This window comes from Equus caballus, chromosome 24 (assembly GCF_041296265.1).
Source record: "Equus caballus isolate H_3958 breed thoroughbred chromosome 24, TB-T2T, whole genome shotgun sequence".
NCBI classification, from domain to species: Eukaryota; Metazoa; Chordata; class Mammalia; order Perissodactyla; family Equidae; genus Equus; species Equus caballus.
Window position 1 is genome coordinate 48,902,892 of NC_091707.1, and position 102,526 is coordinate 49,005,417.

The 102,526-nt window shown below is 40.8% G+C and overlaps 1 protein-coding gene and 3 long non-coding RNA genes across 8 annotated transcripts; 2 read left to right on the plus strand and 2 right to left on the minus strand.

Annotated features, from left to right (window-relative positions):
- Positions 1-3,227: 3,227 nt before the first annotated feature.
- On the plus strand, positions 3,228-13,426 carry LOC138920630 (uncharacterized). Its single transcript, XR_011432121.1, has 2 exons — positions 3,228-3,365; positions 13,202-13,426. It is a non-coding gene; the product is annotated as an uncharacterized lncRNA (long non-coding RNA).
- Positions 5,329-7,515, minus strand: LOC138920631 (uncharacterized). The gene is made up of 3 exons (XR_011432122.1): positions 7,375-7,515; positions 6,800-6,878; positions 5,329-5,462 (listed from the first exon to the last, which is right to left on the minus strand). It is a non-coding gene; the product is annotated as an uncharacterized lncRNA (long non-coding RNA).
- BTBD7 (BTB domain containing 7) lies at positions 13,020-101,713 on the minus strand. Of its 4 annotated transcripts, none has more exons than XM_023628309.2 (11): positions 101,577-101,713; positions 62,784-62,971; positions 61,012-62,091; positions 30,762-30,970; positions 29,124-29,199; positions 25,698-25,858; positions 23,144-23,287; positions 21,482-21,671; positions 18,285-18,463; positions 16,363-16,803; positions 13,020-14,938 (listed from the first exon to the last, which is right to left on the minus strand). In XM_023628309.2, the coding sequence occupies exons 2-11, from the start codon at positions 62,863-62,865 to the stop codon at positions 14,123-14,125; spliced, it is 3,378 nt and encodes a 1,125-aa protein (XP_023484077.1). In that variant the 5' UTR covers positions 62,866-62,971; positions 101,577-101,713; the 3' UTR covers positions 13,020-14,122. The 4 variants fall into 4 exon arrangements, 2 of the variants coding, with proteins under 2 accessions (XP_023484077.1, XP_001497701.3); XM_001497651.7 differs by lacking the exon at positions 101,577-101,713 and adding an exon at positions 101,109-101,246; XR_011432119.1 differs by lacking the exons at positions 13,020-14,938; positions 30,762-30,970 and having other exon boundaries at positions 16,440-16,803.
- Positions 33,070-53,212, plus strand: LOC138920632 (uncharacterized). 2 transcript variants are annotated; one of them, XR_011432124.1, is made up of 2 exons: positions 33,070-33,252; positions 52,919-53,212. It is a non-coding gene; the product is annotated as an uncharacterized lncRNA (long non-coding RNA). The 2 variants fall into 2 exon arrangements; XR_011432123.1 differs by lacking the exon at positions 52,919-53,212 and adding an exon at positions 39,005-39,195.
- Positions 101,714-102,526: the final 813 nt, after the last annotated feature.

Sequence of the window (102,526 nt, forward strand, 5' to 3'; positions counted from 1 at the left end):
TGAAGCGAGTCTCAGGGTTAGTGCAGGACACAGTGTTCCAGCTCAAACGGGCAGGCGGAGGATCAATGCTTCCCTTTGCCTTTTTGTTCTGTTCAGGCCCTCGGCAGATCAGATGATGCCCACCGCACTAGGGAGGGCCAGCTGCTTTACTCAGCCTCAGATACCAGTGCTAATCTAATCCAGAAACACCCTCATAGACATTTCCAGAATAATGTTTAGCCAAATATCTGGGCACCCCATGGCCCAGTCAAGTTGACACATATAATTAACCATCACAACCACCAGTCTATTTCATCTCGTTCGACCCCAAGCAGTGTTTGTGGAGGAAGGTGGGCCCCTGGGGTCTGGAGTCCTGTGTGCCCTGCCCCCTGGGATGAACAGTGGGCTGCGCTCTGCCCATTGTTACGCTCTCTCCTGCCCCGGGTGCCCACTGTCAGAGGCCAGCCGAGGAGCACAGCGGTGGGGTGGCCACGTCAGGGTCACAGCACCCCCCTCTGGGGAAGGCATCTCTCAGCTCCCTCAGGAGTGCTCCCCCCTGGTTAGCAGGCCTGGCGCCAGAAATAAAACAGGGCAGCAACTCGGAAAAAGTTGCTGTTTTAGTACAATGAGTGCACCCTCTCCACACAGTTCATTCACAAAGCCGCACAACCAAAAGTCACTAATTTCATCCCTGGGGTTTCTTCTTGGTCCATTTGCAAGTCAAATGCTGCTGACGGAGGCTCTCCTGCTCTCCTTTTCCTGCCTGGCATCCCCGCCCCTCAGTGACCTCTTAATCACGGATGGAAAGACCTGAGACCTTCTGGTGTGGCTCCTTTCCCTTTGTCATAGCACTCACCCGAGTCAGTAATGATGTCTTGGTGAGTTTCTTTGCCTGAGATCTGTCGTCCTCACTACACCATCAATTCTGTGAGGTCAGGGACTGTCTCTGCAGCTCATTATTACAGTGCTGGAACCGGCCCACTGGCGGCCCCCGATGGGTGCTCCACTGTTTGTCGAATACACGAAGGGGAGCGCTCATGCGTGTATCCAGGGGTCTGCCGAACACAGCCACGAGCTGGAAGCTCTGTGCACATGCTCTCATTTCATCCTCACAATGACCCTAAGGATACCATTGTCTACCCCCATTTTACAGATGTGGAAACTGAGGCTCCGAGGAGCTGAGGCTCCACAGCCGGTCAGTGGTGACTCCTGGGGTCAAATGCACGCCTGCCCGACCCCAGGCCCTGCTCGTTTCCCCCCACCAGTCCCGCCTCACTGAAGGGGGCACCTGGGAGCAGTTAAGAATCTCGGGGCAGAAGTGAAGGAAGATGCTTACAGCTTTTGCCTAAATCACAGAGCCATTTTTTATTTTACCCCAGGGTAAGAGGGACGTTGACTCTGCTTTGGTTTGGTTTAGTTTCAGTAAATTAACTTAGACTTACATGACAGAACTGGACTCTCTTCCAGCATCGAAACCACTCCAGACGTTTTTCTAAACCTTCCAAGAAACCTGACTCCAGCTCAGCCTCCCCAAGCGAGAGGCTGGGAATGGAAGGTGACCCCAGAAGGGGAGCGCAGTGCATTCGTGTCCCAGAGTGTCACACGGAAGGGAGGATGAGGGAAATGGTGGCAGGAAGGCCCGGGAAGCTGGGTGAGATGGGGTTGATGCCTGGAGCAGACTCGGATCAGGACACCTGCAGCTGCTTCGTGGCTGGAAAATGGAACTGCTGAACCGTGGGAAGTGAAGGGAGGGTGTCACCCGCCCTGTCGCCCAGGCCCCAGGGCTGTCAGGTACGTGGACCGACCCCAGCGGGCAGCAGAGCCCTGGGCCCTCCCACTGCGGCGGGTAGGGGCAGGCCTGAGTTGGAGCCAGAAGCTGCTGCTCACCTGCAGCTCCGAGGGAAGGAGTTAATGAGTGAATGTCCTTTCCAGATGGTGAGGCTTAAAACAACTCTCAGTGGCCCCACGGCAACCCCACGACCAGGGCAGTGGTGCAGGGTCCAGCGATAACTCTACCTACGAGGTTGGACAGACCCGCTCTCGGATCTCCATGTTAGTCTCTGTGCCTCAGTTTCCTCATCTGCCAAATCGGGGTAATAAGATATATGTCCCTCACCGGGTTGTGAGAATGAGGGGCCTGGCGCAGAGCAAGCGCTCACTAAGTGTGAACCATCACCGTCACCGCTTGGCAGGTGAGGAAACCGGGGCTGAGGAGCAGAGATGAGCCAGTAACAGAGCAGGATGGCATGGAGCCCAAGGCTCTCAGTATGGATCCGATTCGGTAGGTTTTATAGAGGAGGCCGAATCAGGGAAATAATCAGGGTGGAAGTATTTTGAAATGAAAACATCCCACAGCAGGTGCCCTGCAAGCAGGGGTTTTTCCTGCCTTCACCATTTTATCCCCAGTGCAGGGCATGGCATACAGATGGTGCACAATAAGTGTTTATAAATGCACACTCTCCAGATCAGCGTGGTACCTCCGCAGTCCGGCCCTCTGCCTGGGGGGCAGCTGTGGTCATATTTAGCATTTGAACCTTTGTAACTCAGAGTCTGACAGGACCTAGGAGGTCATGTTTCCATTACCTTTGACCCTGCATCCTGTGTGTAGTTCTCACTGACAGCCCTGCGTGTTCTACAAACACAGGCGAGTCTCCCTGGGGGAGAAGGGGAAGGGACTCCTGGAAGAGAAGGGGGCAAGTGCTTGTCAACATGATGGAAGCCCTGGTCCCAGAAGGAAGCTTGCTGGGGGCTGGAGGCCGCTGCCCAAGGCCCCACTGTGAGCGATGGGGAGGCTGCTGACTTCCTGGAGCTCGTGGTGTGTAAGGCACAGGCACGTAAGGTCCTTCCAACTGCACGGCGTCCGAGGAAGCCCACAGTGTCTGCTAGTGACTTGGGTACGAGACTGCGGGCTCTGGGACCGCTGCCTCCCAGTTGCCAGCTGGGGCTTTGGGATCCAAGAGCTTGGGGAGGGACACAGGGTTCTGTGGTGGCACAGGGTAGGTTTGGGAGCAAGGGGAGGTGCTGGGTTGCGTGGAGGTACAATACTTGCTGGGCCTCGGGGAGGAGGTGTTGTTGGTGGGTCTGAGGTCCAGGGCTCAAGGCCGGGGATAGATTGGGGATTATCAGCACCCTTGGTCATTGTAGCCATGGGAATGGATGCACCCTTCTCCCACAGGGAGGGAGGTGAAGAGTGAGGAGAAAAGAGGCCAGGGACCTCCAACAGTGAAAGGACGAGCCGCAAAAGAGGCAGCCGAGAGGTGGGAGGAGACCAGGAGCCGGCACAGAAGTTGGGGCTGTCATGGTGTCCGTGCTGCCAAGTCACGTAAGACGAAAAGCGCCTGTTGTGATTTAGACAAATTCTAAACCAAGTGAGAAGCGAGACCGAGGTAAGAGGCCAGACTGCCCCCACCTCCCCCTTTATTCCCATAAAGCTGATTTGGGTGACGTGGCTCTCTCTGCGGTGTCACGGGCTCCTGACGCTGAGCTCGGGAGCCGGCAGACTCACCCACTGGCAGGCACCCAGCCTGCAGGACAAACAAGCAGGGCCCCCACGGCTCGGCTTCCCCGTCGGCCACTCCTGCTTCTGCCGTCTTTGGGCAGCTGGGCCCAAGGGGAAGGCGGGGGGGGGGGGAGGGCACAGAGCCTCGCGGGCCGACAGTCAGAGGAGCGAGAGGAGGGGAGGCGGCTGTGCTCCGGGACACGGTCCTCCGCGTGGAGGAAAGCGAGGGCGGGCGGTGCCCCTGCAGGCAGGGCCCACTCAGTTTAGTGGCTGAGTGGGAAGGTGGTCGGCGACCCTGGCGACAGCAGGTCCTGTGTGTGGTGGGTGGCGGCCAGAGGCAGCGGCAGGAGTGGTGGGGAGCAGGCGCAGACTGCCAGAAGGGACTGTTGGAAGCAATTCATGGAGGAAAGAGGGGAGAGTGGAGCCGCAGGAAGTGGGTCTAGTGGGTTGTGGGTTAAAGATCAGAGACACACTTGGGTGACTGTATGTGTGTGAGTGAAGTGACAGAGAGAGAGAAGGCAGCCATAGGTGAGAGCATCCTGGATCAAGTAAGAGCTGTTAGGAGACGGGATGGGGTAGACTCCAAGCAAAGGGGGACAGGGGACGGCCAAGCCTCCTTCTACTGGAAGCCGAAGGGGTGAGGGTGCTGGTCTGAGGGCCAAAATTGAGGGAGTGCCCATCTGAAGGTGTCTGTTTTGTCCGTGAGGTGGAGTGAGGAGGGAGCGGAGGGTGGCACCAGGCAGACGTGGGAAGGCTGGAAAGTGGCTGGGAGCACAAGGCCTCTGAGCTGACTGGGGACTATGGGGCCTGTGGCTGGGCAACTGTCTTCAGCTGTCCCCCAAAGCTGGTTCCAGGCCCAGGAGATGGACACGTCCATCGTTATGGGTTGAGTTTGGCCAGGAGGATGAGTTCAAAGGTGAGCAGGGTGAGGAGGCTGACACCTGTGGAGGCTGGGCTGTCTTGGAGAGAGGAGTAAGGAGGTCAGAGGCCAGAGTTTGAGAGGAAGACACAGGAGGGGCATCTGGGAGGACCTGGACAGGGAGAGATGGTGGCCTGAGAACAGGAAATGAGGTGCAAATTTCCAAGGTGGAGCCCTTCTGGGGACAAGGGAAACTGTGTGTCGTGGAGTGGGTGGCAGAAATGGAAGAGCAGATAGCTGGAGGTGGGCCTGGCTGCTGCCCAGGATGATGGTTGGCCTTGGAATGGAGTGGACAATAGCGAGGCTGAGCCAAGGCCTTCAGGGTATGAAAGGAGTGACCAGGAGTGACAGTCACGAGGGTGAGAGTGGGACAGCCAGATGGCAGGAGCTGGAGAGCTGCTAGGGGTGTTATAGACGGAGACCGCCGTGCGCCGCCCGTCCTGAACCTCAGTCCATGGAGAGAGCGAGAAGGAGCCCGTTCTTGGGAGAGGGCTGCGGGTGGGAGGAGAGCTGGGACTCAGCTAAAGCAAGAGGTGGAAGAGGAGGAGGAGGGAAGGTGGGGGCAGCAGGGGCGGGGGTGTATTTGGGAGGGTGGGGAACCGGGCTGGGGTCAGGGGACTTCCATGGGAATCCAGAGGGGCTGCACCATGGGAGGAACCCAGAGGGCTGTGCAGACAACTCAAGAGAGTGGGCACAGCAAGTACAGGGCCTCAGCTGACCACAAAGCTGCAAGGAGCACTGTCCCGGCAGCCCCCGGGGGATGATGGGGCGTGGGGACACTCGGCTCTCAGGGGTCATCTACGCCTGGACTAACCAGAGAACCCTCAGGCATTTGCGTGGATCTATGGAACGTGGAGCAATGGGAAGAACAAATGCTTTTAGTTCAGTCACAGAGGGTGGGAAGGTATTTGGTACATCTGATGGAAGATTCCAGAAATGGAGGATATTTATGTAGCTAGATAAGCTTGAGGCAGAGGGATTTCAGGAGGAGAGTGCACAGGCAGCAGGCACCCCCGACCCTCACAGCAGCCCTGCAGGGCAGGCCTTGAGGAGGGGATTCTTCACCTGAGAATGGAATACAAAGACTGTCTCAGGGTGACTCGGGGATTCAAGGCCACAATCAGAGCTCAGTAAGTGAACCACTGTCACCCTGTTTAAGGCCGAGGACCCTGAGGGTTGGGGGCTTTGCGCCAGGCCCACAGGGCCGGATCTGCCCTCGTTCGCGCCCTGGCGACGGCCTCACTCAGCAAGTCCTCCTCCGGAACATGAGTCCCGGAGCCTTGGGTGTCCGGCCTCGGCTTCCTCCCTCTCTCCCAGGCTCGCCCACATCCAGCAGTGGTCACAAGCATGCCTGGACACCAGACTTTGTAGGTGCAGATGCCTCAAAGTTTAGCGACAAACGACGCTGGCCCCCAAACCTGAGGCCCTGCAAAGCAGTGGGGCTCACAGCACTGGGGGACCTCAGAGGAGGACCTGGTAACCCCAATGCTGAGGCAGAGGCTCAGGGCTGGCATCTGGGGAGAGGCACCTGGCTACATGGAATGGCTAGCCCCAGGGGTTTCAGAGACCCGATCAAAGGGCAGGAGGCGTGCAGACGGAGGGACATGTCAGGGGCTCGTTGAGGGGAAGACTGAGGGGAGGCCCATGAAAAACCCAATGTCCTTATCAAGGTCGTGTAAAGCTGCACGTGGGCCAGGGACAGTTAGGGCAAGGTTAGCGGGGGATGGAGGGCAGAACCATGCAACTCACTTCCATCCTCTCTGTCAAAGGGAGCACCCCTCAAACCCGGGCGAGAAGGGCAAACGTGGCAGGCCAGGGGCGGGGGTACCTGTGGACCCTGAGGTCACTTCCAGGACCTGGCACACTCTTGTCCGTCTGCACTGGGTGAGCAAACACCTTTTAGGTCACGTCTCAGTTAATCTGCTTTGGTGCTAAGCAGGGGATGGCAGGTTCTGGAACTCTGGACTGGGGACCTTCACAGGTGTAGCCTAGACGATTCTACAGTGAACTACCAGCTACTGCTGAAGGATTCTGAGTCCTCGCAAGCAGCTGTGATTAGGCACTGAGTCTTTTAAGAACACGTTATGCTGAGCTGGCCTTTTACCATTTCTCCTCTGGTAGGGGAGAAGCCCCAGCCAGGGTGCACCTGAGCGCGTCCCTGACTCCCATGACAGGTTCGAGAAGATGAAGTGGGGGTTGGCTTGTAATGATGACATCACCAGCTTTAGTGGACGTCTTATGGTCACCCCTACACCCCACAACTCCTTCAGCTGCCATTCTCTCTGCGTTCCTCACCAGGCAGCTACTCAAAAATGTGTCTACACGTGGCTCCTTTCTCAGCCCACCTACCCCACCTGGCTTCTCTCCCCATCCCCCCAACTACCCTTGCCAACCTCACTCACCTTCTCCATGGTGCCTGCCCAAAGCATCTTTGGGGTCTCATCTTCCACAATCTCTGAGCAGCAGCCACTGAGTTAACTTCTGGGGAGAGAGGTAATTGATCCTTAATCTCTTCCCTTTAATTAACTTGGAAAAGTAATACATGCACGAAATTAAAAAATTCAACCAGTACAAACAATAAAGTTCCTCCCACCCAGTTACAACGCCCCTTCCCAGAGGCAGTCCTGTAAACATTCTCATAGGTCCTTGCAGACATTTTTATCTACGCACGTTTATATCTCCTTTTTCTTGTCTTTCCACAAATGGGGGCACACATAGGCACTGTGTTGTATTTTACTTCTCTCACTTCATATATTCTGAAGATCATGCTCCCTCCTTTTCACAGAGCGGCGGCCAGGCCTCCTGAGCACCACGCTGCTGGCTTTTTCCTAGGTGGTAGGCTCCCCCTGGCCAGCAACCCCCCCTAGCCACCTGTGGAGGTTGGAGCTCCTCGAAGTGCATTCCTGGGCCCTCTTCTCGTCTTTAAACTTTCCCCTAAGTCACCCCATTTACTCCCAAGGATTTCAGTACCACCCACATTTGTGGACAACTCCCATCTGGCGCCTCCGGCTTGGACCCTTTCGTCCGAGCTCCCAGCTGAAACTGAATTGCCAAGTGCACACGACCAACACTGAACTCATGGTCTTTCCCCCAGATCTGACTCCTTCCGGTCTCCTCCTCACACCCCATCACCAAGTCCTGCAGACAGCACACCCTCATTGCATTCAGAATCGTCATCTGTTCTCTGTTGGCTTCTCCCCTGCCTGCTTTCCCCACCCACTCCTGCTCCTCCTCCGTCTGGTGACGTGGAGCACGCAAAGCTGATTACATTGTGCCCCTGCTCACAAACCCTGGGCAGCTTCCTGTTGCTGTTTGGATCAACTTGAAAATTCTTAGCCCGTCCTGGGAGGGCTGGCAAGATGGGCCACCCGCCTCTCCCCCACGAAGCAGCTCACTTCCCCGTGGGCAGCCCTCCTTGCCTCAGGCTCTCCCTCTCCCTGGAATCCCCTCCTCCCTGCCCTGTGCTCCTGACTCTCCTTCACCTGCACTGAAGGTCACTTCCACACGGACGATCTTCCCAATCCCAGGACCCGTGAGACCCCTAAGCTTACCTCTGTCATTAGCCAATGTCTTTTCTCCCTTGAGACCCTAGAATTGTTATTGGCAGGACTGTGACCGTCTTGTTCATGACCGTCAGCTCAGGACGCAGCCGTGTCTGGCAGGTAGAAGTTGCTTACTTATTGGGTGTGTTTGCCGAACAAGCGAATGCCACACTTGTGCCTCCCTCCAGCCCCTGCACATGACGATCCCCTGCCTGGGCACCCTACTTCCTGGTGGCAGTACAACTCCGTGGTTGAGAACTTGAGCTCTGGAGCCACAGTGCCTAGGTTTGAGCTCAGGCTCTGCCAACTTACTGTGTGACCTTGGACAAGTGATTGGTATCTCTGCACTTTGGTTTCTTCATTTGTAAAATGGCACTAATAATAGCATGTAATTCAGAGGATTAAAGGAAACAGTACCTAATTCATTGATTAAAGAAAAAAAGAGCAAGTGCTTAGCACTGAATCCAGCATATGTCTTCTCCCATTCATTCTCGGCCACGTCAAGCCCGCCTTCCCCTCAGCCACGATAACCTCCTACAGCTAACAACCTCTTACTTTTTTTTTTTTTAAGATTGGCATCTGAGCTAACATCTGTTGCCAATCTTTTCTTTTTTTCCCCTCTTCTTCTCCCCAAAGCCCCCCCAGTACATAGTTGCATACTCTAGTTGTAAGCGTCTCTGGTTGTGCCGTGTGGGACACCGCCTCAGCACGGCCTGATGAGCGGTGCCATGTCTGCACCCAGGATCCAAACCAGCAAAACCCTGGGCCGCCAAAGCGGAGTGCGTAAACTTAACCACTTGGCCCCGGGGCGGGCCCAGAACCTCCTACTTCTGATTGTTTTTAGGACAAACGTCACTTCCAGCCCGAGTGCACAGTCTCTGAGCACAGGCTGTCTGCTTGGTCTGCCTTCATTCTCCGAGACTCTGGGAAGAGTGGACTGGAGAAATATTCCTTAATGCACTGAGGAGAGGAGAGGCCTGCGGGGCCGGAGCTCACTTTTCTGGCAGCAATCCACAGGACAGAAGTGAAAGTTGACCCACTCAATTTTCTCTCTTAAATTTTCAAGCAGCTCACCCACAAAACCCATAGATTTTATCTTGATACTCCACAGTCCAACCTAAAACAGTTACAAAATATAAAGAGAGAATTGCCTCAGTGAGGCACAAAGGGTGAAAAGCTAGGATGCAACTTAATAGTGAGATGGTCAAAATAAACATTTTAAGTAATAGCTATTTTATAACATTAAAAAAGTGGAAATTAGAAAACTTTCTATTTTGCATGTTTTTTCAGAGAACTACACTCCAGAGCATGATTCCATTTCCCCTTCAGATTGGTCTCCAACGCCTGGAGGCCTGGGGCCTCGCTGACTGCCCGGCACTCGGCACACTCCAGGTGCTGCGTCCATGTGGGTGGAACGCTGAACCTCCTCTGGAGACCCCTGGGCACACTTTTTGCTCACGTTTTTAAAATGAGATCTCTCAGAAATGCCCCAATGAAATAACAGAAAATAATAAACTTGATTCAGATGAAAACATAGTATTTCCAAGAAATCCATAATAATAAACAAAAGCCTCTGAATAACTGAAATCCTAGAAACAGAGGGCAGCTCTCCGAGGAAACCTCCCAGCCGTACCCTAAGGGGTGCCGGAACGGAGGGCTGCGTGCTGCCCTGCTAAAACAGACGGCATCCAACTCAGCAGGTTCTAGACAAGCCATTTATTCGAAATGCCAACTATATGTAGGATAGTCAGTGTTACATGCTCATCAGTAACAGTAGAAAAATAGAACCAGTGAAAACCTTTGTACAACTGTAATGATACTCAAAAGAGAAATGTATCGTTTTACAATGCTTCACACAGACGAATTCAAGTTTGGAGGTACCTAAATAAAAATACTATATATTTCTTTAAAAAACACTATGTACAATTGAAGCGTAAACAAGTTTTACAAAGTACTGGTTATGCAGGTTGTAGAAAACACTTGCATAGGACATGAAATCAGTTTAAGAAAAATTTCTGAGCCTTTAGCATTGAAGGCACTTGACTTTATACCAGTAACAGCACAACCACAAGAAATGCAGTGTGGAGGGCACCACCCGTCTGAAGCACAGACGTGGTGCACGAACAGCAATGGAGCTCAGGAATCTCTCCCTCTCAGCTGCCCCACCTACGAGCAGGGTTCCACACCACCTGCCCACGGAACCCAGCGACAGTCACGTGCAGGTACCCGACGAAGCTTCCAGAGCTTATCCCACCTCTCAGAATCCACATAAACACACAAACACAAGAGGTTATTTTCAAGACACACACTTGCAAGTAATCTTTCCAGAGAAACGGCCACAGCATTATAATATTCAGAATACGGAAGACTGACACATGGTCTGACGGTTTTCTAGAGGAAAAATAAAATCAAAAAGACTTGCCAATACAATTACACAACAGCTATTGCAATCTATAGGACAAAAAGACAACTTAACATTTTATAAACCATTGTTCGTACAACAGTGTTCATGGAAAATACTAAAGTATCTTCTAGCATGTGACAGTAATTCTTCTAGTAAGGTGATCTGCAACGAGGTTTGAAAGCAAATTACTTAGGAGACGAAGTAAAGCACTGCAGAACCGGGAATAGCACCCATCACTGCTGCTCTAGCAGCAACTGTCCGCACAGAGTTGAAAGTCAACCAAATAATTAACAAGTCAAACATTTCCCTTTGAGTTCAGTCCTAAGATAAAGACAGAAATGCCTTAGAACTGCAAAACAAGTATCTTACAAGTGTTTCATAAAACATACTCTCCCCTAAAAGGTGGATTAAACGTTATGAAAACACACATTTTGCCAAACAGTCATGGGAAATGTCAGCCCTTCCCCTCTGGAGACTGATGCGTGGGGTCAGCATGGAGCCGCACGGGTGCTGCCGCATGCGCTGTCCCCGTCACTCCGGGCATCATCGCCTTAATTCAGATGGACAAGTAGTGCTCACTGCTAGGACATGAAGAAGTCAACAGAAAACCCAATAAAAGACGGCAATCATAACAAAAAAAGTTTTTGAGGAAGCAAAATCAAGAATTAGGTAAGGTTTCATAGAGAGTTCCAGAAAAAGATTCAAATATAAAGAACTTATTCAAAATCCTTAAAACCTAACTGGTTACTGAAATGTCAGGAGAGCTGAGGTCCAGGGCACGTGCCTAGAGAAAGCTAACCGGGTGAGTGGAGAAAGGGTATGGAACATAGAAAATTCAAACAACTACTTTTCAGGAATAATTTTTGCTTTTCATGCTATTTTTTTTCCCTTAGAAGTCAGAACTTAAATTATTCATCAAAATCACAAACCTAAAACAAAAATATGAGAAAAAGATCAACAGCATCTTGGATACACGTGGATCGCTCCATGATCTAAATGGTAGTTCTCTAACCTCAACACGGCGGGCACCAAAGGTGGCGATTGTCTGACGGCCTGATTGTCCGTGGCCTCAAGAGGAGATCTGGTATTTTGAGATTTGGTTCTCGTAAAATTTCTACACTGAATAAAATGGCAGGTCCTGTGGCCTAAGTTTCTATTATACATGTTTTTTTCTGAGAGCAATCTTACTCAGACTTCACATTTACCTTAGTACAGCATTACAAGATTTTAATGCTTAGTAAGCATTAAAAAAGATTGAATAGATGGGTTCAAAAGCCAGAGGCACATAGCTATTCAATCTACCCTATCAACCATACTTCACAAGCTACATTGAAAGTCCACCGACACCTACCCTAACACACACAAACCCCATCCGTGTACCTTCTGCACGTCACATCAGCCCACGATCCCACAGACTAAAGCAAGTTTCTCTCTACACACACAGTTTAGCCAGGTAAGCTGCTAAATGGTTAAAAGCAAAGTTCACAAATTAAACAAAACTATGAACCGTGGCCACTTATTTTTAGAATTATATTTTGGGAATATGAAAGAATATTTAATAAATTTTCAGAAAAATCAATGTGTGGCAACAATAGCTCGTCTAATGTTTTAAAAAAAGAAAAACAGGTCAGAGATGAGAAAGTTTTTTTCTCCACCCAAATTAGCTCTACTCATTCTTATTTGCAGTACCAGCCCAGAATAGAAATTTAAAACAGTATCAAAATAATTCATGTCAATAACGTATATAAACACACATTAGACCATATGGTGGAATTAACAATTTTTTGTTTCTGAAGAGAGACAGACTGAGATTGGCTTCAAAAGACACCATCATCTATTATAAAGAGTCAAACCTCCTAAAAATGAGAAGAGAGTCCTATGTTTTTCTATCTTTAAAAAAAGGAGCCTCAAAGGCGCTGCGTAGCGGCCCTTACAGTAGACGAGCGTGAACTCTGGGGGCCCTGGAGCCAGGATGCGACGTCACCAACACGAGTGCACCAGCAGCAGCTAACTAGTCAGGCAGCGAACGAGTGGTAGCGGTCTGCCGGTGTGCACAGAGACACTGACATGGTTCCCATTTTGAGACTATCTACTGTTAGGGTTTTTTAAAATGTCAGATTATTCCTGAGTGTATATCCACAGGGTAAAGTGGGAAAAGACTGTAAGAGAAACTACAGTTTCAGGAGAAATCAGAGTTGTTAACACCCAATAGAAACCTATTTACTTAAAAGTGCATGTAATTCATTTAAATGGTAGCTTGTAAAGGCTCCCTAGCCCTGCATAGTTTCCGAGTGAGTGTGAGTGATTCATAGTTTTTTATATATATATATATATATATATATATATATATATATATATATACACATACATAGAAAAGAGGCTCCCAAACAGCCTTCACGGGAGGGAGCGGCCAGGACGTCTCTTTTCTTCTAAGTGCTACGGCTGCGTGTGTATGTGTTTGTAAAAATACAAAGTGAATACTCGAATAATGTTGAAGTGATTTAAAAACTCAAATACTAATATATTTACATTGGAGAGTAAGAAAAAAACAGTCCTTAGCTCACACACTGCCCTTCCAAGGGAGAGGGTCTTCAAAGACCCCGTGTGCTCAGTGGTTCAGTAAAATCCCAAACCAGCGTCCCCACTGGAGTTCAAGTAGGACATGTAGTGTTTCAATGAAAAAAAAAGTTTTGTTTTCTTTTTTGGTGACAAAGCATTATGCATTATACAACAACTTTTTATAGGACACCAAGGTTCAGACACACTTTGAAAAACATTTAAAAGAAAACTAATGCTTACAAACACCAAATGACATCCATAAGACTGAAGCCCTTTTGTTTTTTGTTTTTTTCCCACAGAGAGCAAGACAACTGAAGGCAGCAAGCAGTCATTGCCCCATCGCAGCTGGAGAGTCGAAGTGCAGAACCAGAAACCGCGTGGTGCCACCTTTAAGTCACTTCGCTATTTCCACTGCTTCCTGACCCCAAGAAATCCCATCTCTTTAGAACCTCGTTGGGTGGCACCCCAATCCACACTACCAGAATTCACACGATCCTGACAGTGTCCACTCTGTGAATAAAGCACTAGCTTTTGCCTGGGCACAAAAGGCTTTTCTCCTTCTTGTTCTTTACCGAACCAGAAAACTTCAGGATCCTGGCCAGACTCCTGCTGGAGGAATGAAGACTAGCTCCCAAGACTTATTAAAAAAGAATGACATTAGATGTATGGAGATTGAGCAGGAAGATCTCTGAACTAAAACAATTACTGAAAAGAGAGGAGCGTTTTGATGTTCTGTTCTTTGGAATTTCTATAATTAAAAAATAAACACAGAGCTATTTCATAAGAAAATACATCTTAGTGTGCATTCCAATGCACGTGGAAATTGGTAGATGAAAGGTAAAATGCAAAAAAGTATGAAAATACAGTCCTTTAAATGTGGCAATCAAGTTTAACATACTGATATAAAATCAATACAGATAAAATAAATGTACAAGTGCAAAAAAAATTCCATCATTTTAAAGAGGAAAAAAAAGTGCCAGCTTGCTTGCTCTTAAAAATGCTTCCCCACACAATTTTTCAAACACAAAATAGACAGATGCAGCATTCAAAATAACCCTCTCAGCATGCCATGTCTAATAAACATGTATATACAAAAACTAGGATAAAATAATGTGAAACTGAGTTCTCAGCTGGCATCAACGAGCTGGCCTCTAAGTTGTCGGGTTGCATCGTCAAGGGGGTGTTTCACAGCTCAGGCACAGACGACGTGGAGGCTGCGCTCAGAGGGCGGACTTTTTGTAGAGGAAGTCTGGCTTGCTGGGTGACCTCCTTCCTCTGCTCACTGAGTCTTCCCTTTCCAAATCAGTACCCCGCTGAGCTCCGTGGCCCAGGGGCTCGCCGTCTGCCAGTCTTCCACTGGGCCTCTCTTGCGGAGCGTCAGAGCCACACGCAGAATGGGAAGGCCTGCTAGGGGTCAGCCCAGAGGTCAGGTCGGTCTCTGCTGCTGTGCGTCCCCTCACAGGGGCCGGACCACCGCCGGTGTTTTCTGGGGCTGCCAAGGGAAAGTCTGACCGCTGGGGAGGTTGCTCAACCACATCGAGGTGTATCGGCTCGTTCTTTTGTCTGTGCAGACGCGCATCAGGGGAAAGTGGATGTTCTCTCCTGGCTTCTTCCTGCTTTTTAGGAGAGGTCTGGCTAGGCAGGTAGGCTGACTTTAAGCCACTTGGTGAAGCCTTACTGTGGCTATACAAATCGGGACCAAAATATCCACCTTGCGAAGGGGAAGGGGTGCGTCTGCCAGGAGCAGGAGTACAAGGTCTGCAAGCAGCGTTCGAGAAGTCATAGAAATCCGGATATTCCCGCTGATTTTCTCGAGCATCTGTTTTTTGCTCTAGTGTGTGTTTCTTTCGAGATGTGTGTGTATGCCTCTGTGGAATACACGATAGATGCTGGGGAGGCCCTGGTCCTACTTCAGAAACTGACTGGCTTAATTCTGTGTCCACAGCAAGTTCTGGAAGCCTCCTGTCCTTGAGTGATAGTGTGGACACACCCATGGCGATATCTGGCATCAGCTCATTTAGCACAGGTTGTGTACACTGCAAACAGAAACAAAGCACGGAGGGTTAAAAGAAAAAGGCCCACAACTCCCTGTTTGCAAAAATGATGTTCACTGATTTTGTTTACTCATTATAAAAGTAATACATGCTTATTTTTAAGAATGATAAAAATACAGAAAACTTTATATAAAGGCAAAAAACCCCCCACCTTAACCTTACCTACTGTGAGATAACCACTATTAGCATTTTGAGGTATTTCTCTTTGTTTTTCTTTGCACATATATTAATTTTCACAAAATTTAGTGCATACATAATTCTGTCATTAAATCTTCTTTGAGATTACTATTTAAATTACTGTGTACTATTCCACGGTATTGGTGAGCCATGCCTTATTTAACCATTCTCCCACAGCTGGACATTAAGCTTCTTTTCAGCGTTTCCCTATTATAATCAAGACTGTAACGAACATACACACTGACCACCTTTATAGAGAGTTTACTGAAGATGTAAAGTAGTAGGACTCTTTTAATTGGAGAACTGACAGCCAGGCCAACAAGACGGGGAAATGGTTTATCAAACACTGTCCACCTTTGCTGCTCCTTCTTTTTGGGGGTTTAGAGGGGCAGCAGGGAGAGCAGGGAGAAGGGTGTAGGTGAGTAAGGTTCCCAATCTGACCCAAGGTGTACACTAGTCCATAGATTCCAAAAAGTTGTATTCTAACGAAGATTCCCTGAACTAATATATGCATCTTTTGTTTTTCTCTATATTGAATGCTACTGATGCAGTGTGGTGTGACTGAGCAGGAAGAGTTAAAAATCACTTTTTTTCCCCCAAATGCATTATATAAAACAAATTCAACCTCTAATGCAGTGCAAAATCAAGTAAAGAAATCTTGCCTAATTTTACTAGCAACTAGTAAAGTACCTCCTGCGATCGGCAGTCAGTGAGCGCTCTGATGGGCAGAGACAAGCACGAGGACTGACTGACTGCTCATTTTCTGAATGGGGAGTCTCTTGCCACATTGTTCCTGACGGTATACTTGCTGTAAGGAACTTCCCCTTCCTGCCCCTTCGGAGCATTTCGTAGAACAGTAGAGTGTACAGAAGAGAATTCAGGGGCAGATTCTAGACACATGCTTGAATAGAACACTAAGAAGCTTGTAATATCCACTGTAGCGCCCAGTAACCGCAGCCCTTCCGAACACCCGCAAATGAACATGAGGATAAGGAGGGGACTCGACCACACCCACCACAGACACCTCCAGTCTCTCTCCCTGTCCTTTCTCATTCACCTACACTCTCCTTCTCTCCCCCTTTGCCATACCCCTCAAGTCTATGCTTTCAGCTTGTCAGTAACACTTCTGGGCACTGATGAGTCCCAGTAGGGCTCTTGGAGCCAGGGGAATTGCTTCTAATATTCCATAAATGTTCATTTTAGGTTAAGTTATGCTAGTACTGACTTACCACTTGTTTCTCAGATGCTACTGCTGCTGAGGCGGCGGCGGCAGCTACCGTCTGCCTCCCCAGTGCTGCAGGGTTGGTACAATCAGGTGCTGCTGCTTTAACACCTGGCAGATAGACTGGAGGGGGGCCAGCTTTAGGGGCTGTTCTAGAGTGAAACAGGGAATGATTACAGGGATAAGAAAACGAACGTGAAGGAGGATGCTGACTGGGAGGTCTCTGTTTCCAGCCTGCTTTGAGTTGGTTATGGATTGGGGTAGCTGGGGGGTGGTACGGAGGCGGTGGAGGGGGCAAGGGTGGATGGAAGGCCACAAAAGAGTCCAGATCTGTAAACATGGTTTCTGCAGCGGGGGTACTGTTAACTCGACATCTCCCAGACTGTCTCATTGTCAAGAGCGGACTTTCATCCCCAAAACGTTCATCAGGAAAGAACTTGTGAGGATTCTAAGAAAGATTAAAAAAAAAAAAGTTAGAACATTTATTAGCAGATTTCCTAGATGGAAATTTACTGGCTGAGAGAGTTAAGTGAGTACCTAAGAAAACCACGGTCAGCAAGAGTAAAAGGCAAGCATATTCTTCTAGGCCAGAAGCCCAAGGAAAAATTACCTTAATAATAGTACAAAAGGATCGAGGGTGGCCTCTGCAGCCTAAGACCCAGCTGTCAAGGAGAGCTGCTTAACTGGATATTCCAGCAAGCAGGTCAGTAATCTCTGGCAAGATTATGTGATAACACAAAACCAGGAAATAAAACCTAATCCAACTATGTCTTTGCTAAGAAAATAAAATAAACACAAGACACCAAAGGTAGAAAAGACATACAAGGGAGGATCCTCCTAGAACTTGCTGACAAAAGAGCTGTACACTCTCAGTCTGAGGTAAAAACTACAGAACAATTCCTTACCTATTACATATGACCAAGTCTGATTAATATTGTGATAAACATTACATGGGAATACTTAAATTATAAAACTTTTATATAACTTAAGATATCAAATTAAGATACAATTTAGAATGACAAAGAGAACAGAAAAGAATAGAAAATAAGACTACCTACTTTAGGGGGGAAACCACAGCAAAAAATGAAAGTCAAGAACCTACAAATGGCCTGCTGCCTCGCCTAAGAACACCACAGCACGCTCCCCTTTGAAGACTCAGGGTTTGGAGTCAGTGGTGAGAAAACAGTTCAGTCACTCAGCCAGAGGGACTTGAATTGTATTTTAGGCTCTGAATTAGTGGCTGGGAGCAGGCTACTTTACACATTCTATCTTCATTGCAAAACCAGTGTCACCGCTTTAGTACCTAACAATTATTAGAAATGAGGTTTTTTTTTCCTGCTAGTTTAAAAAAAAAAGCACCCATTCCTTCATTCTCATGCTTACAGAGTTTAACCCATCAGGCAGAAAATTTCTCATAATGTGAGGGAGAGAGAAGAAAAAGAGGGGGACCTGGAAGAGCTGTAAGTATGGCAGTGGGGTGACGACATCAGGGAGAGGGCAGGGGAGGGTCACAATCGTCTGCTTCCTCTTTCACCTGTTGGGCACACACACCAAGAGCTTTCAGCAGTCCCCATTTATATGCTTATTATGCAGAGAGACATAGCTGCTTACAGAGAGCACCTCTCCTCTTCACCACAATCCATTTTACAGGTAAGGAAACTAATGCTCAGAGTGGTTAAGTAACTGGTCCAAGTTAACTAACTGGTAAGCAGCAGAGCCAGGACATAAACCCAGTTCTCCCTGCAGAGCCTGTGCTCCATCTACTCTACCAGACTGCCTCTCACCAGGGGGGCTTTCAGCTCATCCAAGACACTAGAGGCAGTGTGGGAAGACAAAGAGGCAGACTATGAGGGCTCCTGGGGGGGTCTAAAGCACTGCTGAATAATGATCGAGGCGCCCCACTTTAAACAGTGGAATGCTGCTTCCCACCTGCAAGAGCTCTGCAGCAGCATCTGCCAGACCGAACTCTCTCAGCACGCGAATCTGAATTTCATAGCTGACCGTGGCGCCTTCCCCGCAGTTGAGCGCGTAGGCTCTCTGCACCTGCTCGGTGTGCCGCAGCTCCTGCAGACGTCTGACCATGGCCTTCATGATGAGGAGACGGGGAACTGCAACGAGAAAAGCAGTCTGTGGGCAAAACAGCTGAGTTACGCCAAAGGCCATCCCACGAGCACAAGGGAAAAAGCCTGTGTTTTGCATCAGAATCTTCTTATAAATTTGCTGATAGTATTTTAATTTCCTGGCACACAGTAATTTATATACTTCTAATTACTTTTTAATGTTTTAAAATTTCACTGTGCCCAAAAGGTTCTTGATAATAACAAACAGCTCCTGGGCTGTATTATTAGTTCATAGCCTAAATAAAATTTTACTTGCATATATCTTCTTCTGAATCTCAGCATATTTCATAAGTCTTTTAAAACATCCATTCTTTTATTCAAATAATTTTTTGAGTCCTGACTATGCACCAGGGAGTGGACTCAGGTATTAGGGTGCACAGATCAAAGGATGTGGTCCCTGTCCTCAAAGAGCTCTGGTTTCAGTGAAGGAAACTACATAAGTCAGTACAGTGCAGGCCATACACAGTCCCAGAGAGAAATATGCAAAGGAGGCTGAAGGGGTCTGCAGGAAGGGGCCCCCAACCCAGACTGGAGGCCGGCAGGAAAGGTTTCCTAGACAAAGTGACCCAGGTGGAGTCTTGAATGAGAGAAGCAGGCAGGTAAAGAAACTGGAGCGAAGGCCAGTTTCTGAGCAGAAGGACCAGGCACGTGTAAAACATGCAAATAAGGGACCGCATGGCACCAGTAGTTGGCACAGCTAGAAGAACCCAGGTTTCAAAGGTATAAGCAGGAAAAGTATAAAGAGAGAAGGCTGGAAGGACGGGTAGGGCAGATCATGAATGACTCTGTAGGTCATGATGAGGAGTTTAAACTGCACCTGTGTACAACAGGCTGTCACTCGTGCAAGGGAACGATAGCATCAGAGCTGTGAGGTAGCAGGCATACTTAGAGTAGTGCAGAGCAGGGGCTGGAAAATATGGCCTTTGGGCTAAATCAAGCCCGTCACTTGTACCTGTAAATAAAGTTCCACTGGCACACAGCCACACCCATTTGTTGAGGTATTGTCTATGGCTGCTTTCGGCCCACAATGGCAGAGCTGAGCTGTTGCGACAGAGACGGCCTACCCCACAAAGCCTAAAATGTTTACCATCTGGCCTTCACAGAAAAAGTCTGCCAAGCCCCGGTGTAAAGGCCAGAATGGGAGTAAGGTTAGTGGCAGGAACTCAGGTTAGGCACCTGACTAAGGCTGTAGCTGAGGGCTGGGGAAGACCGGGTGAAGTCTAGAAATATCTGTGAGACAAACTGACCAGAGCAGTCCTTGATTATTATTTTGGGGAAAGGGTAGCAACCATTTACTGAGTGCTTACTTTGCGCCAGGCAAACTCCTGAGCACATTACTCATGGTGCTTCCTTAAATCTTCACAACAACCCTACAAAGAAGATAATATCCCCATTTCTCAGACAAGGAAATTAATGCTCAGGGAAGTAAATATCTCGCCCAAAGTCACACAAATAAAGTGGCAGAGCCATGATATGAGCCCACGAGTCATCTCCAATAAGCTCTCAGCCTCTTGTTAGAGTGTGGTGGGCAAGGGAGGAAGAATCAGGACATAGCACAGGGCCATGTCTCAATAAACAACAGACAGACAAGTCTTATTTTTCTGAGCATAGTTAATTGTGAATATCTTTAGGCTTTTGAGATTCAGTTCTAAGATTAAATTATGTTGCTATTCAATTGTATTAACACAAGCTGACAGATCTCGTGCTAATTGCCAAAGCTTCAACATCTGCACAAATCAGCTACAGAGATATTTCTCTTCATACTGTTGTTTAATGTATACTTTAAATAAACATGTAGTGGCCAAATCTGATAAGGCAACAAACAATCAGACATTGTCTCAGAATAAAATGCATGTGTTCAATTAAAAGTTCTGTCATTGTCTTATATTTATCCTTAATTGAAACAGACATTTATAAGCAGAACATATTGGCACCATTTCCAGTCAGTTTGCTGATTTTTTGAATCTTGCAATGGTAATTGGCAAGAGCTATAAATTTCACAGATGGTTACTAGTCTTGCCACGGTGATCATTTCGTAATGTATATAAATGTTGAATCACTATGATGTACACCTGAAACTAATATAATGTGTCAACCATACTTCAATACAAAAAAGAACATTGCATTTTATCTCCCAAGTCACATGTATTTCAGCCACTACATAATAATTAAAATAATACCTGAGATTTCTACAGCGGAAAAAAAGAGCTACAAATTTCGGAACCCCAGATCGCTATGGATTTTCTTACCGAAGAAACTGAGAATAGAGCCCTTTGGTTAAAGTCAACATTAACCGACGCTCAGAAGTTTTTGGACGTGACAGCTCTACCACTATCTGTGGCCGGTTTACTCAAAGTCATAAGACATGAGCCTGCACTACAGTACAATTCACAGAGCAGATCTTGGGAAACCGGATCTCCAAGAAACCAATAGTGATCACGTTTTGGGGGACATGTCTAGACTCAAAGATAGTAGTTTACAATACTTTTCCCAAAGGGTCTGATAATGTGAGAAATACCCTATGGTGATAAAAAATCTGAATTCCTCTAAACCAGTGGTTCTCAACAAGAGGCAACTTTGCCCTGCAGGACACATCTGGCAATGTCTAGAAATATACAAATGTTTCCAAAAGGTTGTCACAAAGAGGTAGGGGTGTGTGGGTCTGACTGTGTGTGCATGTGCTACTGGCATCTAGTGAGTACAGGTCACGGAAGCTGCACACCCTACAATGCACAGGACAGCCCCATGACAAAGGATGATCCAGCCCTAACTGTCAAGTGGGACAAGGTTGAGAAATGCTGGGGTAAAATAAAAAACTGCATATATTTGTTACTGTAAAACAAAACACAAAACAAAAAACTTAGCTTATAAGTACTTATTCTTTAATGCGAACAATGCATAATGGGTATTGGAACATGGAAAGAATTAGCTTATATAAAGGGGTTACAAAAAATGATCAGACTATTCCTTTAAATATAAATGCTTGACACAAGGCTACTGCCTTACCTGGAATTTCATTGGCTACGACTGAAGGAGGGCTTGACTGGTTACTGCTGATCTGCTGGTGGCTGATCACGTGACAGCACTGTGGCACAGCATTATTGACCATGTAAAGCGTGTCTGGCACATTGGACATTCTAACCATTCGCAAACGCACAAGATCTGTTTGTTCCACCATCATCTCGTCTAGCACTGACTGAAATAACATTTCAGTATTAATACAAGTAGTCAATCCTTCATCTCTGTTAAATCACATTTGGAGAAAGATTATTACCTTCATCATATAAAAAGGGAATTATTGTTTCCAGTGTATGAAGCTTAAAATCAGTGGTGAAAGGAGAAAGTACCCCTACCTCTTTAATTTTTAAAGAAACCTTTTGGAGCATCTTTGAAAAGAAATAATCATCTTCTGAAAAGTTTGCTTTTAATTGAAGTATTTAAAATTTGAAAGAGGGATATAAAATTAATCAGAAGTAAATTATACATAAAGTCACTATAAAAAAATAATGTACACATGGGCTAAATATCAGATCCAACAAGAAATGCTCAAAATACAAAATATTATAGATTGATATTAAATTCAACAGATCTATAAACAAACCCAATTGTTAAATTAGTTTCAGAGCAATCTATTTCAACAATCTATCTCTACCGAATGGCCAAATGATAAAATGTATAACGTTTTCCACGTTTACTGTGGCAATTATCTACTTAAGCAAAGGCATAGCCCTCTGAGAAACAGGGAAGTCCAGGAGGACGACCTGACCAGCTTGCCACTGTCCCGCTGTGAGACAGCGCAGGAGGGAGGGTAGGTCCAAGTTTTTTACGGACCTTTTATCACCAGACTCAATCTTCTTTTTTCCTATGTTTGAGAACTATTTGGAGTCAACTACTCAATAAGAGATAGATTAGCAACTTAGTTAATAAAATAAACTTCTCATAAATCCTTTCACATATCTTAAAATAGGAACTCTGACAATAAAAGTGAGAAAAATTGTAAGGTAACTTAATTCCACACCCAACACACTGTTTTGTCTGTTCTTTCATATTTCTGACTTTCAAAGACTGTCAGTTCTTCAAAAGCCCACCCCAAAGTTCTTATGGCTGAATACATCTAATAAAAAATTACAGTCTTTCATTTTCACATTGCCATATTTTCTTGGAGAGTTCTTTATGTTATAATTTACATAATGCCAACGTTTTACTTAATAGGCCTGAAATTTTTTCTTAGTTTGAGCATTTATTCTAAAACTAAACACAATTTCCAATTTTAACACAATTTCAGCCATTACAGAAATGTATTACAAGAAACCATGTCCGGTCCTTAGTTTATGAAGGAAGACAAATGTGTGCAATCTTCTTTCCAAACATTTTCCCCACTCTGAAGATCACAAAATACTGACAACCACTTCAGTAAAAATTTTTTTCCAAGTTAACAATTTGCAAGGCAACTAAGAAGAGAAAAATGTAAAATGCAACTTAACATGACCTAAGTTACAAAAACACGCTTGATAATAAAACATTTCAGAAACCTAGAATTGACTTTCACTTTCCCAATTACTGGACATTTAGGCTATTTCCAGATATTTAAATGATCCTACAACAAGTGTCCCTGTGCCTATAGGCTGTAATACGGTAGTCTAGTGTCTTAAAACTGGTTTTCATTACCTTTGCTTCCTCCACGTAGGGAGAGAACAGTCGAGGACGAACATAGATTCCAGCATTTTTTTGCCGTAACCAGGCATTTGACTTTCCACCTTCTGTTGTAGGAAGCATGTCTGATGGAGGAGTACTAATCAAGCCTCTTTTCATCTTGAAAAAAAATTATTGTTTAGATAAACCAGAGGTCTGTGTAGTACTACAATACGACTAAGGCAAAAATAATTATACCTATAAATCAAAACGTTCAAACTTTACCATTTAAATAAAAACTTAAGAAAATATGTGAAATTCAAGAATACTTCAAATGTTTACTAACATTTAAAGGATTCAGCAATAAAAAGGTACTACAATTTCCCATTTTTCTCTAAATAGAGGAATGATGTTTTTAAAACAAGAGCTATATTAATTAAAAATATAGTGAGTTGGACTAACTTTCAGAACTCTTAATGAAAACCCAATTTCTATGTTTTTCCTTACTCATCCAGGAACTGATTCTGTCCCCACGCCAGCCTCTACAAGACAGAACAAGACCATCCTCTCGGGCCTGTAGCTACAGTGCACGGACACAGGCAGTGTGCAAGGAGTTAGGGCAGGGCTCTAGGGGAGGCAGACTTGCTCAAGGCCCCGACGCCCTGTTTAACAGCTGCATGACCATGTGCATGTCCCTTTACCTGGGCCTCATTTAAGGGCTCCCAGATGGCCCTGGAGATGGGACACCACACAACTAACTAAATGGGGTGGCCCCATAGTTTCCTCATCTGTGCTAGGAGAATATAAATCAAGTACCTACAGCTCATCAGGTGGATAAAATGAAGGTAATACAGATAAAGTACTTGACAGCGCTTAGCACATACTGAGTATTATGTTAAGTCATTATTAGCAAACTCACTGGAGACCTATTATGTGTTAGGCGTGGAATTAAGAGCAGAGATATACATTTTCTAAGTCTAGTAAAACGAAGTTCTAAAATATTTTTCTAAACCAAATCCAGGGTTCAATCTGGTTTGAGTCCCAGGTTTTAAACAAAACCAAACACTGTTTCTCCAATATTACGCTTGTTAAATATAGTAAATGTCTAATTGCTGTATTAGTTAAAATTATTTTTAACTAATAAGATATAACATTAGATAGTACTTAGAAAACAGAGAAAAAACTCCTAACTCTGATCTATTCCAACTGTAATAATGTTGATATATTTCCTTCCAGTCTTTTTCAAATAAATTTTTATATAATTGAATTTTAGAATACATAAAAACGCATATTTTGTAGCCTTATTTCTAAAATTATATTCCATCTTTAGCATTTTCCATGTGGCTGTATTAGCCTTTATAACCACTGTTCAGGGCAGCAAAATATTCTGTTGAGTTGTACGATGATTTATTTTCCCTGTTTAGACATTTAAGCTATTTCCAAATATTTAATGACAACGCTACCAATGTAGCTATACTTCCCCTATTGGATAATAATATTATTTCAAAAATAACTGACTTAATAGGTGAAAAAATGGTAACACTGCCTTACTTTGCTTTCTCTGGTGTGTGCATGATTACTGGTGAGACTGAAGATTTTTCTAAGCAGAGATTCCATAAATATTTAATTGTTTTCTTCTAGTTTTTCCATATTTCAATTTAATATTTCATTCTTCCATCTAACAGGGATTAATTTTGCATGCAAGTGAAATGAGGATTTAACTGTAAACAAATTTCCTCCCTCCCCCACTCATCAGTTAGTCTAGCACCACAAGGATTTGTGACAGCTTGTTATTATATGTTCAATTCTTCTATTAAATAGGATCTTTTTCTGGGCTATTTCGTCTTGTCTGTTATGCTAGCATCACAGATTAAATATTAGAGTTTTAAGATATATTTTACATTCTGGAAGAGTTATCCCTTCTTCATTATGTTCGTTTTAGAGAACTTAAAAAAAATTCTTACCAGTTTTTCCCCAGATGATTTTTATGCTTCTGTGCAGTTGGGAAAACCGTTATGATGTTTATAAGCATTGCATTAAAGTTGTAAACCAAAGTGTGATGAACTAATATTTATACTATTTTCCCATTAATTAAAAAATTAATTCAAAAAATTGTATTAGTTAAAAAATTCACTTTTTTTAAAAAATTATGAAAGTAATATGATCAGCTCCTTAATTTGTAACTGAAACCAATCCTAAGATTCATTCCTCCTTTTTATACTGAACCAATCTCCTTCTCTCTGATTTACTGCTGTTCTTGAAGAGTCTTTAAAGGTAATTTCTACCCTTTCCTTTTAAAAAAAGGATCCTCACTGATAAATGGCTGAATTAACTCCCCTAGAAACTATCCTCTTGCAAAAGACTGATAACCCACTCAACTCTCATCCACCCAACATTTATTTGTGCCATGTGCCAGACACTGGATACACAATATAGTACAAAACAGACATCCACTTCAGTTCTCATGGAATTGAGTTTCACAATACTCTATTAGTAGTAGAAATTATTTACAATGATTATAAAAAAGGATAAACCTGACATTTTGGTGCATTTTCTTTTCATGAAAGGGATCAATGTAGAAAGGACTTACTGCATCATTGAGGACTTCACTATTTATAGGTAAGATGTGTTCAATTCGCACAAACGGTAAGAGAGAGGAGAGGATCTCTCTAAGCTCTTCGATGTCCAGGTCCCGTCTTTTCACACCTCTTTTGTTCACACTGTGAGCAGTGCCACTCAATAAGTTTGGCTCTATGAGAAAGAAAACGAAAAGTCTCCAACCAAATCCAAATTTTCAGAGAAAGGCTTTCTTTTTTCTCTCATACACTTTTAGTAACACGCTTTATACTTAAGTACATCTGCTTTAAAAAGGGTTATAAGCAAATCTTAATAGAGATGTTTTTGGACAAAGCAAAAGCACGGTGTCAACTGTACAGTAACATTCTTTTATGACTCTTCTGCTCTAAAGAATAATAAAGGACTCTTTTCCGCATAGTAAGTCAAAGGAGAAAAGATGACAATCTGTTAAAATCTAGTTTGACCAATGGCTTTTTCTTAAGCTTTCTCACTTTTGTGGCCAGTTTACAGTAGGACAAGGGCATTGCAGGGCAAATGTTACTTCTGGTCACTGTAGGTTATCAGCATGCTCATTAGGCTACCATATATTTAACAGTAATTTAACAAGATATTAGTCACCGGTTATCTAAAGCAGCAAAACCTAATGTGTAATCTATTTAAGATTTTTATGATAGTCTCCTAAAGTTCCATAATATGGGAACATTACTGCATAAAAGTGAACTCTTTGAGCTCTGACATGTAATACATTTCCATTGTCCGGAGCAGACAATAAAGGTTTTCTTTGTTGGGTATGAGTGCAAGGGGAAGACCTGAGGTACGTATATGTTTGTGATATTGAGGTGGGAAGAAAAATTACATAAATTTTGGAAATCTTTAATCATATCTTTAATCCAGAAGGCTGTAATTTTTTTATTAAAAAAATAAGATCTTTATCATTCACAAATACAAATGCTGGATTTTTTGCAAACACTCTATAGAAAAACTGGTATTTCCCTTAAATCACATGATAGATAGGTAGATAAAGAGACATTGTTTTTGAGAAGCTAAGCTTTTTCTGGTCATTCAAAATAAAATAATTGCAAGTGTGTGGAAACAGGTTTTTTTCCCTTGCCTTGCTATGATTTGGCTTCATACTTATACAAAGCATTGCTTTTCAAAAACCATCTTTTCTCTTAAAGTAGTGGTGCCCCGTTTTCAAATGAAATCTTACATGAAACTCCCAAATATGTAACAGGTAAGGGCAGAACCCTTATACATGAAGGTGACTGAAACAAAGCACAGCCTGGGTCACCAAGCTTCCTTCTCATCCCTGAGGAAGAGCCTTCCATTCTAAAACTAATTCCAGTCTGAAAACTAATGTTTTAAGAGAAATTTTATCAAGAATGCTTATTATCTGCCCCAAATAAATATGACATTTCATCATTACCAACTTTATAACCTACGACCTATAACAATTATGTAGTGTTGCATACACTCAATTCCTGTTATTTGGGGTAGTTACATTCTATAAAGTCACTGCAACCTACCAGCACACACTGAAGCACTGCTCCCAAGGGAGACACAGGGTTACGTTCCTGTGAGCCTCTGGTCACAACATTTTTACCAATCTATCAAGACACAACCTTATTTTATGTGTGTAAAACAACAATAAGACAAAAAATACAAAAACCCAAAAATACACAAAAACAAAAAATAAAACACACAATAATATATATTGTCGATTCATTAACACTGAGCTCACAGCCAACAGCACTGTAACTCATTCCTGAACGAAGCTTATCTAATATACACGTTTTCTCTGTAAGGAAGATCACAGCCTTCTTGTGCTTAGGAACACTAGGCAGCACTAAGAAATACACTTGGAGGCCACCTTAAACAGAGATGTTACCAAAAAACTCCATAAAAATGTGAAAAACATGGCACTAAACAGACTATGAAAAAGGACACTTGTTTACAGCATGAGAGCTGAAACAAGAAGGCAGAGTGTCCTTGTTCCACCTTAAGCTGGCAACGTGTGTCAGGGGATTCAAACATTTCATCACCCTGAGCATGTCTGCAAATGACCATGAAAGTGCCATGATTATCGATTTTGGGGTAACAAATAAATTTTAGCAGGTAGGTGAATTTGAAAATAGAGAATCTGCAAACAAGGAGGAGAGATGATACACTGGAATTTCAAATTAGTAGTAGTGGTTTTTATATTTTAAGAAATTCACATCTGAGAATTGCTAATGTCTTCTGCAGGCCACAGAGAAATAAATGGGGAGAAAGAATATAAGAGGACTGCTTTTGTTCCCTAGTGCTCAGGCAGGAGTGCACTAAAGGGACACTATAAAAAGGTTTGAAGGCAGGTTTAGCCTGGTATTTTTACATATTTAAAAATGTGACCCAATAGGGGCTGGTCCCGTGGCCTAGTAGTTAAGTTTGGTGTGCTCTGCTCCAGTGGCCCCAGTTCAGTTCCCACGTATGGACCTATACCATTCCTCAGGGGCCATGCTGTGGCACTGGCCCACATAAAAAATAGTGGAAGACTGGCACAGATGTTAGCTCAGTGTAAATCTTTCTCAGCAAAAAAAAAAAGAAAAAAAAAAGTGACAACTTTGTAAATATACTAAAAGCCACTGACTTGAACACTTCATACAGGTGAACTTTATGATATGTAAATAATATCTAAATAAACCGGTTAAAAAATGACAAGAAAGGGAAATCTGTATTTAATTTTTCTAGTTAAAATTTTTTGATTTGGGTTCACTATATAAAGGAACACAATATTCTATGAGGGAAGGACCATGGGAGGGTGGGCTAACCCCAGAGGTAAACAGAAGACTGCTATGGAATCATAAGCTTCCAAAATGGAAAGCCCACCTCCTACACAGAATGCTTCCATCTCTTCTGCAGTATCCCCAGTTGGAGGCCATCCAAAAGTATTATTTCCCCTTTACCTTCCACAAAATTTATAAATCACAATATGTTTTTGGGTAGTCATATATTTTTTCACTGAGGTAAAATTCACATAACATAAAAATCACCATCTTAACTACTTTAAAATGTACAATTCAGTGGCTTTTAGTATATTTAAAATGTTGTGCGCCCATCACAACCATCTAATTCCAGAACGTTTTCATCAACAATATGCTTCTGTAACACTTTAATCACTAAGTGAAATATTTCATTTTAATACTTCCATAAGTCAGTCAACATATATCAGTAAGCACATAGAAAGATAACATTAAAAGTATCCTTTTAAAGTGGCAAAGTGAAATTTCCTGGTATATTTATTTCCAACAAAGTATACCCTCTCCACTAAAGGATTCACCAATTGTAAAAATTTCTTTTTTTCAGCAGGCAATAGTGGCTATTGTCAAGACTGATGTGCGGCATGCATTTCAGTAAGCGTTAGGGAAAAACTTAACAGTGCAAGCTAATTTTCTGAGCTTACCTCTGTCTGCTATTCTTTTCATCAACTGATGCTCTCCCCATTTAATCAGGTATTTAAGGATATCTTGTTCACTTGCCTATAAGAAAAAACGGTTTACATATTTTTTAGTGAAATTAGATAAATGGTTAATTTCATTAATGACTTTTCCTATGTCAAAATGTAAATACTGTGTGCAACTTACCAGGTTTCACTCTGTAAATGGGCTGTGTGAAATGTCTGAGTTAACCCTGTGGTCCACCAACAGCAAATACATAAGACAGCATTACATGTCTTTTGTCCAGTAACCTCTCTTGGCTCTAACCATATTTTTTATTCTTATTTCTATCTTTCTATTTTCTTTATCCTTTTCTCTTCACCTATTTTACATTTATTTTATCTTACTATATGGTCCTTACAGAGCTGCCTTAAATTCCTTTTGGGACAAGATGGATATAATTAAATGAAAGTAAAATTATATGGACACAGAGTGACTACTATCTCCTGCAGGAACAGAAAAACAAGTATGGCAACTAGTGTAGGTAGAACAGAGGACCATCTCCGAGGGATAAGCTACTGATTGGGAAGGACCCTTCAAGCCCAATCTGTGAAGGGGCAATATGCTCCTCATTTCTTTGTGCTTCATTTAAAATCTTACAGCGAATCCAGGCAGTTCTCCATGGTTTTCACTTTCTTCCCTCCCTACTTTCTAAGAAGAAACACAAAGCTCCGAAAGACAATAATCTGAGAGAACTGACAAATCCTAACTCCCATAATGCACACAGTCTGGATCAGGACAGTGAAGCAAGGTTAATGAACACAGATCCTAAATAAATCAAATCCAATCATGACAACATTTGTACTGCCATCAAAGCAATGTACGAAGGAAAGGCACAGATGCTAAGTAGATTATTAAACTCTTCAGGGCATTTCTGACTGAGATGGAAGCATTTTATAATTTTTCTACTACAAATATAAAGAAATGGGAGATGGCTCAATGGGTTTATATCTTGCTAACAATAAAACTGTTGTAAAGTTTTCAGCATAAAATTCATACAACCAATGCGGAAAAAAAAAAATCTGAACATACTTTACCTGAAAGTATTTTCTGCAGTATTTTAAATCTATTGTTAGTTTTAATTACCAGATTAAATCTACACATAAATCAAGGACACAAGAATTTGCTAAAAACACTTCCGGTTAAAAATAAATAGTTGAAAACATTATTATACTTTGGCAGGACACATACACTGAGTTTTTATAAGCATTTGAATAGACCAGAAACTGAATATTATTCTTATTTTGTGCTGCTTAAGCTACTATCTACAGTCTAAGTATCTGATACTCCACCAAAAGTAAGAAACTGTTACAGGGAATCTACTACTAAAGGAAGCCAAGAAAATCACTGTTGGGATAGGCTTCTGACCTCGCCTACTGCCTCAACCCCTTTGGTGTAGTTGCTTAGGACCCGGGCTTATTCGCAATGTTGAATCAGCAGCAGTGTGCACGAAGGGCCAAGAGAGCCAGAAGGCTTTTGTTGTACAAACTTGAAGAGGGCATTCCTGAGTGGGCTGATCTCCCTAGATGGGAGAATAATAGAGTACAGATGGGTTCTTGGTGCACATATGGATGGCAATGATTTGAGAGTGAATAAATGATTACCTGTAGGTAGTCAGACTGGATAGCAGTAAGCAGATGGTCTTTGCTGAGTTCATAAAAAACATCCGAAGTCATGACCTGGGAAAATTCCTCACAGAGGAAATGTAAAGCTTGTCGGTGCACCCATTTAGAGCCATATGGATGAGAGCTCCACTTGAGGATGGCAATTAAGGTATCTAATGAGATGCTCTCAGCAATGATATCCTCACAGCCTAAAAGAGAAGGCAAATACTTCTTGAGATTAATCATAAATATTACTTATTGAACATTAGTGTGATAGACACTATACTTAAAAGTAGCAATAGTGAAAAAGAACAAGGAGATAAATAAAATCTCATGGAAATCACCAAGACTTGGTGGGATGGGGTAACAACAGGTAACAACAGACTATGACATCTATAGGAAATCTGCTGTCCCACAGAGACAGATCCATAGAAAAAGGCAGAGAATCCTTACAACTGTTCAAGAAAATAAATCGATGTGCAAATCCAACAATTTGAATAAGACACTATAGTGGAGAGCATTGGACCAAAGGTGAAAGAAGAGTAGGCAGAAATGATACAGTTGTGGGAATTGGTCAGTCAGAGGAAGGACATGGATGACACTAGACTATAAGAGAATCCACACTTTAGCAGAAGATAGGTGGGCTATCTTCTATGAACTATGAGGATATCTGTTCTTTGTATCACTCTAATAAAAAATACCAACTTGCATTGTTGATAGTTTAATCCCTCAGGATACATAAAATACTGTAGTTTTATGCTCATCTGGGACTAATTCTGGTGAATTAAAAAAAAGAAATAAGTGGTTTAAGTGAAAAGGACCAGGGTCATGGAGAAAGTGACTATGGCACCTTAAGAGCTTAAAGAAGAGAAGAAAATCTGAGGATAGTCAGCTATTTCCCTTAGGAAAGATCATTTCAAAATATAAAGATAAAATATAAGTAAAATCTGAGTGATAAAGATTGTGGAAGGGAAAACAGCTCAAGCTGGACAGAAATTCTTCATAATTAAGTTTACTAAAAATAAAAAAGAACCTGATAATGTGTGCGTGTGCGGAAGAGGTATTTAACCACCACCACCACCAGCAAAAATGTGGCTAAACAGGCTGCTCTCTAAAGAGCTCAGAGCTTTAAGAGAGAGAGCCTGAGCAAGCCTGGATGGCCTAGTGGGTAAAGTTTGGCACTCACTGCTTTGGCGGCCCGGGTTTGTTTTCTGGTTGCACGAACCACACCAACTGTCTGTCAGTTGCCATGCTATGGTGGTGGCTCACACAGAAGAACTAGAATGACTTACAATTAGGATATATACCCGTGTACTGGGGCTTTGGGGAGGAAAAAAAAAGGACAAAGACTGACAACAGATCTTAGCTCAGGGTGAATCTCTCCCTGTAAAAAGAGAGAGCGAGCCAAAAGAAAGGGCATCAATAAACTCCTGAGACTTTCAAAGCTCAGAGTTACTGTGAAACCATGAAAGGTGAAAAGAAAAAGGTAATAAATCCCATTTTCAGGTGAGACAGGCTCATTAGTAGCCAGTATAGAGTCTGCGAAAAGTAATGCTTCATTCCCTTTTCTGATAATGGTACCAGATAAGGAGAATATCATAGAGAACTGTGTAACCTGAGTTCTGAAAAGCCTTTAATAAAATACTTCACGATGTCTCTAGATTGTGAGCTCCACAAGACAGGGACTGCTGTCTTCACTGTATTTCTAGCACTTTCTTGCACATGGTAGGCGCTAAAGAAAAATTCGTTCAATCTACAAATGAGATCTTTGTAGATAAGATGAGATACAGACAGATGACAGAACAGTGGTTACATTTGTAAGTAGCACTGATTAACTCAGGGGATGGAGTGGGGAGTCTGTTTTTGTGATGTTTGTCATGAACTTAAATAAAGATGTGGAAAGTATGTTTCAAAATCTCCAAATGACCTAAAACTGGGATATGCAGTTAACAACAAACTGGATAACCTGATCATAATTGGCTAAAAAGATGGGTCAAAATGAAGATGAAATATAACTAGGAAAATTATAAAGTTCTATATTTAAATTAAAGAAAATCAACTGTATAATAGATGATAGGGGAGAGCTAGCTTAACTACCATTCATGTAAAAATAATATCTAGGTATTTTAACTGAACAAATGCAAAATGCGACATGGCTGCTATAAAGCTGAAGCAATCTCAGGTTTTTAGGATACGAGCATAAGTCCTAATCAAAGGAAGAAGGCTGCACTGCTCTCCTGTGGAGTGCTGTGTTCTGTTCTGAGCCCTATGTCTTAGATGGGGCACTGACAAAATTCTAGAATTCTTAGAGAAGGGGAAAAGAAAAGTAGAGAATTTGAGACTGTCACAGGAGAAAAGCTCCAAGCAAACAAGATGATCTGGCTTATGTAAGAGCGACTGGAGGAGAGACAGAAGAACTATCTTTAAATGTCTAAGGGACCTTCATGAGAAATGAAGAGGAGAAATGACTGACTTCTCTGCTATTCCAAGGGTACGTCCTGGGAAACAAACAGATATTAAAAGAAGGGAGATTTCTGACTCAATATTAAGAAATTTCTAACAATTAGAATTGCTCTCCTCCCCTCCCCTCTACAAAAATGTAGGAGCAAAGGCTGGCTCGTCACATTAGGGAAAGAGTCCAAAGAACCCCTACAGTGGATACGGAACTAAGGTCAGATGACATCCAAGCTCCTTTCATCACAGAGATAAAATCATTTTTAGAAAAGTGGTAACACAGTTAAACATAAGAGTAATTAAATCTAAAGATTAAAGATTGATTTATTTAATCTAAACATTAAAATGAGGTCCTTTTAAGGAATACTGAGACCACCACAATGAAACCTGCATGTAAACAACACCCAAAGGCATGCGTATGTGCTGATGAGAAGCGGGAAATATGGAAAAGCTCTGAACAGTTCTTGTGATTTTACGGCGTGCCCTGAACATCAAGCTGCGGAGGGCAGGCCTCACGCAGTTGTTGGGGGAGGACTTCTGTCAGTCTGCTGTTTTAAAGTAGGCCCTGGAGTAGAGCTGAGTAGGGTGGGTCAATCTGACAGGAAAGACATGTTTGGGAATGAAGCAGAGGAAAACAGAGAAAAAGTGGTTATTTAAAACGATGTATCACAACTCTACTAAACAAGGATGCTGGCAGAGGTACAGAAAGAGAATGAATGATAATATCATGTGTCTAAACTTCTGAGGTTTACAAGGAAGTGAGACATGGTAGGAAAAAATGGGCTTTGAAATCAGACAGATTGGACTTGAAATCCCACCCTGGCCACTTAGCAGCAGTCACTTTGGGCAAATCACTTAACCTCCTTGAGCCTGAACTGTTCTCATTTGTAAAAATGGGATTATACTGCTAACCCAGGGTTGTAATGAGATTTAAATGAGACTGTACCCTTGACATTCTTCACTCCTTCAAACATTCTGGAGTACTTACTTGCCCAGCACTGTGAGTACACAGTTCTTTTTACCACACACTTTCCTGGGTGGTGTCATCTGCTCTCAGGGCCTTCACTCCCTTTGCATCTTTACCACTTTCAAGTCTCCATTTCCAACCCAGAGCTCTCTCCTGACTCCCAAACTCACTCAAACCTCCCATTGGAGAGCTCCAGAGATATTCTGCAGACAAAAGTCAACTTGTTTTCTCTGGAAAAACGTGTAGTTCCCTCCTTCTTTATCCCTGTTTCAGAGAAGGATAGCTCATCTCTCCGAAGTACCAAAGCCAGAAATCTGAGTACTGTTATTGCTTCCTCCTCCAGAAGCACACATCCAATCTACCATCTAATGCTGTTCATTCTAATTTTAAATCCATCCCCGCCACTGAATCTCTACCACCTCCGTTTCAAAATCTGATACTTTCTCCCTGCACTACTGAAACAACCTAAAAAAGTTCCCATCTCCAGTCCTCCTCCCTTCCAATCAGTTCTCCATACTGTTGCCAGAATGATATTTTAAAATGCAAATTAGATTATATATGTAACAAATTATTCAATAGCTTGCAAACGACTTCAAGATAAAACCCAAATTACATACTCTTGGTAGTCTGGTCCCTGTCAACCTCTCCAGCCCCATCCCTGCTCATATCCTACATTCTAGTCAGACTGTGCTACTTACAATTTCCTAGAATTCCAGCAGACTCTCTCACTTCTAGGCCTTTGCCTATGTTGTTCCATTTTTCTAAGATGCTCCTAATTCTCCTTAACTCCTCCACATGTTTTACACTCAGCTTAGATGCTGCCTCTTTCAAAAACCTACCTTGATCCTGCTCCCCAAGGCCTGGATCAGCTGTTCCTCCTCCCTAAACGTATCCATGGCGCCCTGTGTTTCCCTCTATAACAGCACTAAACTCTCATGCTATTTTACCTTTCTGATACACTTGTCTGAATCCTCTATGAGACTGAGTGCTCCTTTGGGGTAGAGGCCCCAACATATCTCTGAGAGCCTGAAACCTAGTAGATAATTAATTAAAAGCAAATGTAATAGCGAACATTTTTGAAACTTATTATGTGCCAAGCTCTGTACCTAACTTAGAATATTGAATTCTAGCACATCTTCTCAAAGAAGGTGGTATTATTATTATTCCCATTTTACAGATGAGAAAACTGAGACTCACAAAGATTAATTAACTTTGGAAAAAGATAAGTCATACCTAACTAAACATATCCTTCCCTTCCCTCCTAAAAAATCCCGTCCCCGGGCTGGCCCAGTGGCACAGCTGTTAAGTGCGCACGTTCCGCTTTGGCAGCCCGGGGTTCGCCAGTTTGGATCCTGGGTGCAGACATGGCACCACTTGGCAAGCCATGCCGTGGTAGGCGTCCCACATATAAAGTGGAGGAAGATGGGCACGGATGTTAGCTCAGGGCCACTCTTCCTCAGCAAAAAGAGGAGGACTGGCAGCAGACGTTAGCTCAGGGCTAATCTTCCTGAAACAAAACAAAACAAAACAAAACAACCACCACCAAAATCCCATCCCCCTCCCCGCTTTCTCCGTCTCTAAACTAAGATCTTATGCAGTCAACACCCGTCAGAACTTCTTCACCTGGACCACTTCTCACACGAACAGAAAAGCACCGTGTAAATACACCAGACATGGTGACACTAACTCACAAAGGTAAATGGAAGACAGGCAAAAAAAATGGAATGTTGAAAGGCATATTTTTAAAGAGATTTATCTATATTGTCAAAATTAATATTTTCATATCATGATAAAGGATTTCAGGTGGAGGTAAATTTGCCTTTTGTCAAGGTTATCGACAATGAAATGAAAATGGAAACATAGCAGGAAGGCCGAAGGGATGCGGGCAGGGAAAGGCCAGCAAGCGAGATGCAAAGAAGTTTCGCACAATGCCATTTCCTTGGTAAATTCTGGACCAGTCTTGTAGGGCCAAAAACACTATCAGCACACTCAAAGATGGTCAGATTCTTGGTGACAAAGTGACACTAACCCAAATCTCAAAGACAAATGTATAAATTAGAGCGTCCACTTACACACAGTGCCCGGTATTCATTCTAGGGAGCAGAATGCCACATTCTATCTCAGCTCTTCTCAAACCATCTCAGGTCAAGGAACAGTTTCTGTTCTTGTTTCTTTCTAAACGTCCAATCTGTTGGACCAATACTTCAGTAACATTCCGTAAAAATGCTGCTTGAATACTGCGGCAATGTCAAATTGCTACAAGAGTTTAAAATGCTTACTCTCAATTTCTGTACTTATCTCACTGTAGACACATTTTGAAGAGCACTGTCTGTCTAGAATTCCTTCCCCTATGCCAGCTTTAGGATATATGGAGGTCAAATTTGTTTCCTCCTGTTTGGTACTAATTAACTTTCAGAGGGAACTCTTTTTTTCCCTACTGAGTTTACTGACTCCATTTCCTAACTACAGATAAAATAGAACATATCTTTATTTCTTCAAAGACAACGACAATCAAAATGACTACTTTATCTTTTTAAACTAGAAATTTAGAGCTTAGACTATTTCCCACATACGGGAGATTACTGCTCAGACATATTTGCCACGACCAGCCCTCTAATCCCACCTACCCACCCATGGGCACAGTGTACTTCTCTGTCCCAAGACTTTGGAATTGGCCATGAGATCTGCTTTGACCAATGAAATGCTAGTAGACATGCTGTGACAAAAGGCTTCAGAAATACTTTGGGGAATTGGGCTTGCTCTCTTGCCTTCTGCCACTGCCACACCATACCGCGGCCGGCTTCTTGGTCCCAGGAGAATGAGCAGCAGTGGGAACAGAGCCACTCAGCCCTGCTGACCCACAGTGGCAACCAAAAGTGACCCTAGCTGCTGCAAACTTACATTTGTGATTTCAGCTGACCTGTAAATTTGTGAGAACTGCATGTTCGTTGTTATATACCACTGAGATTCTCCGGTTGTTTGTTACACAGCAATGGTTGACTAATAAACTATATAACTTTTTGGATGAATTCAAACGTTTTTAACAATTTCCTTTTAACAGAAAAACTCATGTATAGTCAAGACATTTAATGGCTCAAAGGTGCCCATGCATTCTGCTCAGGCAGATTTTCAATGATGCGGCTGTGAGGTTGGCAGACAGTGTGAAGTCAACTTCTTAAATTTTTTTTTTTTTTTTTGCTGAGAAAGATTCACCTGAGTTAACATCTGTTGCCAATCTTCCTCTTTCTGTATGTGAGCTGCCACGATAGCATGGCCGCTGACAGATGAGTGGTGTAGGTCCATGCCTGGGAACTGAACCCGGGCCACTGAAGTCGAACATGCCAAACAACCACTAGACCACAGGGGCTGGCCCCTTAGAATTCTTTTTGCTTGCATGATAACCGCATTTTACAGATCCATTTCCTAGTTGTTTAATCCTTTCTTCTATTCTCTTTCACCAAAATACTTTCTTTCTAACCCTTCATTTTGGGGAAAAAATGCCTCTTTTCAAAATTTGAGCTATATAACACGAACGACCAAAGCAGAGACATAAAGAAGTAAAACAAATTAATTCGACACTGAGTAATACAAAAGATTCTTATTGCTGCATATTAAATGGGATCACTTTCTGTTTTTATGATCAACATTTTTGTTTTTCTCTGTTTTGTGTTCCTCTCATAACTAAAATAAGCTTCAGTGTGGACATATCTCCTGAATACACTGTCAGGATCTGTCTTTATTGCCACCCTTATACTCTTCGTATTCCTAGGTGTACCCTAAATACTCGTTTCACTAGGATCAGTGGTAAACCTTTTCACTGGCTCATGTCCATCAGGAACTGTATAAGCAGCTTCCAGATTCAGAGTTCCACACTGTGGTTGAGGTGGGAAGAGAAAGAGGGAAGCAGGCAAGGGGCAAGAAAGGAAAGGAACTGTGGAGGGAGATTACGGCTTGTCATACAACATAAAACAATGTAACACATTTAGAGGAAGGCCGGCCTTCGAGCAGGCACGCTGGCTCTTCAGTGGCACCAGAGTTAGAAATGAGACTTCAAGTGCAAATGGGCCTGAGAGAAAAGTTGTTTCAGTTCTCTCCTACTGACCTGTATGTGACTGATTCCGAATCCTAAGGAAAGGAATTACAAAACAAGAGGGAAGTGAGGGCAGCCTGAAGTAGGGGAAAGAGCATATTGGCTTTGAATTCAGACAGTCACATCGCTAACTCTTGACTCTCTCTCATCACCCTGTGCTGGATCAAAGCATACCCTCTGTGGGGCTCATTCCACCATATATAGGATGAAATAATCCCTTCAGAGTTCTGAGGACTATGCTAAATAATATTGGGCAGCCAATCTGTCCCTCAACACTACTCTCTTTCTAGGCTAGAGATCTTAAATCAGCTGTGTCAACTCACCCTCCTCTGACCTACATATATAACTAGTCAATGTGTCCTAGTGATTCTTCCTTCAAAATGGTCTTCCATTAGACTCTTTATTTTGCGTTCCCACCAACAGCACCACTGTCCAGATCCTCAGTATCTTATACATCAATTCCCAAAAAGCTTCCTATTGCCTCCCTCTCTCAACATTCCAATCCATACTATAGCACACCTTTCAAAGGTTTACTACTACCAACACATCATCCCTGCATAACTCTATTTTATAAAAGCAACCAGAATTCCGGATCCAAAGCAGAAAATGAGTGTCAGACACGTGGATTAGAAGACAAGGCAATCTGTGCCTCACTGTTTTTAACTGCCGCTCCTTGGACGCTGCAACTTCTGAGAGCTTGCTGGATAAATGCTTGTCTCTGCTATTCCTCAGGGGGACCACGCTGAAGATTCTACAGAGCTCCTCAGAGGGTCCTACCCGGGCTGAACCCCGGGTGCCTCCAGTGGTGACCAGCCCCTTGGCTCACTCTCGTACTGCTTTCCCTCCTCCCTCCCCTGCTTAACTCCCCCCAATTCTCACTCCTGTTCATGGGATTACTTACCAAATAAACTACCTGCACACAAGCCTTTGTTTTATTTAGGCTGTGTTTTAGCACACGTTGTGGGGGAATGGGAGGAGACACCCATACAATAATTGTAACAGAACTGGCCCTAGAAAACAAGATTCTCAAAAGCGATTCTGCAACTAGATCACTCACAGGTCAGATGGCAAAAAGGACCCCATTCCTAATGGTAAGTGGGGTGGTGATAAACCCTGCATGCAGCAGCATGACAACACTAAGGTTTTTCACTAAGTGTGGTATTAGTTTAGCAATAGTGGTGGTACTTGAATGGAATGGGAACATCAGTAATTATAAGGACCTGATGTTTGGCTGGCTTTAGTTAACAGCTTTAGAAGTCATGAAAAAAGAAAACGACAGGCTCAGGTTAGCCCCCCTCAAGTCTAGGTATTCTGTCAAAGTCAGAAGACTTCTAGGTCAGTGTTTAAAGAGACCCTTATTTCCTGTAGCTGCAGAACAGACTACCAAAATTCAGGCTCCAGATTTAATTTCAAGGATGTCAGAGCTACAAAGACAACCTCAATGCAAAGCCTTGACAAATCTTCAATGATAAAATCTGGGTCCTGATAGGAACAACTGGACACAGAAGTCTGAAGTGGGGATATTTGGGTGGATGAGCTAGGAATGCTAAACCCCAAGATTTGCCTGAACTTTCTGGGTTGGGAGAAGCAGCTTCCCCAACTCCTTGCTAGAGGACAGCAGCACCCTCTTGTCAGGAGACCCTGCAAGAGCCTGAAAAGATAATGCTCGTCCTCTTCAAGATCTGCCCCCGCCTCCTCTCACTAGCTCCAAACCAATAACCGGGATCTGATCACTCATGATCATAGTTTGAGAGAGAAAATGCAGCCCCTGTTCTGGGAGGAAAAAATGTACACACCCAAGAATTCCAAGACCTGGCTACACGTCTGGGCAGGTCCTGGAGGAACATGTGTGGGAGTGGATCTTGAGAGTGCTGAAGCAGGGTGCTAGGTTTGTGGCAATACAACAGGAGCAGGAAGGTACTCATCCAGTATCCAAGGGATTCACTGGGGCATCTCTAAGTGCTTCCCTACACAGTGATAATGGAAACCGGAAACCGTGGCAACCATGGATAAAGCAACTAAAAGCTTGGACACCTTTGGGATGAATGTCTGGGTCACCCCACCTGGCAGGCTACCTAGACCTGCTGAAATATTGGTAAAGTGTGATGAAAATCTACGTTGGGTGATAGAAGACTGTGCTAATTTGTACTTTTCAACTTGCTTGAGCTAGAACTGTTTCCCATAATCTCCATCCCTGTATGATTCCAAGCTAAGGTTGGCCAAGGGAAACATGTGAGATTTGGAAGGCAGAACCAACAGCCATTACTCTCTAAAAGCCACTGTAGCTAGATGTGGCAACAAGCAGAGGCAGAAGTGCCTGTGAGTTTCAGCTTGTCCTTCTCTCCTCTACTCCACGCCTAGCTCTCCCTCCCAAATGGTGACAACACTAGCTCCAGGCCCCAGCCAGATGCTTGGCTGCAGATCCACAGACAGCACCGCCACTCTCCACGTGCTCCCCTTTGCAGCCCCACTTCAGTGGCTTGATGTGCATGGCTTCTCAGGCCGACTGGCTGATAACCTCTCTGTAATCTCTTCCTCTCCCTTCCAGACCTTCACTTCCCCAGCTTCTCCCTCAACTGCGTAAGGCCCAATTCCTATAATAATTCCCTTATCCTGATTGAACTGAGTGACACAGTTATGATGAGAATGTCAATTACAGCCTCCAGCCAGTGCAGCAGCTGGGACTGTGGATAATTTCAGCAGCTTTCCTAAATTGAGTCTTTTGTAGAGGCAGGGCTGGTTACCACCTTGAAGGCTCTGTGATGAAATGGATTTCAATTACTGTTTTCCCCTAAAAAACTGTTTTGACCTATGAAAATAACATCAGAGGATTAAATAATCTATCAGTTTTCTACTGCTGTGTAACAAATTACCACAAACTGAAAGGGTTAAAACAACAAACAAATCACCTCACATTTTCTGTGGGTCAGGAGTCGGGGCACAGGTCACCTGGTCCTCAGTCAGGGTTTCATAAGGCTGCAATCAATCTATCAGTTGGGCTTGCATTCTCATCTGAAGGCTCAACTGAGGAATAATTTGCTTTTAGGTTGTTAGCAGAATTCATATCCTTGTGGCCACATAGCTAAGGGCTCAGCTTATTGCTGGTTACTGGCTGGGGTGGTCACACGTGCAGCTCCTGGAGGTTGCCTGCATTTCTTGCCATCAACAGGCCATCTCACAACACAGTGGCTTATTCTTTCAAAGCCAGCAAGTGTAAAAGTCTCTAGCGCAAGTCTGTTATCAAGACGTAGTGTAACGTAATCATCTTTGCCATACTGTATGGGTTAGGAACAAGATGCAGGCTGCAGTCACACTTAAGGGGAGGGGATTGCATAAGGGTATGAATACCAGAAGATGGGGATCATTAGGGGTCACCTTAGGGTCTACTTGTCACAGTAGGTTTAGGACTATCTTAGTAATACCCTTTCTGACATACTGGACACTCTGAATCATTTTAGTCTGCCCTTAGTACTTGTTCCTTTCATCTACTTCAGCTCCCTTTTCTCAGAACATATCTAACTTTATTACTTCTCTGAAGAGTGGTAAGAACTGCAATCAACACTTTAGGTAAACAAATAAATGCATCATAGTTCGGCAAAAAAAAATAGGTTGATTGACAAGGGAGCTAAAAATATTCACTAGTGAAAGGACAGTAGTGGGAAAACTGGACATCTACATGCAAAAGTGTGAAACTGGACCCTATTTTACACCACTCACAAAAATTAGCTCAAAATGGATTAAGGACTTAAGTGTAAGACCCGAAACCATAAAACTCCTAGAAGACAACATCAGGAAAAAGCTTCTTGACAATGGTCTTGGCAATGATTTTTTGGCTGTGACACCAAAAGCAAAAATCATCAAGCGGGACCACATCAAATTAAAAAGCTTCTGCACAGCATAAAAAAACAATCAGTAAAATGAAAAGGCAACTTATGGAATGGGAGAAAACATTTGCAAACCATATCTGATAAGGGGTTAAAAATCCAAAATATAAAAGGAACTCAGACAACTCAACAGCAAACAAACAATCTGATTAAAATATGGGCAGATGACTTGAAAAGACATTTTCCCAAAGATGACATACAAATGGCCAACAAGGGTATGAAAAGTGCTCAACATCACTAACCATCAGGGAAATGTAAATCAAAACCACAACGATATATCATCTCACACCTGTTAGAATGGCTATTCTCAAAAAGACAAGTGATAAATGCTAGCGAGGCTGTGGAGAAAAGGGAACCCTGGTGCACTGTTGGTGGGAATGTAAATTGGTACAGCCACTATAGAATACAATATGGAGGTTCCTCAAAACATGAAAAATAGAACTATCATATGATCCAGCAATCCCACTGGGTATATATCCAAAGATGAAATCACTATCTGGAAGAGAGATCTGCACCCCCATGTTCATTCACAATAGCCAAGACAAGGAAATAACTGAAGTGTCTATCAATGAACACTGTATTATATACCTGAAAGCTGCTATGAGAGTAGAGCTTTAATGTTCTCACCATAAAAACAAAATGTTAACTATGTGAGGTAAAGGATGTGTTAACTAACCTTATTGTGGTAAACATTTTGCAATACATACGTGTATCAAAAATCATCACGTCCCAAACTTACATGTTATATGTCAATTACATCTCACTAAAGCTGGAAAAAAAAAAAGCAAAAAGAAAAGAAATCTAGATTAAAATCTATTTTCACTGCAAAAAAAAGGGCTGAGTTTTATTTTTCCTACCCTTTCAGCTAATGTTCACAATTTGGTTGTCTGTTGGGCAGAGGTGCATAATATAGAAGTAGAGTCATAAAGTGTAACATATATTTACCTACATGGAAGTATAACTTTGAAGTTTATGCCCCTTTGAATAGTTTTATAAGATTTTCTTGCAATAGTTAAATGCCAAAAGGTATTGCTACTATTATAGATCTATTCCAAATATCTTACATTCCCTTTAAATATATTTTAAAAGTTATATTCTGAGGCAATCTCTAGATAGTCTATCTGGATGGATATACAAGAAACTGGGAACGCTGGCTGCCTCTGTGAAGGCCAATAAAAAGTTGGGAGGGCAGAAGACTCTTCACAGAGTACCCTTTGGTACCTTTTGAATTGTGTTCCATGTGAGCATATTTCTTAATCAAAAAATCAAATAATAAAAAAACAAAGACATTAGGCTATGGAAGTTGCCAGGAGCCCCTTCCCTCAGTGCTCAGTATAGAACCCATCACTGCCCACCAAAGCCAAGCACCCACTGGGAGGGAGACGAGAAGGCTCTCTGCTCTGAGAACACAGCTCCCTTGCGGGGGAAACAGGCCGTCCCTGAGATTCCTGCTGCTTTCAGGCTGAGAATGTACAGTGAGTGCTTTCTCTTTCTTCGTACAGCTTTTGCCAAGCTGTGCAAGAAGGAAAAAACAGACTGAGAAAGATGGGAAAGAAGCTGAAAACTTCTAGGGAAAACCTCAGTAACTCAGCAAATAAAGGAGGAGGCTAAAGCACACAGACACTGACAAAAGACAAGATTCTCTCAAGCCATGAAAGGAAAAGGAAAAAAAGGACTAAATTTAAGAACACTTAAGATACTTAACTGAATATAGATTTAGAACTCTTCAGTGTTTACTTTATGAATTAATGTTCTCTAATAGGGTATTTTAATATTTATGCTTAAGTGGTTTTTAAAAAATATTTATTTTAATATTTTAAAAATTATTTTAATAAATAAACAATATTTATTTTAATATTATTTTTTTAATATTTATTTTAATATTTTAAAAAATTTTTTAATATTTATTTTAATATTTATGCTTAAGCGGTTTTTTTTTTGTGTGAGGAAGACTGGCCCTGAGTTAACATCTGTTGCCAATCTTTTTCATTTTGCTTGAGGAAGATTGTCGCTGAGCTAACACCTGTGCCAATCTTACTGTATTTTATGTGGAATGCTGCCACAGCGTGGCTTGACAAGTGGTGCTACGTCCGCATCCGGGACTGGAACCTGAGAACCCCAGGCCGCTGAAATGGAGCTTGTGAACTTAACTACTATGCCACCAGGCTGGCCCCAGATATTTATGCTTAAGCGTTTTGGGGGTGACAACAGCATAATGAAAGGGGGAAGCATGTACGGGGATGTCAGTTCTCTGGACACAGGCATCATATATAAGCCTCTGCTATACTACAATGCAGGGGGATCTAACTCTGGGACCTACAGGATGCTCCAACTCCTCGAAACCGAACGCACGTTCTTATGTGCAGGTATCTTGCTGAAAGAGAGAGTGAGAGACACCACCAGAATCGGACTGACCAGAGACCCAATCCCAATTCCCTTTAGCTGTGCGATGCGTGAAATTTTGCCTGTTTCCTCATCTGAAAAACGTTTCCTAATCCTCAAAATGTACCTCATCAGGTTTCTTTGAGAATTAAATAAGATAATAAATACACGGTACCCAGTGCCTTGTTTAACTTACAGTAAACATCAAATGAATGGCAGCTATTACTAGAAGTAAGTTTCCCTGATGAGGGTGCCCACCATTACTGGTATATTCCAATTCAAGAGCAAGCACGGGGACTTGTGCTCAAGAGAGCAGAGCAAGTCAAAAATTATAAAGAGAACAGAAATAGTCAATGACAACCTAAATGTATTGTGCACTTTCCTCTCACAGATCATTTATTTACAAATGTTAAATAAAAACAATAATAGTACTCAGTATACGAAAAACTCAGAGGTTCACACTTCTTTATGTATGTATATAAAAAAAAATAGCCATCCCTTGGACCTTGAGGGAATTATGTTAAGTGAAATAAGCCAGATAGAGAAGGACAATCTCTGTATGACTCCACTCATATGAGGACTTAAAAAATGTAGACAAAGAGAACAGATTAGTGGCTACTAGGGGAAAGGTGGGGTGGGGAGTAGGCACAAAGGGTGAAGGGGGTGCACCTACAACACGACTGACAAACAATAATGTACAACTGAAATTTCACAAGATTGTAACCTATCATTAACTCAATAAAAATTAAAAAAGAAAAAAGAAAAAAAAATACCCATCCTTGCTCATTATGCTTAAATCATTTTCCCACTGGTGACAAAATAGTACGTTAGTATCCTTAATTCCATTATAATAATAAAGGAAAAATCCAAGGCTTTGGGAAATAAAGCCATGTAATTATGATTTTTATAAAACTTTTTGATATCTACTGGTTAGTTAACTCTTAAATACGATCATGTGCTCCCTTCAAAACAATGCACCTCACAGATGATTTCTTCCCACAGAGACCATATTCTTTCCCCACATCCCCCAAATGGGAAACAGTAGCTCTGGAGTCAGAAAGACTAGATTTCAATCTTGGTCTTAGCACTTTCTAGCTGCAACCCCAGGAAAGAGACTATTTTCAGTCCCAGTTTACCTGTAAAATGGAGCTAATATCTATCATAGAGGATAATGTGAGCTAAGTGCTTAGCACAGTGCCTGGCAAAGAACAGGTGCTCAAAAAATTCTAGTGAATAAGTGAATAAATACAGTAAGAAACTTCAAAAAAGAATTCGTAATTTTTGATGTATTATTTATAGATTTTATCTCCTTAAAGAAAGTATGTATTGGGGCAGGCCCCATGGCCGAGTGGTTAAGTTTGCGCACTCTGCTTCGGAGGCCCAGGGTTTCACCGGTTTGGATCCTGGGTGCGGACATGGCACTGCTCATCAGGCCACGCTGAGGCGGCGTCCCACAAAGCACAAACAGAAGGACCCACAACTAGAACATACAACTATGTACTGGGGGGCTTTGGGGAGAAGAAGAAGAAGAAGGAAAAAAAAAAAAAGATTGGCAACAGATGTTAGCTCAGGTGCCAATCTTTAAAAAAAAAAAGGTGCTAAAAGGAGCGTGTTTAAAAAAGAATGTACTTTTTTTTTTAAAGAATCACTATTTCTGGAACACTTCTTATGGTTTCTGCATGCTGCAGCCAAAGAGATCTTTCAGAAAATGCAAATGTAATCAGTCACTTGGCCTGTCATGCTCAGGATAAAGCCCATGTCGAGCACAGTATACCAGGTTCTTTAGCAGACAGTCCTGCTCGCCTCAGTAGCCTCATCTCTCGCCACACCTCACTTATCTCCGCAACTCCTATCTCCAGAAACCCAAAGTGCCTTGCTCTCATTTATCTCTAGGCCTTTTACCTGCAGTGCCTGCTGCCTGGTATGTTCCCTTTTACCGCCAATCTTTATTTACTTAACTCCTATTCATTCTTCAGGTCTCAGCCTCACGGGGAAGTTCTTCTTGATGCTGTCCCCCTTCCCCGACCCCCTACACTGGGGCTGGGGCTCCTCTTCTTCCCGGGTGCTCCCCTAGCATGCAGTGCTTTGCTCTGTCCAGGCACTTACACTGTAACTGGCTAGACTATCTTACTCATTACTTCAATCTCAGGGCCTGGCATACGGGCTCAATAATTGCTGGCTAAATGAATAAACTACAGGAAACACAGTGCTATTTCCACACCAAGGGTTCATTTGAATCGACAGGTTATCTTCCTCCCTCCCTGCTACAACATTCTCATTTTTACCTTTATTTGCTTGAAAACACAGGCAGCTGCTATTCTCTCAGGTTTGTAGATTACAATGATCACATTTACAAGATCATATCCATCCACTTCTATTTAACTTAGTACCTCTAAACACTTGACATCAAAATGCAGTTTAGGAGTGGGGTTCATACCACTGAAGACTTCAGATACTTAATACTTCTACTGTTTATACTTATAAACAAAAAACTATCAATCTAGAATTACTTTTTTTTAAAGATTGGCACCTGAGCTAACATCTGTTGCCAGCCTTGTTTTTTTTCCTTCTCCTCCTCCTCCTCCTCAAAGCCTCTCAGTACATAGTTGTATATTCTAGTCGTAGGTCTTTCTGGTTGTGCTATGTGGGACGCCGCCACAGCATGGCCTGATGAGCGGTGCCATGTCTGTACCCAGGATCCAAACCAGTGAAACCCTGGGCCGCCCAAGTGGAGTGCACAAACTTAACCACTTGGCTACGGGGCCAGCCTCTCAATCTAGAATTTAAGATGAGGCATAAAATAACAAAGAAAATTTTAATCACATAGTTTAGCTTGGAAAATTTTCTGAACCTCTCATAATTAGATACAAGCTTGGCTATCAACTGGTTTAGAAAACCAATGTGATGCCCATGTATTTTCTAGAAATACTTTAATGCATTTGGCGTCAAAATTCAGCATTGCTCTTCAATGTAAACTTCAATAAGGAAAGAACACTGACAGTGGAAACTCAGTATTAAAACCAAACCACTTTGGAAAATGCCTAACTACTACAGTTGAAGAGAAATACGGTTTGAAACAAGGACATGTATGTGTGCAAACTGTGTTTTCTGTTTTCTGGCACTACTTTCAGATGTGTAGATATTTCAACTTAAAGTACCGTGAAATGTATTTATCAGAAGGTTTATAGATATGTCAACGCCTAAGAGGAATACAAACGTTTTAATCAAAAGAATCAAAATAGGGCCGGCCCCGTGACCGAGTTGTTAAGTTCATGTGCTCTGCTTTGGGGCTGAGGGTTTTACCGGTTAGGATCCTGGGTTCAGACCTAGCATTGCTGATCGGGCCATGCTGAGGCGGCATCCCACATGGCATAACCAGAAGGACGTACAACTAGAATATATAACTATGTACAGGGGGTCTTTGGGGAAAAGAATAAATAAATAAATACATAGAAAAAGAGGAGACTGGCAACAGATGTTCGCTCAGGTGCCAATCTTTAAAAAGAAAAAATCAAAATAGAGCTCAAAGTCTTTTAATATATCTAAATCATCCCCTTTGTGGAAACGTATCTAGTGAAGCTAGCCCATGTTAATTTATAATACAAACTGATATGTCTATTCATCCAAATATATGAAAAAATGGTTGGAGGCAAGCACTTTCTAGTTGGTTTATATTCACTAAATGTTTTAGCAGTTCTGTAAATATACTACAAACTAAGATCCAGTCTTTAGGAGATACTTATAAAAAGGTACTTCTTGGGGCCAGCTCCATGGCCGAGTGGTTAAGTTCGCGTGCTCCGCTGCGGCGGCCCAGGGTTCGGATCCTGGGCGTGGACATGGCACCGCTTGTCAGGCCACGTTGAGGCGGCGTCCCACATCCCACAATTAGAAGGACATGCAACTAAGATATACAACTGTGTACATGGGGGGTTTGGGGAGACAAAGCAGAAAAACAAACAAAAAAAAGATTGGCAACAGTTGTTAGCCCTGGTGCCAATCCTTAAAGAAAAACAAAAGGTACTTCTTGTTAACAGTATTTATCACTGAGAAGTGAGACTGAAGGGTTCTTAAACATCTTTTGTATCATTTGCACTATCTGAAATCCAACCATTAGCGCATCTATCTAGAAACAAAAAAATGCTATTAAAAATGTTATTTAAAAAGTCTATACTTAAAAATTTTTCCAAAGTTTAACTATGAAAAAAGCAAGACAATAAAATGCATAGTGTGATGCTATTTATACTACAGCAGAACAAGATATGCACGTGAAACACACACATTCATGCACATATAAAGGTTTGTAAGGAAACCTATCAAACTGCTCAAAGTATGTCATCAATAAGGATGTGGGAAAAGGAATGGTAGTGGGTGAAAATACACTAGACTGTGTTTCTCTATCACTCATTCTTTTTCAAACAATGAGCATGAACTACTTTTAAAGTAAATTGATTCAAACTTAGAGTTGTTACAGAGGATGGTTTATTTAGGAACGTTACCAAACTAACTATCAGAAGTCTTTTAAAGTGCACAGTATATAGGAAGCTTAGCTGCTGAGTGTAGAGAAGGTACTCAGTAAATTCTTGTTTCAAGTGCATCTTTTGAAGGGTAGAAGTGGCCTTGGAGAAGTAACAACCTAAGTACTTGTTTCCTCATCTCTACAACGGGAAGAAGGTGAGTAGCTCTCATACGGGTTACTGTAAAGATCAAGTCAGGTATTCCACAAAAAGAGCTCAGTCCAGTGTCTCGCACATAGTAATGGCTAAATAATATCATTACTAATCTATCGTAATTCTTGGAATAGTTTCTTCTAGCTACTTCCAAAACCAGAAGTAGACAGAATGCTTGTACCTGGTCAGAGTCCTTCTTCTCTGGATATTTTAGGAGATAAGAGCAGTATTTGGTCTTAACGCAGAAACTTCAACTCTACTTTCAATACTGATTCCGAAAAGCCAGGATATTTGTACAATGTAGAGGTTCTTCCTTCTGTCACTTTTCCCTCCTCAATCACTAATGCCCTCCCCAATCCTATTTTCCTCATGCCAAATAAAGTGCATCTCGAATTGTATTAATTTTTGTATTCCTTGGCAACAGAAGGTATAAGAGGAGTAGTTCAAATTTAACTATGGTAGAGCCAGAAAAACAAAAATAAATTGGGGCTTTAGGAAAAGGCAATACATTAGGCCATTTCTCTTAGTGTTTCTAAGGGAAAAAGGGACTATAATTGAATCAAGGTACAGTGGAGTGAGAGTTTAGACCAAACAGCCTACCACCCTGGGAAAGCTCTATGGACCATTTTTTTATGGCCCTGTTTTGCCATCTAATATTGAATGTATCACTGTCTTAAAGTCTGAATCTAGTAATGTTTTTAAGACTTTGGAAACTTAGAACCAAGTTGCCAAATGATGTGTAGGGATAATAACTCAATTCTTATCTTTAAAAATTTTCTAAAGCGTTAACGCAATTCAGTTTTTAAAACATTTTTAAGGTGATCCCGGCTTAACAGGCATAGTATGTGCTGTGTGCACTTCTATGAAGAAGGAATGAGCTTAAGATGAGGAACTCAGACAGAAATTATATGGTTAGCACACGGCACAGCCAGGATTAGAACACAGATCTGACCTCAGACTTCCTATTTATAAAATACCATTAAATTTGGGCACTGTTATTTACCTCTGAACCTCTCTGCAGAAATGGGAAACCCATTCACCAAGTTTCACAGGATTGTTGTGAGAATGAAATGAAACAACGTATATGGAGAGCTTGTCCTGAAGCTAGGTACATGGTGGCATTCAAAAACGGTTCATTTTAGGGGCTGGCCCCGTGGCCGAGCGGTTAAGTTTGCGCGCTCTGCTGCAGGCGGCCCAGTGTTTTGTCGGTTTGAATCCTGGGTGCGGACATGGCACTGCTCGTTGAGCCACGCTGAGGCAGTGTCCCACATGCCACAACTAGAAGGACCCACAACGAAGAATATACAACTATGTACTGGGCGGCTTTGGGGAGAAAAAGGAAAAAATAAAATCTTTAAAAAAAAAACTGTTCATTTTAATTGTCTTCTCCCTGCTACCGCACTTTGCATAGCAATGGTGTTCAATAAATGCTAACCTGAACACTTAAAATTCATTTTTAAGATATTTAAAAAAGATATGTGTCTTATTTTAGGCCTACCGACATAAACAGTTCTGATCAATTGATGTAATTATTCTGTTTTGCTTTAAAAGTTATATATAAATGGTGATAGAAGCAAAGCATAACGAAGAACAGATATCTCAATTTCAAGACAAAATACGATACCATCAGTTTACAATCTTTCTGTATTTCAGAACATGCTGCATTGGGCAGCACTGATGAAATGCTCTCTCTGCCATCCTCATGATGACTTGAGTTCAATAAACTCTTATAATATAAATCTTTAGCTTTTTCTTACTCCAGAGTAGTACTAAGTTGTTTAAAGTTTTGTGTTCATCTCCATACTGACCTATAACATTTCATCTTTTATTTGATTATATTAACGTCTGTAAAGTTCAAATTAAATCCAATCGCTCAGACCTTGACTATAACAAACACACACTTGGACTGAGGAAAAAACCAAACCCAAAACAAAACAAACAAGTCTTCCTCTCTTTCATTGTTTCCTTCCACTGTGGCATCGTTGCAATTTCAGTATCACAGAGAAAAGATTTTGCTTATTGTTGAGAGAAGGCTTCTAGTTAAATTCCACATAATTTTAAATGAAAAGAAATAGAAGACACTCAATAGACTGACTCAAATGAACTGCAAGTATTGGAATTACACTTCTTGCTATGGCTACAAAGTATCTGATACACACTTACATTCAAAAAGTCATATAACAAGCCATAATATTAATTTATACTCATTATCTTTTAAGTATACAAATAAGGATGAATAAATACTCCATTTTCAATAGACCAGAAACAATGGCAACTCCTTAGAATTTTATTTTTCCTTAATAAATTAGCACAAAAAAGAAATAAAAAGATGCCTAATTTAGAATACAAATTTTCCCATTAGTTTACATTCTGAGTTATATTTGTACTATTTCTGTAAATGCACTTTTATTGCTAAAATTTTTGAGACATAACTAGTTCTTTGATCTAAATTATAATAGTGCAAAAGGATTGCCCTTCAAGTAAACTTCTTTTGGCTTCAAAAGATTAATAGCCTTGACTGATTTCCAGGAATATTTTAAATTCATTTGAACATTTTAAATTCAATTCAATTGAGTAGAAATTCTATTTTATATCAATGGACTAACAAATAAGGAGTTGATAACACAATTTTATTGAAAATTTAACTTAAAACCGTGTTTAATGGTAGAGAGTTATACACCATTCAGACCACATCTAAACTTGCTTTTATAAATACTACTTCATATTTATTTCATAGATTGAGGTTTGGTGTTTTCATTTTATTTGCAACTTCTGAGGTTAAACAAGTATTACACTTCCCCTCCTTTTTTTAAAAAGAAAAAGTTACTCAGTTTTCATAGGTATTAAAGATGATTCAAAATATGCAACTGAGAGTCTACTAAGAGCAAAAAATATTGTGCTAGGTTCTTAGGGTGATTCAAAGATGACCAGGATTTTGATCTTGTCTTTAGGGAGTATATAATACACTAGTTGATAGAGGAAATGAGACACGTCCATAGGTAATTCCAAAAGAAATGAGAAAATGTAAAAACCTAAAATAAAAATGAAGTCTTTTAGAAGTTTGCAGGAAGTAGGAAATACTTCTAACTTGGAATGCCTAAGACAAAACAAGGGAAGTAGCATGGAAGTTTGGTCTTAAAGGGCAGGGTAGAATTTGGACATTTAGTGATCAAAGGCAAAGACATTCCAAGACAAAACAAAAGTGTGAGCAGAGGGTCAGAAGTGGAGAGTTTGCAGTCCATATGAAACACGGCTTACATTCTAAAATAAAATACGCCATTAAATATTACACTTTAGAACCCTATTCATAATTTTGAGTAAAAAATTTTTTTTTTCCTGCTTTATCTCCCCAACCCCCGTACATAGCTGTATATCTTAGTTGCAGGTCCATCCAGTTGTGGGATGTGGCACGCCGCCTCAACGCGGCCTGATGAGCGGTGCCATGTCCGCACCCAGGATCCGAACCCTGGGCTGCCACAGCGGAGTGCGCGAACTTAACCACTCGGCCACGGAGGCAGCCCCGAGTAAAAATTTTTTAAGGGCTAAGTTATAAGTTACATCATGATTAGAGATGTATAACTGGAGAGTCATTTGAACTGCTATTACTGAAACTGAGACGAATTCTTCATCTATGCTGGATGTTTAACTGAAACCTACATTTACTCCCCTGAACTGTTGATAATAGTCTCTAACTTAGCTCCATTATTCTCTAGGAAGTATATTCAGACCCATCTGCTAAAGAGGAAACAACTGCAGACAGAAGTAAAACGAAGTGCCTGCTCAAGTGAAGTGAGACAGAAGGAAGACTGTCAACACAGGGACAATGGAGAGGACAGAAAGAGGGAGGATGGATTAGTGAGCCAGGACACTTAGTCTTTGCTATTTTGCATTTGTTTCAAGTCACACACTCTTGGAATCTCACCAAGTTGCTAAGGGAAAAAATTAGGTCACTGCTTTCAGTTGTTTCTCTGTTAGATTTTTAATTCAATAAAATATAATCACAAGCATTATGACTAAAAATATGGGCAATGCATTACACAGTCCATTTTGGAACTAAAGTTATAAATAAATTTTGTATTCCAAACACTGAAACATACATTTTTGATCAAGATGAAAAGATAAAATCTTCAGTTTAAAGTGTACTACTGTAAATGTTCTGCACTGGAATATACATGTTCTCGTTGGTGCTAATTCTGGGCTATTTTGTTCTGAGGTCAACAGTATTTATGACAAGGAAAAATAAATTCTTATAGTAAGCTCGTAGTTGTTAAAGTTCGTGAGAAGGGCCAGCCGGGTGGCACAGCAGTTAAATTCACACATTCTGATTTGGTGGCCTGGGGTTCGCAGGTTCGGATCCCAGGTGCGGACACGGCACCGCTTGGCACGCCATGCTGTGGTAGGTGTCCCACATATAAAGTAGAGGAAGATGGGCACGGATGTTAGCTCAGGGCCAGTCTTCCTCAGCAACAAGAGGAGGACTGGCAGTAGTTAACTGAGGGCTAATCTTCCTCAAAAAAAAAAAAGTTCGAGGGGCCGGCCCTGTGGCCGAGTGGTTAAGTTTGTGCGCTCCACTTCGGGGGCCCAGGGCTTCGCCGTTTCGGATCCTGGGCACGGACGTGGCACCGCTCGTCAAGTCATGCTGAGGCGGTGTCCCACATGCCACAGCTAGAAGGAGCCACAACTGAAAATACACAACTATGTTCTGGGGGGCTTTGGGGAGAAAAAGGAAAAATAAAATCTTTAAAAGAAAAAAGTTCATGAGAAAACCCATGGTTCTTCTAAAGAGCAGAGTTCTACTCAAAAATTTATGTTAAATCAATAGTATATTCTATGTTGTTCTCACATTTTCAGAGCTGTTCATGCAGTGTGTGCTAAGGTCATTGTGAAAAGTCAGTGATCAAACACGTCATTCTTTTGAGACTCTTCCAATCTAGTCATCTATTTTGGGATTTTATATACTAGTCATTTTAATATATGTACTGTTATCAATAAGGCTTCTAAAGCTGCAACCACAGAAAACAACTCTAGTTATCTTAAACAGAAAAGGGATTTATTTGAAAAGATACTGTTAGCCAAGAGTCACTGGAAAGCTGGAGACCAGGCTTGGAAAACAAACAAGAACAAAGGCAGGCTGCAGAGTGAGGGCTACATCACAGAAACGGCCCAGAGAGCGCCCTGTGCTGCCCTGGGACACAGGCCACCAGATCGTGCTCTGTGCCTGGACAGTGAATGCCATCATTGGCACTGCTGCTGCTGACTGCTCTTCTTTTCCATGAGATGTTGCTGCTCCCACCCTGCTTACAGAAAGAATTCTCTACAGTCCCCACTTCTGCCATCAGCTCGTGATTGAAAAAGCCTAGCTCATGTGCTTAAGCCCTAATCACAGAGAAGTCTAAGAAAGTAAGTACCCCATCTCTTAGTTTTTACACTGGGAAGTGGGCTCTGTCTTCTATCAAGACCTACACAGCGAAGAATTTCCCAAAACTAGGAAGAAGGTCTTTATATTAGGCAGCCAAAAAAGTCAAATAACCGACACAGGAACACTCATCTATTCAGGAAAGAATGGCCTGCTCAGTACAAAGCCCTCTGGCTTTTGGCTAAGCGCTCTGAAGCAAAGTCTGAGTGGTGATCCATCCAGGCCCCTGCCCCACAGTTTTTAAACCTCCTAGCTGGGCCCACATTTCCCTTAGGTACGTGCTTAGCTTCACACCAAGTGATTCAGCACAGATCAGGCTCAGAGCTGAGGCTCCTCTGAGTTGATGCTTCAATCACTAGTCTGCTGTTACGTTCCTACAATTAGGCCACAGGGGCCTCCTGCCCTCATCCCTAGAAACTGGTTTTCATACTGCTCCCCTCTCTCATCATGCCCAAATTCCTGGGCTTAGGGTCAGAAGAGCTTGTACAAGTCACAACTTCACCACTTACAAGCTTGGGAAAAGGCTAGTTATTAATATCTGAGCCCCACGATACCCATAGGTTGTCAAGATGACCAAATGAGAGAAAGTAAAAGCCTTTTGTAAAACTAAAATTATAAGCATGATCTCATTCATTAACATTCCTGATAGATATGATAAACTCCCCAGTTCTTTAAGACTGTAGCCTATCTAGGTGTCTCCGGTTCTTCTGAGCACTGATGTCACAATTTTAAAAAATTAATTTTGTAATCAAAGCAGTATATATGTTCATTATTTCGAAGTTTTGTAGTAGTGGTAATTACTAGTAGTAATAAAAAGCTTCCCTTAAAAACAAAACCCCCCGCCCTATCTTTTTTCCACTCCCAGTCCTACTCCCCAGAGGCAACTACTCTCAATTCTTTAGCTGTTTCTTCTAGTATTTACCTCTCTATATTGTAATTTTTATTAAATCAATATTCAGTGTTCATATTATGATGACTATCTAAATACTGCCTACTGCTGAGCCAAGCTGTGTACCAGCATTATATTTTCTTCCACATGTAATTTAAAATTTTTCTTGGAAATATAAATTTCCTCTTTTCCCACTTGTTTCAGGCACCAAAAGATCCATAAGATCTCTTTCAATGTCACTTGTCAATTAATGTTCACATATTCCAGTAATTGATTACTTCTAGATATCTACTTCCTGGAGCCTTTGCCCCTCCTAGTCCAGGCTACACCGGATGCCCACTAGATGTACTACACAGGTAGTAACTAGCCTTTCCCTTTCTTTCCAGTGTTGGACCTCATTTTCTGTACCTCACACAGGGCTGTTATTGGTTTACTTCATCGTTTAGGGGAACATATCCTCAGTAACTTCCTGAGTGGGGGTGCAGGGGAGGTAAGTTTTTTGAGGCAAGACTGAAAAATGCCTTTATTTAGGCTTACACTTGATTGACAGTTTGGCTAAGTACAAAATTTTGTGTTTAAAATCATTTTCCATCGGCTTTTTGAAGGCACTACACCAGTGTACTATAGTATTCAGTTGTTGCTATTAAAGAGTTCAATACCAGTCTGATTCCTAATTCTTTGTATGAAGTTTTTTCCTCTCTGCAACATTTTAGAATCTTTTTCCCTAGTGTTCCCTAGCAAAAGGGATGAAACTTTTCAATATAGAAATTCCTTCAGTTTTGGCAAAATTTATGTTACTCCTTAGATACTGTCTTCTCTTCCATTTTCTCTGGTATATGCTTCTAAAACTACTATTTAAGATCTTACACCTTCTGGATGAATAGCATAGTTTTTCTTATTTGTCTCCACTGTTGTCCATCTCTGTTATTTTACTTTCTAGATTTCTTCAATTTTACCTTTCAATTACATTTTTCTTCTATTACACCTTTCATTTCCGCTACCTTATTTCCAAGAACTCCTATTTTTACTTTTATAGCATCTTATTTTTGTCTCATTGATTCAATAAAATGTTCTTTTATATAAGGATATTTTGATTCTACTGAAGTTTTCGTCTGCTTCCTTCACTGCCTGTTTCTTCTAGAACTTTGTTCTTTTTTGTTCTGATCTCTGTCTCAATTTGGAAGCTTTCCTCAAATGTCCAGTGCACCTTAGATGGGTTTTCATATGTAAGAGTGAGGCAGTAAACAACTGTTTGGGAGCTCTGCAGCATAAGAAGGCTTCTTGGTAGAACAACTGGAAGGCAAACTGGCTTTTTCATCATGTAACTCCTGAGCATAACTTCATATGGAACTCCAGAACACCAGTATCTACAGGGCTATAGGCTCTCGGGATGTTCATTTCTAAAGCTCCAAGTTACTGTTTTGCATCTGCCTGGCTTGGACTAGAGCAGGGGAAGGAAAGGGAGTGATTTCACCATTTAGTTTGTAGGCTTTCACATAATCCCAGATTTCAACCTTGTGCCTTACCCTCAACCCCTTCCCCCGCTTCTCTTTGTAGCCATTTCCAGATCTGTAATCTCTCTAGCTCAATTTCTTCAGTAAATAAATCTCAGGTCTCCTGTGTTTGGGTGGGTAGGGGGTTATTGAGAAGGGAATTGGAGGAGCGGGTCAGGATCTGCCACCTGGCTACAAGGGATAGTGATGCCAGAACAGACAAATGGACCATTGAAACAAAATGAAAAAGTACTGACCCATATATACATGGGAACTTAATATAAGGTGGCACAAATCAGGGGGAAAATGGATTGTTTAATAGAGGGTACTCAGAAAACCAGCTCACGATACAGAGTAAAACAAAACCCCCTCCCTTTCTAACACTGTATATAAAGGTAAATGCCAGGGTGGGGAAGGGGTGCACCCATTCAGTATTCAGACTTCAAGTCAAATCTCTGTTTCAGTTCTTACCATGCTTACCCCTTCTTTCCAGAGTACTTTATCCTCTGTGAATTGCCTCCCGTCTTGCCAGCAGCCCCCTCTACAGGCTCTACAGTTACAGACCTCTGCTCTCTGATAAGCCAGTTATCAGTTCTTTTATGTGCTTTCCAGCTTTCAAACATTTCAATATCCCTTTTTTCCACTGTTGTCTTCTTCTCACGTATCTTTGTACTTGAGGGTTTACACTTGTTTTATTCTTTTACTAAAATATTAAGGCTTTTTTTTTTTTTTAAAGATTGGCACCTGAGCTAACAACTGTTGCCAATCTTCTTTTTTTTTTTTTCCTTTTTCTCCCCAAATCCCCCCAGCACATAGTTGTATATTTTAGTTGTAACAGTAAGGCTTTGGAGGAATAGAAATAAAGCTATGTTCAATCTGCTACGTAGGAAATCAAGTGAAGTTAAATCTAGTCTTAAAATGCCAAGCCAGTAAGTTGAGGCCCCATTACCTGTTAATTAACCTTCCTAATAGTGACTGCCTACTTGTCTGAATAGAACGTATCTCAGTGAGGGCCAGGAATCCTCCCTTTTCTCCACCTGCCAAACCACTCTGGCTGTCTGCCTATATTGCTTCTTTATTTATGATGCTCTTCAAACTACTAAATCACCTCTCCATCTCAAAGGGCGTATCTAGTATCTAGTCTCAAGGTCTCAGGCTCCCTTGATATAATTTACCTCCCTTAAAACTGGACTTTAACTGCCAAAGTTAAATCTAATTTGGAATAAAAGGTAATAGTCGTTAATTTAAAAACATTTACTGAGTGCCTACTATGTCCCAGGCATTGGGGACACAAAGATGAGAGCAATATGGTTGCCCAACAGGTTAGTCTCATGGGTTTTCTTAATTGGGAGTCCCTGTCTGAATCACAAAACACAGCAAGTGATTTTGGTAACTATTTTCTTAATTCTCTCCAAAATGGTACATAACTAGTACCATGCTGGATGCACAGGAGAGAGGGTAATTCATTACACACATAGATGCCTCAGAGTATCATAGCCTTAATCTGCTTGCAGAACTCGTGCTGAGAAAAACAGGGTGAAGAGCGATAAATAGCCAGAACTTAGAATAGTTTGATAAGTGGCATGCACCAACTCACCAGTGATAAAATTAGAAGAAAATCTTAAAATCAATAATTACCTAGTAAAAATCTGTAAAATATGCTTAGTATTGGGTTTAATCAATATAATTATAAATTCTTTTTAATTTAAAAAAGTTAGTTTTAGAAAAGAATGTGGTAGTGAACGAAGGATGTTGTGATGATTATTATTTAGCAGCCAATATTTATTGAATGCTTCCTGTGTACTGGGTGCTATTCAGATCACTTAACATATAGCATTCCTTTTAACCCTCCTAAGCCCACCTTACAGAGTTACTATTCTTATTTTACAAACGAGAAAACAGGGGCTTAGAGAGGTGATTTGCTTTGAGGTCAAACAAGTTAAAACATGGTAGTGAAGGATTCAAATCCAGTTTTTCTGGTTGCAGAGCCTGAGCTCCTAAGCTTTATGGTATAAAATCCCTGCCCAAGTGACCAAATATTCTCCTTCCCACGCAAACGAAGTAAAAATTAGGTTGAGGGTGTGGTGTGTTGTAAACCCTAATAAAACAGTATCTTGAGTATGGGGGAAAGGTAAGGCCTACACAGAGTGCAAAAACCAGAAAAGCAAATAACCCAAACTCTGTATTTTGAATAATGAAAGGAAACAGAGAGCCATGTACATCCAAATTTAAGGGAATATTTTTGTTTTTTTTTTTAAATTAACCAAGGTAATACAAGGAGTGTTGTACATTTCTATCTTTAAATGTACTGAGAAAAATACAATTTCTACCTCAACAATTAAAAAAACAAATTAGCTCACTTAACATAAAAGAACTCTGGATAAAGTATTACCTAAGAACCAACAGCTGGTTCACAATTTTACTTTTCATTCAAAACTTAAAACAACAAGCAACAAAAAACTATATTAAGACATACTTTCTCACTTTTTAAAATAGCAAAGTACATATAAGACACTTTGGTTTCTTATTATTTAAACATGTCAAAAAATAAAACCAATTTGAGAAAATAGAGATTATTATACCGTTTTGGTAATGTTGCAACCTTCAGAGTTTTCTCTAGAGGCATTTTCTGACAAACTGGGTTTTACAGAATAAAAGAATGGTAGGTCAAGCTACTAGGTTATTTTTGATAACATATTTTCTTGTAGTGTGACATCTAAATAGTCTACTATTATTAACATAATGATTCTTATTTTAAACTAATAAAATATTTTAATGGCATTTTGATTGTGATAAAATTAGTACTATTATTGAAAAGATAATGGTAAAATAAGATTTAAAAAAATTATTTATGTAATAGAAATCTCAACTTTTGCCACTCATGTTTATCAATGCCTTCTCCTGTATAATTCCTCCCATTTTATTACCGATTTTGTTATTTAATTGGGGCTTCTATTTTTATCTCTCAAAGTCCTATTAATTTGTTGATGTAGCCATACAATATATACTATTTTCAAGTTATAAAAACATGCTTAGCTTTCCTTATTTAAATTCATGTCTTTTACTCAAACCATTAACATTCTGTTCTAATTGGAAACTTCTAATGTTCTTTTAGTAAATACTCATTAGCTAAATTTCTCAAGTAATTTCACGTCATATAGCTTGTTTTCTTTTAATACAAGGCCACAGAAAGCTAAGAATGCATTCTGTCAAGACAGCAAATTCCCTGTGCTCTCCCACAGAAGGTCTCTTTGAAGCTCTCAAATGGTAAGATTCTAATGTTTACCAACAGATATAATTCTTTTAACGTAACTTTCATGTATTCATTTGCCTATAACACAAAAACTCTGCCATCCTAACTTAAAAATGTTAGTTTAAATTAAATGAAGGCGGCACATGAGGCTAACAGTAACTGTGTCTTAAATGCTGTAGGCTGTTGCTTGATGTACAAGTTGAGCTTGAAAAGAAGATACAGAATATTTTAAAATTTAAATCAGAAACCCTGCCCAAGTCGATTCAAATAAATCTGTATCCAAATGTTGACTATTCACTTTTGTAACAAACTTCCATTCCTATTCTAAACGTTTAAGCATCAATGAAGCACTGAGTGTAAATATGAGAATCTAAGTTATCCAAGGAGTCCTAGATCAAGAGGAACCTTGAAATGTGGGAAATGTGGCCAGTTCAAAGGTTGGTGCAGACAGCGCGTAGGTGGGTGGTAGGCGGCTAATTATACATTTCCACATCTATCATCTTACCTTAGGGAAGGAGTCTCAAGTTTCATCTATTGCTCTTAGTCACTAGTTTTGAATGCTTGGCTTTAATACTAAGTGAAGAGCCACATTAACACTAACTTTCAACTGTCTCAGATGTCATAAGTATAGATTTGAAAAAACTGACCCTGTCACATCCCAAACACTAAAATCATGGATTGTATTGGCTGTGTTTTAAACTTGGAAGACAAATACGTAATTCCAGAAATCAAAATTAAAACTCAGAATTTCATACCTTGTGCAAGCATGTTAAATTCCAAGAACAGTGCTATGTGGTACAGTTCCATGGCTTCTTCTGCCCTGGTCATGTTTGGCTTCCCCGCGACGAGAGCCTGCACTTCACTGAGACTCCCCACAGAGGGGCTAGAGTGCAAAACAGAGAGGTCCACCACATCAGTATACATACAGTGTAATATAACTTTCGCATATTTTTTTGGTATAATGGACTCATCTAATATAATTCTTGTGGGAGTCCTCAAAGTTCGGTCTGTGATTTCTTCACCAGTCCGTATCCTCCTTTGTAATAAATTTCGAAAAAATGGGGACCGTGCTGAAATAATAGCCTTGTGAGCTTTCAGCTCTTCATCTAAACAGTTCTGATTTCCACCAAAAGCTTCAACCAGTTCCGAGTCTGAAGAAAAACTAAGGACGACATCATAATAACACATGTAATCAAAAAGTCCACGCATATCTACATCAAGGGAATTTGGTGTTCCAAATTCTTCACTGAGCTGAACGAGGATGTCAACATTTTGAAACCTTGAGTCCTCCATTCCAAACTCTCCTGTATAAAGGTAGTGTAACAAAGCAGAAAACATGGGCATATCTATACCAGCTGTATTGATGTCCATTACAATCTCTGCCCCATACTCGGGTGAGGAAGAAAGCAGTGTTTTAAAAAATGGACACCTTGCCGCCAAAATGGCTCGATGAACAGGAAAACAAGTTTCTTGAAATATTAAGTCCACATCAGTACAATACTTGTACTCATAAAGATCGGCCATATCTTTCTGCAACGTCCGGGCTTCTGGTCTAGCCAAACTGGCTTGTAGAGAAAGCTCCTTTAAGGCTGAAGTTCCCTCATATTCTTCCACTAATGCATTGACATCTCTAACATCCCACCCAGAGAGGAGTTCTCGCATCTGCTTGGCATGATCAGCAGACCTATTAGATTTTCGACGCTTAATAAACTTCTTTTTGAGGGTGGCAAGGCCAGAGGTTCTCTTTTTTTTGTCTTGTGTTTTCTCATGGCCATGGTCAAGGCTATATAATTTTGATTCACAACCATAGCCTTGTTGAGAATAGGATGATGTCCCTAAGAAGGAAATTAAACAAATGTTCACTTTCAACATTCACTTTAACACATATTTCATGCTAAAATTTTTTACAAACATTCCTAAACCATTCAAATAAAACAGACTTTTGTTTTTATAAAGGAAGATAAAAAGTTCAAATAACTCATTTTTATATTAAATAAGGAATATGGACAAACCAAGCAGATTATTCTTAATTTAAAAAAATGCTTTTAGTTCTCTGGCTATCAAGAACCAGATATCATAGATCTTAATTATGGGTTTTTAGGAAATAAGAGGCAGATTTGTAAATTAAGAATATGACTTGTATATAATTGTGAAATGTTTCCTTTTTTTCTTCTTAACTACACCAAGGTTACATTTATATGGGGAAGATAAGTGGACCAGGACACAAGATACATGTATTGCACTATTTTCACACCAATGGTGATTGCTAGCTTTCCCAGGATAATTGGCAATTATGGTTAAGACAACCAAAGATAAGAGCAATTGTGTTATAGCAGCTTGGTTAGGATAAAAATCATCTAAACCAGATTTACATTTGTTGGGGAAAAAATCTGGATACTGCAGAGTTATTATCTATAATAACTTTTTCACAGCTCAATTCTTTTTTTCATCCAAAAAGACTACTGAAAACACAGTTCTATGTACATTCATAAAAGAAAATGAAGTTACAAAAAAGTGAAACAGTTACCTATGAAAGTCTGTTGGGCTTGAGAATTTCCCCCTACCCTCGGGGAACATGAATGAGGATAGTTAGATGCATTAGCACCCATTTTCTTCAGTCACTCAGGCATTCCATCTGCTGGTTCTTCAGAGTATGACCCCAGAGGCCTTTACGAACTTGCAAGCCTGGATCCAGCAGCCTCTTTTCATCCATTTCTTGATAAGAAACAAAAATAATTTTACTCATTTTTTCAAATGTGTCTCAGATTGTACAGTAAAAAAAAAAAAGCAAGCTACTGACAACTGCTTTTATTTGCAAATAATGACATGCCATCAAATTCACAATAAAAATTTCAGAAAATGTAAACAAATAGTTAAATTTGAATTATGCTGTCACCTAATATTAGAACTTAAATAGACAGGGCAGTCCCGGTAAGAGATAATTTTAGCAATTGCAGAATAAATTCTAAACCATGGAACCTTATCTCTCAAGAGCTGCAAGCAGGAGATATATGCCAGCAGCAAGGAGAAGACGCTCTAAGAGAGGACAGGGCTAACAGGAATACTTCCACATCTTTACAGCATCCACATAGAAAAAATTTATCTGATTATAAGAGAGAATAGTTGGGGCTGGCCCCGTGGCCGACTGGTTGAGTTCGCGAGCTCCACTGCAGACGGCCCAGTGTTTCGTTGGTTCGAATCTTGGGCCCGGACATGGCACTGCTCATCAAGCCACGCTGAGGTGGCGTCCCGCATGCCACAACTAGAAGGACCCACAATGAAGGAATATACAACTATGTAGTGGGGGGCTTTGGGGAGAAAAAGGAAAAAATAAAATCTTAAAAAAAAAAATAAAAGAGAGAATAGTTTAGGATAAAGCATAATTTAAAATCTATTATTGGAACTGTTAGGAAACCAACCAAGAGGGAGTTAATCTAGCCTTGTAAGGAAGGATGAAGTGTTTTAACAAACTGAGTTAAATGCACACACTATCACACAAAACCTGCTGGAAAACAGAACAGTGTTAAGATTCTTGGAATTTATTTTCATCTCTGTTACTGACACAGCATAACCTCAGGAATTCAAATTTAAGAAAATCACTGTTAACACTTGTGGTTTTCTTCAATCTTTTTCCACTATATATGAAAAATTTATTTAACTAAGCATAGAATTATCTACCTATAGTATTCAAGACTGGGAAACTTTCTACTAATTAGATATTATGCAAAAGCAGTATGTTCAATCAATTCATATACTCACACAAGCAAATTTCCTATCTGAAATTTACCTCCCTACCTAGGAAAATACAGCACGTTAGACTTCTTCCTTCGGTGCATGCTACTGAAGTCAGAAAGGCTATGGGCAGCCAGAGGTGTGACAGTGCATTCTGTAAGAACTACCCAGAGACCAATCTAAATAATTTAATATACTGACTATTTTGCAAATGTTAAATGGTCAAGAAAACTACTTCTTCCAGTAAAGTCAGTTTTCTTAAAGTTTGATGCTTAGTGTAAGTAAATTCACAGTTTTCTATTCTTAAATATTAGAAACGTAGAAAAGGCTGCTTTTTTTGGTAATTCATTTTGAATAGTCAGTTTTTATAAACTAGAAACTAAATCTGCCTGTGTTAATTTCAGTTGAAACTCAAAAAACAGTAAGTCTAATAAATCTTAGTTTTCAAATTGAGCTCCTTAAAAGCTTCAAGATTCTACCAGTCATTTTTAGTGGTTCTTTAAAAGAAATCAGGGTCCTTGAAGCCAAGTTTGTGGCCTCATTTACAGGTCAAACTCTGTTCTCACTCACTAAAGATCTGTATTTAAAACATAAAAACAGCACAGACAATCCTTTCTCAAATTTGAAATATGTTAAGAATAATCCAGAACAAAAAACACTACACAAAATAACAGCCTTTACACTAAAATGAGAAAAAAGATTAAAAAGATGAGCTCTGAATTTGGAAATAATGGTGGACAGTGAAAAGTGCTAGTAAAGTGTTTCTAAGTGTCACTCCCATGGTAGTCCTCTTCTCATTTCCTTCTCTAGTCATTCTTGAGGTTCCATATTGTTACTTTTGTTTGGTTTTTTTGCTTTTCAATTTTTAATGACTGCAGAGCAAACTCACTAACACAACACAAAGTATGCTGTTGAAACAAAACAAGGAAGAATGGAGCCTTGTTTCCAGATCAAGAAAAATCAGTGTGTCCACAGAAGTGGAGAGAGTTCCTACTTTCACTTTGTTACATTACATGCACACACACACACACACACACACACACACACACACAAGAATTATTTTCATCCAAGAATTCTGCAAAGTTTGTAGGGACACAAAACACTACTACGTTGGTCTGTATGAGATTTAAACTACATCAAAAATGACTTAAAACAAAAAGCTCAATTTTACAATGAGCACAATTAGATGTTCTAAAGCAACCACACAAGGCTTACAAGAAGATCTCATGAGCCCCACTGGAGTCAGAAGAACACCCAGCAAGCACTAGGGAAGTCTCAGGCTGAGATAGGGACGCTTGGCCATTTGCTACCATAATTAGCACCACAGGGACAGTGGGGTCTCACCCAGGAGAGTTGACTTGAGACTTATGGACAGAGTCTCTTCCTGGTAGCTCTTAGTCAATGGAAATCCCCCTCAAGATGAATTTATTTGGGTGACATTCATATCTCCTACTGGAACTCTAATACTAAAATAAACATAGGCCTTGGAAAGACTTGGTGGGAAGGAATTTTTCCAGATCAGCTGTAACCCTTAAGTACACCCTGTGTCCCCAGCTCCAAATCCTGGGGGTAACCTTGACTGTGCAATTCTAGTACTAAAGCCATATTCTTCAAAATTCTCAAGGGACAATTTTATTTATTTCTTAGGTAACCAAAAACCTATGCTAAATGAGGCACAGTATTATGTTATTTATTTCTTAATCTAATCCACTGCCTTTAGATGCTGGAAAGGAGAGTTAGTCACAGACTAATCTCTCTCAGGCTGTTTTCATTCCAGACAAGCTTTGTCTGTCTCCCATATAAAACAGAGTAAAATCCAATCTTTGAATGATATGACAGGAAAGGAAAGGGAAAGAGAGGGCCAGTCAACTGGGAGAGGCCCAAAGGATGAAAATGGCCCTAGAAAGCTGATAAATTCCTTTTGTAGAATCACCATTCTGGAGGAGCTCCCTCTGTTAATAGTCGACATGACCAATCTCAATCAGATGATCTGACTGGCTTAAAATAAGCTTCAGTGACCGTAGCAGATCCAACTGAGGGGGAGAGGAAATCATGTCAAATGTAACAGAGAGAATTAACAACGCTTTGAGATTTTTTTTTAAAAACAAAAGTCAACTTCCTCCAAAAAACCCCTAGAGAAACGCAAATCAAAACGACAATGAGCTATCACCTCATACCCATCAGAATGTCTATAATTAACAAGACAAGAAATAACAAGTGTTGGAGAGACATGGAAAAAAAGGAACCCTCATATACTGTACATATACTGGAATACAAACTGGTACAGCCGCTATGGAAAACAGTAGAGAGATTTCTCAAAAAAATTAAAAATAGAAATGCCATACGATCCAGCTATCCCACTACTGGGTATTTATCCAAAGAACAATTCAAAGAGATTTATGCATCCCTATGTTCATCGCAGCATTATTCACAATAGCCAAGATGTGGAAGCAACCCACGCGCCCATCAACTGATGAATGGAAAAAGAAGATGTGGTATACTGGAATACTACTCAGCCATAAAAAAACGGAATACCACTGGAATACTATTCAGCCATAAAAAAGACAAAATCGTCCCATTTGCAACAACATGGATGGACCCTAAGGGTATTATGTTAAGCAAAATAAGTCAGACAGAGAAAGACAAATACTGTATGATTTCACTCATATGTGGAAGACAAACACATGGATAAAGAGAATACATGAGTGGTTACCAGAGAAGAAGGGGGTTGGGGGAGGGTGAAAGGGATAAAGGGGCACATATGTATGGTGACAGATTAAAAACTAGACCATTGGTGGTAAGCACAATGCAGTCTATACAGAAACTGAAATATAATAATGCACACCTGAAATTTACACAATGTTATAAGCCAATATGACCTCAATAAACAAAACAGAAACCTAGACCAGCATTTCCAAAGAGTTTTCCCCAAAGTTTGGAAAATGCAGGATTAAATAAAGCCTGATAGGTCTATTTCGAGACTTTTCAGCATCTTTAAAGTGCTAAAGTGCACTGTAAAACTCCAAAAGGAAGTATTCAGCATGATCTAAAGGAGCCCCTTTGCCCCACAGAACATTAAAAGAATGAACTTGTAAAACACACTCTGGAAAACTCTGACCTTTGCCATGAAAACTTTTCACTGCTTTACACAGTAGAAAGAACAATGAACGTCAAGTTATCCCAGATAGAGCTCTCTCATCACTAATTTACCACTTACGTGAGTTAAGTCATATTTAAATTCTATGGATCTCAGTTTTTATAAACTGAAACTGAGATGTATGGGTGGCAACATCTGTAAAATAAAGAAGTTGAAATAGGGTTCCTAAAATTCAATGAAGCTGTATGACTTCTTGCTTTGGAAAATGAGGATGGGAAGGGAGTTATTTCTAAATGTTCATGTATGGCGAAAAAAAGGCAATCGGACTTTGGATTTTAAACACATTTTCCCCTTAGTCTGATTATTAGGGACAGTTATAAAGGGATAAGAATGTGGAGCACATGTGAATGTGAAAAACAATTCAGAATGAAAGAGAAATACAAAACTATAGTAGTACTTCACTCCTGTCAAATTTAAGGGGACCATATAATGTATCATTCAAACCAGGATGCTGGAGAGTGAAAAGGGGTACAATCTAGGTGGATGCCGGAACATGTGTGCTCAGGTCTAAAGAGGCAAAGTTGGACGAATGGTCATGCCTATAGCCAAATCTCACATTTCCAGAGAAGCTACAAATAAAACAAAGTTTAAAAAGAAAAAAAACAAAACTCAAAACTCTAAGTTAAAAGACTGGCTTCCTAAGCCTGTCCCCAAGCATGTTTTACCTAACATCACAACTAACATTTATTGAGGGTTTACTATAGGCTAGACTCTGTTTTTAAAGCTTTTATGTGTATTAACCCATTTGATTCTCCCAATAACTATTTTACTGATGAGGCTGAGAAGTTAGTAACTCACTCAAGGTCAGAGGCATATTAAGCGAAAGAGCCAGGATTGCTTTGATTTTGTTTTTTTTTTTACAGATTGGCACCTGAGCTAACAATTGTTGCCAATCTTTTTTTTTTTCTGCTTCTTCTCCCCAAATCCCCCCAGTACATAGTTGTATATTTTAGTTGTGGGTCCTTCTAGTTGTGGCATGTGGGACGCCGCCTCAGCGTGGCCTAATGAGCAGTGCCATGTCCACGCCCAGGATCCAAACCTGCAAAACCCTGGGCTGCCAAAGTGGAGTAAGTGAACTTAACCACTCGGCCACAGGGCCGGCCCCCAGGATTACTTTGTAACCTCCAGTTCTATCCTTAGATACATTTTTTTTTTTTTTGAGGAAGATTAGCCCTGAGCTAACATCTGCCACCAATCCTCCTCTTTTTGCTGAGGAAGATTGGCCCTAAGCTAACATCTGTGCCCAACTTCCTCCACTTTTTTAATATGTGGGATGCCTGCCACAGCATGGCTTGCCAAGTGGTGCCAGGCCCACACCCAGGATCTGAACCAGCAAACTCCGGGCCACTGAAGCGGAATGTGTGAACTTAACCGCTGTGCCACCGGGCTGGCCCCTATCCTTGGATATATTTTAACAACAAATAAAAACAACAAAACAAAAAGAGACTGAACAGTTAGGTCAAGAAGCAGAGCTGGCAATAGACTTTTGCGTTTTGAAGGCATCTTCAAAAAGATGAGACCGGAAGGGAGTTTAGAAAGCCAGCAACTAGGCCTGCATGCCTCTCTGGTGCCATCTAATAGAGAGGCAGTTGACCTCCACTCAGCACCACAAACAAATCCTATTCATTCCAAAGATACAGAACAATGTTTATGATGGCAACAACTCATCAAGGAAAGGCAAAATTACATTCCATTAAACAAATTTATTAAGGCAGAGAAGTCAGAGTCATGGAGCTGGAAGAAGCCTTCAATTTTATTTTGGTCAACCTTGTTCTTGAAAGTGAATTATAACCCCACAGAATGGGAAAAATATTAGTAAATCATTTATCTAATATGGGATTAATATCCAGAATATATAGAGAACTCCTACAACTCAACAACAAAAAAACCAAACCAATTCAAAAATGGAAAAAGTCTTAAATAGACATTTCTCCAAAGAAGCTACATGAATGGCCAAAAAAGCACATGAAAAGACAGCATCACTAATCATTAGGGAAATGCAAACCATAACTACAATGATGGCCAGCCCCAGTGGCCTGGTGGTTAAGTTCAGTGCGCTCCACTTCGGCAGCCCAGGTTCAGTTCCCGGCCGCGGACCCACACCATTCGTCTGTTAGCGGCCATGCTGTGTGACTCAATACAATAGAGGAAGACTGGTATCGGATGCTAGCGCAGGGTGAACCTTCCTCAGCAAAAAACCCAAAACAAGCACCCTACAATGAGATAACACCTTATACCTATGAGGATGGCTACTATCAATAAAAGAGAAAAAAAGTGTTGGTTAGGGACGTGGAAAAATTGGAACTTCTCCACACTGTTGGTGGGAATGTAAAATGGTATGTTGTAGAAATGGCCATTGTGGAAAACAGTATGGCTGTTCCTCAAAAAATTAAAAATTGATTTACCATATGATCCAGCAATTTCACTTCTGGCCCTATACCCAAAAGAAATGAAAGGAGGGTCTCAAAGACATATTTGTATACTCATGTTCACAGTGGCATTATTCACAGCAGCTAAAATGGGGAAGCAGCCCAAGTGTCCACCAATGGATGAATAAACAAACTGTGGTGTATACATATGACAGATTATTATTCAGCAGATGAACAAGCAAAATGTGGGATGTATATACAACGGACTATTATTCCACTTTCAAAGGAAGGAAACTCTGATATATGCTACGATATGGATGAACCTTCAAGATATGCTAAGTGAAATAAACCAGTTACAAAAAAGACAAATACTGATTCCAGTTTAATGATTCCACTTAAATGAGGCACTTAGAGTAGTAAAAATCATAGAGACACAAAGTAGAATGGTGGTTGCCAGGGCTGGAGGGAGGGAAGGAATGGGGAATTATTGTTTAATGGGTATAGAGTTTCAGTTGGGGAAGATGGGAAAAGTTCTGGAGATGGATGGTGGTGACAGAAACACATCAATATGAATATATGTAATACCATTGAGGTGTACACTTAAAAATGGTTACGATGGTAAATTTTGTTATGTATATTTTACCACAATAAAAAAAGGAATTATACATATTGCCATCAAAAAAACTATTGTCATCAAAAAAACATCTTTGCAGCTTTATGGCTAAGGTTCAAAATTCACTTATCTAAGGAAATCTCTTTTCCAGGTAAAGTAAAATAGATTAGTTATTGTTATATTTATTTTCAAGCATCAGAGAACTCATTTGAAAAAAATTTAGAGAGGCAAAATCTTTCCATTTCAGGAATGTTTCATTGGATCAACCATTAATAAAATATATACAAATATTTCAATGTCAAATAAAATAAACAGTATTTCATAAAATTATAATATTCACCAGAAATAATGTAGTACACTTTAATTAATTTTTCTATTTAGAAAAAACGTTATTTGCACTCTTTTATATTTATACATTTCTGATTTTAGGTTATATGATGAAAATTTTCAAAAATATAAAGAGAATAGTATGTTGAGCCCCGAAGCCTTGAATCACCCAGATTCCAGAATTATCAAAATTATTTTGGCCTAATTTTAAATGCTTGTTGTTATCAGCTTCTTTTTTTTTTTGAGGAAGATTAGCCCTGAGCTAACTGCTGCCAATCCTCCTGTTTTTGCTGAGGAAGACTGGCCCTGAGCCAACATCCATGCCCATCTTTCCTCTACTTTATATGTGGGACGCCTACCACAGCATGGCGTGCCAAGCGGTGCCATGTCTGCACCTGGGATCCGAACTGGCGAACCCTGGGCCACTGAAGCAGAACGTGCAAACCGAAGCACTGCACCACCGGGCCAGCCCCTGTTATCAGCTTCTTATAGAAATAAAAAGCTAAAGAGATACATGTATATTGTGACTACAATAATTATCATAACACCCATCAGTTCTTGAGTACTATGAGACAGCCATTCTTAAGCAGTTTACATGAATTAACTCATTTAATTTTCTTGACAATGTGGGGTGTAGGTCTATCATCACCCCCACTTTACACAAGGAGAGACCAGGAGGTTAGGAAAAGGAGGCATAGAAGGCTTAGTTGCTTACCCAAAGTCACAGAGCTGGAAAGTTACAGAACCAAGCTTGGCATTCAGGTTCTTAGATCTATGAACAATGTTTGCAACTTTTTTCACTATAATGTTTGAAGGAAAATTTCCAAAGCAGACAAATATAGTTCTAGTCCAGAAATGGGAAGTGAGTACACACCTGACTGTTAACTTTTGGTGTTTAAAAGGATCTCTCACGCTATCAAAGCAAAAGTGCCTTTTTGAGTATTTATAGCTAGACTACGTGTTTCTTGATGGCAGGATGAAACTTTTTTATGCTTGATCATGCACCCACCCATCCAACCATCCACCCAGCCATCCAATTCTGAGCACCTGCCACATGCCAGGCACTTTGATAGGCCCTGAGAATACAGCAGTGATTGCATCCTGAATAGGATTTCTTATGAAATTAAGAAAAAGATTACTGTTCTGGCTTCCAAATTTAGAGCCAGTCCTTCAAGAGTAACTTGAAGGAGTGCTTCAAGTAAAAAAGGAAAAGTCATTCAAGGTAGAAGAAATAGGATGAATAAACAGGAATAACTCCCATCCCTGTCAGCACACCATTCCCAGTTCTCATAACCCTCTACCTCTATTATCTACTAATATTGCAGTGTAATTACTCACATTTCCACTAAACTGTAAGTTTCCCAGGGGCAGGTACTCAGCTTATCTTAGACTTCTTACCATCTGCCATAGAACACAAAGTAGACACACAATACTTGAGTGAATGACTGTTAGCTATTATCATGAATGTTGGCAAATATAATACGTCTAAGGCCTAAGGAGTACATATGTTTGAGTGTATGGGAAGGAGTTGGATCAAAAAGCCCCAAATCACACAGTAAGGGGTTGGGCTTTTATTCAGAACACAATGGGGCAACTAACGGAGCAAAGCATAGAACAGTAGGAAAGCACCATTATATTTGTGTTTTAAAGATTTTATTTTTCCTTTTTCTCCCAAAGCCCCCAAGTACATAGCTATGCATTTTTAGTTGTGGGTCCTTCTAGTTGAGGCATGTGGGATGCCGCCTCAGCGTGGCTTGATGAGCGGTGCCATGTCCGTGCCCAGAATCCAAACCAGCAAAACCCTGGGCTGCTGAAGTGGAGCACGCGAACCTAACCACTCGGCCACGGGGCCAGCCCCTATATTTGTGTTTTAGAAAGATTACCAGATGGCCTAAAGGCAGAAGACACCCCTGCAGGAAGACTTACTAGAGTACTCTTGCTATAGTCTAAAAAAGTATTAATAAGGATCTGGTTTTCCTTATCTCTAAAATGAGGATCATATCACCTACTTTACAAGGTTGTTTTAAGAGTTAAATAAGATAATACGGACTAACACTGGAAAGGAGAAGTAGCCCATCACAAGAGAAGAGTTTTCAGGAGGAGCCTAGTCTTACCTGGCCTGGATGAAAATACATCTTAGTGATGTTGAGGTATTCTGAAATACTCAGTTTCTAGACATTTAAAGCTGAGGACCAATTCCTGGAAAGTGATGGGTAAAGGACCTATGCGGCTGCACTGTGAAGACGTGAATGGACCCTTACTCTGCCACCTTTACCTCAGAGCTCATACTCAGAACGCTTTTAGGTCATTGGACCTAAAATAATAAGATCAGAATAAGATCCTCCTGAAGTAACAGTGGAAAAATGGGAACAAAGGGCTGAAAAGGTTGCTCCCAGAGGGAAGCCTGACTCTCAGCCCCTGGGCCTTACCTACCCTCTGTGTATGGGCCTTTAGCCATGGTTAACGGAGATCTGATGGTGCCTGGGCCAGAGCAGTGATGCCCACAGCAGCCAGAGCAGGAGTGGCTTGGCCCAACGCCAAAGCTTTTGTTGTCTTCTCCTAGTAGCTATATCTCCTGAAACTGAGGTAGCTCTGGAAGGAACAGGAAAAGTTTTCTCCAACAGCTATATATAATGGGGCATTATATATTATAGATGGCATTATATATATATGTATATATAGAGATATAAACATATATATATATATAAATAGAGTAAGCTACATATAATGGGGCATTAGCTTTAATAATGGCCATTCACCCCATTCTGATGGGCTTCTGTCCATCAGAGTACCTGCTGATCCTTACAGAATCTTTGTTGGCATGTCAAATGAAGACGTGTTCCTCTTAAATTTCTTAAAGTCTACAGTTAGAATCTTGTATACAGCGGTCCTAGTGAAAGAAGTACTGGTGAGTTTGATGATGAACAAGTTTTGAGAAACATTTGCTATGAAGGACCCTCTTGCAGAGACACCAACAAGGCCTCTTAGGTAAAACAAGAAGTAGAAAAATCAGACAAAACTCTTACTCTACTAAGGATTATTAGAAGCCTTTCTTGGAACTATGATAAAAAAGTCATTTCATCTCCCTCCTCAACCCCGCTGCTCATCCTGTGCTACTCACTTGTAGCAGAAACCCTGGAAGAGTATACGACAGTCCAAATACATGAGACTGGACCAGATATTCTAGGTCTTGTTTATGCAATGTAAGTCTGTAGCTTAAAACAATATTTTGCATTTGGTTAGAACACCTATAATAAAAAATTAAGATAATCCATATGAAGTCCTTATAGAACACCTAATGAATGCTTACCAAATGAGTGAGGGGGTGATGGAGAGGAAGAAGGGATGATGCTGAGGTCTCTACCTCGCGTGACTGGTGGTTAGCAATACTGTCAACTAAGAAGAAATACAGGACATGCAATTTGTGGGTGAACTGGGATTAACAAGGATAATGGGTTTGAGGTCCCAGAAAGACATACTAAGGAAGAAATAATGCAAACAGAGCAAATATAAAGAAAGTGGTCTAAAAACAAGAGTTTCCTAACACAAATATTTTCATTTCTAGAGGTAACACTCAGACGTATTACAATATAGCATTCTTTCAATACGATAATTCATCTACTTCTGATTGAGATTATTACTTATAAATGTCCTATCGATGTTTAGCAAAAGATAAATGGACAGCCTAAGAAGTGACACTGTTCATTTCTTGAGGCCCAAAGCCAGCTCTAACATAATCTTGCATTTCCACACAGCACCCAGCAAAAGAAAGGTGATACCCAAGCTCTCCTCCAATCCTTAACAAGTCTTAGTCCACGTGTTCTCCCTACAGTACTTGTATTTCTGTCATACATACTATCAGTAAAACATCTTGGTTATTAAAATATTTTATTAACAAACCGATTTTTAGAGATCATTTTTTGGAACCAAGATTCTCTTTATCAGTTGTCTTGCTTCTGCCTTCTCTGAACAGAATACCCTTTGGGTTCACTGTGCCAGGAAAATTACACCTCAGAGGAAGAGGACATGTCTTCTATATGGTAATCATTGTTGGAATGTCCTGTCAGCAGTAATATCTTGTTAGCATCTCGCACCCCACAAATGAATGGATGTACAATATTTTCTAGAATCATTAACAGAGTACACAAATAAATTTCCCTAACATTTTTCCATCTTTAGTTTTCTCTTTTCTTTCTAGTAAGATATCTTAAACCAACCCATTTCCTCATATGGGTACTGGGTATCAGTTGAGATAGGTCTTCATTTGAGTCTTGAATTGTTTCCTTAAAAGAGCATTTCTGGGCCAGCCCCAGTGGCCTAGTGGTTAAGTTCGGTGTGCTCCGATTTGGTGGCATAGGTTCGGTTCCTGGGTGTGGACCTACACAACACATCTGTCAGTGGCCAGGCTGTGGTGGCAGCTCACATAGAAAAAAAGAGGAAGATTGGCAACAGATGTTAGCTCAGGGTGAATCTTCCTCAGGGGGAAAAGAAAAAAAAAGCATTTCCTGCTCCTACCTTGGGGCGTGCTATTCCTTTCACCTGGAACAAAGTCTTTACATGGTTCACTCTCTCATTCAAGTCTTTGCTCAAATGCTGTCCCCTCAGAAAGGCTTCCCCTAATCACCCTCTATAAAATAACATTCCACCCAAGCCCATCATTTTCTCTCCCCTTTCTTCAGTTTATTTTTCCTTTACAACACTTGAAATGACATACTTGTCTGCTTGTTAACTGTCTTACGATACAATGGAAGCTCCAGGAGAGCCAGAACTTCACTGATTCAACGCTAAATCCTCAGCACATAGAACAGTGCCTGAGTTTGAGTTGAAAGGTGTTGAGTTGAAAACTGCTGAATAAAATCAGTTTTTTAAAAATAAACGTTCAATAAGGAAAAACTTGTTTGTAGTCATTCTTTAAGCTTTTCAGTCCAAAAATTGTTTCTCAAGATCCATATTCCTGGTACATAGTCTAAGACTCTTAGAAGACTGTGATTTAAAAATTACACTAGTACTTGGGAGGAAAAAAATTTCCTGGAAAAAAGACTCATGGATCACAGTGTACATTCAGCCTCAAATATGACTCTGTTGAGATGTTTCAAAATACATAAGCAATAAAGTAATTATTAAAAAAAACCACACAGGGGCCAGCCCATGGCCGAGTGGTTAAGTTCACGCTCTCTGCTTCAGCAGCCCAGGGTTTCGCGGGTTCGGATCCTGGGTGTGGGCATGGCATCGCTCATCAGGCCATGCTGAGGTGGCGTCCCACGTGTCACAACTAGAAGGACCCACAACTAAAAATATACAACTATGTACTGGAGGGCTTTGGGGAAAAAAAGGAAAAATAAAATCTTAAAAAAAAAAGAACCAAAAAACCACACAGATTCCTCAAAAAGCTAAACACAGAATTAGCATACGAACCAGCAATTCCACTTCTGGCTATATAACCCCAAAAAATGAAAACAGGTACTCGAATAGTTATTTGTACACCCATGTTCACAGCAACATTATTCACAATAGCCAAAAGGTGGAAGCAAACTAAGTGTCCATTGACAGATAAAAGGATGAACAAAATGTGGTATACACATACAATGGAACATCATTCAGCCTTAAAAAGAAAGGAAATTCTGATACATGCTACAACATGGATAAACCCTGAAGACATCATGTTAAGTGAAATAAACCAGTCACAGAAAGACAAATATTATATGATTTTACTTATATGAGGTACCTAGAGTAGTCAAAATCACAGAGACAGAAAGTAGAACAGTGGCCACTAGGGGCTGGGAGTTAGTGTTTAAGGGATAAGCAGTTTCAGTTCGGGAAGATGAAAAAGTTCTGGAGGTGGATGGTAGTGATGGTTACACAACAATGTCAGTATACTCAAAGCCATATAACTGTACACCTAAAACTGGTTAAAATGGTAAATGTTATGTTATATATATATTTAATCATAACAAAAAAATAGTAAATGTAAAATAAAAACCCTAATGAAACAGACAGAAAAGCAATGACATGTCTTGCCTTTTTTTTACATTTTTTAAATGACTGTAGTGGGAGTATCTTATAACAGGGATATATAGTTTACAAAGTGCTTCTGCACACATTAAGTCATTTTATTCTTTTTTTTTTTTTTTAAAAAAAAAGATTGGTACCCGAGCTAACATCTGTTGCCAGTCTTCTTCTTTTCCTCCCCAAAGCTCCCCTCTGTCATCCCCCCAGTACATGGTTGTAAGTTCTAGTTGTGCGTGCCTCTGGTTGTGCTATGTGGGATGCTGCCTCAGCATGGCCTGATGAGTGGTGCCATGTCCATGCCCAGGATCCAAGCCAGTGAAACCCTGGGCTGCTGAGGTGGAACACATAGACTTAACCACTCAGCCACAGGGCTGGCCCCAAGTCTTTTTATTTTCACATCAAGTCTACAATGTAGACAGGTCAGGCTTCATTCTCTAGTCTCTGAATGAAGCAGTTAAGGTAGAAACGTGAAGTGACTTATCCAAAGTAAAATACAGTCGTCCTTAGGTATCCATGGGGGATTGGTTCCGGGACCCCCACGGATACCAAAATCCAGGGTGCTCAAGTTCCTTATATAAAATGGCGTAGCATCTGCATATAACCTACTGCACATCCTCCCTTATACTTTAAATCATCTCTAGATTACTTATAATACCTAATACAATGTAAATGCTATGTAAACAGCTGTTATACTATATTGTTTAGGGAATAATGACAAGAAAAATGTTTGTACGTGATTAGTACAGAGGCAACCACCCCAGATCTTTCCATCCACTGTTGGCTGAATCCCTGGATGTGGAACTCATAGATATGGAGGGGTGACTGTATGTGTTAGTAAAATGGCAAAGCCAAAACTACATCCCAGGCATTCTGATCCAGAATCTTGTGCCTTCTCCTCTGAAAGAGAATGTATCTCAAAAGTCTTCAGTTCTAGCAACTATTAACAAACTAAAAGGAGATATTAACAACAACACAATAATAGTAGGTGAACTTAACTTACACCAATGAATAGAACATCTAGACAGAAAGTCAACAAAGAAATAATGGATTTAAATGAAAAACCAGACTGGATGGACTTAACAGATATATACAGAACATTCCATCAAAAAACAGCAGAACACACATTCTTCTCAAGTGCACATGGAACATTCTCAAGGCTAGACATATGTTGGGAAAGAAGGCAAGCCTCAATAAATTTAAGAAAATTGAATCATATCAAGCATCTTTTCTGACCACAATGCTATGAAACTAGAAATCAACCACAAGAAAAAAGCTGGGAAAGTGATAAAAATGTGGAGACTAAAAACATGCTACTGAACAACCAATGGATCAGTGAAGAAATTAAAGGAGAAATAAAAAAAATATCTGGAGACAAATGAAAATGAAAACACCACATCAACTCATATGGGATGCAGCAAAAGCAGTCCTAAGAGGGAAATTCATAGCAATACAGACCGACCCTAACAAACAAGAAAAATCTCAAATAAGCAATTTTAAACTACCCCTTAACAGAAGTAGAAAAAGAAGAATAAACAAAGCCCAAAGTCAGCAGAAGGAAGGAAATAATAAAAATTAGAGCAGAAAGAAATGAAACTGAAACAAACAAACAAAACAGTGGAAAGGATCAATGAAACAAAGAGCTGTTTTTTTTGAGAAGATAAAATTGACAAACTCTTAACCAGACTCACTAAGGAAAAAAGAACGCTCAAAAAAAATAAAATTAGAAACAAAAGAGGAGAAATTACAATGGATATCACAAAAATACAAAGGATTATAAGAGAATACTATGAAAAACTATATGCCAACAAACTGGACAATCTAGAAGAAACAGATAAATTCTTAGACTCATACACTCCCAAAACTGAATCAAGAAGAAAGAGAGAATCTGAATAGATCAATCACAAGTAAAGAGATTGAAACAGTAATCAAAAACCTCCCAAAAAAGAAGAGTCCAGGACCAGATGGCTTCTCTGGAGAATTCTACCAAACATTCAAATAAGATTTAATACCCATCCTTCTCAAACTCTTCCAAAAAGATGAAGAAGACGGAATACTTCCTAACACATTTTATGAGGTCAACATCACCCTGATCCCAAATCCAGACAAGGACAACACAAAGAAGGAAAATTATAGGTCAATATTGCTGATGAACACAGATGCAAAAATCCTCAACAAAACATTAGTAAATCGAATACAGCAATACATTAAAAAGATCATACATCATGATTAAGTGGGATTTATACCAGGGACACAGGGAATGGTTCAACATCTGCAAATCAATGTGATACACCTCATTAACAAAATGAGGAATAAAAATCACATGATCATCTCAACAGATGCAGAGAAAGCACTTGACAAGATCCAACATCCAATTATGATAAAAACTCTCAATAAAATAGAAGGAAAGTACCTCAACATAAAAAGGCCATATATGATAGACTCACAGCCAACATCATACTCAGTGGGGGAAAACTGAAAGCCATCTCTCTCAGAACAGGAACAAGACAAGTGTGCCCACTCTCACCACTCTTATTCAACATAGTACTGGAGGTTTTGGTAAGAGCAATTAGGCAAGACAAAGGAATAAAAGGAATACAAACAGGCAATGAAGAAGTGAAACCATTGCTGTCTGCAGATGACATGATTTTACACATAGAAAACCCTAAAGAATCCACTGGAAAACTACTGGAAATTATCAACAACTACAGTAAAGTTGCAGTGTACAAAATCAACTTACAAAAATCAGTTGCATTTTTATACTCTAATAATGAATCAACAGAAAGAGAACTCAAGAATACAATATCTAGGAATAAATTTGACCAATAAATTTAGGAGGTGGAAGACCTATACAATGAAAACTGGAAGACTTTATTGAAAGAAACTGGTGAGGACATAAAGAAATGGAAAGATAATCCAGGCACAGGGATTGAAAGAATAAATACAGTTAAAATGTCCATACTACCAAAAGCAGTCTATAGATTCAAAGCAATCTCAATCAGAAATCCAACGACATTCTTCACAGAAATAGAACAAAGAATCCTAAAATTCATATGGGGCAACAAAAGACCCTAAATAGCTAAAGTAGTCTTGAGAAAAAATAACAAAGCTGGAGGCACCACAATCCCTGACATCAAAATGTACTACAAAGCTATAGTAATCCAAACAGCATGGTACTGGTACAAAAACAGACACACAGATCAATGGAACAGAACTGAAAGCCCAGAAATAAAACCATACATCTACGGACAGCAAATCTTCAACAAAGCAGCTAAGAACATACAATGGAGAAGGAAAGTTTCTTCAAGAAATCGTGCTGGGAAACCTGGACAGCCACATGCAAAAGAATGAAAGTAGAGCATTATCTTTCGCCATAGACAAAAATTAGCTCAAAATGGATCAAAGACTTGAAGGTAAAACCTGAAACCATAAAACTACTAGAAGAAAATATAGGCAGTACACTCTTTGACATCGGTCTTAGAAGGATCTTTTCAAATACCATTTCTACTTGAATAAGGGAAACACAAGAAAAAATAAACAAGCAGGACTTCATCAGACTAAGGAGCTTCCGGAAGGCAAAGGAAAGCAGGGACAAAACGAAAAGACAACCCACCAATCAGGAGAATGTTTGCAAATCACATATCCAACAAGTGGTTAATCTCCAAAATATATAAAGAACTCACACAACTCAACAACAACAAAAAACAAACCGATCAAAAAATGGGCAGAGGATATGAACAGACATTTTTCCAAAGAAGATATACTGATGGCCAATAGGCACATGAAAAGATGTTCAACATCACTAATCATCAGGGAAACGCAAATCAAAGCTACACTAAGATACCATCTTATACCCGTTACAAAGGCTATAATTACCAAGATAAAAAACAAATGTTGGAGAGATGTGGAGAAAAGGGAACCCTCATACACTGCTGGTGGGAATGCAAACTGGTGCAGCCACTATGGAAAACAGTATGGAGATTTCTCAAAAATTAAAAACAGAAATATCATACAATACAGCTATCCCACTACTGGGTATTTACCCAAAGAACTTGAAATCACCAATTCAAAGAGACTTATGGACCCCTATGTTCACTGCAGCATTATTCACAATAGCCAAGACGTGAAAGCAACCCAAGTACCCATTAAGTGATGAATGGATAAAGAAGATGTGAAATAGAGATACACACACACACACACACACACACACACACACACACACACACACACACAAAGGAATACTACTCAGCCATAAAAAGACAAAATCGTCCCATTTGCAACAACATGGATGGACCTTGATGTTAAGTGAAATAAGCCAGATAGAGAGACAAACACCGTATGATTTCACTCATATGTGGAAGACTAACACATGGACAAAGAGAACAGATCAGTGGTTACCAGAGAGGAACGGGGTTTTGGGGTGGGCACAAGGTGTGAAGGGGCACATTTATATGGTGACTGACAAATAATAATGTATGACTGAAATTTCACAATGTTAAAAACTATTATGACATCAACAAAAAAAAAGTCTTCAGTCCTATACCAACCTTTCTCAAGACAACAGCCATGCCTTCCTTATGCTTCTCTATCTTCACCACACTGCTGTTTTTATTACTCAAGTCTTAAACTGCTGAAGTTTCCACTTTATCACTCAACAAAGATTAAGGGCCGGATCTTAAATTAATCTCTAGTGCTCAGTATTATTAGTGAACAATAAAAAGTTTCTGAATTGTGGATTATACTCCATAAATATCAAGCCCCCAGCATTCCAATACTGAAAACTTGACTATGCTTCTCTATTTTTGCTCCATCCTATTACTTGTTTTTTCCTCCTTTGCAGGAGATACGTTTGTAACTTCTGTAATGAGGAATAAAAAAATACACAAAAGTAGAGAGAACAGTAAAACAAGTCTCTGCCCATAAACAAGTTTCAACAATTACTAATTTGTGGCAATCTTCTATCACCACATTCCAATCCATTCTCTACCCAATCTCTCTCGATTATTCTGAAGCAAATCCCAGGCAGCATATTATTTCATCCGTGAATACTTCCTTATGCATTTCTAAAAGAAAGGATGTAAAAGAACAACTACGGTACCATTATCACACCTGAAATAACGAACAATAACTACTTAATATGAACTTCCCAGGCAGGGTTCACATTTCCCCAACTGGTTTATTTTTTCTTAGTTTGTTTGAATCAGGATCCAAATAAGGTCTACACATTATGACTAGATGACTGTGTCTCTTAAATCTACTTTAACAAGTTCTCCCCCATCCTTTTACCATCTTGCAATTTTTCTGTTGAAGAAATCAGGTTATCTGGTAATTTCCCATAGTCTGGATTTTGCCAAATGCATCACTATGGTGTACTTTAATATGTTCCTCTGACCCCTGTATTTACTGTAATTGATAGATCTAAGGACTTGATCAGATTCAGGATTATTTTTGCATTTTTAAAGTTTATTTTGTCAAGACCATTTCACAGGTAGTGATGTACTTCCAACAAAAGGTACGCAGTGTCTACTTTTCAGTCTGTGACATTAACAATTATCAGTGATCACCAACCAGAGCCATTAATTCATTAGGGATTGCAACATGGTGATATGCTATCATTCCTTCTTTATTCATTAGCTGGAATACTTCTGAAAGACAGACCCATCAGCTACTCAGTTCTCTGATACGGTTTGTACAGAAAGGCAAAATAAATGAATGATTCTTTACTTTTACCTACTAATTTTCAAAAACAATTAACTTCCCAGTATCCTCTAAAGATGCTCAGTGAGTTTTAAAAAAAAATTTAGTATTCAAGGATTTAAATGTATTTGACGGGTTTCAATCCTTTATAGTTATCCTTATTGAGCCTCAAAGTGTCCCCTATTTGCATAGTGGAAGCTTACTCAAACTGGCTCCTGAGACCTTATGACACAACCCTACTTGTCTCCGATAGCTTCTTTGCTTTCCAGGGTTACATATTATTCCAGGGGTATCCTGTATTTTTCTTGCCTTAGACCTAGAATCAGCCATCTCTTTAAAGAAGCCCTAATTTCTTTCACTGGGAAATGGTATTCAGAAGCCACAATCTGGGTGCTAGGGGTGCTCGTTGCCTGTTTTTAGTACAGAACTAGGCAATTTTATACACACATATCTATATATACATGTATATAGATACACACACAAATATATTACATTTTATACCGATGCTGCCAATCCAAATTCAGGTTTATAGGATTTTTACTTAATCTCATTGATCTTTCATCTGTTCCTCCCTTCTCACACGCCAAAACCCTATTTTCAATGCTGCCTATATAACTGTTCATCTACTTCATCCCACAATACACAACAGCCGAGAATTAAAATGTCAACACTACCATCAACAATATGATAAATGAGAATCATTTTACTTTTTCTGCAATTCTTTCTACCCTTAGGATACATCCAACTCAACATATCCTACAAATTACTGTATATGTAAGTCACTGGGAATAGTTTACTCTGTATGATTATATCACCAACTGGAAATACACTTCATAAGTTTTATTTCACTTTTGATTTTTAGGCACTGCATTTTTTTCCAGTTGTTTTATTGAGGTCATATTGGTTTATAACATTGTGTAATTTCAGGTGTACATTATTATATATCAGTTTCTGTACAGACTGCGTTGTGCTCACCACCAATAGTCTAACTTTTATCTGTCGCCATACAAATGTGCCCCTTTACCCCTTTCGCCCATGCCCCCACCCCCTTCCCCTCTAGCAACCATTGGCAAACCCCAGGCTGCCAAGCAGAGCGTGTGAACTTAACTACTACTCCACTGGGCCAGCCTTGTCTTTCGTGTTTTTTTTAAAGAAAGTAATATGGCATACGGAACATTTACTGTATACTAAGTAAATACCCCCAGTGAGATTTGGCATAGTACTTCATAATCAAACAATATTTTACAGTAAAATATATTAAATATTTAGACTAAGCCATGTTAGTTCAGGTCAGGTTTTGTTGCTAAGTGAATCTAGGTCATATCAGTGTTTGCCATCAAATGAGTCTCCCTAAACAACTGTTTTCAGAACTTTTGGAATTTCAAATTATAAGTAAGAGTGTGGACCTGTAGTTAGTAGCTTAAGATTATGTGTAAGAATAGTATTTCCCTACCACCAAAAAAAGTCAAGTCAGAAAACATATTTATTCATGTTAAATGAAGATAGCTTTTAAATTAGCATTTTTCTATAAAATTCCACTGTATTACTGCAAATAGAGATTACTTGTCAGAATTTTGCTTAGGAGAATCTTATTAAGCCATGTGGGCTTTTTCTAATATAACCTATAATAATTCAAAACAGCTGTCAGTCCTTGGCTGCTCACTTTTTTTCCTATTAAAATGCAATCTGAAAAAAATAGAAAAGTACATCACATCCCACTAAGCCATGCAACATTGTTTTAGGTGTAACCATTAGAATTTTAAAACTAGAAAAGGAGGCAAAGAATCCAGAGAGATGAAGAGGTGAGCTTGGTTCTTCAAACTCTGGTTACAATGCAGAGATACATAATTTAATTTGGGGGCAGAAGATATCTGAATTTTTTTTTTTTTTGAGGAAGATTAGCCCTGAGCTAACATCTGCTGCCAATCCTCCTCTTTATGCTGAGGAAGACTGGCCCTGAGCTAACATCCGCGCCCATCTTCCTCTACTTTATATGTGGGACGCCTACCACAGCACGGCGTGCCAAGCGGTGCCATGTTGGCACCTGGGATCCGAACTGGCGAAACCCTGGCCACCAAAGTGGAACGTGCACACTCAACCGCTGCACCACCAGGCCGGCCCCAATATCTGAATTTTGGATACTAAAATGAAACTATATATTCCTGGTGTTCTAAGAATACTAATACTAATGAAATACTTAAATAAAATATCTGCTTTATAAATGCATATTTAGCATGGTCTGAAATTTGTTATGTCTTAGCTGTTTAAATGATTTAAAAAAAGCTAACCTCTAGGGGCTGGCCCCGTGGCCGAGTGGTTAAGTTCGCGCACTCCGCTGCAGGCGGCCCAGTGTTCCGTTAGTTCGAATCCTGGGCGCGGACATGGCACTGCTCGTCAGACCACGCTGAGGCAGCGTCCCACATGCCACAACTAGAAGAACCCACAACGAAGAATACACAACTATGTACCGGGGGGCTTTGGGGAGAAAAAGGAAAAAATAAAATCTTTAAAAAAAAAAAAAATTTAACCTCTAAGGAGTCATGAACAACCTAGGAACAGTCACTAGGAAAATCTTGTAGCTCATCATTCTAAATAGGATAAGAAAACCCAAACTAGTGAAAGAATCATTAAAAGAGACACTCGAGGGGCCAGCCCCATGGTGCAATGGTTAAGTCCAGCACACTCTGCTTCAGTGGCCCAGGTTCACAGGTTTGGATCCCAGCTGTGGACCTACACCACTTGTTAAGCCATGCTATCGACGAAACCCACATACAAAGCAGAGGAAGACTGGCACAGGTGTTAGCTCAGGGCTAATCTTCCTCAAGCAAAAAAAAAGGAAGATTGGCAGCAGATCTGAGCTCAGAGTGAATCTTCCTCAAAAAAAAAAAAAAGAGACACTCAATTATTAGAAATAATTTTTAAATGTAGCTATTTTCTCATTTTATTATAGTTTTCAAGCTTAAGATTAAATACTATGCATTCAGATGTATATTAAAACGTAAAATTAATATATCAATATTTAAGTATGTTATCCAAGAATAGAAATGGCAAACATTTAGTGTAAACAGTCAACAAAAACAAAAAGTTATAGTGAACCATGTTACAAATGTTTTACCGCTAGACATCAAGCATACGAATTAGTTTGAATACAATACTTTAAGGGCTCTTTCCAAATTTGATTAGCTGCAGGACTCCAAATTATGAACTTTTTCTTCTCCATATCCACACTTTTCTTTTGCATGAAGAATACAAAACAGGGGCCAGCCCAGTGGCATAGTGGTTAAGTTTTCGTGCTCTGCTTCAGTGGCCCAGGGTTCACGGGTTTGGATCCTGAGTGTAGACCTACACACTGCTCAGCAAGCCATGCTGTGGTGCTGTCCCACATACAAAATAGAGGAAGATGGGCACAGAGGATAGCTCAGTGACAATCTTCCTCAAGCAAAAAGAGGAAGATTGGCAACAGATGTGAACTGAGGGCCAATCTTCCTTACCAAAAAGAAAAAAAAAAGAATACAGACCATTATTTGGTGACAGTACACATGCACTGCTGTCAAACAACATACATCCCATGCCCCAATAGTTTTCCTATTTTACAAAATTAAAACATTTACTTTATTAAAAACTCAGAGAAAAGTAATTTTTTAGCATAACAGTCTGTTTCTTCCTCTCCCTAGAAATGTTTGACTTCTATTACCAGAGAACTTGAAAAGTTGGGATTTACACTGTTGAGTCTCAAAAGAATTTTAAAGATTGTACAACAGATCATAATATACAAAGAGTAAGGTATTTGCTAAATCTTCTCTTCTCTACCCACCCTAGAATCTTTATTTTCCCCATTCACTTATGAGAATAACATGTTTGTTGTTTAAATTAAAAAAACCCAAACAGCAGAGTATAAAGAAAGGCAATTCCCTAAAATCTGCCTCCCTTCCTGCAAAGATAACTAGTAACAATTTGATTTCTACTTTTTTAGCATTTTTGACATAAATTAAGTTTAAACAGTTTTAAGTAGGAATATTTTATAAACAGTTCTATACATTATCATAATATACCAGGGATATAGAAACATAGCGACATAGAAAATTTTACTCTCTCTTTTAAAAATCCCTAAATAGAACTGTATTGTGTAGATATACCATAATTTATTTTACCAAATCCATACTGAGGATCATTTCCAATTTTCAATATTATAAACAGTCCTGCAATCTTTTTACACTGACCACTCTAAATTATGCTATTAGAATAAATATCAAGAAGTAGGATTACTGGATTAAAGGGTATCCATATTTCTAATTTGCAGATGTACTGTCAGAAAAGTTGCAATTCGTACTCCTAGTAACTCCGCACGAGAATGGCGAAAACTCTGGTCATTATTAGTCTTTGCCAATCTGATAGATAAAAGATGATACCACTATTTTAATCTTTGTTTTTTAATTATAAGTGAATCTGAATCTCAATATATTTATTGGCCTCTACTATGTTTCTTTATATTCTTTGCTCATTTTTCTATTTGGCAGTTCTTTTTATTAATTTTTGGCACTTTATATTAATGTTAAAATATCTAGGGAGAATATTCACATTAGCCTTTTAAAACTATGATGGCTCTTGTCATAAATGGTTAAATTCTTTCCTCTTGTAACTTCTGGGTTCCATGTTCTTGCTGTAAACTTTTATATCAGAAAAAAATTTATATATATATAAATATGTAAGTGGTTAGAATAACTATGAAAAAGCTTTTTTAATTTGTGCTGTAATCTCCAAATTAGACTATGTAGGCAAACACACTCTTCAACCAGATCAGAAAGTTGACATTAGGTGGTTACAGAGTTTACAGCACAGCTATTATTAAGTAATTCAATGTGCTAATTTAAAAAATTTTACTAAATCCTAAATATGAAGACAACTCAATTATCTGGTGTTGCTTAGAAACGAGATGCATGTTTTCCAGATAACTGGAGGATGCTTTCAGGGAGAAGAAATTCAATTAGTCCCCTCTATCCAAATGTCTTTTACTGAAGATACTCTGGGTATCCAGGGTCAAAATGGTAGGCATCTCTCCCTCATCCCTCTCCTCTAGATCAACTGGCTCACCAATCCCACTGCAAACTTAGACCAAGCCACTATTTATTAACTCTTTCCTGAACTGTCACAAAATCAAACTTGTTCTCTGCTTTCAGTCGAATTCACCTAGCATATCATCATCGAATTAATCTTCCTAACAGGTTCAATCAAGAATACAGAATAAGTACAAACTCCTAGCCACAAATCCTATCTCCTGTTCATACTCTGCAGGTATTTTACACATTAAATTATATCAGTATTTCCAAAAATGTATTTTACAAAACACTCGTCTTGCAAAATATACTGAAATGAGCCTTAAAAAAGAAAAAAACCATCCTGGTTAATTTGGGAAACACTACGTATTATATAGCCCAGTTTTGTAGACTTCTTCACTAAACAAGTATTTGAGTACCAACTATGTGACCTATGCTAAGTGCTGGGTGTTATAATTGTGAACAAAACAGTCTTAGTGCTCACTGCTTACAGTCAAGTGAGAGAAACGGACACTTAAACAAAAATAAAATTATACACTGGGATAAATGCCATGAAAAGCATGGGCTGCTATGAGAAAGAATGAGTAATTTGATTTATTGACATTAATATGCCCACAAGACATAAAGAACACACAGCATACAGAAGAGAGATCTTGACTTAAACACATTCATAAATATAAATAATACATCAACAATGTTTGACATTATGTATTAACAGAGGTGGCAGTTATGTGATGTTGGGGAGTTATGGCAGAGTAAACAGTTTAGCAAATTCTAGGAACAGCAAGAAAGTCAAGGTGGTCGATGCAGAGTAAGTGGGGTAAGGAGGATTAATGGGAGACAAGGCAGGACAGGTAGGTAGAAGCCAGGTCATACACCTCACTGAAAAAGGCTCAGAGTCCTGCAGTTAAAGCACCCGTTTAACTCTGATTAATTCAGCCTCTCCTAACTTGACTAATCATGGAAATCTTTCTAAGAAAAACCAATAACAGGCCATGTATTGTGTTCCACGGAACACATTTTCAATCATATGGTAGGAGTCAAAGTATGAAGTGAAGAAGGTTTGCACGGGGCTGGTGTTGACACATTTTGAGAGAAAATAACACAATGTGAAACCAATTATTTATTTAAATTTTGAATTAAAAAATCAAAAGATATTAACCAGAAAAAAGTTAACACAGCATGCCTGGGACTGCTATCCTTAGAAAGGTCTCTAAGAACTTGGATTTTGGGTGTTCCCAGTGTTCCTTAACTTATGATAAGAATGGTTCACCGTGCCTCAACTGTGCAAACAATATGGTTTATGCTGAATTTCTCCTTTCCTTCTGGGAGCCTGGAATTTTGGTACATGCTAGGTAGTGGGTAGGTAGCCCCCCAGTAAAAACCCTGGGCACTGAGTCTCTAACGAGCTTCCCTAGTAGACAACATTTCACACATGTTGTCACAAGTCAATGCTGGAGGAATTAAGTGTGTCCTGTGTGACTCCACTAGAAGACTCTTGGAAGCTTGTGCCTGGTTTCCTTTGGACTTTACGTCATGAGCCTTTCTTCTTTGCTGATGCTTTTTTGTATCCTGTGCTGTAATAATGATAGCCATGAGTATGACTATATGCTGAGCCCTGTGAGTCCTCCTAGTGAAGCTGGGATGGTCTTAGGGATCCCAATGCAGGTACAAAATGGGATATCGTGAAATGTTTCCCTCTATCTCTGTCTTCCAGCCTCCCAAAATGAAACGGTATTATTTTGGAATAAATAGTTAGTACTCAGGTATAAAGCTATTTTAAAAAAATCTTCAAAGAAACTGCCATAAAAATCAGAATAGTGGCTACGTGTAACCGAGGAGGAAGGTGGTTGTGATCGGAAAGAAGCACGAGGGGAGCTTTTAGAATGCTTACACTGTTCTATTTCATGACCAGGGTGGTGTCAGCTTTAAAATAATTTGCCAAAAAATTAAGTTAAGCTTAAATTTGTTTAATGTACTTCTTTGTACATATGTTATTTCACAATAAAAAAATGTTTTGGGGGCTGGCCCTGTGGCCGAGTGGTTAAGTTTGCATGCTCCACTTTGGCAGCCCGGGGTTTCACTGGTTCAAATCCTGGGCACAGACATGGCACCACTCATCGGGCCACGCTGAGCTGGCATGCCACATGCCATAACTGGAAGGACCCACAATTAAAAATACACAACTATGTACCGGGCGGGAGAAAAACGAAAAATAAAATTAAAAAAAAATTTTTGTTGTAGCCAGCTAGTACAGATTTGAAAGTTGTTGGCTGAGGCCTTGAAACTAAATTCATTTCCTAAAGAAAAGGATATAGAAGAATGAACGGAAGGCTAAGTACTGAGCCACAGGAAATGCTGATGACTTGGGAGCTGGAAGAGAACTGAGTAATGGCAAGCATGGAAAACACTAATTAGGCTGGGTAGTGACCAGAATAGGCTGCATGTGAGATGTGGCATCTGAATGAAGTTTAATTCACACTGAGAAGTCATCCTTTCCTCTGTGCTATCAGAAAGCTTTGGATACACCTCAATTTCAATACTTAGCATTCTGTGAGGGTGATTAAGATTTCCATGTCCTCAAAGAGACTAATTTCCTAGAGTACTGGGACTGTGTCCTTTTTCACTATGTATTCCAAGTACCTTGAAGAGTGCCTACCTCATAATGGGCCCTTAATAAATAAAGTGCTTAGAAATGGAGAATAAAATCAGGAAAGGCCCATATCACAGAAGCCATGAAAGGAGAGAATGTAAAGAATTCTATGATCCATTTTAAATATTCTTCGTTGTTCCTCTTTTTCTCCTACCTTAAGTAACCCCTCAGGTTATCACTGTTTTTACTAAATTCTTTCCACCCTACTGCTACCTTCTCATCATTCCTTCAACAACTGTCTGAATACCAGCTATGTGCAAGGAACGTAGCCAGATACTGTTAGGGACACAAAAATGAGTTGTCTAGTGCAGGAGGTGTTGTGGTAAATAAATAACACAAAGCTGCAAGTGGATACAGAGAGAGAAAGAATATGAACATGGCATGGAAGTTGGAGGAGGGTGATTAGGAAAGGCTTTCATGCAAAGATGACATCTGCTCTGGTCCTTGAAGGATGTTAGAATTTAAACATAAGAAATGTAGGTAAGAGCATTTCAACAGAGAGAACAGCTTAAGAATTAACAGGCATGTGAGAGACAACATATAAAGAAACGAGGCAAGAAAGGCAGGACTTAAATAAGAGAAAGTAAGAAAAATGCAAAGATTATGCCACTGTCCAATTAGGTAGAGCTGATACAAGAGACCAAAATGGAGCAGCCAGAGAGGTAGAGGAAAATCAGAAGAATGTAGTCTCACAGAATTCAAGAGAGGAAACTAAGCCGATAGAGAAAATTTGGAGAGAGCACATGTTTTATAACTCTTTTAAAAACTCTTTTTAAAGTTTTACTTTTATAACTCTTTTTTTAAAAAAAGGCTGCAAAAAGGTGCCAGGAAGCAAAGCAGTAGTAGAGAGGGATCTGGAAGTCTAGAAAGGTGTGTGAATGAAAGAGGAGGAGATATTACAGTGTAGGGGAGGAAGACATTTCCTCTTCCCAAATGTGGGTTGGTCTGGCCGGAGAACGAATTAAATTCACATGAGACAGAATAGCAAGAGAAAATTAAACAAAGCTTTATGAGGAACCATGGCCCAGGGGCTTTCTTCCCGAAGTAAGAAAGAGCACCGAAGAAGTGGGGTGCACATAGTGGTTATATACCCCCAAACAGGGTGTTTCACATGTGATTGAAATGCCCCTCCCACAATAGTCACAAGATTGCCCTGTCGGCACAGCCCTTGATGGACACAGCAGGTAGCGGTCTGCTGTCTCAGAGGGCGTAGCAGGAGGCAAGTCGATTGTCTGGAGCTGGGCGGTCACAGGTGGGCACAGCAATCAGCTCCTAACCTAAAGAAAGATGCTTAATCCTTAAAGAAACGCCAAAGTTGGGAGGGGGAGGGAAGTCAGTTAGAGGAGGTTACCAGAGAAGCACAATAAAATGCAGATTTAAGTCCTTGCCTTTGGTATTGATTAAGAGTTTTTAGAGAGAAGGTCATCTCCTTTCTTCTTTCTGGTACAGGGAGGGAGGCACCTTTTACAGATAGAGATTTACCTTACAAATGTAAATGTGACCTAACAAAGGGCAAGTTCCATTCCTCAGAGCCTCCTTCCCTGTCCCAGTTTATCAAAAGCAATCAGCCTCAAATAATCCTGATGCCAAAGAAACATATCTTGGGGTGGCCAATTTCAGGTCCCCACAACAGCAAATGAGTAAGAGGACAGAAATGATGTAGTAACGCTGTTGTTTTCAACTGGGGTGATTCTGGCCCCTTGGGGACATCTCGCAACCCATGGAGACATTTTTGGTTGCCATAACCAGGAATAGGGGAGGGTACTATTGGCATTTCATGGGTAGAGGTTGGGGATGTGGCTAAACATTTTACAGGGCACAGGATAGTCCCTCACAACTAAGAATTATCTGGCTCAAAATGTCAATAGTGCCAAGGTTGGGAAACCCTGTATGCAGAGTATAAGGGATACAAAAGAGAGAAAGATTAACCAAAGAAACGGTCTTTGGTAAAGTGAGAACATTTATGGAGGAGGAAGACTTCTCTGGTTCTCTATCTAGCGACCCTGATTAGAGCATGATGCTGGAAGAAGCTTCAAGGTGTCACTTATTTGAAAAGTCTATTGAAATATAATGGCATTCCAACTTCTCCCATAAACACGAAGACAATGTGCATGCCTTAAATCATTAGCTACCCTGTGGCTATTAGATAGACATAAAGGACCTATCTTTTGGGATACAGTCAAGGTCTAAAATTCTTTTAGAATTTTTTTAAAACTTTTTTTTTTTTTTAATTCCCTATACCCAGAGAATTCACATCCATTAAAAAGTTAATAGACGCAGATGGACCTTGAGGGAATTATGTTAAGTGAAATAAGCCAGATAGAGAAGGACCATCTCTGTATAACTCCTCTCGTGAGGAATTTAAAAATGCAGACAAAGAGAACAGATTAGTGGCTACCAGGGGAAAGGTGGGGTGGGGGGTGGGCACAAAGGGTGAAGGGGGTACACCTACAACACGAGTGATAGACAATAATGTACAACTGAAATTTCACAAGATTGTAACCTATCGTTAACTCAATAAAAAATAAACGTTAATAGATATAAATGATCTGAGTCCATATACTAGCGTAATTTTATTTTATAAAATTTCCTATTGTGCCATTTAGAAACTAGTTACAAATGATCTATAGTTTAACAGTTCATAGGGATACCATGTGATAAGTCTACAAAGCACCACTTTTTTAAGTTGCAAAGTGAAACTGATATAAAAGGCTAAAAAGAGTTAACAGTGGTTATATGTATCACGTAAGAAGCACTGAGAGGGACTTAATCAAAACACTCTGCTCTCAAATAAGAGAATTTTCATTCATGCAAACATTTTCTGAGCACCTACTATGTGCACACACACATAGGGATATAACAATGAACAAGACAGACAAAACTTTGGCTTTTAAGGTACTTAGGGGCAAACAGGGAAAGAGGCAATTACTATGTGGAAACAGCATAGATTTGTGGAGATGAAGAACTCTGGAGCCAAACTGCCTGGGTCTGGGTCTAGCTCTGCCATTTATAAACTGTGTGATCTTGGGCAAATTTTTTATCTTCTCTGTGTCTGATAATAATAAAAATGTCTACGGGCCAGCCCATGGCCTAGTGGTTAAGTTTGGTGCACGTCACTTCGGTTCCTGGGTGTGGATCTACATCACTTGTCAGCAGCCATGCTGTGGTGGTGATCCACATACAAAATACAGGAAGAGTGGCACAGATTTTAGCTCAGGGTGAATCTTCCTCAGCAAAAATAATAATAATAATAATAATAATAATAATAAAAGTGCCTACCTTATGGGGCGGTTGTTGAGAGAGTGATATCTGACAGAAGATGTAAGACTGACAACAAAAGGTGTAAACTTTTCCTTTTCCTGGTGAAGGTAATGGGGAGAGGGGTTGGGACGCCAAAATAATGCTCCAAAGAGCAGAGGGAACTGACTATGTGAAGGCCCAAGGAGAGAACAAAACCTGGTTCACTGAGGAAATAAAAGTAACTCTGTACGTAGAGCACAGTGGGAACAGGTTGTGGCAGTGGTAAGATATGAGCCCAGGCTGGATAACAAAAGCCATGTGATCCATGATAAGGAGTTTGAACTTTATTCTAAAGAGTTGTTTACTGCTGTTTAATTAAAAAAAAAAAAAAAAGAAATATATGTGTGCGTGTGTGTATATATATCTATATCTATATACATATACACACACACACTAATGCTTCAATTAAGTGACAGACCTTTTCTTATTCAAGAATTAAAAAGCCCACAAGAGAGAAAGAATGCATACATACAGAAGAGAGATCTTGGCTTAAATACTCAAAAGTTGAAATCCAAATGGCATTAAACGCATTCACTTAATTTTGAAAAGTTCACGGAGAAAAAAGAAACGTCTGAGCACCTATGTTCTGTGATGAGGATTTTTAGGCTGCTTAATTTTAAAATGGCTTATGATGAGGATTTTTAGGCTGGTTAGTTTTAAAACTACAGATGAGATTCAGGCTCCAAGGAATGGAATTTGTTTGCCCCTTTGTTGGGAAACATTTACATTTCTAAGGGAAACCTCTATCTGTGAAGATGCCTCCCTCTCTGTGCCAGGAAGGGGGGGGATGGTCTTATCTCTAGAGGCTCTTGGTCAATGCCAGAGGCAAGAACTTAAGTTGGTTGCTGTCTGGCAATCTCATGTAACTGGTTTAGGGTGGTGGTGTCTAACCTTTCTAACCTTTACTTAATCCGATTTGATTCTTGTCTAAAAGTCATGGGATCACCCAATGACCAGACCCCACCCGCACTGATACCATTTTAACTTTTTTTTTCATGTTCTTTCCTTTGTCTTGTAAAGAGATGAATCATATACCTATGCCTTATAAAATTAGCCCTAACCCTCAACTCGGGGCAGCAGCAGGAGCTCTGACTGCCCGTGGGTCCTGTCCCCACGCACCAGCTCTGCCTGCCCATGGGTCCTGTCCCCATGCCAGCGGGGGCAGCAGCAGCAGCTCTGCCTGCCCATGGGCTCTGTCCCCATGCCAGCGGGGGCAGCAGAAGCGGCAGCAGCAGGAGCTCTGACTGCCCGTGGGTCCTGTCCCCACGCACCAGCTCTGCCTGCCCATGGGTCCTGTCCCCATGCCAGCGGGGGCAGCAGCAGCAGCTCTGCCTGCCCATGGGCTCTGTCCCCATGCCAGCGGGGGCAGCAGAAGCGGCGGCAGCAGAAGCTCTGACTGCCCATGGGTCCTGTCCCCATGCTATTCCACACTATTTTCTAAATAAAAGAGCACTACCGCCAGATCTTGAGAGTCTAAGAAATCTTTCTTTCGACTCCTCGGCTCACCGATCCCGCATCATTCTGGACACCATATTGTGTTTTCACATAGATTATCTTAATTAATCAAAGAAGATCCCTGAGTAGGGTGACACTACTCATTTTACAGATGTGGAATAAGGTACAGAGAGGTTACTTGGTCCAAAGCACAAAGGTAACAAACTAGATATCAAAACAAGAAGACTGTTCATCATAACCAAATGTGACAAATTTGTCTTTTCATAATCATCCCGATACGTGATATTACAATTTCTAATGTATATTCTATTCCTTGTTTTAAAAATAACTACAAATCACTATGCTGAAGTTTAATTTATTTGACTGAAGCCAACAAATGGTGAAGTATACAGAGTTGGGAATTTTAACTCTTCTTCCCCATTCTTCCTCCTTTGTCAGTCTTTATTGTGGAAGCATGTGACAGAACTATGACTTCCTAATTAAGGCTATTAAGAGATTTCTCTGTCATAAGCTATTACTAACATTCACTATAAACTCATTTAGTTCTGCCACAAAGCTTTTTTGCTTACCAGAAAATTCTCATGTCTAGTCTCAAGCAAGCAAGAGATATTTTGGGAAAGTCTGAAGACAAGATTATTAGGTCTTATGAAGCATATTAATCTCAGATTAATAAAAGCATAAATCTCAGATAAAACAGATCTAATTTCAAAATATAGGAAAAAAGATAAATATTATACTTGAAATTAACTCTGGCATTCAAGTCTCCCCCTAAAGAAGGAAGGAAATTGCGCAGTAACAATACAATCCATTATTGCTCCTTCCAGGAATCTTGCTTTAGTAGGTAAGATTTTTTATAAAATTTAAGGGACTGTGGCCAGAGGAGACTGTCAAACTTTTAATCTAAATGAACATTTTTAGAAAATAATAAAGGGCAAGCAAACAACACTCTGCATGTCTGGTATAATGGATTTTTCCGTTTCACTTTAGTTTAAAGACAGTAACATCTCATGTTTATTTAAAAATTGTTTACAAAGCACTTTTTCATGTTAGTTTCATCCTAACAACTCAATTACACAGTATCTATAATGTACCAGACACTGTGCTACATCCTGTAGGCTTTGGCTCAAAGTACAGAGTTATGAGGAGGAGTCAGACACACAAGCAAGTTATTATACAGTGCAGAAAGTCTGGAAGAGAGGTCCAAAGTACTAAGACAGAAAGTTTATGACTACTGGTAAAGGTAACGTTTAAACTGGGTCTTAAAGAATAAAGACAACTATATCAATCAGGAGATTTTTGATGGCAAATAACTCCAAAGAATTGGCTTAAGCAATAAGGAATTTATCTACACGAGGAGAAATCCCGTGGTAGCGAAAGCCCCGGGCCCAGTGTCTAAAATGATGTTATCATAGACCTAGGTTCATTCTCTCTCTGCTCTGCTGCCCTTAGGGCATGCTTTATCATCCCTGTGGTCACAAGACAGCTGCCAGTGGCCACTGGGGCACATGTTCTCTTGTTCATATACAATAGGGGAAAAATTCTCTCCCACAGAAACAGAATGACTCCTTCCCTTCAAACTGACTAGGACAAATAATAGTTTATAGGGAAATGCCTTAAGCTGATTGACTTGGAGTAATCAAAATTTCCCCCTAGAGTGGGAGATGAATCATCTTCTCAGAGTTTCCTGGATGACAAAGAATAAGGAGAATTCTAAGGATAAATAAGGATAAACACATGAAAAATAAAGCACAAGGAACAAGAAACAGCTTGGTATGGCTGGAGTGATGGGAAATCTAAAGTTGGACACATTCTACAAACTCTTATGAGTTTGGACTTTATCCTATAGACAATGGGAAGTTAACACAGGTTTTTTAAAATAGGGAAGTAACATGTTCCAACTGGATTTTTTAGAAACATAAGTGTGGTAGCAATATGGAGAACAGCCAGAGAAGGAGAGGGTGAGAACAAATGGCAGAGACTTGGAGGGTAGGCTGTTCAATAAGTAGTCCAAGCTAGTAAGGAAGTGGTAACGGGGAGGGAAAGGATGGAATAAAAAACACTTACAAGGTGGCAAAGCTGCCATGTAACACATTGCTGTACGTGTGTTTGTGTGTGTATACATATATCTATCTATATATATATATATTTCTTTTTTACAGATGAGGAAAATTAAGCCTCAGACAGGCTAAATGGTTTACTTAAGAACACAAAACTATAAAAAGTAGTCAGAATCTGAATGGAGGTTTGATTCCTAATCTAATGTTCTATTACATCAAAACTATATCTAACTATATCTAAAAACTCCAACAATGCTCAAAAAAGGGGACTCTTTCGAATCCTGTGATTTAAAAGATGTTCTGTGCATTGAATTAAAGTGATTCCTATTTATTCCAATCTTAACATAATGTACACTATCTTAGCACCCATAACTGCTTTTCTCTTAAAACATACCTGCTAAAACACTCAACAAACCAGAAATATAAGGAAATTATATCAATGTAATAAAGGTCGTTTATGAAAAACCCACAGCTAACATCATACTCAATGGTCAAAAACTGAAAGCTTTTCCTCTAAGATAAGGAACAAGACAACGATGTACATTTTCACCACTTCTCAATATAGTACTGGAAGTCCTATCCAGAGCAATTAAGCAAGAAAAAAAAATAAAAGGCATTCAAATTGAAAAAGAAAAAGTAAAACTATCTTTGTTTGAAGACAACATTATCCTATAGGTAGAAAACTCTAAAGATTCCTCATACAAAAAAAAAAAAAAAAAAACCCTGTTAGAACGAATAAATGAATTCAGTAAAGTTGCAGGATATAAAATCAACACACAAAAATGAATGTGTTCTATACACTAACAATGAACAATCCAAAAAGGAGATTAAGAAATGAATCTCATTTACAATAGTATCAGAAAGAATAAAACACTTAGGAATAAACTTAACCAAGGAGATGAAAGACTTTTACACTGAAAACTACAAAACATTGTGGGAAGAAATTAGAGACACAAATAAATGGAAAGACATCAGTGTTCACAGACTAGAAGACTGAACATTAACACGTCAACACTCTTCCAAACAAGCTATAGATTGAATGCAATTGCTTTCAAAAAAATCCCAATGACGTTTTTTGCAGAAATAGAAAAATCCATCCTAAAATTCACATGGAATCTCAAAGGACCCCAAATAGCCAAAACAATCTTGAAAAAGAACAATGTTGGAGGTCTCATACTTCCTGATTTCAAAACTTACTATAAAGCTACAGTAATCAAAACAGTGCGGTACTGGCGTAAAGAGAGATTTACAGACCAATGGAAGAGACAGGATAGGGTTCAGAAATAAACTCTCACATACATGATCAAGTGATTTTCGATAAGGATGGCGAGACCACTCAATGGAAAGAAGACAGTCTTTTCAACAAATGATGCTGGGAAAAGTGGATATCCACATGCAAAGACCTAAGTGTAAGAGTTTTTTAAGAGGAAAAACTCTTAGAAGAGTTGTACAGGGAGAAAGCTTCACGACGTTGGATCTGGCAATGATTTCTTCGATATAACACCAAAACCATAAGCAACAAAAGAAAAACTAGTTAAGCTGGACTTCATCAAAATGAAAAACTTTTGTGCATCAAAGGACATTCAAGAGAGTGAAAAGGCAATGTAGGGAATGGCAGAAAATATTCGCAAATCATATATCTGATAAGAGACTGATATCCAGAACATATAAAGAACTCCCACAATTCAACAACAAAAAAAAACAACTTGATTAAAAAATGTGCAAAGAACTTAGATATTTCTCCACAGAAGATACACAAAAGGCTGATAAGCAACAGAAGAGACAGGAACATCACTAATCATTAGAGAAATGCAAATCAAAACCACAATAAGATTCCACTTCACACCCATTAGGATGGCTATTATCAAGATAACAGAAATTAACAAGTGTTGGCAAGGATGTGGAGAGTGGAATATCATGTACTGCTCGTGGGAATGTAAAATTTTCTGGATATATACCCAAAAGAAATGAAAGCACAGACCCAAATAGATATTTGTAAACCCATGTTCATAGCACATTCTTCACAATAGCTGAAAGGTAGAAGTAAACCAAGTATGCACTGACAGATAAATGGATGAACAAAACGTAGTATAAACATATAACGGAATATTATCCAGCCTTAGAAATGAAGGAAATTCTGACAAATGCTCAAACATGGATGAACTTTACGGACATTATGCTAAATGAAATAAATTAGTCACAAAAGGACAAATATTGCTTGATTCCACTTACATGAGGTACCTAGACTAGGCAAATTCATAGAGACAGAAAGTAGAATGGTGGTTGCCAGGGGCTGGGGGTAAAGAAAAATGGAGAGTTAGTGTTTAATAGGTACAGAGTTTAAGTTGGGAATGAAAAGAATTCTAGAGATGGATGCTGAGGATGGCTGCACAACAACGTGAATGTACCGAACGCCACAGAACTGCATGCTTAAAACTGGTTCAAATGGCAAATTTTATGTTATATATACTTTACCACAATAAAAACAAAACCAAAAATAACATCTGCTATACATCCTTCTGACTGACTCCATCCCAGTCTAGGATCTCATATCTTCATACCCAGGTAACCGCAACAGCTACTGCCGTCCCTGGTTCATTCCATTCTCCCCGCATTCTAACTCAACCTGCAGATCGGTGACGGCTTCATCTTGCTGGTTTATCACATTAATGTCTGGCCTCCAGACTCGTAAAGGCTCCCCATATCTTGCACAAGAGGATAAAAATCCAAATCTCCTCAATCCAGAACTCAAGCTCTTCTTGAGAAAGATATCCTTCCAACTGTCTGATGTTTTCCTTTTAGTCTCCCGAAGAAATTCAGCTGTGGGCTCACCCTACTTTCCCTCTATGCCCCTCCCCTAAAGCTAATCTCCACATTATACTCTTGCTTTTACCTCACAAAGTAACTGCTCCAATCTCTCTGTAAATCGAAACCCTCACAGGTGAGCTCAAATCCCAAGTGCTCCAGGAAGTTCTTTCGACTCCTGAGGCCTCACTCATCTCCATATATCATCACACCTACAGCATTCTTTGTACTGGTAGAACCTTCCAGATTGTCTCCTAGACTCAAAGGGGTACATCTTATCTTTCCTGAGGGCAAGGTCTATATATTACACTTCCTTCTTTTCTCCTGTAGCACCTAGTATAATGCAAAACACAAAGCAGATGTTCAATAATCACCCGTGTAATTGAACACAAGGTACAACTTCGGTGTGTGAGTTTCACTGACTAGAATATGCAATCAGAACCATCTGACAGTATTGTTTTTCTAAAGGTTAACCTGTGACACACAACATAGAAAACCACTGTGACTCAAGAAGATACATGGAAACCAGGTGGTATAACCTGGCAATCACAACACAGGTGTTTTAAATCCTAAAATTAGAGTCTGATTCAAAGAACTCATTTAAACGCTGGTGTTGGGGCACAGAACAATATAGTAGTTGACCTGCGGGTTTTACTGAATGCATGCAAGAATGAGCCATGCTATAATTGGGCGAAAATGTAGTCACAGGCCTATGAAAATTCTAAATGAAGTGTCAGTTTTTATTAAATTAGGGGGAAAGAAAACGTTGTCAGTAACTTGAGTGAACTGACAGTAGCTGTCAGAATCCCAATGAGGCTTGCTCTCCCATTTCTGCTTTCAACCTTACTGCAAAAGACCTAGGGATGGGGATGGGTATTGGTGAAGAATGCAATCAGTGAAGCATAAGAGGCTCAGGAGTGCAGTGAAAAGAGCTCTCTAAATGGGACGTACAGGCCTAGATCGTAGTTTGGGTCCAAGCACGGGCCAGCTGTAGGACCCATAGTAAATCGCTCATCTCCCTGGGCCTAGTTACCCGGCTCTAAAACAAGTCACACCAGATCTCTAAAGGTTTTTCTGACCCCAGAATTCCAGGACAAGTGTAATCACAGCTGCCATTAACACCTACGACTCTTGCAATTTTAAATCTTTCTTCCACATTTCCGGAAGAAAGTAATTTATTTCAGCAGCCTAAAAGAAATGGATGCTCTTCAGAGACAAAAGATTCTGCTAGTTGAAAAAACTAAGTAATCCTGTAAAAATGCCTCTTTCCACCTTACGATAAGATGTTTTAGCAAAGGGAACAGTTCTCTGGTAAAGACAACCCAGACTGCTTCTGCAGACGAGGCCTAACCCAGAGTACTTATTATCTGTGCTGGTATGTGAAGAGGTGCTATTGTAGTTCAAAGCAGAAGCAACACCCCCAGAGCTTCTCCAAAAACACGGTGAGAAAGTTCTCATCCTCGGGGTAAGGCTAGTAAACAGCTCTGCAGACGAAAAGGCTCTGAAACATGCACGTTTTCTGCCATTCGAGTACCCCAAGCACAAACTCCCTTATCGAACGCTCGGTATTGTCTCCCCTCCGACCTGTCAAACGCAATTCCAGTTCGACCCCGTAACGGTAACTTACGCGGACAATCGAACTTCTCCCCTCGAGCCGCCGTCCCCAGGCCTGTCCCTCCCCGCTTCCGGCCGGCCGCTCTCACGCCCACCCCGGGGCGGTCGCAGCCCCGCAGCCGGGTAAACACGCGCCCGACTCTCGAGAGCGCTTTCCCGGCGTCCTGGGAGCGCCGGGTCCCGCCCCTCGGAGCCCGGAGCCGGCCGGGCCGCCCTCCCCGCCCCGAGCGCCACACCTCGCGTCCCGGCCCCCGGGACGGCGGCACCCAGCCCAGCCCAGCCTGCCCCTGGAGCGCACCGGGACCGGCCGGTCCCCCGCCGCCGCCTCAGCCCCCGACGGGCGACCGCCCCTTCCCCGCCGGCGGCCCGGCCCCAGCCCGGCGCCCCCCGCCCCGGCACAGCCCGTTCCTCACCGGGACGCCCCGCGCCGCGCCGGGCACCGCCTCGGCTCCCAGCCTCGGAGACACCGAGGGACACTCACCCCGGAGGCTCCTCCCGCCGCTGCTGCTGCTGCCGCCGCGGGGGCCGCGGCCGTCGCCCCTGCCGCCGCCACCAGCACCGCCGTCCGCGCCGGCGCCAGCACCCCCGGCCATCCTCCTCCTGCCGCCGCCGCCGCCCTCTCCGCTCCTGTCAGTGGCTCAGGCTCCGGGGCTGCTCCAGGTTCCCCACGCCGCCATCTTGACTCCTAGCGGGAGCAGGAGGGGCTCGGCTCGGCGCGGCCCTGGGGCGCCTGCGCGGCGCTGCGGCGCCGGCCCGAGGCCCCGCCCGTCCCCGCCGTCGCCGCGCCCGGGGTCATGTGGGCCGCCAGCGGCGCGCGCGCCGGGGAGGCGCGTTCGCGGGACCCGGGAGCATTTGGAGCCGAGTGCGCGCGCATTATCCCGGCTCCACGCCCGCGAGCGCGGGGCAGGGCGCTGCGTGTTAGAAGCTCGTTGCAGCATCCTGCTTATTCCAGGGACTTGTGACAAATCATGAAGTGTATCAGAACGGAATTATAATAACTACGTTACTAGGGGACCAGTTCTACCAGTTCGTGTTTCCATTCGACGGCCAGCATCCTGATTGATCGCGCACAATGCATCATTCGCAAAGAGAAGACTGCGCTTCGAAGGAAAAGTCCTTTCTGACGGTCTTGGCCTTTCGGTGGCTTCTTGGCAGTTTATCTTAAGCCCTGTCTGCGTGGTAATTTTATGGACATCACTTTGCTAGTTGTACAATAGGTTGGAAAAAAAAAAACCACTGAAAGTTTACCTCAACAAGATACCCCCATAAACGAGGGAAAAGAAGTGATGAAAGCACACAGTCGCCACAGGGGAGAGCCAAATCGCTCTTCCCTAGATGCACCTTGTCTAGAAGTTTGTAATAATTTCAGGGGTGCAATAAGAAAAACACCTTATATCTGTGCAGAACCTTACAGTTCTCAAAACACCATTG

Bases quoted from the DNA above. Each gene is read 5' to 3' on its own strand.
- BTBD7 (XM_023628309.2), bottom strand. From the start codon at position 62,865: ATGGGTGCTAATGCATCTAACTATCCTCATTCATGTTCCCCGAGGGTA. The intron at 29,200-30,761 runs GTAATCATTTAT...TTTTTCTTATAG, and splicing joins TCCAGTCTGACTACCTACAG to GCAAGTGAACAAGATATCCT. The intron at 16,804-18,284 runs GTGGGAAGCAGC...AATCTTTCTTAG, and splicing joins CTGCTGCAGAGCTCTTGCAG to AATCCTCACAAGTTCTTTCC.